This window comes from Cibotium barometz, chromosome 55 (genome assembly GCF_041138505.1).
Source record: "Cibotium barometz isolate CiBa-2024 chromosome 55, ASM4113850v1, whole genome shotgun sequence".
Taxonomy (NCBI): domain Eukaryota; kingdom Viridiplantae; phylum Streptophyta; class Polypodiopsida; order Cyatheales; family Cibotiaceae; genus Cibotium; species Cibotium barometz.
In genome coordinates, this window is record NC_141100.1 from 18,198,053 (window position 1) to 18,342,231 (window position 144,179).

At 41.6% G+C, this 144,179-nt stretch overlaps 2 protein-coding genes and 1 pseudogene across 3 annotated transcripts; all 3 read left to right on the plus strand.

Annotated features, from left to right (window-relative positions):
• Positions 1 to 13,510: 13,510 nt before the first annotated feature.
• On the plus strand, positions 13,511 to 57,612 carry LOC147607451 (Transcription initiation factor IIF, beta subunit). Of its 2 annotated transcripts, XM_086790274.1 has the most exons (6): positions 13,511 to 13,838; positions 14,062 to 14,162; positions 14,477 to 14,607; positions 14,696 to 14,767; positions 56,764 to 56,907; positions 57,006 to 57,612. In XM_086790274.1, exons 1-6 carry the CDS (start codon positions 13,612 to 13,614, stop codon positions 57,129 to 57,131), a joined length of 801 nt encoding a protein of 266 aa, XP_086646400.1. In that variant the 5' UTR covers positions 13,511 to 13,611; the 3' UTR covers positions 57,132 to 57,612. The 2 variants fall into 2 exon arrangements, with proteins under 2 accessions (XP_086646400.1, XP_086646401.1); XM_086790275.1 differs by lacking the exon at positions 14,062 to 14,162.
• Positions 57,613 to 85,674: 28,062 nt separating this feature from the next.
• On the plus strand, positions 85,675 to 88,041 carry LOC147607452 (pentatricopeptide repeat-containing protein At1g06140, mitochondrial-like). The gene has a single exon (XM_086790568.1). It carries the CDS (start codon positions 85,841 to 85,843, stop codon positions 87,740 to 87,742), a length of 1,902 nt encoding a protein of 633 aa, XP_086646694.1. The 5' UTR covers positions 85,675 to 85,840; the 3' UTR covers positions 87,743 to 88,041.
• A 133-nt stretch (positions 88,042 to 88,174) lies between these two features.
• LOC147607453 (putative pentatricopeptide repeat-containing protein At1g68930) lies at positions 88,175 to 91,405 on the plus strand (annotated as a pseudogene).
• The last annotated feature ends 52,774 nt before the right edge of the window (positions 91,406 to 144,179 follow it).

The window sequence follows — 144,179 nt, forward strand, 5'->3', positions numbered from 1 at the left end:
AGGCAAAGAAAAAGAAAACACGGCGAAAGAGATCGCTTAATGCCACAAGCTCCAAGCCCAGTTCAAAGACTAACATAGGGACAGGAGACGACCCCGTGTATATGAATGATCCTGAAGACGATTCTGATTCAATAGAAACCATGGGGACCAAAGCCACTACCTTAAGGGAGGAACCCACACGGGAGCTCAATGAAGGGGAATCAAGCGAGTACATAAATAAGGGAAAACAGAAGGAAACTTCCTCGGCCCCACAACCAAGTCAGTTAATGTCCTCTCGACCACCCAAACTGACTGAGACTCCCCAAGACAAGCCACGTGGGCCAAAAACCCTCAAGAAAAAGATTGGAACTTACCCAAACCCAGTTGAGGAGATTGAACAAGTACAACACTTAAGGGGTTTGGTGGAAGAAACACAAAGAGAACTGGAGCCAAACCCGAGAAAAATCAAAATTTCAGACACAGTGTTTCCTACGCAAGTTCAGCCTCACCGGAACCATAAACCGTTAGCTATACCGAGTATCATTCGAGAAGAAAGTGAGGATAGGACATCCGGAAGTGGGCAAGCACCCTTCTTGCTGGAAAGAATGTTTAGTGAGGGAATGCCTAACCCCATCGAAGAGGAAGTGATTCCATCTTCACCAGTCCCTAGTCAAGGGGCGATGTCTCGAAAAGTACCGTTGAATGTGTCCAAGCTAATGGATTTCATGTCCTCTGAGATCAGAACCACGATCATATCCAAATTATACGGAGATCCTGAGCTATTCTTAGCTCTTCGGGCATTTCTCAATGGAGAACTAAAGGCGGGACTACCACAATTTGCAAATATGGATAGACCCGACACGCTTCAAGATGAAGGAGAACATTGGGATCTACAACCCAACTTTGATGAAGATTCGGTCGTGGAAATACCTGTGAACAAGTTGGGACAGTACTTTGAAGGTGACGAATCTAATGCCACCCTCCCCATTACTACCAAGGGATTAACTCTAAAGGGAATCCTTGATGGTGGTGCTGGAGTGAGCATTGTGACTAAAAACTGTTGGGAATCTATGGGAAGGCCTCACCTCGAAGTCACAAACATAGTGGTTAAGATGGCAAACGGAACCATAGCTAAACCTATTGGAATGTTAAGGGACCTTAAGATCAAGGTCCTGGGATACAAGGTAAAACATACCTTCATTGTAATGGATTTCTCCAAGCATCCTATGTCATATCAAATGATCTTAGGACGTCCTTTCATGAGGGAAGCACAAATGGTGCATGACTGGTCGAAAAACCATGTCTACCTACAATTCCAGGACTCTGTCATTCGAGTTGATCTTGAGAATGGTCGTGCACATCCTTTAGGAAGCAAGGTTATCATTGATAATCGATCGGATACCACTATTCACTCCGCCCCATTAAGGTATTGCTATACATGCAAAAAAGAGACTGATGATGGGAAAGATTCTCCTTATATGGATGTCCTACCGGGTATGACTGAGTCGGATAACGTGGATTGGGTACACCTAGCGGCAACCATAGACACATGGGGAAATAGAGGCACAAGTTGGGTAACACCTGAGGGGCAAGATATGCCACCGTTAGTGCCAATAAACATGATAGGTGTTATGCACTTGACTCCTGATGGCGAGAACGTGGCAAACTCCACCGACACTGAAAGTAGCGAAGACTCTGACCAATGCAACTCTGAGTATGAATCTCAAGAAGAAACTGACCCTGAGCCTGATGGGGAAAATGAATCAAATATTCACACAAATGTGGAAGCAAGGTGCTCAAGGCCTAGGACAGTGGCCTCCTGCAGTTCATCCGAAAGTGAAGATCGACCAAGTGAGTCCGAATCTGATAGAAACAAAAATCAAAAACTTGGTAAGAAGAAAACGAGACATAAGCGCCAACGCTATCGAGCTAAGGTACGAACTGCAATAAACAAGGAGCGATCCACTGCAGAATGGCTTAGTTATGTAGGAGCCATTGATGCTCATCGGAAGATAGCGGATAATTGGGGACAATACCTCCAAAGTGTCATGTGGTGTATTTCGCAACCTCATGACGTCGCCCAATTAGAAATCGAAGAGAAGCCAAAACTAAGTCGTACTGCAAGAAGGCGACAAAACCAAGAGTTGGCTCAGCAGCAAAAGGAAGCGGAATTGAAAGAAAAAAGTCTGGCACAACAGGAACCAGTAGACTTACACCCCGCACCCGAGCATTTCAAATCATTCACCACAGGGGAACGTAAAGTAGTCTACACAAAAGCCCAACGAACGCCTACCAATGGGAGTAGCGGTGTCTACGATGGCCCTGCGGTAGTTAAGGAGATAGACTTAGCAGATCCGGGTGAGGAGTCTAAACCAGTTTATATTGCTCAAGACCTCACCAAGGCGGAAGAAGCTGCACTTACGAAGCTTCTTAAAGAATTCAAGGACATATTTGCTTGGACATATCATGATATGAAGGGTGTTCCACCCTCGGTGGTGCAACACACGATTCCAATGATTAGCACTGCTAAACCAGTCCAGCAACGTCCCTACCCAATGAATCCTAAGTACGCAAAGATTGTACAAGAGGAAATTGAAAAGCTGGTAAAATGTGGATTCATATATCCTATTGAGCACTCAGAATGGGTTTCTCCGATAGTCATCGTACCAAAGAAGAATGGGAAACTCAGAGTGTGCGTTGATCTCAAAAAGGTTAATGCAGCCACCAGAAGGGATCATTACCCCTTGCCGTATTCTGAACATGTGCTTGAAAGAGTGGCTGGCAAGGAGGCATATAGCTTTTTAGATGGGTACTCGGGTTACAATCAGATCACAATTGCAGTCGAGGACCAAGCTAAAACAGCATTTATCACGGAGTTTGGAGTGTTTGCCTTTCGCGTCATGGCTTTTGGCTTGACCAATGCACCTGCAACATTCCAACGATTGATAAACACGGCCTTTAAGGAATATCTAAGGGACTTCTGTGAAGCTTTCTTAGATGATCTTTGTGTTCATTCCTCTTGGGACGAGCACTTGATGTGTTTACGAAAAATATTTGAAAGGTGTAGATTATATCGCATCTCCTTGAATCCTTTCAAATGCCAATTCTGGGTTAAACACGGAGTTATCTTAGGGCATATAGTGTCCAAAAATGGGATTTCCACTGACGAGAGTAAAATCAAGGTCATTCTGGAATTACCCCCACCCACCAACTACAAGGGAGTCCAACGCTTTATGGGCCATGTTGGTTATTATCGAAGGTTTATTCTCTTCTTCGCCGAGATAGCTCGACCATTGTATAAGCTTCTCATCGAGTTTATTTGGACCGAAGAATGTGACCGTGCCTATGAGCTATTAAAGAAGGCCTTGGCGAGTGCTCCAATCTTGAGAATGCCTAACTGGGATTTACTCTTCCATGTGCATATTGATGCATCAAACTTTGCTATTGGGTGTGTGTTAACTCAACCTGGAGAACACAAGCTAGACTACCCCATTAGCTTTGCCAGTCGCCAGTTGAACGATGCTGAGATGAACTACACCACTACGGAGCGAGAAGGGTTGGCAATGATATATGCAGTAAGGAAATTTCGTTATTACCTCCTTGCCACCAAGTTTGTTTTCTATGTGGATCATCAAGCATTGTTGTATCTGGTAAACAAACCATGCTCCACAGGAAGAATCACACGATGGCTATTGATTCTTCTTGAATTTGATTTCACGGTTGTTGTGAGACCTAGCAAGAAACATGTTATGGCTGATCATTTGTCTCGCATACCTAATGGTGAAGCTCCTACGGGGGTTGATGATGACTTACCGGACACTTCCTTGTTTATGGTGGAGACAATGCCTGAATGGAGTGAGAAGATTGTTAACTTTTTGGTTAATGGCTTTCCACCCAAGGAGCTTCGTAAAGATCTAGCTCGAAAGCTAATCAAAGAATGCGAACCCTATTGCCTGATAGCAGGGACTCTTTATAAAAGAGGAAAGGATGACGTTCTTAGGCGTTGTGCCCGAGAGGATGAATATCTATACATTTTGCAAGAGGCACATATGGGCGTAGCCGGTGGTCACTTCTCAGGAGACTTAACTGCGCGAAAGATCTTACAATCAGGGTATTGGTGGCCCACTATGTTCCAAGATGCATCACTCTTTGTGAAGGGTTGCGATGAATGCCAACGATATAAGAAACCCCAGAGGAAAGATCAGATGCCCCTACATCCAATCAAAGTAAACCAACCATTTGAAAAGTGGGGTTTAGACTTTGTAGGTCCAATTAGCCCAGCGGCCCGAAACACACAATCTCGCTATATTATTGTGGCCACTGACTATATGACCAAATGGGCTGAAGCGAAAGCGACACGTAAGGCAGATGCGAGGACAACAGCCAAGTTCCTCTTTGAAAATATAATCACACGCTTCGGTTGTCCTTTTGAACTTGTGAGCGACAATGGAACGCATTTTATAAATGACGTGATTAAGGAGCTCACAACAAATTTCATGATATCCCATCACAAATCTACTCCTTATTATCCACAAGCGAATGGCCAAGCCGAGAGTACAAACAAGACATTAATCTCTGTTTTGACAAAGACAGTTGAAGCTCATCGCACGGATTGGGATCTAAAGCTCACGACAGCTTTATGGGCCTATCGTACTGCGTACAAAGTGGCTATTAATTGCACACCATTCAAAATGGTATATGGCCAAGAAGCAGTCATGCCGTGGGAATTTGTCATTCCTAGTCTTCGTGTTGCTACTCAAGAGGGTTGGGATGGTAATCCCTTAGCAGAGCGTCTGTATATCCTTGAGCGACTAAACGAAGAAAGACAATTGGCTGTATACAATGCCCTTGTGGAGAAGGATAGAAGGAAAAAATGGTTTGATCGCCATCTAAAGGACAAGGACATCAAGGTTGGGGATAAAGTCCTGATGTATGGAGTGCGAAACGAAAAGAAGAAGCTCAAATATGCTGGTAAGGGACCATATAGAGTATGTGAAATTACACCGCAAGGTACCATCAGAGTGGAGACTCTCGACGGAGTTGAAACCATTGGATTCCTTAATGGGAGTAAATTCAAAAGATACTATGACCCCCTGAGCCAGGAGGAGTTACACGCAATCCATCAAAAGAAGGCAGCTAAAGAACAGGCTGAGCTTAAAAAGATACAAGCAAGAGTTGAAGCCAAAGAACGTCAACAGCGTGCTAGGAGACAACGAGAAGCCAACTTGGGAATTACGCAAGTATTTTTCGAGGAAGCAGAGGAGGATGCACTAGAATCTGACCCACCTCTAAGATACCCAATTGAGTTACAGAGTCCTTACGGGGAGGTGCTGTATAATGCATTATTGGATACAGGAGCTCAACACAATTTGCTATCATATGGCGTGTGGTGTCAACTGGGAAAACCACCTTTAACCAAGAGTTCTATCCAAGTCCAAGGAATCAACAAGAAGAAAACCCCTGTCTCAGGAATTCTGCACACTCCGGTTGCTTATGACAAGGGAACCATAATTCAAAGCTTTTTGGTTATGCCTGCTGGCACCATGGAAGGGACTGTAATCTTAGGGCGTAAATGGATGATGGCCACCAAGTGCAATATCGATTGGGCAACCAGACAAGTCACAACGCAAGAACCAACACTAGGTCTAACCGCTCAAAATCCCGCACCTAAGTCATCCACTCAAATATTAGATAACGAAAAATCACAAAGTCCAGTGGCAAAACCATCTTCGATTGTTGGCCACCCCTCTAACGCTTCAACGCCAAGAGTGGAAACAGGCAAGGCGGTCCATAAAGCTTCGCTTACTATGCCAAAGAGTACATACAAATGGGTCCCCAAAGCTTCGTTAACAGCTACTTCCCCTGCTCAATCTCGTTCAGCCACCAAGAAGCCTCGTAAAAGGAAAGTAGCTACCCACCCGAGAAAGGGCAATGTAACATTGCGGTGGATCCCTAAAAAATTATTAGTAGCCCAAGGGTACTATGAGGGAAATGACCAGATTTGGGTCCCTAAACATAAGCTGAATCCCTCTACATCACCTATAAAACCTTGCAAACCAATTGTTGCCACCCCAACGATAATTCAAGATCATGGTAAGGGAAAGGTAACAGAGTGCTCCACACCACTTCTTCCAGAGTTAGTTTGGATTCCCAAACGATATCGATCATTACCACCTAGCTCAGGAAGGGGGGAGCCACATGAAGCTTCTAGCTCCTCATGCCAGGCACACGCTGATATAGAAGTTTCTACATGCTTTACACCTACTCTTGTCAACACCCAACAAAAAACTGATGAGTCTACGTCTCCCCTTGTAATAGTATCGTCGGAAACCATTTCCTCCATTCGTCAATGGGAGCGTACACTACCATCTCTACAATTGGATGTGGCCACAAGGGTCATAAAAAGCTATCTGCCCACATCACAACCTATGACCCGCTGGACAAATTGGTTCCAAGAGGCTGCAACATCATTGCAAATAATATGATCTACCCAAGGAAAGGGGGAGCATGTACTCATGCTCGACATTCTAATGCTTCCTCCTTAACCTTCTCCCCTGACCATGTAATTGCCAAATTCAAGGGGATGTATATATATAGCTTCATACATTTTTAAAAAATAAAAAAAAAAACAAAAACAAAGAAAAGAAAAACAAAAAATAGTAAAAAGAGCAAGAGCACAAAAAGAGGATAAATATCTGTATACAATCAAGAACTAGATTGACCTGTCTCACAAACCTACTGATGCTATATCTGTGTTTGCAGATATGGCAGATGCACGATCATCATACACTTCATCCACTCCCGCCTTTGATGAGAGGTATCATCTGTACCTTTCTCAGATATTTCACATGTGCTATCCTGTTATTGAAACTGAATGGGATCATATAGATGTACTGGCCAGAGAGGAAAATGTTGAAGAATTAGAATGGCTAATTCGCCTATTGACCATGACTGACCCCTACTCCGTAGAGGAAATATCCCCGATAGCCCAATGCTTTCCTTTTCCACAGGATGACTATCCTCGCATGGTTATATTCTTGATGAGTTTATGTGGATGGGAAAATGAAAAGGAAATATCTGACAATGATGAATGGACGGATGAAACTCATGGCACTACTGAGGTTGACTTTATTTGTTTGGATGATGCGGATAGAGGCTTAGCCTTAGGGCTAGAGCCAGGACTCTACAACATCCTCTTACCGTATTCTCAGTAGTAGTGTGGTGACTGGTAGGTAGGTTAGTGTTTTCAAGTTTTTTCTAGTTTAGATTCCTTAAACGAGTCTTGAAATTTTCACACTGATGTGCCTCTCGAGGTATAGTGCTTGTTAGTTGATTGTACAGGTTAAAAAGTTTGAGGTGGGTTCGCTTCCATATCTTGAGACTGCCGCAACGATCATCAAAATATATCTACATCACATTGCAAGCTGTCTCATCAAATCAAGGAGATCTCCAATTTCAGGTGTAATTCTTCCATACCCACTCTCTTTCGTTTTTTCTGTTCAATTAATTTCATAAACTATATGGCATGACCACATGGAAATTGTCATTGTACTACTTAGTTTTTGAAGTTGCTTGCATGCTAGTGTAAAACATTAATGAGCTTAACTTTATTGGAAATATTCCTAGGCAGCATGATGTCTTTAGTTAACCTTGGAATACGATTGTCTTAGGTCTAGGGTCAAACCATCTTAATGTTTGACACCTGGCCATGTGTGTGTTGACCTCTAGGACATAGCTTTTACCCCTTGTCGAAAGGATGTAAGAACACATTTTAGTTCAGGAGCAAAGATCAAAAGAAATAGATTTAAAAAAAAAAAGCCTACAATAAATGGCAATACAAGGGTTAGTGTGCTTTAATGTTGGCCTATCGCCTTATTGATACTTGGTAGGCGAGGAGTATTCTACTCCAGACCGATGCCTTGGTTGGTAGGGGGTAGCCTTGCCTAAAGTGAGCTAATAGATTCCTGGATAATGCCTTGTGTTAAACATGGTACCAGGATCGATGTTAGTTTTGCCTTAGGAAGGTCGCCATTGTGTGTAAAAATTGTCACGTGCATTTTAAAAAAAAAAAAAAAGAGGCAAAAGGCTCCTGTAACTGTGATGTTTCTTGTGTCCCTAGACGTGTGGTATTAACTTGTTCTTAGAGTAGACACAGTGTGGTCATCTGTTTATTTATTAAGCTTGGTTATTTTCCTTGACTTAGGCCAGTTATAAACCTTGATTAACCTGTGACACCTTGCTAACTCTTGAATTCCTTTCAATAATTTTAAACTCCTATTAATTTGCTACACTAGCTCACTCATGTGACTTTTAAACTAAGTTCTCATAGCAACATCCATTGTGGTCTCACATGCTTGAATTTATACACTTTATATCTTTTGAATTCTAGCATACCTTCACTCTACTTCCCTGTTTTGCAGACGGTCTACCACAACAACCCTCTTGAGCTTACCATACCATAGCTTCCGAGGACGGAATCTACATCAGGAAGGGGGGCATGTTAACCCATGGCGGACATGGCGACGTACTATATTTTACGTCATTAATTTAAATATTCTGAGTCATGGGCCGGGCTTGTCGGCACCATATGTTAAGGATGAAGGGATTGGGTGATCGCCGATGAGAGGCGCACCTTGGATATCAGTAGGATAAGGGTTAGGGTCGGCCGGCCATGTATGGGCGCCCAAGTGTGAACGGCCAAGTCACCTATATGAGTCAAATGTAACCCTAAAATCCTCATTCTCATGTGTTGTGAATAGAAGAGTGCTCTTGCCTTATCTCCTTGTTTTCCTTCTCCTGCGTGTGTGAGAGAGAGAGAGAGTGAGAGAGCGATCGAGCGCACTGTGTAGCGGCACGGCGAGGCGGCGGAGAGGCGGTAGAGCGGCGACGGCGGCTCCTCCTTCACGGCTGCGACGCGGGAATCCTTCAAGGCAGCAGTTAAGCGGTGAGTGACACATCCTTTGGCATTCTGTTTGAGCTTCCTTCCCTGGTTGTATGCTTGTAGCCATTCGTGGCTCGCATACGGTGTCTGGCAAGTCCCCAGCTACGACCTGTGCGGCAAAAGCGCACACTAGATTTCTCACTACCCAAGAAAGATACCCATATACACAAAGATGCCCTCTCTTGACAAATGATTAAGAGCACTCCCATTGAAGGGAGCTCTAATAACATATTGAAATTAGGGTTTGCATAATGCAACACCCACACAAAGAAATGAACATAAAGTTAAGACGATTAGGATTAAGTTAAGTTCATATATAATGATGCATTAAGCTAAGCTCACACATAATGATGCACCTTAAGCAAGATTAATGAAACATTAAGAAACACTAATCAAAGAGTTAAACACACTTGAGAATAAGCATAATGGAGCTTGATAGAAGGTATCCACAAAGTAATCACATAGCTCATAAATAGACCCTCAAAGGAACACGCCTACTATGTCCCATGATTCTCTCCACAACCCTTCATTATCTCCACCTCCTTACATTAGGGGATGGTGGCAAGATACCACTTATCTAAGCCCACTAAGCTAGAAACCAAGGTTTACACCTTTGACCCTCTAAGAAATCTAATTCCCTAAGGTATTAATGTCACCTATACTAATGTGCATGTGCACACATGGATGCTAGAAAACATAGGTCTTTCAACATAATCAACACAAAAACTAAAACTTTTTAAGAAGTGCACCTCGTAGAATTTTAAGAGTAATGACAAAAAATTAGGTGGATGATCCAATTATTAAAGAAGTGCACCTCGTAGAATTTTAAGAGTAATGATAAAACATTAGGTGGATGATCCAAATATTAAATGTAGGATAAAAAGAAAGAATGGCGGTGCCAACCCAGGTAAGAAAAGGGTGGCAAGAGGAGTCAAGAGCTCAAAAGGCCACCAGCAAGAGGAGTCAAGAGCTCAAAAGGCCACCAGCACGTGCTCGGAGGTAAATTTTTCCATGCTATTCACTTGCCCCTAACAAGCTAGACAACAAGTAGCCAAAGACTCAGTCGACAATGCCCCACTCTTCACTTTGTTATTCTTGTGTATTTATAAAGTCATTATTGATTGATACTTGAGTCAGAGCCCACTTCCATGTTGAGCACTTCACATAAAACACATGTGCATTAACCTCAAACTAAGGATGTAACACTTGCACTACAAGGAACACAAGTACACCACCAATGATTAAAGCTTCTTGACCAAATACACTTCAATGAAAAAGGTCATGTTTCTCCTTGAACAACTAGCCAAAACTGTGCAACAAACCAAACAACTAGTAAAGAGAGTCGAAGAAAGCACCTAAGTTAGAGAAATCTTTGGGATTGGAGGAGTACACACATGGGGCACACCTTTCGCACATTGCCCATTCACATCACATGGATATTTCACTAAGGGCATCACATTTTTTGTCCTACCGTTCTTTTTGACAACCCAATCTTATCAGCAAAACCAACCCCTTAAACGACATATCATGGCATGAAAAGGTCCTCACTTTTTTCTCTTAAAGTAAAAAAAGCAGTAAAGAGAGTTAAAGAAAGCACTTCAGTTAGAGAAATCTTCGAGATTGGAGGTGTACACACACGAGGCACACATTTTTCCCTTGCCCATGCTTGTCACATGCATATTTCATTAAGAGCATTGCATTATCTTCCACCTCATGGCATGCATAGACACATACACATACAACTAACCTTGTTAACGAAAACCCTCTAGGTATATCTCTAGATTGGAAGGGGGCAGCAAGTCTAGCCCATGGCATCCATCACCACCTAGATAACCATCGACCTTTTAGGTACCTTGAAAGTACCTCCAAAGAGCCTCTAAGAATTCAACCTCTACATGAACTCCACAAAGAATGCTCGCTTTGGATGCCACAAAGAAGCCTAATCTTTGAGTATTAAGTTATGAGATATGAGAATCATTTCTTGTCGTGTGCCAAGAAGGTTCAAACTATTATCTACCCATGCAAATCATCTAATGGTGGTCTTGGCAATGATTCCACCACTAATCAAATGGTGTGGGCTACAAACCACTTAAAGTTGAAGGGCCCAAGAGCCACTTTCACAACAAAAGGTATGTTTGCATGAAGAACTTCTACATCGCATATATCTTTCATGTTGCATTGTCCGAAAATCCTCTACCACTAGGGCTACCCAAAGATTGTCACTAGCATGCCTTGCTTTTGGCTGCTAAACGGATCAGTCCAAAATTGAAGGCTACCCAAAGATTATCACTAGCATGCCTTGCTTTTGGCCACTACAAAATCAGTCCCAAATCTACCACTTAACGATGAATCGTGGAACATCCATACCTCTTCGAATTGGCAGTAGCGTCACCACTGGCCTAAGTGAGGCAAGAACATGCCCCATTAGAAAGAGGGTTATGTTAACCACTTCGTAGGTTAACATGTTCGACTTATAATAAGGTGATTTACCATTTTACCCACTTGACGAGAAGAGGGTTATGTTAACTACTTCATAGGTTAAGGTAACCTACAAAGAGGGTTATGCTAATCACTTTGTAGGTTAACATGTTCGACCTGTAGTAAGGTGCTTTACCCTTTCACCCACTTGACAAGAAACACCTATCTTTTGTAAGATGGTGCTGGACTTACCATGAGCTTAATTCCAAATAGGGATGTTACTAACATGGTGTACACACTTGCTCTTAACTAGAACTAGAAAACTAGTGAACTAGTGAACTATGACTAGTGAACCTGTGAGCTCTCCTTATCCACCCAACCCTCTTGCTTGTGTTCTATTGAATCTTGCATGCTTGATGGATGCTTGTTAGATAGGTTTGTAGGCTTCTCCCTATCATTCTCCACCCACCTCTCATTCGCTTCTTCTCCACCCACCTCTCATGAGAGAGAACCACCACACAAAGGCTAACTCGCTTTACTAAATGGTTTATGAGCATATCAAGAACATGAACCAGACTGCTAATGCAACCAACCACCTCTCCTCCTTTAAACAAACCAGCCCTTGTAACCCATAGACTTCATCTTCTTCTACCCCCATTGCAAGAAAAACCAGGTGGGAAAAAGCAAAAAATATTGAAGTTGATTTTGAATTACAACACCCAAAAAATATTGAAGTGTGTGTGCATGTGCACGCATGCACATTTGCGCGCGCGCGCGCACACACACACACACACACACACACACAGGCAATACTTGTCATTTACATCATTTACATCGAGGAAATGAGGGTTAAAATCACATCACCTAATAGAGCTCAATATTGGGCTTAGAGTTGCTACAACACCATGCAAGCAAAAACCAAGGTGGGAGTAAGCAAAAAATATTGTTTGAAAATAGACTTTGAATTATAACAATCTCGTGACGTGCAAGTTGATTTGGGTTACTTATGGTCGTCTCTTTGGGACACATAAAACTAGGGTTATTTTGTGACTCTCCTAGCAACCCTTGTTTTGCTAGGACCTTATTTGACATGGCAAAGTGACCCAACCCTTGTTGCTTAAGGACCTTATTGACATGGCAAAGTGACCCAACTCTATAAAATAAAATGTATAGGTCTCTTGGGTTGGTCACTAGGGATGGTTTCTAGACACAAAATCAAGGTTGTTTTGCGACTCTCCTAACAACCCTTAATACTTGGAGTTGTAAAGTGACCCAACTCCATAAAATAAAAAGTATAGGTCTCTTGGGTTGGTTGTTAGGGCCATAACTTGTACTAGGGAGAGAAGACTTAAGAGCACTTCCCTAGCTTGGCAAATGCCAATGGTGAGCATGAGGCCGAGATTTCATCTTCACGATGTTATGGTTGACATGATAGCCAAGAGGATGATCTCATCACAGTGGGGGGCCATGATGCATATTGGACTATGTTATGGTTAACACATACTACTCGATCTTTTGCTATGTGTGACAGCTCAGAGGATGATCTCATCATTACAGTGTGGGTGCCATGATGCATATTGAGTCATCATTGAAGATATTGGTAGGGAGACCCCTTCCAAACTAAGGCCACTTATACTCAACTTATTGTTTGTTGAAGCAAAAATGCTTTAAAGCCACCCGAATGTAGAAAATCTCTACTTGTGGTGGCTCCATTAAGAAAACCCTATTTTCAAAGTCACCTTCAAAAGTGGAATGGTTGCTTGACGTGCTATAGTGGTGCACATTCACCTAAACTATGAATGGTGCATCATATAAATCATCTATGATCGATTTAATTAGTAGACCTACCCAAATCTTAGATGAATATGTACCCTACCTCTACTGTCCCCCCTCCACCTCCTCCTACCATCCTTTCACCTATGCCCACCCCACCCTACTGTCACTAGCTCTCTTCCTCCTCCTCTGCCATCCCACCCTCTTCCTTTTCTAGGAACCCCACCCTCCTCTCCCCATGATCCTGCTCTGCCACGCTCCTCCTTCGTAGTGCGCCTATCACCTATGTGTGTGTGTGTGTGTGAGAGAGAGAGAGAGAGCCTTGGAAGCGGTTGGCTTGGCATGAGGATAGATCACTCATTTCTAATTTGAGTTCTAAAAGCAATGTTATAAATCTAAGCAAAATTACTTAATTACAACTAGCAGCATGGAAGCTCGCCGTAACGATACACTCTTGAAAACGAGGGGAAAAAAAAAAAGCTGCTCTTGTTGAAAGACTTATGGCGAGGGCAGGCGATGGAGAGGAGAAAACAGCAGCAGCTGCAGCGGCACCTTCTTCTACCGCGTTGCTGGACAATTCTCGCGCCGACAGGGCCATCTGGCTGCTCAAGGTGCCCCCAAGGGTTTCACAGACATGGCAGCAACAGGCCGACGCCGGAAGCTGCCTCGCCAAGCTCGTCCTCACCCTCGACCCTACTAAACCAGAAGGGGAAAACCGCCAATTCAGGTCGGCATCCTTTTTTTTCCCTGCTTTTCCGTCGGAAATCTCTCTATCGATTCCGTCTTCCCGGCGGTTTTTGGCTGGAAATTTGCATCAATTAGATCTGCGGCATGATTTTGTGCCGAAATGTTTTATCGAACGGATCTCCGACACGATTTCATAGATAGAACTAGTCAGTTCGATGTGTTGATGTTCTGTAAGACATTGATTCATCTGCTTGCTTGTCTAGCTTGGAAATGTCGGCAAATGAAACCGCTGGTATGTCAAAAGTTTACAGCCTCAATTCTACAGACCTTGTACCTATGCACGCATTCTCAGAGACACCCCAGGGTTAGTTTCCTCTGTATCTGGTATTATTCGCAATGTAGTAAATGAAGTAGCATCTACACAAGATTTTACAGAGAAATTTTGATGCACACATAATTATTAGTCTGCGGTTTCTTAAGTTTTTTTTGTTTATAATAATGAAAGTTAGCTTATATTTCCTCAAATATGCACGTATGCATGTATGTATGTATTCGTAAGTTAATATTGCTTCTTCAAAGTGCCACAAACTGTAGCACAATTATTGCAACTAGAGGTGCAAATCTCAACAGCTGCACTTCCCAGTAAAATATGTTCTTACAGAGGCTCAAATTTTTCAGGTAAGGTTGCAGTTGAAGGAAAGGTAGAACACAAGTTTGACATGAAACCACACAATTTCGTCAGCGATGAGTATCGGAAGCTTTGCAGGGAAAGGTTGGACAAATCAAAGATCAAAACAAGAACCTTGCAGGTCTCCATGAAAGCCTTTGATCTACTTCAGCAAGGTTTCATGGCAATGTATCCATTTATGACCTCTTACTGTTTTATTTCTTGATCAGGTGCTTGAAAACGATCATGGGGTTTACATCAGGCCTCAGCCTGTTGCTATTGGTCCAACTTATGCTGCTAAGGTACGCTTTTATGACATGCTCGATTTCCAAAGCTCTAAAATCTTGGTAGGGCTCAGCAAGCTCTTGATGTGGTACTTGTTAAAGTGTTTTTTGTTGCATGGGCTTCCATATTCCTTTGCCCATGTATAAATCCATACAAGGAAATAGACTTCGAGTTGTGTTGCAGAACCACAAGAAGTTGCCAAACATTTGAACTTTATGTGTCCTCCTAGAGGGTGCACAACAAGGAGACAGCAAATGAGCTGAAACACGCTGCTGGCCCATCCTAAAATAATAATATAGTAGTATGAATTCAAGAGAATTGTCTTTGGTTATCATATGATATGGCATTCTAATTTTCTTGGAGCACGGGGCATGCATGTAAAGCTGAGCAAGAAACACTATATATGTATATATATATATATATATATATTTGGATCTTGGTATACTGATCTGTTATGGAGCAAGCACTAACATTTTAAATATTATATTAACAATTTTGTGGAGATGTCACTTACATCATGCTTCAGATACAAGCATATTAATGAGGGCAGGACACAAGCCATGTAAAAGGAGGAAAGATGGTGTCAGAAAGAACAGGTTAGATCGATAGGGTTATGACTTGGAAGGAGATGCAACACTTTCAATTATCTTGCATTGGCTATAGAAGCATTGACAGAGGCTAAGATGGAGGAGGTGATACAATTCTTGGTGGATCAAAGCCTAGTTGCAAATTCATCATAACAAGATTAAGATGAAAAAGAGCTTAATACACAATAGTAGACTCAAAGCAAAAGCATAATTATTATTGCAAAGCACTCTTATAATTCTCATACATATGATCACCATCATATAGCTCTGATGAATAATCATACATTCCTAGGGAATAATGTGGGTTGGTCGGCCATCTATTTCTAGACTCCAAAATAATATCACAAAAGTCTTGTAATTGTATTCATTCGTTGTGTTGAGACAATGTTTCACTTATGGGCGATGAAGTGTGTTGGCAAGATGCCTAGAGTGCAAACACACAGCTACATATGCCTTCTAAGAGGTTGTTCCCACACAGAAGACTTATACATACTAGCGGTTGTTCACACACATTGGAACCGCTTTATTTAAAGCCTTCATACAGTGCTAGTTTACACAACCACCTAGAACTGTTTATTCCCACATTAATCACTATTGATATGTAACATTTCCCCCCCATAGTGATAATATGGCTAGAAAGCCCAGTCATCTTGGACTTAGTTTACTTTTTCTTATGGCTACTGCTTCTTCTCGTCGAAGGTAGAAGAAGCGGAGTTTGCAGAGTCTTCATCAGCTTTCAGCTTTGCAAGTCTCTTCCAATAGTTGGCTGCCTCTTGCTGCTCCAAGAAACTGCTCCTGAGCCGAGGGTAAAAGTGTATCCTGAAGTAGATCTCCTCGTGTCTGGATCTCCTCCCCAATCTGAGTCACTCCAACCTTGGAGCTTGACTCCATTCCCTCCTGTGTAAAAGCGTCCCAGATCCTTCGTACTCTGCAGATACCACAAGATCCGCAATCCTGCGTCCCAATGAGTCTTCAATGGCGTCTGCATGAAAGAGCTCAACAGCCCCACGGAGAAGCTCAAGTCCAATCTGGTGTTCAGCAACCAGATCAATGAACCAACCAACTTCCGGTACTGCGAGGCATCAACTGGCTCACAAGGATCTGTAACGGTTAACTTTGTGTTCGGGTCCATCGGCGAAGTAATAGGCTTGCAGTTTTCCATCCCAAAGGCCTCAAGCAACTCATGAACATACTGCTGCTGAGAGACGAAAAACCCCCTCTGGGTCTGCCAGATCTCCAATCCCAAGAAGAAGTGGAGTAAGCCTAAGTCAGTCATCTCAAACTCCTTTGACAAGGCAGCCTTCGTCACTCCAATGTGCTCCACATGACCGCCGGTGAGAATGAGATCATCCACATAAAGGATGATAAGTGTGACCATGCCGCGTTCCCGAAAGAGATACAGGTTCGGATCTGCAACCGATCTCTGAAATCCAGTCCGAATAAAGAAGGAATCAATCTTCTGATTCCAAGCCCTGGGAACCTACTTAAGACCATACAAGGCCTTACGTAACCTGTAAACCATCCCTTCCGATCCTGGAACAATAAAGCCTGGAGGCTGCTCAACGTACACCTCCTCCTGCACGTCACCATTAAGGAATGCAGATTTTACATCCATCTGGTACACGGGCCACCTCTGAGAAGAAGCAAGGGCAAGAACGGTCCGAATCGTGGTCATCCGCGCAATCGGTGCAAAGGTATCCTTGTAGTCGATGCCTGGCCGCTGAGCATAACCTTTAGCCACAAGCCTGGCTTTGTGTTTGTCCACCGACCCATCAGCCGCGTACTTAGTCTTAAAGACCCATTTGACACCAATGACTAACCGCTTCGACGGCCTCGGTACCAACTCCCAAGTTTTGTTCTTCTCGATGGCATCAAGTTCCACCTGCATGGCTTTCCTCCAAGTATCCTGTGAAAGGGCTTCCTTTACGGAAGTGGGCTCTTTGTCCCGCATGATATGAGACATTAAAGCATAGTTCACCTGAAGAAGCTCCGCCGTGTTGCTTTTATCTCGGACTCGATGTGATCTTCGAGGGTCGTCCTCTGTGGTCCACTCGGAGGGTAGCTCCGTGACACCTGACTCCCGAAGGGTGTCTAACAACCACCTAGGTACTCGAACAGATCGTGGAGCCTCCTGTGATCGCGGGGGCTCAACTCCAGCTGCGGGCTCAACCTCCTGTGATGACTAAGGTGGATCAACTGGAGTAGTAGAGTGGGAATCATCATCAGACTCCTCTGGATCTCCAAGAAGTGGCGGCTCCTCGACAGTGGATGCTGGAACATGCTCGTCAAAGACCACATCCTGGCTGACAACAATCTTGTTCCTCTCTGGATCATACAACCTGTATCCCTTGGAAAGAGAGTTATACCCCACAAATACCAGCTTGCGGGACTTGGAGTCAAGCTTCCCCCTCTGCTTCTTCGGAATATGTACATACGCGTCACTCCCAAAGACACGGAAGTGCGAGACATCGGGTTTCCTGCCAAAATATGCCTCAAATGGAGTCATATGGGGTACAGAAGTCGTCGGAGAGCAGTTAATGGTATGGACAGCCGTTGCCACAGCCTCACCCCAAAGTGGACGAGGAAGATCACGATGCTCCAGCATGGTCCTCGCCATCTCTACCACAATCCTGTTCTTATGTTCAACAACTCCATTCTCCGAAGGCGATCCGGTATTGGCCAATTCCCTCTTGATGCCATGATCTGCACAAAATCGGAAAAATACAGTCGAGGAGAATTCACCTCCTTTGTCAGCCCTGAGAGTCTTGACTTGAAGTCCAGACTCTTTCTCCACCATCACGTGCCAATCCTTGAACCGAGCAAAAGCCTGGTCCTTTTGGGAAAGAAAGTAGACCCACGTGAATCTGGTACAATCATCAACAAGCAGCATGAAGTAGAGAGATCCTCCCAAGGATGGTATCTGCTGTGGTCCACACAAGTCAGTGTGAATCAACTCCAATGATTTCGAAGCCCGCCTGGAAGCCTGCTTCGGAAAGGATTCCCTGTGCTGCTTACCACGTATGCAAGAACTGCAGCGTCCTTGCCTATTACCAACATCTGGCAAGCCAACCACCATCTGGTCCCGGAAGGCGTGCCGCAAAGCATCCACATTTAAGTGGCCAAAACGAAAGTGCCACAAGTCTCCGATCTGAGAGCCTGTCAATGAGGAGAGTGCAGAGAGCTTGTAGATGCCATTCTCCACACCGCCTTCCCAAACAACTGTCCGTCTCACGGTCCCTTAGAGCAACTGAATGCTTCTCAAATTCCACCCGAAAGCTAGTCTTGCATACCTCATGCACTGACAAAAGATGAAAGCCCAGAGCAGGGACATAAAGAACACGGGAAGCATGCTTGCCCCCCTTGCCGTCGGGAATAATCTCCATTCGGCCCTCACTATGTATCGGAATAGTGGAGTTATCGCCAATAAAGATACGACCTGACTGCCGTTTCAGATCCAGAAAGAAGTCACGGGATGGAGTCATGTGCCTGGAAGCACCACTGTCGAGAATCCATTCCCGAGTATCCTTCGCGGTGAAGCCAACTGCCTCCTCGCTCGAAGATGATGAAGCATCGGAGTCCACCATCTCTAAGTGCACAAATGCCGGAGTCTTCGCAGCTGAGGTTGAGGAATCAGCACTCTTCCCTGTCCGCTTAGGGCACTTCCTCCAGTAGTGGCCTTTCTCGCCACAATCATTACAAGATCTTTCAGCCTTCAGCTTCTCTCGTTCTGGATCAGGCTTCTTCTCAGAAGACTTCTCCGGTGAAGCCTTCCCTTTGCCCTTGTTGGTATTACGGCCTTTCGACCGTTGGCCAGTTAAGGCCTCCGAACCTCCGCCGTGAGGAGGGTTCGTGAAACATTCCTCCTGGTCCAAGACCATTGGCACAAGCTCCTCCCAAGTAATGGTGCTGAGCCGGCCACTCGTGATCAACGAGGAATAGAAAGCAGAATACTGACCAGGCAAGTGGGAAAGTAATGTGATGGCCATATCTTCGGATGATATCTCTTTCCCAGCTTGAAGGACTTCCTGCTGAAGGGCCTGCAGCTTGTTAATGTGTTCCCGCATCATCGAAGACTTTGCAGGGTTCATAACCCGCATCTGCACTTCCAAGGATATCCGCTTCATGGGTGACACCCTGTTATACAAAGAAGCGAAGTGCTCCCATATGCCTCTCGCCAGCGTCATGTGCTTCACATGGTTGATCACCTGTGGTGTGCAATTGAGGAAAATAAACGACCGGACCCTGGTGTTGACACGATCCCACATGTGTGCATGTGCCTCTCGGTCCTTCCTCGTCGATAATAACTCCCCTTCCTCAGCTTCCGGCCGTGGCACCCCTATGATAATAAAATCATCAAGGTCATATGACTCCAGAACTGACTCCATCATGACCTTCCAGATGCCGTAATTGGACCCGTCCAACTGACGATCCACTGGGAACGTGGGGAGAGTCGGAATCTTCACGCGCTTCTCAGCCATCTCTAGTAAATCTGCCATTGCGGAGAGTAACCTGAAAGGGTGGGTGGGTGGGAAAAAAAAAAATCTGAAAATCTGCAAGTGGCTGTCCAGCACCTTTGCCCGCCTTCCTCTTGCACCTTCTCTTCCCGTTCAGCCCGAAACAGTCCACCAATCAGCAACCTGTTGCTCCCCCTCTTGCTCAGAAAAAACGCCCAAGATCTCCTAGAGCCTAGGGCTCTGATACCATGTCAGAATATGCAGCGGAAATGATAACCAAACTTGGGTAGACAAGAGCAAGTAGACTGCAGAAAATAATCAGCACAAGAAACACAGAGAGATAGGTGTGTAAACTCTTCTCTATACACAAGATCCCGGAGAAAACTGAATGAGAAAGTGGTGGGGGCTGAGGGGCTATATATACATCTCCCAGAGGGCAGTCGGCCAGCAGCAAGAGTGCCCACGACTGGAGAAAATAGTCCCACGACTGAATAAATGCAGTCGGCCAGCATTCTGATGCCCACGACTGATCAAAATAAGTCGGCCAGCAGCCCTTAAGCCCACGGTTGATGTAGATCCAGTCGGCCAGCAATGGGGTGCTCCTGGCATCATCTGGCAGCCCTCCCACCACTAGGAAAAATGGGAAAAAATAGGGAAAAAATACGGAGAGAGTGGAAAAATGATATACGGGCGGGCACACCCACAACAGAGGCCCTGGTGTATACAAATAGACAGGAGATGACTTCTAACAACAGCAACCGGGTACAGGCTTGAGGCGACAGGTCACAATAGTCCACCGTCAAGTACACGCAACAGCAGCCGCGTAGGGGAAGCGTCAAATCATTGTCGGCGCCGGGCGGACCAAAAACCCAAAAGACCCAACATTTAGGGCACCGTACGGAATATTCAAACGGACGTGTACGGACGCAGACTTGGGCAGGAGTATTGAATGTGAAACACACGCGTTGGAAAAAAACAGTGGTCTTTACCTTTACCCTTCGCATAGGCTGAGAAAGGTGCTTGGTTTCTTCACTCCTCATCTTGAACCGCATCTCCTCCTCAAGAAGCATTGCGCTAAACTTGTCACAACCCTGTGTTTTTCTCTTGACATTATGCAATGTGCACGGGAACATGGTGGACAATGTGAATGGCATCAGTTTGGGGCAATAGCTTCATGGACAGATTGGTTCAGTTTTTGGGGTCAAAGGTGACTGAATTTTTAAGGTTTCTTTTTATTACCCTGTGTGGGGGGAGGGGACAAAAGGTTTAAAACATTTAAAAATAAAATAACACTCTTCTTGGTGAATCGTGGCCCTTTTGGGAGGGATGATGGCTCCTACGCTATTTTTGGAGGAACTCCCTCTTTTGGGGGAAATCGTGCAGCTGCAGCCAGGGGGATACGCTTTTTGACTCTGGCTTGGAAAAGAGGCTGGTGGGCAGTCTGCATGGGGGGCGCACAGCTGAACAGCTCTCCCTTTCTCTCGGGTGGAAGGCGGGCTGGCTGCAGGAAGCGCACGGCAGAATTGCAGGAGGGCTGCAACACGCTTGCTTCCCCTTTTTGGCTACTAGCGGGCTGGCTGCAGGAGGTGCCGACAGGTATTCTCATGCCCTCTCTCTCTTGAAAGGAGGCGGGCTGTAGGAAGCGCAATGCAGGACTGCTCTCTCTCCCCCCCCCTCCCTCTCCCATGGAAGGTGGTGCAGGTCTGTAGGCCGTTGCAGGAGGGGAGGCGCAGGGCTGAAGAGGTCTCTCTTTTTCTCTCTCTCTCTCTCTCTCTTGGAAGGTGGGTTGAAGGAGGCGCACAACTGGGACTATTTTGAGAATGTTTATGGGCTGTTTTGGTTGGCTGCAAGTACAGCTGTGTGCATGGGTTTCCGGCTGCAAGTACAGGGTCACTTGGATGTGTTTCTTGGCATGGAAGTGATGCAAGCTCGCATGGGTGCATGTACATGGAGCATATTGTTTTCTCCTGCTTGAAAGGAACAAAGGGACCTGCAGTTGTGGGCATATCTATGTTTTCAGATGTTTCATGAAGAAACAGGTCACTGGATGTATGCTGTTGTTGGCACTGTCTTTGAATGGTGCTGTGTATGGTTTTGTGTGGAAACAGGACAAAGGTTTCAAGGGGAAACAGGCCTAAGGGTTTCATGTGGAAACAGGTTGTAGGTTTCTCAAGGAAACATGTTTTTGGTTTCTCTAGGAGATGGGTCACATGCAGGTAGTGGATACGGGGATTGACACATATTTTGTACAGCCTTGTTGTTGATTGGACAGGGGTCGGGGAATCCATGGCTGAGATGGATAGTATCCTTGGAAGGCAAAGAGGGTTTTTACAGGTGTGTCGACTGTATGGTATGTTGTGCTGTGATGCGAGTTCTCTTTTGGGAAACAGTTTGGAGTCTTTGTTGTGAAGCAAGAGCACTGGATGTGTCAGGGTGTGATGCTGTTCATAGGGTGAGAGGCTATGGATGGTTGTGGCAGTGCTAATTATGGGAGAAAGCTTCTTTATGTAGGACTCAATGTGTGGGAGTCTTTGATGTGAACAATAGCTGGAATTGTTTGTGGATGCCGAGTGAACATGAAGCCATGATGCAAGGTCTTTGAGGTCTTTGCAGGATTTAGGAGTTCTATTATTGGGACGGCTGAGTTTCTAGCCTTATTGTATTCAATGCTCTTATAATCTATTAAAGAAATACCACAAGGGGCACCACTGCGTTTTGGGGCCAATCAGTGTTCTCGTTACTGTTTGCAGGAGCACTCTAGCTCCCCCTGTTTGTTTTCCTTTTCTAGGTGTTGAAGTGTTTTGTGTGCGAGTTTGTTTTTGGACCGCCCTTTGGTTTGTCTGAGGGCTAAAGGACGGTTTACAAGGTTCCGTTTCTAGGACATCGTCGACTTTCTCAAGGAGGCGAGCCCGTGGTTACTCTGGTCGGGACAATCGCCAACTTTCCTAAGGGGGCGAGCTCGTGGTTGTCTCATGAACGTCACATCAAAAGCTTTAATATGTGGAAAGTGAAAAGGAATTGCAGGAGGCAGTAAAGGACTGTGTGTCTTTGCCTATATGAGGTGAAGAGAAAAAGCTGAAGATGTAGCTAAGGAGAAAAGACACCAAGGACAAGTAGTAGTCGGCCAGGAACAAGAAGCAGTTGAATTGTTATGGTGCAAAAGATGGGTTGAAGGCTATTGCTTTCAACAATTTGTCACTGGTGGTATCTTCACGGAGGCTTCATGGGTTCGGAAGGGAGCTTCTTTCTATGTTTAGCAGTGGTGATCTACTATGCTTTCATTGGGGACTTGTGCTTACCACTTGGGTGGAGTGCAAGCAGGTTTTGGGTGCCTGAGGATGTATCAGATGAGGCTCAGTCGGAAGCGGAGGAACTTGATGAGGTTCTTATTCTCGAGCAGATACTGGCACACAAGGAAAGAAAGGTACGGGGTAAAGTTTCCCGTCGCTATCTTGTGAAGTTCAAGAACTATTCACCGATGGATGCGAAGTGGATGAAGGAGGGTGACTTAGCAAATTCACCTCAGGTTTTGCAGCTTTATCTTGATGCCTTTGAGTTGGGGTCGACTCTTGCTACGACTCATTTAGGTTCAACAGAGCTCATTGCCTGATGCTCAAGAGGGGTAGCATCTCCGCTCCCTTGTTACAGACAAGCTCGGAGGACATCTAGAGGTCGCTTGGTGCAGCTTTTGTCTCACTGGAAGGTACTGAAAGCTAACAATACATTTGCTTATGGGACTTCTATGATATTGTGTACTAGTCACATGAGATGGTAAAGTTGGGTATGGTTCACAGTTGGTCGCACCATGAACTATAACTGCAAGTATGGATAATTGTGTCTACACCTATGATTAACAGAGATGGCTTTTGCCTTGGACGAAATGTATGACTGAGGAAGATTGGGACATTGATCTTTGTCATATGGTTTTGCCTCTTCTTGACCACAGAGTTGGTTAATTGGATATTGAGATGATGCTATTTTTGGAGCTGGTCTCCTTTGGAATGGCATGGATTGGTTGAGCTCAAAGTCTGCGGCAACTTGAGCTAACACTTCGAGACTCTATGGAGGGCGTAAGTCTTGCGAGCAGTCCTAGAGTTGGTTTGGTTCACGGATATATTCACACTTCCTGAGATATTATTGTATTCTGGTGCGCCATTGGATCCTGGTACCCTTGAGAATACATTGGGAACACTCTGGATTGTGTCGTGTGAGGCATGTATGTTGGTATGATACATCATGTCACGATTGTGACGTGTTTATATATCAGATTCTCTCTTCATTGCTGTTTACTGTTGCAGATACAAAGAGTTACCAGCCAAAGGGAACCCCTACCCTCGACTGGTTGCGACTCTTCGTCAAAGGATGTACCTCTTCATCGAATAGCCACATCTCTTCGACGAATGGTTGTATCCCTTAGTGAATGGTTGTGCCTCTACATCGACTGGACACATCCCTTAGCCTAAAAGTTGTACCCTTTCGTCTAAGGTCATGTCCTTTCATCAAAGGACATGCCTCTTCAAATGTGTCTCTTCATCTCCTATATAAGAGACCTATTGTACTCAGTTTAATAACAAGAAGTCAATTCAATCTTGTCTCAAGTGTTCTCCTGAAGGTTCTTGTTCTAAGTTAATTACTTAAGTAGTAATTAGTACACAATATGCAGGATTAACAACATAATCCTCACAGTGGTATCAGAGCAAATTTTTTCCTACCCGTGGGTTGTGAAGCCCTCACCCTCTCCGCGGCACTCCCTCATCCACCTCTCCTTTCGGTGTTGTATGGAAGAAGCAGAGCGATGGTGGACTTGGCGTGAATCCTTGCTTGTAGTAATGTAAACAAGTACACAAGGTCTCACACCCATATACACGTATTGTGTGTATAGCAGAGAGGGACCCCCTGCAGTATTTCCGGAATGCCCTCCCTCCCTGCTGCCGGTGGCGTTCGCAACATGGCAGGAACTGCTCCCCTTCGCTGCTGACTATGGAGCCCCCCTCTCTTCGCCTTGGTTGCTGCCAACGGGCGCTCTTGTTTGCTGAGCTTGGCTGCCGGTTGTGAGCCGCCTTACTATATGCTGAGCGTGGCTGAGCGTCACCTCCACTCCTACTCTGTGTGCTACTATATGCAGTGACTGCTGGTTCAACACTGTTCGCAGCGACCCATTCGGCGATCAGCCTTCGAAGCGTCACCTCCACGCGGCGATTCAGCTTTCGAAGCGTCACCTCCACTCGGCGACGGCCTTCGAAGCGTCAACCTTCAAAAAAAAAAAAACACCAATACACAACATTAATAAGTGTACTGCCACGTGGAATCTTAAAAAAAAAAAAAACCCAAACAAACCCAACAGGCGTGCGTAACCGGCTGGGCGTGCGCTGGCCGCCTGTTTGGGATTTGCTGGTGTGAACAGCCAACGTGGGCGACTCGAAAACCACCACCCGGCTGTCAGGATGTCGCCTAGTTCTTACTCGCCTCCTTCTCTCCAGCGAATAGGCGCCCTTCTTCCTGGCTGTTCGTGGGTTTTCCTGGCTTTGCCCACACCACATATCTTGTGTGCTCTCGCCCCGTACGTGCATGCGTCATGGACAACTTCCCGGAGGAACCCGGCATGCACATCTCTTACCTGAGTTACATCGACGAGATCCCCGAGGCTATTCTTCCCGAATACAGCCCTCCTCGTGCCCTCACTCCGGATTCAGTGCCACTACCCGCCGATGTTGGGTGGATTCCAAGTCTTTCAGCCTCTCCTATCCCAGCATCCCCGGCCTCTCAGGTGTACCGCATTCATGTCAGCAGCCCGCATGTGACCGAACCCGACACTTGGGCGATTTGGACCATTTTCCTCACCTGCGAGCCACTGCATCTTACTCATTTCGAGTATTTTTTATCACGGTACCCACAGTTGGCACACTTTCTTCCGGAGTGCAGTGTGGATGGCTTATGCAATGTCTCCTCCACGCGCCCTCCTGTGACATTTTACTGCAAGATCTTCGTCCCCGACTATACTCCATTATCTCCAGTACCCAGTTCTTTGGAGGAAGCCAATGCAGTAACTTCGGAGGACGATCCCGACGAAGTGGAAGATCCCGACTTCGCGTACGAGGACCTTATTACTGCCTCTCCAGCAGCTGTTCCTTCCATTCTCCATTTCGGGTGGACCTTTCCTGCTTCACCACAGTACTCTCTCTGAGTGCTTCAGATGTCGACGTCGCACGACAACGTGCCACCCGCCGATCCTCAGATGGAAGCCTTGCTGATAACTACTCTCCAACAACAGATGGAGGACTTGCAAAAGGCATTTTTCGACGGAATGGCATCAATGAGATCCCAGATGGACGACATGCAGCAGTGGCACCAACATCAGCGCGAGGGATCCAGGAAGTCCCAGCGAGCGCATCGTTCGCATTCTCCACAGTCATCATCATCATCCTCGGTGGGCCAGCAGGACGATCCCTTACCTCCTCCCGATCCGACTGCCGAGGTAGACAATGCTGAACTTAAACTTTTATATAAATTAATGACCACAGCAAAAACACGGAAGATGGACATCAAGTTACCTGAGCCCTACAATGGCCGCCGTGATAAGCGGTTAATCGATCATTGGCTCTACAAAATGGAGGTTTACTTCTCGAATACTGAATTGCCCGAGAACAAAAAAGTAGCATTGGCCAGTACCCTCTTGAAGGATACCGCCTTCCTCTGGTGGCGACGCAGGATTGCAGATGGCAAGTCTACTCCAACGTGGGATAAATTCCGGCGTGCTCTTCGCAAGGCTTTTGAGCCTGCAAATGCGAATTTTCATGCCAGGTCTTCTCTCCGCCGCCTGAGTCAAACTGGCTCCGTGGCCGCGTACATCTCAGAGTTTCAAAAATTGGCTCTGGAGATAGAGACACTCAGCCCCTCTGATCAGCTTCACAGCTTCATTGACGGGCTTGAACCCACAATCCAAGACGAAGTCCATAAGTATAATCCTGCCACCCTGGATGAAGCAATCTCGTATGTCGAGCGCATCAGTGATTATCGGCGTCCTCCCAGGAACTTTTCCTCCGGCGCCCGTTCCTTCCAGCAGAATCGATCCAATGGGACTAGCCAACCCCAGCGTCCTAATTCTGGACAACCCAACTCTCGGCGACCATATTCTGGACAACAGTCCTTCCGGCCGCGATTTTCCGGGCAAACTTCCGCGTCAAATGCAGGATCCTCTCGGACCGAATCCTCTGGCAGCAGCAGAAACCGAGATCGGTCTCGACAGGACCGTCGCAACAATTATCGGCGCAATTTCAAGCGAGAACCCTCTTCAGGACAGCAAACCTCTTCATCGACTGCCCCTTCATCCCAACCTAGTCGCCCAGGCCTCTGCACAATTTGTTCTGGCGATCACCGGTGGTATGAATGCCCTCAGCGTCCTAAACCCTCCAACACTCGGCGCAATTCTCAGGTGGACAGTTGTCACCATGCTGATCATGACCCGCCTCCTGTGAAAGACAAGAACAAACAGATGGCTTGTTCTGTTCGCGTTTCAGAGTTTGTCAGTACCCTGATGCTTAATGGCCAAAGTACCAACCCTGCTCCAGTGAATCTGTCCAAACAGGTCCTTAGTCTTCTTGGCTTCATTGGCGACCATCCCATCAATGTGCTGGTGGACAGTGGCTGTTCCACTAATTTTGTGGGCACTTCTTTGGTTCATAAGCTTCGCCTACAGACCCGACATTTTGTGGATGCTTTTCAAGTGGAGCTTGCTGATGGTTCCTTCCTTAATTGTAACCAAAAGGTGCAACAGCTCCAGTTCCAGATTCAAGATTACCAGGATCACCTTAATTTTTCAGTGATGCCGTTGTCACATTATGACATGATATTGGGACAATCTTGGCTGTATCGATATGATCCGGTGATTAGCTTTCGTTCCCATTCAATTCAATTATATCATAATGGTCGAGAGCTGGAACTTCATGGCCTTTTCAGTGCCAAACCCATCACCATTGTTTCTGCCCTGCAAGTCAAACGTCTCGTTCGCAAACGTGACAGTGCAACATCCTTGGTCATGTTACGGGAGATTGAAGCAGAAACCAGTGAGCAATCTCAAGCCTCGTCATCAACTACTGCTTACTTGGAGCAACCCTTCTTCAGGCCTTTTCAGGATTTGTTTTCGAATGATCTTCCGACGACATTGCCTTCTCGTCGTCCTGTGGATCACCCGATTGATCTTATCCCAGGTCAACCTCCTCCAACCCGAGCTCCATACCGTGTTTCTTACTCTGAATCTCAGGAGATACAAAAGCAATTACAGGAGTTGCTGGACAAAGGTCACATTCGTCCCAGCAAAAGTCCCTTCGGAGCCCCGGTTTTACTTGTCAAGAAGAAGGATGGATCAATGCGGCTTTGCATTGATTACCGAGCTCTCAACAAGCTGACAATCAAGAACAAATTTCCTTTACCTCGCATCGATGAATTGTTCGACCAACTACTTGGTGCTAAGGTGTTTTCCAAGATTGATTTAAAGTCCGGCTATCATCAAATTCGTATCCGTAGTGGTGATGAATACAAGACAGCCTTTCGGACAAAATATGGCCATTATGAATTCTTGGTCATACCTTTTGGGTTAACCAATGCCCCGGCCACTTTCATGACCCTGATGAATGAAATTTTTGGGCCATACTTGGATAAGTTCGTGATCGTTTACCTGGATGATATTCTGGTTTTTAGCCGATCTATGGTTGATCACAAAGAGCATTTACAGATAGTCTTTGAAGTACTACGCAACAATGTGCTGTACATCAACAAAAAGAAGAGCGAATTTTTCAAAAACCATGTGGAATATCTTGGTCACATCATTTCTGCTAATGGGATTGCAGTAGATCCTAAGAAGATTCAGGCGATTGTGGATTGGCCTTTGCCCCTCACCATTTCAGATGTTCGATCTTTCTTGGGACTTGCTAACTTCTATCACAACAAGGTGCATAGATTTTCAGAGATTGCTGCCCCTTTGACAGAACTGACAAAGCTGGACAAACTTCAGTGGTCTTCAGAAGCTGAGCAATCCTTCAATGATCTCAAGCATGCCTTGACGACAACCCCGGTCTTGGCCATTGCAGATCCCACTCAGCCCTTTGATGTAATGACAGATGCCTCCGATCGTGCTTCTGGTGGAGTTTTGATGCAGAATGATCGTGTCATTGCTTTTGACAGCAGAAAGTTTTCAGCCATTCAAAGCAGGTATCCTCTGTATGATAAGGAGTTTTTGGCAATCGTGCATGCTTATCGAACATGGAGACATTATCTTCTTGGAGCAGATTCAGTTGTACGTACAGATCATCAATCTCTGACGTATATTTTCACTCAGCCTGTTATGAACTCTCGACAAGGCAGATGGGTGGAATTCTTGGCTAATTTCCACATGATTATTCAGTATGTTCCTGGTCTTCAGAATGTGGTTGCAGATGCCTTAAGTCGCATGCCTCGAGCCATTAATTTTGCCATCACAGATGTGCAAATGGAAATCCCTGCTTGTTTCAAAAATGAATATTTGACGGATAGAGATTTTGGAGATGCGTTCCGTGTTCTCAAATCTTCTAATCCCAGTCCTGCAGAAATGAACATGTTTGCAGCCTATATTATCATAGATGAGTTGCTGTTCTTCTCTGACCGCATTTGTGTACCTCACAATACTTCATTGCGGAAGATTCTTATTCAAGAACATCATGAAGTCCCTTATGCTGCTCACCCTGGTATCAACAAGACATATCGACTTTTGTCTGCTACATACTTCGGGCCTCAGATGCAGCAAGATGTTATCAAATTTGTCAAAGCTTGTCATTCATGTCAAACAATGAAAGCCTCTCGACAACTTTCTCAAGGGTTACTTCAACCATTGCCAGTTCCCAATGAGAGATGGGAAAGTATCAGTATGGATTTTATCACCACCTTGCCTCGTTCATCCAAAGGCAATGCTCAGATTCTTGTGGTGGTTGATCGATTTTCCAAAATGGCACATTTCATCCCTTGCAAGAAAGCTGCTTCAGCCCCAGACGTGGCGTCATTATTCGTGCAACATGTCTTCAAATTGCATGGTTTACCAAAGACCATCATTTCTGACAGAGATCCAAAGTTCACTGGACATTTTTGGACATCTTTGTTCAAATCTCTTGGCACGAATTTGTTATTCAGTTCAGCCCATCATCCTCAAACAGATGGACAGACTGAAAGAGTCAATCAGATTTTGGAAGAAATGATTCGACATTACATTCAATTCCGTCTGGCATCATGGGAAGATTATTTACCACTCGTGGAATTTGCTTATAATAATTCCCATCATTCAGCAATTGGATTAACTCCATTTCAAGCCGCATATGGACATACTCCTCTTGTGCCTACAAACTTTGTTTTGCAACACAAAGTAGCGTTGGCAGATCAGTTGGTTCAGGAGATGCAAGATGTGCTTGTACAAGTTCGAGATAAATTGGTCCATGTGCAACAAAAATATCAAAAACAGGCCAACAAGCATCGTCGACATGCAGAATTTCAAGAAGGAGACTTGGTCTTATTATATGTAGCACCTCACCGCTACAAAACAGTGAAGTCAGTTTTTCCAAAGTTACGACCTCGCTTCTATGGGCCTTTCAAGATTCTTAAGAAAAATTCAACTGTCAGTTATAAGTTGAAACTTCCACCGTCATGGGGAAAGATTCATCCGACTTTTCACATATCTTGGCTCAAACAGTATATTCAAGGAGATTCGCCTGTTCCAGACTTATCTTCTTATGTACCAGAAATTGAAGATGACCATATTATCCTTGTTCCAGAAGTAATACTTGACGTAAGACAGAAGGAAACAAGAAGAAAGTTGACTACAGAATTTCTTGTGAAGTGGATGGACTTGGATGAGTCTGATTCCACTTGGCAAACAGATGAAGAAATGCAGCAGTACCCTAACCTTCTTTAGGAGTTCTTCGACAAACGGATGTCTATCATTTGACACATGGGTTTTATTTTAAATGGGAGGGAATGTCACGATTGTGACGTGTTTATATATCAGATTCTCTCTTCATTGCTGATTACTGTTGCAGATACAAAGAGTTACCAGCCAAAGGGAACCCCTACCCTCGACTGGTTGCGACTCTTCGTCAAAGGATGTACCTCTTCATCGAATAGCCACATCTCTTCGACGAATGGTTGTATCCCTTAGTGAATGGTTGTGTCTCTACATCGACTGGACACATCCCTTAGCCTAAAAGTTGTACCCTTTCGTCTAAGGTCATGTCCTTTCATCAAAGGACATGCCTCTTTAAATGTGTCTCTTCATCTCCTATATAAGAGACCTATTGTACTCAGTTTAATAACAACAAGTCAATTCAATCTTGTCTCAAGTGTTCTCCTGAAGGTTCTTGTTCTAAGTTAATTACTTAAGTAGTAATTAGTACACAATATGCAGGATTAACAACATAATCCTCACACATCAAGTACTTCACTATGTTCATGGTATACCACTAGTTGTGGGTCCTGTGGGATGGTGTACCACTAGAGTGGGTAAAGCATCAGGAGGGACATATGTGGGAAGTACATAGTGGTTTGGATGCATTGAGTGCTTTCATATGCTCATGATGTACCAACATTCGTGGGTCCTGCGGGATAACCATGGGCGTAAGGCTTGTGAGCAGCCCTTAGATTGTTACTTTAGAGTGGGTAAAGCATCTTGAAGAGCATGTTGCTTGTGAATGCATATGTGTGTCATATGTCGAATGGCACATGGTTTTGTTTTTGGCTAACACAGGTTGTGTGTTTCCACTTGGTTTTAGACTTTTGTTGTAGGTTCTTATGGAATAAGCAAGAGTCTCTTGTCACCTTGATGCAAGGGCATACCCATATTGTGCGGAATGATTATTTAATCACCCAGATGCACTTGAGGGCGATTGCTTTTGTCATATGAGGCGTCTTTGCTCATTGGATGCTTTAATGTGCCGTTGAGTGCAATTGAGGACACTTGCCATTTTTCAAGAGGGGGGTATGTCACGACCTTGTGTTTTTCTCTTTGTTGGGTAGGAGGGGAGTTAGCCTGCACACACACACACACAACCTCAAGCACAGAGAAACGTGAGAGTGTTGGAAAAGATGTACTCAATAATAATATGCAATGAAAGTACAAGTGAGTACTAAAAGGCCTAGGGCTAAGTGCCCAACACACATAAGTGTGTTCACACGGGGAAAAAACCTGTGTCCAGTCACAGGGAAAAAGTGCCCGTGAGTAAGTTGGGTTCACACTTGAACTAGCCGGGAGTGGACATGACCAACAAACCCCCCTCCAGCGAATGGGTAGCAGCAGGGTGATAAAGCTATGAATGATGCCCTGCACTATGCTCCACAGTAAGAGGGATCAAGAGAGATCATGATGTCAAAGATTAACTGCAGTGCCAATGGGAAAAGCAAGCATTGTATGACGGGGAAAAGGAGAATTCCCAATGTCACAGTGCTAATGCTAGAGCAGAGTAGTACATAAACGCATCACTTGAAATGCATGTCAAAGATCATGTGGACATCAACTGTATCAAATCAAGAGGCATCGCATAATACCCCCCTGAAGGCAAGCATCCAAATGCCAAGCTGAACTGCATGTAATCCATATCAATGACAACAAGAGAGCAAAGCATAGCTCTGTAACTGCACCAGTGATAAGCACAAGAAGTGGTAGCAGATATACGCATGTGTAAAGGCAATTCCAGAAGTCATGCATGTGAGACATGCAATGTAAGCTGCAAGAGTGAAACTCATCAATGGAGGATCCGATGAGGAAAAATCAGCAATGGTAGGGCTGATAAAAGCAAAAATTCAACAATGGGAAAAGTTGAAAATCGGGAGAAAAAGTGGGGGCTCAAGGCGGGCATCAGCCAATGCTATGAGAGGATGGGTAAACTCTCAGCGATGCCATGATCAGTGGCATGTATGGCAAGTGTAAAGATACAAAACCCCACAGTGAATAATATACATGTGACACGTCAAAACCATGAGAGCAAGCCAACACTGGCCAAGTGTGTAGAAGGCACTCCCAATAAACATCACATGTGAGAAAGTGACAATGTCAACACTGTAGAACAATCCCGCTGCAAGGAAAAACAGCATAAAAGACATCTCCAATAGACATCACATAAGAGAAAGGGTCTAGCATAGACAAGCATAAGTGTACCATGAGGCATCACCAACTGCATGTAGGCAAGTAAAATCCCCCCCTGAAATGCATCTGCCAGACAATGCATACCAAAGAGTACTGACTATAGAGCATAGTCATCAAAAGCAACGGCATTAGAAGACATCTCTGCAGGTGATGAAGATGTAAGGGTCAAGGCTGATACATGTGTAGCCAAATTGGCCTGATCTGTACCTGTGGAAGAAGATGCCAGCTTCTTTTTTTCACCCTCAATACGCTTCCTGCATTCCTCTATGGTGTGCCCTGTTTTCCTGCAATAATTACAACGCTTTTTCTTTTTAGGCTTGTCCTCTGTCTTGGGAGAATCCGATGGGCTAGGTTTAGGCCCAGATCTATTCCCACGAAAGGGAGCAGCCATTGTCGACTCAACAAACATCATGTTGTTCCTGTTGGAACGAGATTGCTCTTCACTGAGCAAGAGAGTCACAAGGTTGTCAAAAGTGACCGCATTAGGTGCATTGCCAGCCAACAACCGCAAAGTGGTGCCAAATGTCTGATAAGAGTCGGCTGGCAAATTACGCAAAACTGTCTGAACAAGATAGCCATCTATCAAGACCTCATCAATGTTAATGAGTTGCTCTCATAGATCTTTCACATGCGTAAGGTACTGATCGATAGAGTCACCTTCAAGCATGCGGTTAGTCTCAAGCTTGCCCCGAAGGTAAGCTACACGAGCCTCATTGTGACCTGAATACAATGCCGCCAAGGTATCCCAAGCACCCTTTGCAGTGGTGCAGGAACGAATGTGCGGAATGATATGCTTGCGGCACGACAGAGCAATCAACGCATGGGCCTGAGCATTCCTAGCATCCCAAGTACGTTGCTGCTGAGTAGGAGGAGGATGAGGAGGTAGACCTGCAGGAGGGTGAGTGGGAATCACTTCACCTTCCGCTGGAGCAGGTGCAAGAGGACACTCCTCAATGCCATCCACATATAGCCATACATTCTTGACATGACGCATCATATAAGCCCACATAGGGTAGTTATCCCCATTGAGCTTGTCCTCTTGAGATAGCATTCCAAAGAGGTCATTATTATTGTTGGCCATGATAACATAGCAAATCTGTCACAAGGCACAGGCAATGCCCAGCAAAACAGTAAGAATGCGGGAGATAAATAGCTGGATAATCAATAGACTGAAAGGGAACTCCTTCACCACGAGAAATACATATGCATGTCCCAAATCTGCAAGTGTATTTCACAATGATGCAAATCTGTCTAAGTGTCCACAATGGCATATATATACTGCAGCAAACCACAAATGTATGCATGTGCCGTGAAAAACATGATCAGCTGACACCTGTAAAAGCTGCAAGTGCTCAAATCCCGGCAAAATCAAAGGTAAATTGGTCGAATGTTGCAAAAATGGGCTCAATGTAGAAAAGCCCCAATTTTTAGGCAGCCAGCTAGACCAAATCTGAATCGGATTTGCACCTGTAAATCTGCTAAAGCAATTGTCACCTGTACCAAATGCTTTAATGCCCAAAAAATTTGGGGAAATGCCCCAATGCCAAGTAAATGTGTCTGTAATATCCAAAATGCCTTCAAATAGTGCCAATTTCGGCAAAATCCTCAAATTTCTAGTGTAATTTCGCACCAATGTGTGCCAATTGATGGGGAGAAACAGTTAGGGTTAAGAGTTATGTGGGAGACATACACAGAGAAGAACAAGGGAGAGAGAGAGAGAGTGAGTTGTGGGGATAAGTCAACTCATGAGGCATGAGTGTGTGACTCCCCTATCACACATGTATATTGCACTAGTACACATAGTGCACTTAGTACATTAAAAGTACTAAGTGTACTATGTACTATAACTTATGGGCTTGTACACACTATAAGGGTGGGCATAATGCCTTTACCCCAACAACCTCCCACTTAAAGGCAAAGTGCCCTTAAGTAAAGTAAAAGAAAAAATCAGCATGTACATGATAATATACAAGGCCATATCAAGGCTGAAACTGGCCTCATCCAATGCCCATCAAGTGTCTGCAATGAGCAAACCGCTCCGGAGGCAAACTCTTCGTCAACAGATCAGCCGGGTTGTCATCCGTATGAATCTTAACAAGCTGAATTTGCTTGTTCTCTATCACCTCTCTGATGAAGTGATACTTCACATCCACATGCTTCATCTTTGCATGAAAGACAGGGTTCTTTGCCAACTGGATGGCACTCTGACTGTCACAATGCAACAATGGAATATCCCCTGTATAGCCCAAATCAACCACTAACCGAGATAGCCATAATGCCTCCTTGCAAGCCTCTGTGGCTGCAATATACTCGGCCTCTGTAGTAGATAAGGCAGTGCACTTCTGCATCCTGGATATCCATGACACAGCACCTCGTGTGAATGTAAATACATAACCGGTAGTAGACTTCCGGTTATCTGGATGACCGGCATAATCCGAATCCGTGTAACCATGCACTAATGCATCCTGTTTGCCAAAGCAAATGCACAAATCCTGTGTGCCCTTCAGGTATCTCATGACACCTTTCACTGCTTCCCAATGCTTCTTGCCAGGGTTGGCCATGTATCTAGAAACCACTCCCACTGCAAATGCAATGTCCGGCCTAGTAGCAACCATGGCATACATGAGACTGCCACAAGCTGAAGCATACGGAATCTTGGCCATATCAGCCCTGTCTCTATCTGACTGTGGGCTGTCCATAGCACTGAGTTTCACATATGGAGGCAAAGGAGTACTAGCTTTCTTCCCCCCGTCCATATTGAACCTCTGCAAAACTTTGCCAATGTATTCCTTCTGAGACAAATACAACACATGCTGATTTCTGTCCCGAAGTATCCGCATACCCAAAATGTGATTTGCATCACCCAAATCCTTCATATCAAAGGTTTGATGCAGCCTCTGCTTCAAGGCATCCATCTCTTTACGAGATTTCCCGGCAATCAACATATCATCAACATACAAGATGAGGATCAATAGACTGCCATCCAAAGCTTTCTTGGTGTACAAGCAGTGATCTATGTCACTTCTCCTGAATTTCTGAGATTTCATGAATGTATCAAATTTATGATACCATTCTCTTGGTGCCTGTTTGAGCCCATAAAGACTCTTTTTCAGCTTGCATACAAGCTTCTCCTTTCCACTTACTGCATAACCCTCTGGCTGCTGCATATATATCTCCTCATGGAGATCACCGTGAAGAAAAGCAGTCTTCACATCCATCTGAATCAAGTCCAGATCATCATGTGCAACCAAAGCTAACACAGCTCTAAGTGTGGTCATTTTGACCACTGGAGAGAAGATCTCATCAAAGCCCACACCATATTCCTGCTTGAAGCCCTTAGCCACTAACCTGGCTTTGTATCTTGGCTTTGCATCTGGTGCAACTTTGAGCCTGTATACCCACTTGCATGGCAAAACCTTCTTGCCTGCAGGCAAATGCACCAACTTCCATGTTTCATTTTTATGCAGAGAATCCATCTCTGACTTCATGGCACGCTCCCATAGAGCTTTGTCTGCCCTCTGTAAAGCCTCCTTGTAACATGAGGGCTCCCCACAGTCAGTGAGCATCAAGTAGTCAACCCCTGGAACAAACCTGTCAGGGGCTCTGGAGGGTCTTGTGGACCTCCGTACCCAATGACCATCATTTGCAGGTTGCTGTCCAGCCTGCATATCACCCATTGGTGGCTCCTGTTCCATGCCATAAGGCTGAAAAATCATGCCCGGTATCTCCTCTAACTGTGGTATATCCATAGGGATATCTTCTGCCATCTCTGGCTGTCCATTTGGACCATTTTCAGCACCATTTAAGGGCTGGTTTTCCTGCTGTAATGGCTGATTTACAGCCCTTTGTTGTTGTCCATGATGTCCATCATCATCAAAGATGACTCTGCCAGGCTCCTGTTGCCTTGCAGGCTCCTTATACATGCATGTTTCGTCAAAAATGACATCATTGCTGCGTATGATCTTTCTATTCATGGGATCCCAAAGTCTATACCCCATTTCTACCCCATTTCACCTCTGTCACCATATCCTAGGAATATGCATTTGTGAGACTTAGATCAAGTTTGGTGCGCATTTCCCTGCGTATGTGCACGTACACAACGCAACCAAACACTCTCAAGTGCTTGTATGACGGAGGCTTCCCTGTCCATACTTCCTCTGGCACTTTCCCACCAAGCCTCGTGTTAGGTGACCTATTTATAAGGTGAAGGGCTGTCATAACAGCTTCAGCCCAAAAACCATGAGGTAATGCAGCATGTGACAACATAGAACGGACCTTCTCCTGAATGGTCCTGTTCATCCTCTCTGCTGTCCCGTTTTGTGGAGGATCATAAGGAGTAGAGAGCTCCCTCTTGATGCCTTTAGCATCACAAAAGTCCTGAAACTGTTTGGACATGTACTCTCCACCATTGTCGGAACGCAAAGCCTTCAGTGTTTTGCCAGTTTGATTCTCAACAAGAGCAACAAACTTCTCAAACACTGAGAATGTATCACTCTTCAAACGAAGAGGATAAACCCACACCTTGCGTGTGGCATCATCTATAAAAGACACAAAGTATTTTTCCCCTCCCAAAGAAAGCTGAGGCATCTCACATACATCTGTATGCACAAGCTCTAACTGAGCATCTTTTTGTCCAAGAGCTTTCTTGTGGGGGCACTGTAGTTGCCTACCATATATGCAATGCTCACAAAACTGAAAACTTGAAAACTTTAGAGAAGGCAAGTAACCCAAACGAGACAATTGCTCCATTCCCTTGACACTCATGTGTCCCAACCGGCTATGCCACATAGAAATTTCCGGCAGCTCGGTTGCATTTACATTAGCATGGTGACAAACACCTGCATGCATAAAGTAAAGAGTGTCCACCTTAGAGCCTCTGGCAACAACCAGTGAGCCCTTACTAATTTTCCACTTTCCACTACCAAATGTGGTAACATAATCAGCATCATCAAGCTGTCCAGTAGAAAGCAGATTCTTTTTGATCTCAGGCACATGCCTGACATCATGGAGCATAAGCTGTGAGCCATCTGAAAATACAAGCCTCACATCACCTCTGCCAAGAATTTTGCATGCATGGTTATCACCCAAATAAACCACTCCTTCATTGCCAGCAGTATACCTGACAAACAAGTCTCTGCAACCTGTGACATGAAAGGAGGCACCTGAATCAATGATCCATGAGTGCATACCATGACCACCTGTAAGAAGTGAATGGGCATCAAGTGAAGACGTAAAGAGGACCTCATCCTCACTGCCACCTGCATGTGACACATTGATTTCTTCAATCTTGACTCCACTTTTGCCCTTTGGCTTTACATCTTTGGCTTCATCTTTCTCTTTGTCTTTGCCTTTTCCCTTTTCCTTTTGATCATTTTTCCATTTGTAGCATTGCTTTTTAATGTGTCCCTTCTTGCTGTTGGGGTAAAGGCATTATGCCCACCCTTATAGTGTGTACAAGCCCATAAGTTATAGTACATAGTACACTTGGTACTTTTAATGTACTAAGTGCACTATGTGTACTAGTGCAATATACATGTGTGATAGGGGAGTCACACACTCATGCTTTTCATGAGTTGACTTATCCCCACAACTCTCTCTCTCTCTCTCCCTTGCTTCTCTGTGTATGTCTCCCATGAATGAACTCTAAACCCTAATTACAGGTTTCTCCCCTTCAACTGGTATCAGAGCAGGTGTTTGTCCCTCTCTCTCCCCCTTCTGCTGGTCGTGCTCTCCTGCTGGCTGCCCTTCTGCTGGTCGCCTCTTTCTGCTGCTGGCTGCTTCCTTTTCTGTTGGCCGCCTCTTCTCAGCTGGTCGCCTTGCTCCTGGTAGCCTCTTGAGCTGGTCGCCTAGCTCCAGCCAGCTGCCCCAGCTGTTCAGCCAGCCCACAGGGCTGCCCAGCCAGCCAGCACAGCCCCATAGGGCTGCCCAGCCAGCCCACGCAGCCCCACAGGCTGCCCAGCCTGCTGTACGGCTGCCCTTGCTGCCCACCAGCTGACCTCGACACCCCCCCAGGTGCTGTCCAGTACACAGCAGCAGCATTCATCTAGGCAGCAGCATTCCTCAACCCCACTTTTCTTGCAACAACAAAAACTCGCCTGCAAATCAGAAAATCAGAGGTATTTTTGCTTCAATTTTGCGAATTTCTTATCAATTCAAGCAATTGAGCAGGTACAGGTGCCCAATTGCTCAATTTTTGAGCAAAATTGGCAAAATTGGGTGACATTGGTCACAATCAGGATAAATTTGCAGGAAATTGGTCAAATCAGGATCAATTTGCAGGAAATTGGATGTCGAAATTTGGGGCTTTTGATGTAATTGTGCAATTAAGCACTCATACATGCTGTATGATGTGAAAAATTGCACATTTGGGCAAAATTGCAGCAAATTGCAGCAAATTGCAGTGCAAATCAAGGGGCTTTTGTGCCGATTTGGTTGATTTGCATGCAGGCAATCGCATTTGATGCTGTGGATAATGTGTTGATGCCTTACAAGCACTCAATGTGCCTGTAAATCAAGGGGCTTTCATGTATTTGATGTATATGTGGCCAGGGGGAAGCATCTTGAACACTCTGGATGCCTTCATGTGCGTCAATGTACCATGCATGATCAGAAATTGATCTCAAATCAAGGGGCTTTTCAAGTTTGTATGCTTGTTGAGCTTGGCAAAGCAGCAGGCAAGACATTTATGCCTTGAATCCTCAGAAATCAGCTTGCAGTCAAGGGGCTTTTGCCCAATTTCTGTTCGGGACTGTTGTATGCAGTGTACGGGACTGTAAAAGTCTGATTTTCACTCATTTGGACAGCCAGGAAAGCATTTATTGCTATTGTACCTGCTGGTACAGATTTGGCACAGCTTTGTGCATGTTCTGTCATGGCTGTACACTGTTTTGAGTGATCAAAAGGTTCAAATTCAGCTGCTGAAATTGCCGGTACAGGTTTGGTACATCATTTGTAAGCACTTAGTACTGCTGTACAGTACTTTGGAAGGGCAAAAGAGCACATTCAAGGTGCTGTCCAAAATCTGCAGCAACCAGATTTTGGTGTTTTCATCACAAAAAGTGGGAGAAAAGTTGCATTCTTGCTTCCGCAGTGGGAGATAAAGCTTGGGAGAACATTTGTGAGCACTTTGTGTGCTTTGGGTGCAGTGTTTGCACATCTTGAGTGCAGTGTTTGCACATTTGCAGGGAGTCAGGCATTGACAGGTTGCATTTTGCTATGGCAACCACAGGTGAGAGCTCTTCATTGCTTCACATCAAGAAGCTTGAAGGCTCGCAGAATTATGACATTTGGCAACCCAGTGCTACAATGTGTTGCTTCAGAAAAAGCAGCACAAGCCTATCAAAGAAAGGGGTGTGATGCCCGCTTCTCTTACGGCTGAAGAGTGGGAAGATATGGATGAGCTGGCAAGATCTACTATCATGTTGTCTGTGTCAGACTCATTACTTTTCAGCATTCGTGAAGAGAAGACAGCTTGGGGAATGTGGCAGAGATTGCAGGACTTGTATGCCCAACAAAGTGCCTCAAGCAAAGTGTATTGGTTGAAGAAACTCATAGGTCTTCAGATGAAGGAAGGGGCTTCTATGACAGCCCATCTAAATGAGTTTAATGGTATTGTCAGCCAGGTCATCAATCAAAAGTTGGCAATGGACGATGAGTTCAAAGCCACTTTTCTTTTATGCACTTTGCCAGAGAGTTGGGACACATTCAGGACAGCCACTAGTAATTCGCATGCTATGCTGTCATATGCAGATGTTGAGGGTGCTCTTCTTCAAGAAGAGATGAACAGGAAGAACAACTCTGTTGGAAAGTCCAATGCAATGAATGCACGTGGGAGATCCCAGCAAAGGGGGAAAAGCCAAGAAAGGGGAAGGAGCAAGTCTCGCTCCAAAAAGGATTTGGAATGCCATTATTGTGGCAAGAAGGGACACATTAAAAAGCAATGCTACAAATGGAAAAATGATCAGAAAGAAAAGGGAAAAGGCAAAGACAAAGAGAAGGATGAAGCCAAAGATGTAAAGCCAAAGGGCAAAAGTGGAGTCAAGATCGAAGAAATCAATGTGTCACATGCAGGTGGCAGTGAGGATGAGGTCCTCTTTACGTCTTCACTTGATGCCCATTCACTTCTTACAGGTGGTCATGGTATGCACTCATGGATCATTGATTCAGGTGCCTCCTTTCATGTCACAGGTTGCAGAGACTTGTTTGTCAGGTACACTGCTGGCAATGAAGGAGTGGTTTATTTGGGTGATAACCATGCATGCAAAATTCTTGGCAGAGGTGATGTGAGGCTTGTATTTTCAGATGGCTCACAGCTTATGCTCCATGATGTCAGGCATGTGCCTGAGATCAAGAAGAATCTGCTTTCTACTGGACAGCTTGATGATGCTGATTATGTTACCACATTTGGTAGTGGAAAGTGGAAGATTAGTAAGGGCTCACTGGTTGTTGCCAGAGGCTCTAAGGTGGACACTCTTTATTTCATGCATGCAGGTGTTTGTCACCATGCTAATGTAAATGCAACCGAGCTGCCGGAAATTTCTATGTGGCATAGCCGGTTGGGACACATGAGTGTCAAAGGAATGGAGCAATTGTCTCGTTTGGGTTACTTGCCTTCTCTAAAGTTTTCAAGTTTTCAGTTTTGTGAGCATTGTATATATGGTAGGCAACTACAGTGCCCCCACAAGAAAGCTCTTGGACAGAAAGATGCTCAGTTAGAGCTTGTGCATACAGATGTATGTGAGATGCCTCAGCTTTCTTTGGGAGGGGCAAAATACTTTGTGTCTTTCATTGATGATGCCACACGCAAGGTGTGGGTTTATCCTCTTCGTTTGAAGAGTGATACATTCTCAGTGTTTCAGAAGTTTGTTGCTCATGTTGAGAATCAAACTGGCAAAACACTGAAGGCTTTGCGTTCCGACAATGGTGGAGAGTACATGTCCAAACAGTTTCAGGACTTTTGTGATGCTAAAGGCATCAAGAGGGAGCTCTCTACTCCTTATGATCCTCCACAAAACGGGACAGCAGAGAGGATGAACAGGACCATACAGGAGAAGGTCCGTTCTATGTTGTCACATGCTGCATTACCTCATGGTTTTTGGGCTGAAGCTGTTATGACAGCCGTTCACCTTATAAATAGGTCACCTAACACGAGGCTTGGTGGGAAAGTGCCAGAAGAAGTATGGACAGGGAAGCCTCCGTCATACAAGCACTTGAGAGTGTTTGGTTGCGTTGCGTACGTGCACATACGCAGGGAAATGCGCACCAAACTTGATCCTAAGTCTCATAAATGCATATTCCTAGGATATGGTGACAAAGGTGAAATGGGGTATAGACTTTGGGATCCCATAAATAGAAAGATCATACGCAGCAATGATGTCATTTTTGATGAAACATGCATGTATAAGGAGCCTGCAAGGCAACAGGAGCCTGGCAGAGTCATCTTTGATGATGATGGACATCATGGACAACAACAAAGGGCTGTAAATCAGCCATTACAGCAGGAAAACCAGCCCTTAAATGGTGCTGAAAATGGTCCAAATGGACAGCCAGATATGGCAGAAGATATCCCTATGGATATACCACAGTTGGAGGAGATACCGGGCATGATTTTTCAGCCTTATGGCATGGAACAGGAGCCACCAATGGGTGATATGCAGGCTGGACAGCAACCTGCAAATGATGGTCATTGGGTACGGAGGTCCACTAGACCCTCCAGAGCCCCTGACAGGTTTGTTCCAGGGGTTGACTATTTGATGCTTACTGACTGTGGGGAGCCCTCATGTTATAAAGAGGCTTTACAGAGGGCAGACAAAGCTCTATGGGAGCGTGCCATGAAGTCAGAGATGGATTCTCTGCATAAAAATGGAACTTGGAAGTTGGTGCCTTTGCCTGCAGGCAAGAAGGTTTTGCCATGCAAGTGGGTATACAGGCTCAAAGTTGCATCAGATGCTAAGCCAAGATACAAAGCCAGGTTAGTGGCTAAGGGCTTCAAGCAGGAATATGGTGTGGACTTTGATGAGATCTTCTCTCCAGTGGTCAAAATGACCACACTTAGAGCTGTATTGGCTTTGGTTGCGCATGATGATCTGGACTTGATTCAGATGGATGTGAAGACTGCTTTTCTTCACGGTGATCTCCATGAGGAGATATATATGCAGCAACCAGAGGGTTATGCAGTAAGTGGAAAGGAGAAGCTTGTATGCAAGCTGAAAAAGAGTCTTTATGGGCTCAAACAGGCACCAAGAGAATGGTATCATAAATTTGATACATTCATGAAATCTCAGAAATTCAGGAGAAGTGACATAGATCACTGCTTGTACACCAAGAAAGCTTTGGATGGCAGTCTCTTGATTCTCATTTTGTATGTTGATGATATGTTGATTGCCGGAAAATCTCGTAAAGAGATGGATGCCTTAAAGCAGAGGCTGCATCAAACCTTTGATATGAAGGATTTGGGTGATGCAAATCACATTTTGGGTATGCGGATACTTCGGGACAGAAATCAGCATGTGTTGTATTTGTCTCAGAAGGAATACATTGGCAAAGTCTTGCAGAGGTTCAATATGGACGGGGGGAAGAAAGCTAGTACTCCTTTGCCTCCATATGTGAAACTCAGTGCTATGGACAGCCCACAGTCAGATAGAGACAGGGCTGATATGGCCAAGATTCCGTATGCTTCAGCTTGTGGCAGTCTCATGTATGCCATGGTTGCTACTAGGCCGGACATTGCATTTGCAGTGGGAGTGGTTTCTAGATACATGGCCAACCCTGGCAAGAAGCATTGGGAAGCAGTGAAAGGTGTCATGAGATACCTAAAGGGCACACAGGATTTGTGCATTTGCTTTGGCAAACAGAATGCATTAGTGCATGGTTACACGGATTCGGATTATGCCGGTCATCCAGATAACCGGAAGTCTACTACCGGTTATGTATTTACATTCACAGGAGGTGCTGTGTCATGGATATCCAGGATGCAGAAGTGCACTGCCTTATCTACTACAGAGGCCGAGTATATTGCAGCCACAGAGGCTTGCAAGGAGGCATTATGGCTATCTCGGTTAGTGGTTGATTTGGGTTATTCAGGGGATATTCCATTGTTGCATTGTGACAGTCAGAGTGCCATCCAGTTGGCAAAGAACCCTGTCTTTCATGCAAAGACGAAGCATGTGGATGTGAAGTATCACTTCATCAGAGAGGTGATAGAGAACAAGCAAATTCAGCTTGTTAAGATTCATACGGATGACAACCCGGCTGATCTGCTGACGAAGAGTTTGCCTCCGGAGCGGTTTGCTCATTGCAGACACTTGATGGGCATTGGATGAGGCCATTTTCAGCCTTGATATGGCCTTGTATATTATCATGTACATGCTGATTTTTTCTTTTCCTTTCCTTAAGGGCACTTTGCCTTTAAGTGGGAGGTTGTTGGGGTAAAGGCATTATGCCCACCCTTATAGTGTGTACAAGCCCATAAGTTATAGTACATAGTACACTTGGTACTTTTAATGTACTAAGTGCACTATGTGTACTAGTGCAATATACATGTGTGATAGGGGAGTCACACACTCATGCTTTTCATGAGTTGACTTATCCCCACAACTCTCTCTCTCTCTCTCCCTTGCTTCTCTGTGTATGTCTCCCATGAATGAACTCTAAACCCTAATTACAGGTTTCTCCCCTTCACTTGCCACAATAATGGCATTCCAAATCCTTTTTGGAGCGAGACTTGCTCCTTCCCCTTTCTTGGCTTTTTCCCCTTTGCTGGGATCTCCCACGTGCATTCATTGCATTGGACTTTCCAACAGAGTTGTTTTTCCTGTTCATCTCTTCTTGAAGAAGAGCACCCTCAACATCTGCATATGACAGCATAGCATGCGAATTGCTAGTGGCTGTCCTGAATGTGTCCCAACTCTCTGGCAAAGTGCATAACAGAAAAGTGGCTTTGAACTCATCGTCCATTGCCAACTTTTGATTAATGACCTGGCTGACAATACCATTAAACTCATTTAGATGGGCTGTCATAGACGCCCCTTCCTTCATCTGAAGACCTATGAGTTTCTTCAACCAATACACTTTGCTTGAGGCACTTTGTTGGGCATACAAGTCCTGCAATCTCTGCCACATTCCCCAAGCTGTCTTCTCTTCACGAATGCTGAAAAGTAAAGAGTCTGACACAGACAACATGATAGTAGATCTTGCCAGCTCATCCATATCTTCCCACTCTTTAGCAGTAAGAGAAGCGGGCATCACACCCCTTTCTTTGATAGGCTTGTGCTGCTTTTTCTGGAGCAACACATTGTAGCACTGGGTTTGCCAAATATCATAATTATGCGAGCCTTCAAGCTTCTTGATGTGAAGCAATGAAGAGCTCTCACCTGTGGTTGCCATAGCAATATGCAACCTTTAATGCCTGACTCCCTGCAAATGTGCAAACATTGCACCAAAAGCACACAAAGTGCTCACAGTTTTTTTCTCCCAAGCTTTATCTCCCACTGCGGAAGCAAGAATGCAACTTTTCTCCCACTTTTTGTGATGAAATCACCAAAATCTGGTTGCTGCAGATTTTGGACAGCACCTTAAATGTGCTCTTTTGCCCTTCCAAAGTACTGTACAGCAGTACCAAGTGCTCACCAATGATGTACCAAACCTGTACCGGCAAGTACAGCAGCTGAAATTGAACCTTTTGGTCACTCAAAACAGTGTACAGCCATGCCAAAACTTGCACAAAGCTGTGCCAAATCTGTACCAGCAGGTACAATAGCAATAAATGCTCTCCTGGCTGTCCAAATGAGTGAAAATCAGACTTTTACAGTCCTGTACACTGCATACAACAGTTCCGAACAGAAATTGGGCAAAAGCCCCTTGACTGCAAGCTGATTTTTGAGGATTCAAGGCATAAATGTCTTGCCTGCTGCTTTGCCAAGCTCAACAAGCATAAAAACTTGAAAAGACCCTTGATTTAAGATCAATTTCTGATCATACATGGTACATTGACGCACATGAAGGCATCCAGAGTGTTCACGATGCTTCCCCCTGGCCACATATACATCCAATACATGAAAGCCCCTTGATTTACAGGCACATTGAGTGCTTGTAAGGCATCAGCACATTATCCACAGCATCAAATGCGATCGCCTGCATGCAAATCAACCAAATCGGCACAAAAGCCCCTTGATTTGCACTGCAATTTGCTGCAATTTTGCCCAAATGTGCGATTTCTCACATCATACAACATGTATGAGTGCTTAATTGCACAATTACATCAAAAGCCCCAAATTTCGACATCCAATTTCTTGCAAATTGATCCTGATTGTGACCAATTTCCTGCAAATTGATCCTGATTGTGACCAATGTCACCCAATTTTGCCAATTTTGCTCAAAAAATTGAGCAATTGGGCACCTGTACCTGCTCAATTGTTGATTGTACTTGCTCAATTGCAAATCCCAAAAAAAAATTGAGGAAAATACCTTGTAATTTCTGATTTTTCTTCAATTTGCAGGCTGAATTTTGTTGTTGCAAATTTGGTGCTGCTGCAGAAATCTGATGCAGATGAGGGACTCCTCAGGCATGAGTATCCTCAAAGAGAGCAGCCCAAGACATAGGCAAAGAGAGATGCTGCTTGGAAAGCTTGCGAGAAAGAGGCTCATACCTTTGGCAGAGGGGGCGCCATCCATTGCGCCGTCGCTGACTCTGAGGGGGCGGAAGGAGGAGGCTGACAAGCTGCAGACTGCGGAAGGGTGGGCAAGCTTCGCCGGAGGATTCTTTTTCGGTGGCCTCTCAGGCGTTGCATGGGCGTATTTTCTCCTCTACGTCCTGGACCTCCCCTACTTCGTGAAGTAAACCTTACTGCATGTCAGCTGTGAATGTACCCAAATGCTTTCAATCCTCTGCATCACAGAAGCTCTGATACCAGTTGATGGGGAGAAACAGTTAGGGTTAAGAGTTATGTGGGAGACATACACAGAGAAGAACAAGGGAGAGAGAGAGAGAGAGAGTGAGTTGTGGGGATAAGTCAACTCATGAGGCATGAGTGTGTGACTCCCCTATCACACATGTATATTGCACTAGTACACATAGTGCACTTAGTACATTAAAAGTACTAAGTGTACTATGTACTATAACTTATGGGCTTGTACACACTATAAGGGTGGGCATAACGCCTTTACCCCAACAACAGTTGATGGGGAGAAACAGTTAGGGTTAGGTCATGTGGGAGACATACACAGAGAAGCAAGGGAGAGAGAGAGAGAGAGAGAGTTGTGGGGATAAGTCAACTCATGAGGCATGAGTGTGTGACTCCCCTATCACACATGTATATTGCACTAGTACACATAGTGCACTTAGTACATTAAAAGTACTAAGTGTACTATGTACTATAACTTATGGGCTTGTACACACTATAAGGGTGGGCATAACGCCTTTACCCCAACACCAATGTGTGCCAATGTTGCAATTGCAGGCTCAATGGTGAAAAGCCCAAAATTAATGCAACTAATTTGCTAATTTTTAGCAATTTTAGGTCAAAATTTGCAAATCCCACAAACCTGAAATCTGTAAGGGATAGTGGAGTTGCAGTTGGGCAACAGGTACAATAGGCGAGGGCAGGGTGAGGCGGCGCACAACAGTTCAGTAGGGTGACGTAGATATGGAGCAGGGTGTGCAGATCTGACAGGTAGCGATGGCGGCGGCGTAGATCTGGCATACTGAAGCAGGTGGCGACCAGATTTGAGGGCGGCGTAGTTATAGTCGGCGCAGGTGAATTGGGCAGCGGCAGAGGCACAGGTCCAGTCGGCTTAGCAAACTGGGAGGCGCAAAGTGTAGTCAGCGGGAGGCGACAGTACAAGTCGGCTCACAGATCTGAGGCGCAGTGGACTAGGGCGGGGCTGGGCAGCGTCGTACGATGCAGGGTGGTGCAGGGGCGATGACGGATCTGAGGGCGGCGACAGAGGGCAATAGGGGAAACCCTAACCCTAATGCTCAAAAACCCTAACCGTAATGCTCTGATGTGTGCAATAGGCTGAAGCAAGAGGAGAAGCTCAAGGGCAATGGGGGTAACCCTAACCCTAGTAGCACCCTGCTCTAATACCAATGTTGGGTAGGAGGGCAGCTAGCCTGCACACACACACACACAACCTCAAGCACAGAGAAACGTGAGTGTTGGAAAAGATGTATGTTGGGGTAAAGGCGTTATGCCCACCCTTATAGTGTGTACAAGCCCATAAGTTATAGTACATAGTACACTTAGTACTTTTAATGTACTAAGTGCACTATGTGTACTAGTGCAATATACGTGTGTGATAGGGGAGTCACACACTTATGCTTTTCATGAGTTGACTTATCCCCACAACTCTCTCTCTCTCTCTCCCTTGCTTCTCTGTGTATGTCTCCCATGAATGAACTCTAACCCTAATTCAGGTTTCTCCCCATCAACTGGTATCAGAGCCCTGGAGCAGTCGTACTGGTCGTGCTGAATTCTGGTCGCCTTTCTCCGCCCAGCCAACCAGCGTGGGCTGCCCAACAGCCACGAGGTCTGGCCAAGCTTGGCGCAAGAGGGAGGGCCATCGCTGGTGAGAAGCGTCATCAGCACAGTCGACTACTTAGGCTTGCAGCAAGGGACCTGGACACAAAAGCGTCGACTTCAGGCGTGTAGAAGGCGCCAGCGCTAAGTGAAGCGAAGGACGACTTGACACAAGGCGTGTAGCGTCGGCTGGTCCAAAAAGCGAGCGAAGAAGTTGCAGGCAGGTGGGCGGAAACACGAAGGCAGCGTTGCGTTGGTCGACGGCTAGCTACGTGAGCAATTACGTGTAGCGCTTTTGGGGTTCGCAGCTGTTTTGTGCGCCGGCTCAAGTGATCGCCGTTTTGTGCGCATGCTGGACTGCCCGCCCGTGCCATGCCTGCCGCCTGTGCCCATCAGCCGCCTCTGCAGTAGTCGCAGGTGCCACGTGGCAGCGCCACGTCACCTGGACGGGCTGCGCTGGCTGGGCTATGGCTGCGTAGGTCTTCTACAAGTAAGCGAAGGCTACTAGTCGTAGGCAGCCTGCAGCGTGGGTGTACAGCCAGGTAACATCTCTGCATCAACCTCAACAGCACATTCATTCATAAGCCCGTGCCGTGCATCAGCTACAGCTGCAGAAGCATCAGCAACAGCATCAATAGCAGCACTCTTTCTGCAGCAATATCAGCAAGAATTGCCCCCCTCTCCTGCAACAGAAATCAACCTGCAAATCAGAAAAAATCAGAAATTTCAGAGGTATTTGCCTCTAATTTTTTTGCGAATTTCTTATCAATTTAATCAATTGAGCAGGTACAGGTGCCCAATTGCTCAATTTTTGAGCAAAATTGGCAAAATTGGGTGACATTGGTCACAATCAGGATCAATTTGCAGGAAATTGGGTGTCGAAATTTGGGGCTTTTGATGTAATTGTGCAATTAAGCACTCATACATGCTGTATGATGTGAAAAATCGCACATTTGGGCAAAATTGCAGCAAATTGCAGCAAATTGCAATGCAAATCAAGGGGCTTTTGTGCCGATTTGGCTGATTTGCATGCAGGCGATCGCATTTGATGCTGTGGATAATGTGCTGATGCCTTACAAGCACTCAATGTGCCTGTAAATCAAGGGGCTTTCATGTATTTGATGTATATGTGGCCAGGGGGAAGCATCGTGAACACTCTGGATGCCTTCATGTGCGTCAATGTACCATGCATGATCAGAAATTGATCTCAAATCAAGGGGCTTTTCAAGTTTGTATGCTTGTTGAGCTTGGCAAAGCAGCAGGCAAGACATTTATGCCTTGAATCCTCAAAAATCAGCTTGCAGTCAAAGGGCTTTTGCCCAATTTCTGTTCGGGACTGTTGTATGCAGTGTACGGGACTGTAAAAGTCTGATTTTCACTCATTTGGACAGCCAGGAGAGCATTTATTGCTATTGTACCTCCTGGTACAGATTTGGCACAGCTTTGTGCATGTTTTGGCATGGCTGTACACTGTTTTGAGTGATCAAAAGATTCAATTTCAGCTGCTGAAATTGCCGATACAGGTTTGGTACATCATTTGTAAGCACTTGGTACTGTTGTACAGTACTTTGGAAGGGCAAAAGAGCACATTTAAGGTGCTGTCCAAAATCTGCAGCAACCAGATTTTGGTGTTTTCATCACAAAAAGTGGGAGAAAAGTTGCATTCTTGCTTCCGCAGTGGGAGATAAAGCTTGGGAGAACATTTGTGAGCACTTTGTGTGCTTTGGGTGCAGTTGGGTGCAGTGTTTGCACATTTGCAGGGAGTCAGGCATTAAAGGTTGCATATTGCTATGGCAACCACAGGTGAGAGCTCTTCATTGCTTCACATCAAGAAGCTTGAAGGCTCGCAGAATTATGATATTTGGCAAACCCAGTGCTACAATGTGTTGCTCCAGAAAAAGCAGCGCAAGCCTATCAAAGAAAGGGGTGTAATGCCCGCTTCTCTTACTGCTGAAGAGTGGGAAGATATGGATGAGCTGGCAAGATCTACTATCATGTTGTCTGTGTCAGACTCTTTACTTTTCAGCATTCGTGAAGAGAAGACAGCTTGGGGAATGTGGCAGAGATTGCAGGACTTGTATGCCCAACAAAGTGCCTCAAGCAAAGTGTATTGGTTGAAGAAACTCATAGGTCTTCAGATGAAGGAAGGGGCTTCTATGACAACCCATCTCAATGAGTTTAATGGTATTGTCAGCCAAGTCATTAATCAAAAGTTGGCAATGGACGATGAGTTCAAAGCCACTTTTTTGTTATGCACTTTGCCAGAGAGTTTGGACACATTCAGGACAGCCACTAGCAATTCAAATGCTATGCTGTCATATGCAGATGTTGAGGGTGCTCTTCTTCAAGAAGAAATGAACAGGAAAAACAACTCTGTTGGCAAGTCCAATGCAATGAATGCACGTGGGAGATCCCAGCAAAGGGGGAAAAGCCAAGAAAGGGGAAGGAGCAAGTCTCGCTCCAAAAAGGATTTGGAATGCCATTATTGTGGCAAGAAGGGACACATTAAAAAACAATGCTACAAATGGAAAAATGATCAAAAGGAAAAGGGAAAAGGCAAAGACAAAGAGAAGGATGAAGCCAAAGATGTAAAGCCAAAGGGCAAAAGTGGAGTCAAGATCGAAGAAATCAATGTGTCACATGCAGGTGGCAGTGAGGATGAGGTCCTCTTTACTTCTTCACTTGATGCCCATTCACTTCTTACAGGTGGTCATGGTATGCACTCATGGATCATTGATTCAGGTGCCTCCTTTCATGTCACAGGTTGCAGAGACTTGTTTGTCAGGTACACTGCTGGCAATGAAGGAGTGGTTTATTTGGGTGATAACCATGCATGCAAAATTCTTGGCAGAGGTGATGTGAGGCTTGTATTTTCAGATGGCTCACAGCTTATGCTCCATGATGTCAGGCATGTGCCTGAGATCAAGAAGAATCTGCTTTCTACTGGACAGCTTGATGATGCTGATTATGTTACCACATTTGGTAGTGGAAAGTGGAAAATTAGTAAGGGCTCACTGGTTGTTGCCAGAGGCTCTAAGGTGGACACTCTTTACTTTATGCATGCAGGTGTTTGTCACCATGCTAATGTAAATGCAACCGAGCTGCCGGAAATCTCTATGTGGCATAGCCGGTTGGGACACATGAGTGTCAAAGGAATGGAGCAATTGTCTCGTTTGGGTTACTTGCCTTCTCTAAAGTTTTCAAGTTTTCAATTTTGTGAGCATTGTATATATGGTAGGCAACTACAGTGCCCCCACAAGAAAGCTCTTGGACAGAAAGATGCTCAATTAGAGCTTGTGCATACAGATGTATGTGAGATGCCTCAGCTTTCTTTGGGAGGGGCAAAATACTTTGTGTCTTTTATTGATGATGCCACACGCAAGGTGTGGGTTTATCCTCTTCGTTTGAAGAGTGATACATTCTCAGTGTTTCAGAAGTTTGTTGCTCTTGTTGAGAATGAAACTGGTAAAACACTGAAGGCTTTGCGTTCCGACAATGGTGGAGAGTATATGTCCAAACAGTTTCAGGACTTTTGTGATGCTAAAGGCATCAAGAGGGAGCTTTCTACTCCTTATGATCCTCCACAAAACGGGACAGCAGAGAGGATGAACAGGACCATACAGGAGAAGGTCCGTTCTATGTTGTCACATGCTGCATTACCTCATGGTTTTTGGGCTGAAGCTGTTATGACAGCCGTTCACCTTATAAACAGGTCACCTAACACGAGGCTTGGTGGGAAAGTGCCAGAAGAAGTATGGACAGGGAAGCCTCCGTCATACAAGCACTTGAGAGTGTTTGGTTGCGTTGCGTACGTGCACATACGCAGGGAAATGCGCACCAAACTTGATCCTAAGTCTCACAAATGCATATTCCTAGGATATGGTGACAGAGGTGAAATGGGGTATAGACTTTGGGATCCCATGAATAGAAAGATCATACGCAGCAATGATGTCATTTTTGATGAAACATGCATGTATAAGGAGCCTGCAAGGCAACAGGAGCCTGGCAGAGTCATCTTTGATGATGATGGACATCATGGACAACAACAAAGGGCTGTAAATCAGCCATTACAGCAGGAAAACCAGCCCTTAAATGGTGCTGAAAATGGTCCAAATGGACAGCCAGATATGGCAGAAGATATCCCTATGGATATACCACAGTTAGAGGAGATACCGGGCATGATTTTTCAGCCTTATGGCATGGAACAGGAGCCACCAATGGGTGATATGCAGGCTGGACAGCAACCTGCAAATGATGGTCATTGGGTACGGAGGTCCACTAGACCCTCCAGAGTCCCTGACAGGTTTGTTCCAGGGGTTGACTACTTGATGCTTACTGACTGTGGGGAGCCCTCATGTTATAAAGAGGCTTTACAGAGGGCAGACAAGGCTCTATGGGAGCGTGCCATGAAGTCAGAGATGGATTCTCTGCATAAAAATGGAACATGGAAGTTGGTGCCTTTGCCTGCAGGCAAGAAGGTTTTGCCATGCAAGTGGGTATACAGGCTCAAAGTTGCACCAGATGCAAAGCCAAGATACAAAGCCAGGTTAGTGGCTAAGGGCTTCAAGCAGGAATATGGTGTGGACTTTGAGGAGATCTTCTCTCCAGTGGTCAAAATGACCACACTTAGAGCTGTGTTGGCTTTGGTTGCGCATGATGATCTGGACTTGATCCAGATGGATGTGAAGACTGCTTTTCTTCACGGTGATCTCCATGAGGAGATATATATGCAGCAGCCAGAGGGTTATGCAGTAAGTGGAAAGGAGAAGCTTGTATGCAAGCTGAAAAAGAGCCTTTATGGGCTCAAACAGGCACCACGAGAATGGTATCATAAATTTGATACATTCATGAAATCACAAAAATTCAGGAGAAGTGACATAGATCACTGCTTGTACACCAAGAAAGCTTTGGATGGCAGTCTATTGATTCTCATTTTGTATGTTGATGATATGTTGATTGCCGGGAAATCTCGTAAAGAGATGGATGCCTTGAAGAAGAGGCTGCATGAAACCTTTGATATGAAGGATTTGGGTGATGCAAATCACATCTTGGGTATGCGGATACTTCGGGACAGAAATCAGCATGTGTTGTATTTGTCTCAGAAGGAATATATTGGCAAAGTTTTGCAGAGGTTCAATATGGACGGGGGGAAGAAGGCTAGTACTCCTTTGCCTCCATATGTGAAACTCAGTGCTATGGACAGCCCACAGTCAGATAGAGACAGGGCTGATATGGCCAAGATTCCGTATGCTTCAGCTTGTGGCAGTCTCATGTATGCCATGGTTGCTACTAGGCCGGACATTGCATTTGCAGTGGGAGTGGTTTCTAGATACATGGCCAACCCTGGCAAGAAGCATTGGGAAGCAGTGAAAGGTGTCATGAGATACCTGAAGGGCACACAGGATTTGTGCATTTGCTTTGGCAAACAGGATGCATTAGTGCATGGTTACACGGATTCGGATTATGCCGGTCATCCAGATAACCGGAAGTCTACTACCGGTTATGTGTTTACATTCACAGGAGGTGCTGTGTCATGGATATCCAGGATGCAGAAGTGCACAGCCTTATCTACTACAGAGGCCGAGTATATTGCAGCCACAGAGGCTTGCAAGGAGGCATTATGGCTATCTCGGTTAGTGGTTGATTTGGGCTATACAGGGGATATTCCATTGTTGCATTGTGATAGTCAGAGTGCCATCCAGTTGGCAAAGAACCCTGTCTTTCATGCAAAGACGAAGCATGTGGATGTGAAGTATCACTTCATCAGAGAGGTGATAGAGAACAAGCAAATTCAGCTTGTTAAGATTCATACGGATGACAACCCGGCTGATCTGTTGACGAAGAGTTTGCCTCCGGAGCGGTTTGCTCATTGCAGACACTTGATGGGCATTGGATGAGACCATTTTCAGCCTTGATATGGCCTTGTATATTATCATGTACATGCTGATTTTTCTTTTCCTTTACTTAAGGGCACTTTGCCTTTAAGTGGGAGGTTGTTGGGGTAAAGGCGTTATGCCCACCCTTATAGTGTGTACAAGCCCATAAGTTATAGTACATAGTACACTTAGTACTTTTAATGTACTAAGTGCACTATGTGTACTAGTGCAATATACATGTGTGATAGGGGAGTCACACACTTATGCTTTTCATGAGTTGACTTATCCCCACAACTCTCTCTCTCTCTCTCTCCCTTGCTTCTCTGTGTATGTCTCCCATGAATGAACTCTAACCCTAATTCAGGTTTCTCCCCATCAGATGTACTCAATAATAATATGAAATGAAAGTACAAGTTAGTACTAAAAAGCCTAGGGCTAAGTGCCGAACACACATAAGTGTGTTCACACGGGGAAAAAACCTGTGTCCAGTCACAGGGAAAAAGTGCCCTTGAGTAAGCTGGGTTCACACCTGAACTAGCCGGGAGTGGACATGACCAACACTCTTGACATTATGCAAGTGTGCATGGGAACATGGTGGACAGTGTGAATGGCATCAGTTTGGGGCAATAGCTTCATGGATAGATTGGTTTAGTTTTTGGGGTCAAAGGTGACTCTAGGAATTTTTAAGGTTTCTTTTTACTACCCCGTGTGGGGGGAGGGGACAAAAGGTTTAAAACCTTTAAAAATAAAATAACACTCTTTTTGGTGAATCGTGGCCCTTTTGGGAGGGATGATGACTCCTATGCTATTTTTGGACGAACTCCCTCTTTTTGGCTGCAGGAGGCGCACAACCGACAGGTATTCTCATGCCCCCTCTCTCTTGAAAGGAGTCGGGCTGTAGAAAGCGCAAGGCAGGACTGTTCTCTCTCTCCCCCCCGCAGCGCAGGTCTGCAGGCCGTTGCAAGAGGGGAGGCGCAGGGCTGAACAGGTCTCTCTTTTTCTCTCGCTCTTGGAAGGAGGTGGGCTGAAGGAGGCGCACGACCGGGACTATTTTAAGACTGTTTATGGGCTGTTTTGGTTGGCTGCAAGTACAACTGTGTGCATGTTGTTGTGAAGCAAGAGCACTGGATGTGTCAGGGGGTGATGCTGTTTATAGGGTGAGAGGCTATGGATGGTTGTGGCAGCCCTGATCATGGGAGAAAGCTTCTGAATGCAGGTCTCAATGTGTGGGAGTCTTTTGATGTGAACAATAGCTGGAATTGTTTGTGGATGTCGAGTGAACATGAAGCCATGATGCAGGGTCTTTGCAGGCTTCATGAGTTCTACTGGGACGGCTGAGTTTCTAGCCTTATTGTATTCAATGCTCTTATAATCTATTAAAGAAATACCGCAAGGGGCGCCACTGTGTTTTGGGGCCAATCGGTGTTTGTATATTGTTTGCAGGAGCACTCTAGCTCCCCCTGTTTGCTTTCCTTTTTCTAGGTGTTGAAGTGTTTTGTGTGTAAGTTTGTTTTTGCACCGCCCTTTGGTTTGTGTGAAGGCTGAAGGCCGGTTTACAAAACTCCTCAAAGGTGACTGGCTTGGGCCGATATCCCATGGTGAGACACCATGCTGCCATACTTCGGAGGTAGCTTTCAAACACACCTTGCAGCAAGATCTTCACGAGTGATCTTCTCACTAACGGTGCTCATATCTACTGACTCCCTTGGCTCCTTAGGAAGGAAACACTGTAGAGAATGCAAGATATCCTATGCTGAAATGATGCGATTCTATTTATATGAGTGTTATGCTGCTGGTCAGCTGCCAAATGACCTGGTCGGGTGCTGAACTGCTGTCCATACCAGTTGGCTGCCCATTCTACTTGCTCAATGCTTGAATGCCATGCTATATGCTGAAATGCCATGCTTGGGGACATGCTGTAAAATGCTTGGATAATACTTGATGCTCATGAATGCCTGCGTAATGCTTATGAATGCCTTGTTGATGCCATGTCACTTGTACAACTGCCCAGTTGGCTAGTGCCACATCGATAAGTTCTTTGACCTCGAGAACAGTAAGATGGATGGCTCTTTCAAGTGGTCCAAGTTTTTCCTTATCTAGCTTGCTATGCTCTTCAAGCTTGTGTGTGTGCAGCTCCATGTTGTCCAAACTGGTTTTGTTCTTAGTTCTCACCCTGCCGTAGTTATTTTCCCTTGTGTTTTTCTAGCTCTCATGTTCCCCCTTTCATGGCCATGCGTGACTATGGGTACTATGTGTGATGTATGTGACATGGGTAATATTCATGGATTTTCTCTTATTAAAGATTGAACTTTGTTCAAGATTTTAAGCAAGCAGCTACATTTGGCAGTGTATGTTTAAGCTTTTGGTTTTTGTTACAGAAGCTCAACAAGTTTGTTAAATTTTATTGCTTTCTGTTTTGATGAAGAAAAAGGCAACCATTGCCAAGGCTCCAGAGACGAAGAGGATAAGGATTGAACGTGGAGACCTTGAAGATTTGGTCTTCAAGCTCTTTGAACAACAACCCTACTGGACATTAAAACAGCTTGTGGCTGAAACACAACAACCAGAGGTATGAGTGGGTAATTTTATGATGATAATGTTTACTTGACAAGTACCTAGTAAGCCTCCATTACAAGGTTTCCTCATGTTGTTCTGACCTGCATACAGGCCTTCTTGAAGGAAGTCATGGGTGACCTTTGTACTTACAATAAGAGAGGACCAAATCAAGGCAAATATGAGCTGAAACCAGAATACATTCGGAAACCCACAGAAGAAGAAAAGCCTGCCGAATGAGCTGTCAGGATGTCAGAAAGATATGATGCATGTAATGATACTTGGGAGTTTTCCCAAGGCCATGGCAAATCAATTTTGGCTTCACGAGGGTCTCAAACATGCTAGCCTTTTAAGCCTAAACTTGGAACTTACATGGAAAAATTAACAACTGAGTGGGTTACTGTTTCGTGGCCATAGTAATAGTTCTGTTCTCCTCGTGTAAAAAATGCCTTTCACAGTGGTGCAAACCAGCTACTGATATGATCCCCATTTACAATCTTGGCTTTTAAAACTGTTGCAAACCAGCTGCTGTAATCATAGTTTTAGAAACATTCATGGTGTACAGATAATGACAAAGATAGCAATGCCCAGCGATTTATTTATTTCTTAAACAGAAAATGGGCTGACAGTAGGATGTGGGTTTGTGCCATCACTCTGGGTCTTATGAGGGATGGTTGGAACTTGGGATCTCCGCATTTAAGTTTTTAGAGTTTTTGTGGTCTGAAATGGTGTCTTCTATATGTTCAAACTGGTTTCTTGTGGTTTGAAATGGTGTGTGTCTTTTACGCTCAAAGCTGGTTTTGATGTTCTCAAGCAAGAGCTTTGTAGGCTGATCATCTATTGGCACCTCTAACTAATCCTATTTGAGAGTACACATGGGCACACCATCTCCTCTTCATGTTAGCTTTCATTGTCAGTGATATGTATAGCATCAAAATGAGACATGACTTTTTCTTGGGGGTTCAGTCAATGCTATTGTGCACTTTGCAAAGGCTACGTGCTTTAACAATCTGACTTAAATCTGCTCACATATCTGATGGGAGGGGGCAAAGGCCTCTACATTCTCTTATTTGTTGCCCATCAAGAAATCAAGATTGTTTGCAAGCTTGATCATGTTTTTTGTGATTGAGTTTTTCTTGTGAGATTAGAGGCAAATCAATCTCTTGCGCTACTTTATTGGTTGTATAAGCCTCGGTTGTAGTTGATTGCAAAATCCTTTAATTAGAGTGAAGGGTCCTCATTTAGCAATCAAAGTCACAAAAGCATATTGATTGCAATGAATTTAGACACTAGACAACTTATACTCTGTAGAACTTTGTATTTTTCCAACTAGATTGTGTATTTTGGTACGAATATCGGCTCTTTGCAGTGAAACCTTAATGTAAAAGCTTTCCTCTCTTAGGTAAGGGCTACAGTTGACATTACGTGTCTCATAATGAACCACAAATTGTAGGCTGATCATCTATTGGCACCTCTAACTAATCCTATTTGAGAGTACACATGGGCACACCATCTCCTCTTCATGTTAGCATTCATTGTCAGTGATATGTATAGCATCAAAATGAGACATGACTTTTTTCTTGGGGATTCAGTCAATGCTATTGTACACTTTGCAAAGGTTACGTGCTTTAACAATAATCTGATTTAAATCTGCTCACATACCTGATGGGAGGGGGCAAAGGCCTCTACATTCTCTTATTTGTTGCCCATCAAGAAATCAAGATTGTTTGCAAGCTTGATCATGTTTTTTGTGATTGAGTTTTTCTTGTGAGATTAGAGGCAAGTCAATCTCTTGTGCTACTTTATTGGTTGTATAACCCTCGGTTGTAGTTGATTGCAAAATCCTTTAATTAGAGTGAAGGGTCCTCATTCAGCAATCAAAGGCACAAAAGCATATTGATTGCAATGAATTTAGACACTAGACAACTTATATTATGTAGAACTTTGTATTTTTCCAACTAGATTGTGCCTTTGATTGCTGAATGAGGACCCTAGACAACTTATATTATGTAGAACTTTGTATTTTTCCAACTAGATTGTGTATTTTGGTGCGAATATCAACTCTTTGCAGTGAAACCTTAAATGTAAAAGCTTTCCTCTCTTGGCCTAAATTAGGTGAGGGCTACAGTTGACATTACGTGTCTCATAATGAACCACAAATTGTTTGGTAATTTTTGTACAAGGGAAAAATGGATTGCATACATTTTGACTTTTTGCCCCTTCAATTTCAGTTTATTTAAATAAGGATAAGTATCAAATTTTGGCATAACTTATGTACAGTTGGAAAGTTCACGAAGGCCAAAAAATTTTTGCCCCCATGAACTTCTTTGAGAAGTAATTAGTGGGGGTAAACCTACTGATAACTAACTCATTTTTTCCTAAAAGTTTAAGTACTTGGGGTAAACACAATAAAGATAATTAGGAATACACATCAAAGTATTGCTAAGAGATGGAAATAAATTTGCATGTTATTTTTCATTTGCATTTCAAGTTTTTTATTGATGTCGTGAAGGGAAGGTGACACATGTATTTGGTGTCGTGAAAAAGGTCGATGGTTATTAATGAAAAGAGGAGTTATGGAGATCTCTTAGTAACGACTCTCACGGTCTATTTTTGATTGATGCACATGAGAACATACTCTTCACCCCTACGTCTCATGAAGAAAATTAAAGGGAGAATTCCCCATACCTCGAGGATGGAGGAAGGGAGCATGGATATTTGTGAAGGAGGAGGAAAAGAGTGTTTGAGAGCTTCGTGTGTGTGAACAAGCCCTTGTACATGTCTCATCATGTGTGTGTACCCCTGTTTATGTGTCCTTATGTGTGTGTGAACAACCCCTAAAGGGCTGTGAACACTCACGTGGTTATGTGTGTGTTTGTATGGCAACCCACTAAATCTAGATATTTTGTGTTTGACATAAGCAATTATGTCACGAGTTGAACATTTATACCTATAAAGGTATTGTACTTGATTGAGGAAATATAACATCACATCATTGAGTCATGTATCATATTCTCTCTGTACTAGTGCTCTCTCTCTCTCTCTCTCTCTCTCTCTCTGCACACCTAGTAGCCATTATGGAGCGTTTTCATCCCCCATAGCCTGCTTGCCTGAGGGTTATTGAAGTTTCTTTCACAAGAAGTGTTCTTAACATAATGCTGATAGTGGATCGAACCCTTTTGTTTTGGTCAAACGTTGGTGATAAAGTAAAAAATCAGAGTTCAACAGCCCACCAAAAGGTGAGCAAGTAACTCATTTGCAATATCTTTGAGTATCTATCTATGAACTTCACTAATTATCTTTGTTGTTTTGATTAGTGTTGATGAGGATAAAATTGATAGCTTGTTTGACACCACGACGTGTTTGTTGTTGTGAGCCAATAACTTATTTGGTAAGCTTCACTCCTCCTCACCATTGTGTTTTCACCACTAATAAGTTATTGGCGGTGAGCCAATAACTTATTAAGTAAGCTTCACTAGGATTTCTTTCCTCCTCACCTTTGTGTTTTAGCCTCTAACATATTCAAGCTAGCTACATTAATTAATTAATCGAGCTCATTATATTAATTAATTAATTGAGCTCTAACGAGCTCAATTAATTAATTAATTTTCTAAAGTTTAAATTCATATGCTAACGTTAAAAGATACACCAATGCTAAGGTTTTGTTTTTTTTTAAAACTCTATAGACACTAAGGTTTCGATTTTTTTTTTAAAACTCTTCATCTGCTTCGCATAATCTCTCTCCGTGCGATTCAAAGCCAAGCTTTCGATTTTTATATATAAAAAAAACATCAAATCATATGCTAACGTTAAAACACACACAGATGCCAAGCTTTTGACAAAAATTTTAAACTCTTAGTTTGCTTCGCATACTCTCTCTCTTTGTTTGCCGCCCTAATCCGGTTTGTCAGGAAAAAGGATGGTTCTTTCCGATTGTGTGTAGATTATCGTGCACTCAATAAGCTGACCACAAAAAGCAAGTTCGTGTGCCTCGGATTGATTACATTTTAGAGAGCAGTGTTTGACTTCAGCATTTAGTTATTCAACCATTCGGCGTCAGGTTCTCTGCTTTCAGTGTTTGACTTCAGCATTCAGTTATTCAACCATTTGGCTTTAGACTTCAGCAGAATGGAGCCAAGATATTCTCGAAATTAGATTTGAATAGTGGATACCACTAGGTTCGGATTGTTGAGGGAGACATTCCCAAGACATCCTTTTGTATAGAGTAGGCCCACTATGAGTTTGTGGTCATGCCTTTTGGCTTGACGAACCCCCTAGCCACATTCAACCACATGATGATGCAGATATTGAGGGACTTGATTGGCAAGATTGGCAAGTGTGTGTTCATATTTTTGGACGACATACTTGTATTTTCAGCTACGGTAGAGCAGCATGACATTGGTGTGGAGAAGGGTTTGACGTTGCTGGAAAGCAACTCTATGTCAATGAGAAAAAGTTAGAGTTTTATCTATTCAAGGTTCACTACCTTGGATACATTATCAGTGCCGAGGGCATCCGACTTGACCCGGCCAAAGTGGCCGAGATAGTCAATTGGGAGAAGATCGCAAACAGCTTATGAAATTCAGTCGTTTGTGGGCATATGCGAGGCATTTTCTACCCACATTGATAAGTTCTTTGACATAAAATTATTGAATTGTAGGCTCTCCTATACAAATTGATTATTGGGCAAGGACTTAAGTCTAACTGAGGAGAGTAAAACTCTCTTTGGAATGATTAGATTTTCACAAGTCGGATCCTGCACATACATGAACATATATAGATTACATAATAAGGAAATTAATAGACACAAACTCACCTCTCCCCTAGCCATAGGCTCACTACTCTATACCACACTCAAACTTGAGATAGACATGTGCACCACCTTAGCATGAGGCGATGAGGTCACGAGACCACCTCATAATTAAGCCACCACCACACAAATCCCATATCACGTGTGGTACCAACCTACAAAGCTTGCTTCCATAGATCCAAACCCACATAAAGCATGTTGATCGTGAACTATGAGACCTCATTGTGCTTATGTAGGACTTTGGCACTATTTTTATCCCCACATGTAGGGATAATTATCTAACTCTCTCAATAGCCAACTACGTATGTGGTGTGACACAACCTTGGCCCATGAATGTAGGGATAATTGTCTAAGTCTCTCGATAGCCAACTACTTACGTGTGACAAAAACTTGGCCCATGAATGTAGAGATAATTGTCTAACTCTCTCAATAGCTAAGTACTTATGTGTGACACAACCTTGGCCCATGAAACATTAACCTATGCCCATGCCGAAGATGTTACACTATCCCATCTAGACTCCTATGCTATTGACAAAGCACCCATATAAGGTTGGGAAAATAAGGGTATAAAAAGCCTCATTAAGGTAAGAAAAAAATGCCTTAATGAAATGGCTTCCTGTGCTGCTATAACTATAGTTAACAAAAAACGTGTTTACTGTTGCTAGCTACTTGCATTGTAATCAATAAAACATGCTTTGAGAGATGTAAAGAACTCTGCACTCTTCTGTGAGAGAGAGAGAGAGAGAGAGAGAGAGAGAGAGAGAGAGAGAGAGAGAGAGAGAGAGACCCTTCTACCGTCCCCTTCTACTGTCGTGCTATGACTTTATGCCTATGTTGCAAAGAGATTCCTTTGAATTCAACCTCTCAATGCCATGCCTGGTGTTCATAGCAATAGGAAAGAAAACCAAGATTAACCTAGGTGAGGAGATGAAGAGAGAGACCCTTCTACCCTCCCCTTCTGCTATTGTGCTATGATTTTATGCCTATGTTGCAAAGAGATTCCTCTGAATTCAACATCTCAATGTCATGCCTGAGGTTCATAACAATAGGAAAGAAAACCCAAATTAACCCAAGCAAGGAGATGATCTCACAAAGCCAAGATGAAGATGGAAGAGAAGAATCTGATGAGAGTTTTCATGTGTTATCATTTGATTTATAGGTGGTTCGATTTATTGCTAAATAGCATTTCTATTTTTGAGTTCCAAAGACTAGCGACCTTACATAAACTTAAGGAAAGTCTTTACTAAATAATGGCCTTGAAAACATTTTGGGTGTCTATTAACAAAAGAAAAAAAGAGAGAAAAAAAGATATTCTTGTAACCTTCCAAAAAAACACAAAAAACCTTCCAAAAAGGTGATGAAAGGTGGCATCTTTGCAATATTATTCACACTATTTTGGGAACTACCACATGGCAGATCCCAGCTGCCCCGTGTAGTAGATCCCCCCTTCTTCTCTTCTCTTTTATATCTAAATTCTATGTCTACTAAATTCTATATATATCTTATTTGGGAGTTAGAGGATGAGAGAGAGAGAGAGAGAGAGAGAGAGAGAGAGAGAGAGAGAGAGAGAGAGTTGAAGAGAGATGATACCCTAAGTTGGCAAATGGCTATCCTCATAGCTTAAGACATGAAGGCATCGGGATAACTTGGTCTTTGTATGAAACCAGTTGCTATGAATCCTAGGAAATGATCTCTATAGTACTGCATCTTGGTAGGTAATGGGCCTATCGGTGTGATCCATGTGTTACGTGTGTATAGCCCCAGTTCCTATCCTCATGATTAAGCCTAATGAATGGGAATATGTATCATACTAAAATGGAGGGAGCCCGTCCATCTGTAATCCATGTCCTTGAAACCAAATGAGTACTGTGCCATACCAAGATGAATGCTCTCCTCATAGTGCAAGTTAGGGGAGACAAAGTGGATCCATCTCCCTCACCCTATGTATATAAGTGAGTGTCTGGAATAGGGAGCCACTAGTAAACTCTTCTTGGATGATCTGTTGGGAAACATATGGGTTACTGTGTATCATTCATGATAACATCATGATTTGAGTAAATATGATGCCCAGAAGAGAGCTGCCATACATAAGTGTTGGGGTGACTAGGGTTTCAAAAAGCTAGCCTTTTGTCCTTAGCTCATAAAAATGTGCCTAGAAACAATGCCTCTCTAATAAGGCTAGAGTTACATATCCTCTAGTGCGTCTATCCTCTGCTGCATGTCTCATAGAGAAGTGTGGATAGTGAAGGTATCTCCAAGATAGACATATGAGTGCACCACCTCAACCTTGCTACCCATGTAAGTGATCTCTATATGGCCTGCTTAACAACTAAGCTTGCAATTGGGTAGGAGGTGTGGAATACCATAACCGTATTTTCCCAAGGTTAACTAAGAGCCCCCTCTATGTGCAAAAATCCTATAAAGTATCCATGTGCTTGAGTAGCCCCTCCTAGAATCTACAATGAGGACAATATTATTAGTATATAAAAGGATAGAAACATGAATAACTCCTAGAAAAGATCCTCCACCTCCAAGTCTAAGATCTCATCTATGTAGAGTCCAAAGAGGGTCAAAGATAGTGGGCATCTTTTTTTTACTCCAATGGTGCTAGAGACTAGACTATGGTCAAAGAAGGATCCAAATCAACATATTCTAGGTGCCTATTGCAAGTGGAGGAGGATCTTAGTTGCCCTCAAATCTAGGCAAGTGGGTGCTCAAATCAAGGAGAATGGTTGAGAGATTCTATGAGAGATTATGGATTAATCTCATTGCTAATCACATGTACTCAAGCCTATATAAGAGGCTTGGCTAGAGATTATGGATTAATCTAATTGAAGAGTACAACACTCTCACTTTCTCATCATCTTGCTGTCATTATGCTACTCATTACTCTAATCTTATGTGATTAGGTTAATCTCCTTTTGCTTGGCTTAATGTTCCTGTTGCATGACGAATGAAGATCAATACAAGGATGCAACAAAAAAGACACTTAGGGCTCTTGAAAAGAGTTCAAAGTTGTAGATGAATATGGGAGAGGGCTTGACAATAATCCCACATGGGAACTTTTGGGAGTTCTAGAATTTTTGTATAAAAGGTGGCCCATTTGAGAGCTAGAGAGGACTCTTTGGTCATTTGGTTGAGAGGCTCATAGAGAGAGCTTGCTCCATAGCTCCTTCTCAAGTGCTCTCCCAAGGCTCTCCATCTCCATTCATGCTTCAATCTTGTACTCTCTATTCTTTACATTTTCAATGATATGAGGTTTTGGTCTACACACTTGCTAATCTAGATTTCTTAATGATGTTTTGATTTGTGAGTTATAGAGTGCATGTGATGAAGCTTGTGCATGAAATGATGTGTAGTTGAGGCTTGTGTGATAGCTCTTTGCATGTTAGGTTCTTTGCATAAGTTGCATTTTTGTGCTTAAGTGTAGCCTAATCTTGATGCTTTGATTATGTTAGATTGATTGCTTGAGTGATGAAGAAGGATTGAGTAGGACTAGAAGTCATTAGTGTGTGGTTAACTCTTCTTCTCCCATTCGGGATAGCCTCTATGCGCTAACCGGGTTGCATTCACGGATTGACAAGTGTGTGGGTTGGAGTGTAGCCTCCGCTATGCTATGATGTCCCAAACAATGGCGCCGCTGCCGGGGAACGCACACCTAAGTTAGTGAAGGGTGTTAACCATTACTTCTTACTAAGTGCTCCATTGATTGCAAAATCGTGGATTAGGATAGATTAGAGTAGAGTTTGCAAGGGCATTGAGTGTGTGATCTCAAGGGCGCCTTGAGTGTTTTCGGTTTTTGATTAGAAGCAAAAAAAAAACAAAATTAATTAAAACCTCATTGCGGTAGAGAAATCCCGCCACTAATCAGATTTAAGTACTTCAAGTTTTTGTATTTTTGACGGGGTTGGCAAGTGGTAGATAGGAAGTGTTGGAGGCGACCTTTCTTTTATTGTTTTGTTGTGTTGTTATCGTATGGGGAGGCATCTCCATAAACGCAGCAAAGAGTCGAAATCACTTTTAAATTTTGGTGCTTACTACATTGCTACAACACTCAACATATAAATCGAAGCATATATATATATATATATATATATATATATGCAGTGTGGGCGGCCGGTTGAAAGGAGACCAAGGAGGTTTGTGGGCGGCCGGTTGAAAGGAGACCAAGGCGGTTTCATTTTTAAAAAAAATTATATATATATATGTATATATATATGATTTCTTACGTCTGCATTGTGCGCCTGCAGTAGGAGTAGAAGACGATAGCAGAGGCGGCCGGCGGCGGCGGCATAGGCGGGAGCAGAGGAGAGGCGGCCGGCGGCGTTGGCATAGGCGGGAGCAGAGGAGTAGGCGGCCGGCGGCGTTGGCATAGGCGGGAGCAGAGCAGAGGCGGCCGGCGGCGGCGGCATAGGCGGGAGCAGAGCAGAGGCGGCCGGCGGCAGTAGGAGTAGAAGACGGCAGCACTGTGAGGTGTCTGCAGTGGGCGCAGACGGCAGAGGACGCGTTGGCCGGTGTGAGGTGTCTGCAGTGGGAGGAGTTGGCTATAGAAGGCGGCGAGCTCTGCAGTGGGAAGAGTCGGCGTAGAAGGCGAGCTCTGCAGTGGGAGCAGCCTGCAGACGGCGGTGGAAGAGGCGTAGGAGTGGGCAGCAGCCGGCAGAAGGCGATGGCGTATTAGGTGTCGGCGTATAAGGCGGCCTCTGCAGTAGAAGAGGTGGCCGTTGAAGAAGGAGCAAGAGCGTGGAGCAGTTGAGCGAAGTCGTGCAGGCGTTGAAGGCGACCCACGCACGTGCCAGCGACGAATCTGGGAGCCTGCAAGCGGTGGCGGATAAGGTAAGTGCACTTTTCAATTTTTTTTATTTTTTATTTTTTTCTTTTATTTATTTTTTCATGTTTTTTTGTATTCTTAAATAAATAATAATAATAATAAATATAAAAAACAAAAAAAATATTTTTTTTTAAAAAAGAGAAAAAGAGATTTTTAAAAAAAAGAAAGAAAAAACAATTAAATTTAGAAAAAGAAATTTAAAAAAAAAGAAGAAAAAAAAGGGAATTAAAAAAAAGAGGAAAAATAATTAAATTTAAAAAAGAAAAAAAAAACAATTTTTATTTTTTTGAATCCATTGTTCATTATTTAAATTTTTGCATAAGTAAAGTAGCGTGCATTTTTTATTTTTATTTTTGTAATTGAGTGCATAATTAGTAGATTTATATTTTTTTGTAATTAGGCACGAAATTTATTAGTTTAAAAAAAAACAAACAAACCAACAAACAATTTAAAAAAAACAAAACAAAAAAAAACAAAAGAAAACAAAAGAAAAGTTTTAAAAAAAATAAATAAATAAATTTTTAAGTGTTTTTAGGAGTTTACTTTTTTGCATAATTTGTAATTCTTTATTTTTTAATTTTTTGCATAATTAGTGTAACTTGCATTTTTTTAATTTTTGTAACTTTGTGCATAATTAGTATTTTTTTTAGTGTGATTCATAATTTTTGTGTAAATTTAAAAAAAATAAAAACATAAAAAACATAAAATCATTTAAAAAAATCATAATTAAATAAAAATAAAAAAATAGGATAGATAGTTACACCACACATACTCATTTTAGTTGCATTTAGTGATGAGGTAGGTTAAAATATATATATATATATACATATATATATATATATATATATATTTTATTTAAAAAAAACAAAACAAAACAAAACAAAAAGACATAAAAAACCAAAAAAAATTTGACCTTATGCACTTGCGGTCGGGACGTCTTGTAGATTCTGCCATAGGGCCTAGGGCACCTTCTAGAGTACCTACGCAGGAAAGTGGGACCCAATCGGTAGGAAATTTGACAGATATTGCTGAAACCCTTTCTGAATCCCAATCCGATACCCTTTCCTCTAGAACAACTAGTTCATTGTCCATGGACAATCTAGGGCCGACAAATAGTCATCCCGTAGCCCCAAATAGGACACCCTCAAGATCCTTTAATCCATTTAAAGCCGACACCATGGGGCTAACACTCAATGTGAGACTCCAATATGTCTACACAAATGCTCAAGGAGCTGAGATCTTTAGGGACCCACAACAACGGTATCTTGTTAAGATCGCAGACATTTTCTCAGAACTTGATAGAGCACCTCTAGTCAATGACCAAGGTAACATGTACATGGGTGGAGATGGTGTTCGCTACGAAGTCACCTACCATCCAGAAAAGGTAGACAAATTAGGGGAGCTCTCTAGAACCAAGTTCTTAGACTTATTAGAACTTTCCAGAGCAAGGGAGTCTAGAGATGATTGGCTCATCGAGCCGGACATGCCTGGACCCTCCAATGCCCAGTCCTCAAAACCATCCATAGATGATTTACTTCTTGTAGATCTAAATTTGGAAAGGGATAGGAAAGGCAAGAGCAAAATGGATCAGGGGGCTGAAAGCCAATGGGAGTTTGTACGACAAATTCCTGTGACAAAGGTCTTACAGGATGACCCACTTCAGGAGGTCTATAAGGACTCGTTAGAGGAATATTATGCCACAGCTGGATCTTCCTCTAGCTCATGTGGTGGTAGTTGAGAAGCTTGCAGGACACATGAACAGAATAATTGATAAATGGGCCAATGAATACCGAACCTTAGATTGGAAAGAGATTAGGGAACTCACGTGGAAAGGACAACCATTATTCATGGAAGTGTTCTCAACAAATACAGCCAAACCAGGAGAGACAACCTTTCTTGGAGAAACTGTTGCTCCTCCCCTACGAGAGTTCACTAGAGAGGGACCCTCAACATCTAAGTGGACCACTGCTAGTAGCCCAACTCTAGCACCAAGATATCGTCCTACACCAAATGTGCGAGCACAGGTCACACCACACCAACATCTTTCTCACTATAACAATCGGAGGGTAGGGGAGCCAACTCGGCCTCCCATTAATGCACCTCCTGAAATGCGGGTGACAAGATCTTTGGAGGGGTTTGGTGAGGCTGGTAATAGGGTACCCACACCAATTTTGGAAACATGTGGACCATCTTTCCAAAGAGAGGAAAAATTCCCACTGAGAGTAAGAGGCCGTAGGCCCTATGATGAGTATTCAAGACAAGTAAGGCCATCAACTCTTCAGAAACTGGTAAAGAAGTATGAAGGGTCGGGAGATCCATACGACCATGTAGCAGCATTTAGGCAAGCAGTTCGAGCTGAGCTAGTGGCTGATAAGCATACTCAAATTGAAGGATTTGGACTCACTCTTGAGGGAAAAGCCCTGGCTTGGTTTCAGGCATTAGAGGCTTCAGACAAATCTTCTTTACGAGTTTTGGAAGAGAGATTCATTGCTGCTTTTTCCTTGATGGGAATTCAACATGACACGGTGGCACACATCTACTCTTTCAAGCAAGGCGAGAATGAGAGTGTTAGAGACTGTGTAAATAGAATGAAGCAGTACATTAATCGTTGCCCAGAAAATGAGAAGCCCGCCCAAAGTCGATTAATTTCTCTCTTCTTAAAAGGACTCAAAAATTCAACACTGCATACACATCTCTATGCGAAGAAACATACAAATTTCAATGAGTGTTGCCATGATGCTATGGATTTCACCGATAACTTCAAATTCCAAGATGGTTCTGGCCCAGAGGTGAAACCTAGAGATCAGTGGGGAGATGACCAAAGTTCAGGGTCTAGCGTGCTAGTAAATCCAGACCAGATAGCTAACCTTGTACTACGGAGATTGGGACAGACCTATCGTCCACCCATGCAGCCACAACAACAGCAGCAGAGAATGAGGAGTGTACTTCCTACAGGTCCTCGTCTTTGTGGAGCATGTGGCGGTAACCATAAAACAGAGGATTGTAACACCTTTTCTCCTCTAGTCACAAACCAACCCACAAAAAAGTGGTGCCAAGCCTGTGCTTGGAACTTTACCCACACCACACAGGAATGTACTCGCATTGCGAGAATGAGACAGGAACGTGAGCAACCAAGGGGTGGAGTGGCTCCACAAATGTATCAACAGTATACTAATTTTGAACGTAAGCCACCTATGGCACAAGAGCAAGCACGACCTGTTCTTGGTGCTCAACCTCCTGCTCCAGGGACTGCTCCTGTGAGGGTTGTCGACTACGACAACCCTCAAATATGTGTAGAGAATTGGTAAACCCAGGCTATGTGGAGGAAGAATATGTATCATATTCATCCAAAGAAAATATCTTTGAAAGTCCCGCATACCCAAGCCCAGCACTAGATGCTCAACCAGGGGAACAAAACTCTTTAATGTTGCTAGGCGGCTACCAACCTAGGACTCCAGGCCCCTCAGGTCAATGGCAGCCAAGGAAAGTAGAGGCCAAACCAATGGGCCCCTGTTATGAGTGCGGAGAACCCCATTGGGCTCGTGATTGTCCACATCGCTCTAGGCAAGCATCTCGGTCCAATACAACAGTACAACAGTTTCCACCAATTGAAAGATATTGTCTAGGGTGTTGTGTAGAACACTTCCCAAAGGATTGTCTGCTGAACCACATGAGGAGGGAATCTCTCAACCAAAGGTCTCACTCAACCTTGTAGGCGCAGTTCCATCTCCACCTTCGTCTGAGAATGAGGATGTCGTGCCACTTAGAGTCATGACTAGATCACAGACACGAAATGCCGAAATACAAACTGATGAGACACCTCGAACTAGGGATGCAAAGACAAATCTAGTGGACAAGACCCTACAGTCCAATAGAAAAAAACCACTCGGAGGAAGAAGAACCGAAACAAGCAAACTAAAAGTGCATCCACTAGTTCTCAAGAAGCCTCAAAACAAAACATGAGGGATAAAACTTTTACATCCCAAGAAGTGCATGAGGAACATCAACCTCAACCTGGGCCTAGTGTTAAACAAGATGAGGCTAGTACGACTGAGGATAGTTCTGGGGGTTCTGTTTTTGTGGATAAAGTGAATGAGACTCTAGAGGCCATCATTGATGCTCATAGAAGTCGCATTGCAGCCTTATCTGAGCTACCCAAGAAGCTTCAAGAATACCCAAACCCTCATGAGGAGAAGATCAATCTAGCTGTACATCAGCAACTCATTAGGGAAGCTCAGTCAATACTTGAGGGACCACCACCACCTATTCCTCGGGGCCCAACCTCTCTTAAGCCAACATTAGAAACCATACCAGAAGTGTCATCAAGTCGGGAAATGAAAAGTGAACTCATTTCACAAGCTCATAGCGAAAGGTTTGCACTAATTGACACCCAATTGAAAGGGGGTAATCTGCCACCACCTAGCCTTGTCCTCCCATGCAATGATGAAGTTATTGATGCTAATGAGGACATGGCAAATGAGATGTGGGCCGCAGTTCATGAGAACATGTCTTCTATTAGTTCGCCTCCATTCTCTGAGGTGGATTTTACCAGGGGCACGGAAAACAAATTTAGACACCCAAGCATCCAGGAGGAAGTTCAAACAATTGTTTCTCCTAGAAGTAAGCATACAATGAAAACCTTACCATCATATCTGGGAGAATATGAGAACTGTTCTCAAACCTTGAGGATACCCTCCATGCATAAAAGGTTGACAAAGGAGAAAGATATGAGTATGGTGCAAGCTATTTTGTCAGCACCAGTGACTTGTACCTTACCTTTGCTTGATTTGATAAAAATTCGACCTGAGTTGTGGAATGATATTGCCACATGTTTGTCCATGCAGGTATTGCTACAAAAGGGTCACCATGAGTGTACTATACACCCTGAGACAAAGCATGTAATGCCAGTTCCTATCAACAAAGTAGGAAAATTTTGTGAGGACGATCAGGGAAATGCTACCCTCCCATTAGAAGTGCGAAAAGTATCTTCAACTGCAATACTTGATAGTGGCGCAGGAGTGGGCATTGTGACAAGGTCCATTTGGGAAAAGTGGGGCAAACCAGCTATTAGGAGTACCAGGATGCGCTCGCAGCTAGCAGATGGAAGCTTAGAACATCCCCTTGGGTTGCTTGAGAACATATTGCTCACCACATGTGGGATTGAATATGAGCACACCTTTGCAGTAGTGGATTTTGGAAAACATCCAAACTATGAAGTGATATTGGGTAGACCATTCATGCGACAATTTCAAATGATTCAAGATTGGGGATACAATTATTTGTACCTTCGATATGATTCTGTCATCACAGGAGAAGTTATTAATACAAACAATAAAGGAGTATCGTGATGTTTTTGCTTGGAGTTATAAAGACCTCAAAGGAGTTGATCCAAGCATATGTCAGCATACAATTCCATTGCGAGAGGATGCAAAACCCTCCAAGCAACGTCCTTATACTTACAATGAAAATTTTGTACGAAAAATAAAGGAAGAAATAGACAAGCTCTTAGAGGCAGAATTTATCTATGAGATTGAACACACTGAATGGGTCTCCCCTATTGTAGTGGTGCCCAAGAAAAATGAAAAACTTCGAGTATGTGTAAACCTCAAGAAGGTAAATGCAGCTACTGTGCGTGATCATTACCCACTTCCAATCACGGATCATGTTCTGGAACAAGTTGCAGGGAAAAAGGCATATAGTTTCTTGGATGGATTCTCTGGGTACAATCAAGTGTCAATTGATCCAAAGGATCAACATAAGACAGCCTTTGCTACTGAAGATGGCATCTTTGCCTATCGTGTTATGCCATTTGGTCTAACAAATGCACCAGCAACCTTTCAGCGGTTAATGAGTCATGTATTCAAGGAGTACCTTAGGCAATTTCTTGAGATTTTCATGGATGATTTATGTGTTCACTCACAAGAGCGTGATGATCATATAGAACACCTGAGACTTGTGTTTCAAAAGTGTCAACTTTATCGTATATGCTTGAATCCTGACAAGTGCAAATTCATGGTAAGACAAGGGAAAATTTTGGGCCATATTGTTTCTCGCAATGGGATTTCAACAGATATGGATAAAATTGATGTCATTGTCTCATTACCTCGGCCTATCAACCCTAAAGGGGTACAAACATTCATGGGACATTGTGGCTATTACCGTAGATTCATCTACATGTATGCTGTCCTAGCCAGACTGTTATATGCTCTTCTTGTAAAGTTTAATTGGACTGATGAGTGTGAGGAATCCTTTGAAAAGTTGAAGCAAGCATTAGTGACTGCACCCATTTTACGGGCACCAGATTGGAACCAAATCTTCCATGTCCATATTGATGCTTCCAACTTTGCAATTGGATGTATTTTGGCTCAATCGGGAGAACACAATAAGGATTTCCCAATCTCATATGCTAGTCGACAGTTGAACAATGCTGAGAAGAATTACACCACAACAGAAAGAGAAGGATTGTCCATGATATATGCAGTGAAAAAGTTTCGCCATTACCTTTTGGCAAACAAATTCATATTTTTTGTGGACCATCAAGCATTGCTATATTTGGTGAATAAGCCTTGTGCAACTAGAAGGATAGTAAGGTGGTTTATCATCCTTCTTGAGTTTGATTTTGAAGTTGCAGTTCGAAAAGGAACAACTCATCTAAGGGCAGATCATTTGTCTCGAATCACCTCTGGCGAAGCTGGGTGTGGATGATGATATGTTAGATTCAACACTTTTCCTTGTAGAAATAGCTCCTAGATGGTCTGAATCCATTTTAGAAATTTTGACAAGTGGGCAGATACAACTAGCGGGTCCTAATGTGGACCTATGGCGACCATTCAAGTTAATCTCAGGGAGATTATATCGTCAGGGTAATGATGGAGTGTTGAGGCTTATACCTAACCCCGACCAATATGAGGAGATCTTGGAATGGGCACATGCGGGTATCGATGGAATCCATGCATCAGCTACTACTTGTGTGCGACGTATATCTCAAGATGGGCAATGGTGGCCTACCATGCATGCAGATGCTGAAACATTTGTTCGTAACTGTGCTTCATGTAAAATTCAGAAGCCAATTCATAATGTCACATTATTCCAAATTTCAACTACACCAAGTTGGAGTAAGTATATTGTGGACTATCTTCAGCATGGTCATTTGGATCAAACAATTCCTAAACATCGAAAGCAGGCTATTAAAATTGAAGCGGCAAACTATATGCTAATAGAGGGCCAACTCTACAAGAGGGGCAAGGATGGCAACTTACGCATGTGTGTATGTGAAGCTGACTATCTGAAAATCTTAACTCATGCACATGCAGGTGTTGGTGGTGGACACTTTTTTGGCAATACCACAGCTAAGTTGATTAGGTGGTCTGGGCTTTGGTGGCCAACCTTACAAATGGATGCCGAAGAATATGTGAAACGTTGTGACGATTGTCAAAGGACCAAACCTCCCATCACAAAGGACAATATGCCATTGTGACCTATGTTAAGCACACGTGCTTTTGCAAAATGGGGTATTGATTTTGTCGGTCCCATTAAACCTCCAGCTCGTAACACGCATGCAGAATATATTATAGTCGCAACTGACTATTTGACCAAATGGGTTGAGGCAAAGGCAACAGTCAAAAATGATGCCAGAACCACAGCCAAGTTCTTGTATGAGTACGTGTTTACACGCTATGGCTTACCTATTGAGATCGTTAGTGATCAAGGTGTACACTTTGTAAATGAAGTCATAGAATTTTTGCTTCAAGAATTTATGGTAATTCACAAGCGTTCTGCACCCTATCATCCCCAGACCAATGGACAAGCCGAGAGTACTAACAAGATTCTCTGCAGCACAGCACTCACAAAGATTGTTGAGGGACATAGGACTGATTGGGAGCAAAAGTTGCACTCAGTTCTCTGGGCATATAGGACAGCCTATAAAACATCTGTGGGCACAACCCCATTTGAACTTGCTTTTGGGCTAGATGCAATTCTTCCCATTGAATTTCTTGTACCTACTCTACGAGTAGCTAAACAATTGGATTGGACGGGTCATGAGCTTTCACAACGCGTTGACGAATTGGAAAAGCTTGATGAGACCCGCTTATTGGCGGTAATGGGGATGTATGCCGAGAAGAGGAGATAAAAGCAATGGTATGATAGAAATGTAACAACTGGCCGATTCAAAAAAGGAGACTTGGTGCTCTTGTACACACTTAAGAAGCATAAGAGAAAGCTCAAGAAACGTGGCCTAGGACCGTTTGTGATTAATGAGCTTACTCCAAGTGGTGCAGTGCGTTTAGAGACACTAGAAGGTGAGCAAATGCCTAACTTCATTAATGGAAGTCGTCTCAAGAAATACAATGAACCATTAACTGAAGCCATGCTTCAACAGATGCATGCTGCACAAACACGGAAAGAAGCACTTGACCTACTTAAACGTCAGGCTCAAGAGGAGGCTAAAGCTAGAGTTGCAAAAGCCAAGGAGCGTCGCAAAGCTTCAATGTTAGCCATACAGTTGGCTACTGATGAGCCATATGTCGATCCATTCAATATTCAAGTGTGCCTTCATCTTCATGAGACTACCTACTTTGTCTCTGCCTTAATTGACTAATGTTCTCTCGTTTGACACCTGGATAGCCTTGGGTCAACCACCACTTGTGCAAATTCCTGTGGACCTACGAAGCTTCTCCGGAGAAGATAACCCTATAGAGGGAAAATGTGTCATTATGATGACCATTCAGGATCACCAGATGTCAGTGCCCTTTTATGTGGCACGTAAGTCCAAGGCAGTAGTAGAGGTTGTTCTCGGTAGATCGTGGTTAAGTGCTACCAATTGCTCATTAGATTGGAAGAATAGACAATACAAGTTGCAAATTGATTCTGATTGCATCTTGGGATCTGCTACTCCACGAGCTTTATCGTGTCAAAGGGGTGATGTTTCTACCTTACCCAACCCACAATCAAAATCTGCTCTTGAAGCTCCAAAACAAATGATGTGGATAATTGATGAGTACTCAAGTGAGGGCCACGGCTAGCATGTTCCAACTACTCTAGTTGCTGCTCAAAGAAGGCCAGGCAAGAAGGAATTATCAATGTGGCTACCCAAAGATGCGTACAAACTTGTACCATCTAGTCCAGTTGCTAAGCCTCCTAAGAAGCACATCATTTCCAAGCCTAAGCCTCGGATTGTTACTCGATGGGTCCCAAAACATGTTCTTAAAGCACAAGGCTATTATGAGGGTGCAACAGCAATTTGGCTTCCAAAATGCCATGCTTTGGCAGGGGTAAAAGAGTGTTTCAGAAAGATTCCAAAAGCCACCCTTGATTGTCCATATCAGTGGGTGCAAAAGAAATCAACACAAACTCTTCAAGAAAGGAAAGGTGGCTGTGATAGCACCTACAAAACTACTTGTGTTGATCTTCCTAAAACATGTATTGAAACACCGGTTGTCCCGATTTCTCCTTGTTACACAATTCAACCATCAACTTGTGTACCTACGACAAGTCCAAATGAGTCTCATTTAAGCATAGATTCTAGCATTTCAATGCCTAAATCCTCTTATCTTGCTCAAATTCCAAGACAATTGCTAAAGTTTCCACCGCTTAAAAAGAATATACCAAAAACTAAAGATAAGGCATTAACATTACAATTAAAGCTCTTTGGTAAATCAATGTTTGAATAATGTAGTTCCTTATGCCTTTAGAAGATGTGTTCTTTTTGAGATAATCTTGTTTTTTATTGGAATTGTAATGATGGATATGGGTGTTCTAAATTTCATTGTTCTACGTCCAGATAACTCCTGATGGATATTTGGCGAGATACATGTCCACCATGCATTGACCCTGATAGTACTCGACCAGATCATCGCGGGGGTTATAGTGCTCCTCCGTTTCAAACACATTCTAGGTACTTCTATGCTCCCTTAGGTGAAAATTGCTGTGGACATCACTTTGTCACGTTATTCTATCAACATCATCACCCATTTCCACATTGTCAAGAGTGTGCACGGCTCGTATTAGAAGAAGCTTCACATATTTGTTGGATATGCCGCTCTTACTTTAGACGATATGGCACGGGCTTAATGAAGCAAATTGTGGGAGTTACACCCCAACGCCATAATCTTCTTAATGTGAGAATACCAGAGAGAGGACCAAATCAACGTAGATTACCTGAGGAGGTTCAAGCACAACAATGGAGGGATACAAGCCTAAATGACTTGCAACCACCGATCTTGCAAGCCCTCCTTCCCCAAGCCTCAACATGTCAATATTGGATAAATATGAGTACCTATATTGCACAGTTCCAAAATCGAAACTGTCTGATTAACCTTCCCATAGAACCAATGCCATATTTTAGTGAGAAAGCACTCCTTCCTCTACCACCTTCTCCAGCGGCGGCAGGTTTTTGTGAGGGGTTGTCTCTGCACCCTGAGGAAATTGATACCATCTTTCCAGCAGACGAGGACACGGATCCACCACCAGCGCAAGGGTAAGTTCAACGACTCCACAATAAGATCGACAAGCCAGGGCACTTTTCTCCCATTGGGTTTTTCCCCTCGGCTATATTCGGTGTTTGGCACCAATGGCAAATTTTATTTTTTTCTTTTCTTTTCGTGTTTGTTAATAAAAATTTTACAGAAATCTCCGTAAAAAACAAGAGCATCAAACACACCCCAATAGTCCACCTATCGTGCACACAAATTAGGAAGGGGGGAGACATGCTACGCCTACAAAGATCAAGGAGGAGCAATCTGCACAAAATCAGCAATGCATCAATGCAAACGAACAACATCAACAGGGCACTACAACAGGTGTATTCAAATCTTAATCTTTATTTCTTTATGTGCTCTTATCTTTCGAATATATGGTTTGCATGTTCACACAATGTTGGCTGGTTTAAGTTTTTGATTAGTTGTTAAAATATGGTGAATGAATTCTAGAGTCTTAGAAGACTTAGTAAAAGATATTTCTATCTAAAGACAATGTAGGATATATACCAATGGAATATGCCAAGTTCTTATGCTTTCAAGGTATATTAGTTATCCCTAGTGGTGGCTACCTCTTAGATATGAGCTGGGTGCTAGGAGTAATAAAAATTTATAAAAAAAATTTATACCCTAAAAATATATATACAAAGTGAATTGAGACATGATGTGTCTACAGCCATGTGGAATGCTTGGTAGGACCTGGGGTTGTCTTAGCACCTTGGGGCCGATGCCTTGGTTTCCATGGGGTGAACACTGATGTCTAAAAGCTTAGGAATCTATCGCCTTGATGGATGTTGGTAGGACTCTGGGGTACACTATGGGCCCTCGAGATCGATGCCCTCATCTTCATGGGGTACTCCTTAGGTCATAAAAGAAAGAAAAAGGGTCTGTCGCCCTTGAGATACTTAGCGGTCTTTAGATTCTCTTGGCAGAGGTCTCTTGGCCATTGCTTGGGTCTCTTTGGGATGGAACCTTAATCTTTATCACCTTCTACACATACATCAAAAAGGTCTTTTTTTTTAAAAAAGAGTTCCAATCATCTTTGCTCATATTTAGGAGTAGGTTTGCCACTTAGGAATAACTTACATACTTGTAGGACATTGAGACTGCGGTCATAACCGGCGGTGTACAAAGCACATTTGCCTTTGCATAGCACTATCTACCACTTAAGTCTCACTTTGACTAGTCTTTACTCACCTATTTTAGTACTCATTAAAACTTTAATCAGCCTTACACTTGTATGCTCACGTGTGCAATTATCATTGCTGGTTTTTCTTTTCTTTTCTTTTTTTTCAATAAGAGACTTTACTTGTATCCATTGTTTTTTTTGTTGCAGCTCTTGCTACTACCGCGCTCGAGGACGTGCGCAAAATAGGAAGGGAGGAGTGTTGCATGACGAATGAAGATCAATACAAGGATGCAACAAAAAAGACACTTAGGGCTCTTGAAAAGAGTTCAAAGTTGTAGATGAATATGGGAGAGGGCTTGACAATAATCCCACATGGGAACTTTTGGGAGTTCTAGAATTTTTGTATAAAAGGTGGCCCATTTGAGAGCTAGAGAGGACTCTTTGGTCATTTGGTTGAGAGGCTCATAGAGAGAGCTTGCTCCATAGCTCCTTCTCAAGTGCTCTCCCAAGGCTCTCCATCTCCATTCATGCTTCAATCTTGTACTCTCTATTCTTTACATTTTCAATGATATGAGGTTTTGGTCTACACACTTGCTAATCTAGATTTCTTAATGATGTTTTGATTTGTGAGTTATAGAGTGCATGTGATGAAGCTTGTGCATGAAATGATGTGTAGTTGAGGCTTGTGTGATAGCTCTTTGCATGTTAGGTTCTTTGCATAAGTTGCATTTTTGTGCTTAAGTGTAGCCTAATCTTGATGCTTTGATTATGTTAGATTGATTGCTTGAGTGATGAAGAAGGATTGAGTAGGACTAGAAGTCATTAGTGTGTGGTTAACTCTTCTTCTCCCATTCGGGATAGCCTCTATGCGCTAACCAGGTTGCATTCACGGATTGACAAGTGTGTGGGTTGGAGTATAGCCTCCGCTATGCTATGATGTCCCAAACAGTTCCCTTCACCACCATGAGCTTCATTATCATGTTTGATCCACCGTGAAATCCAACATGGTATTAGAGCTTAGATCTATACCTATTATGCTTACATTAACCCCTTCACTTCTCTTACACACTAATTATGGTATTAGAGCTTAGATCTATACCTATTATGCTTACATTAACCCCTTCACTTCTCTTACACACTAATTATGATTAATGTGATTAATCACCTCTTTATCTTTTTTCCAACATGGTATTAGAGCTTAGATCTACAGTTGTTATACTTGCATTAACCCCTTCACTTCATTTACACTAATTATGATTAGTGATTAATCACCTCTTTATCTTTTCTCCACATTTTTAGGTCATCTTCTCCTCAACCCATGCTCAATGGAGCCGTGATTCCTTTATCCACAGCCAACCATGGACCAAACCTCAACTTGGAGCATCTCTTGAGCTCAAAGGCGCATCATGCAACCCTTCAATGATTCAAAAGGGGACGTGAGGCGGCCACCATCATCGAATCTACAGAAGGTCATGTTTGTGGGAAAAAATGAGTCTAGCGCCTGTGTTTTCTCAAATTGGAGCGATTCCTAGCATACCCATGGGTTTTCAAGGGGGCTGAACATGCCTGTGTGGTTGAATTTTTGAAATGATGCCGCCATCTATGAGATCCACGCCTGGACACTCCTCATTGCGCAATTTTGGTAATCTTGAGATTAAATTTGGATTAAAATGTTTAATCTTGTGTTTATGGGCTTGAATCTCATGTTAATCCACTGCTATTGAAGGCCATAAGGTATATTTTTTCCCCTCATCGCCAAATCTACTCTACGTTATCACCTAAAGTTACCCCTTTTTCTACACTGTTAACAGAAAACTTTACCCATCAACAAAGCTTCATATTGCTAATCATGCTCACTAGTCTTGGTGTTTAGGGATTTAAATCACATCACTGGGTGTTGCTATTACTTGGCTCATGCTTATTTTGCAAAAGACCTATCATTTGGTGCTCCATTTTTATACTCCAAGTCAACCTGTTCTCAATAGTGCAACCAAAACATCACCTCTAGTAATCAAGTAATTAATGCTAATCATTAAAGTGTTCTTTAGCCATCGAGGGATCATTCCTATAGTTGGGGACTTGCTTAGCTTGCCAAAGCTTCACATTGAAAAGGCCCCTTGATTTGTCTCTCCAACAGTGCTCTACAAATCATGGTATTTTCTGTATAGTTAACAAAAAAACACTCTCATTAATACCTTAATTAGTGCTAATCATCTACATTAGCATTTCTTGGGACAATTGGGATTTTGAGCTTGTATGCATCATATAATTCATTAATTATGCTCATAAATCACTTGTACAAGGGCAAGCCACACTAGCCATTGATAGGCTAAGACCCCCTTATGCCTATTTGTTGTATTATCTTTTGAAAGGGATGGACATCATCGTCATGTAAGGCTTTATGAACACATTGAGAAAATGATTTATCTTTCCCTACATGGATTTCAAAATACACAATGAAATCAAGGATGAAGAAGATCAAGAGCTACATTGACATGAAGAAGATCAAGAGCTACATCGACAAGATCAAGATTAAGAAGGAAGCATCTTCAAGCAAGGAAGAAGAAGCCTCATCCGAGGCCATCTACAATAAGGACAACCAGGCTTCTTAGACCAATTAGGACCTACCCACTTATAGTCACCCCTCTATCCTAAAAGTGAAATGTAATCATAACTAGATGTCTAGCATATGTCATCTCATGAGTGGCATTGTAAACCTCCATGAGTAAGACCTACAAGCACTTGGATGGTCATCATAACCACCATTGTAATTAGTAACTAGAGCAAGCATTGACATCATAGTAGCCATGGATATTTTGTTGAGTGAGAGTGTTGAAATAATACAACAAAATATCATTCATGTGACATTGGGGATATGGGCATATGGTTCAAAGGTCTTTTAGCCATTATACATATGGTAGACTATGGTCAAATCCAAATTAGCATATTCTAGGTGCCTATTGCAAGCAGAGGAGGATCTTAGTTGCTCTCAAGTCTAGGCAAGTGGGTGCTCAAATCAAGGAGAATGGTTGAGAGATTCTAGGAGAGATTATGGATTAATCTGATTGCTAATCACATGTACTCAAGGCTATATAAGAGGCTCATATCTAATGGAAGAGTACAACACTCTCATTGTCTCATCATCTTGCTATCATTATACTTCTCATTACTCTAATCTTATGTGATTAGGTTAATCTCCTTTTGCTTAGCGTAATGTTCCCTTCGCCAATGAGCTTCATGGTCATGTTTGATCCACCATGAAATCCAACAATTTAAGTAAAGAATTAGAGTTTCAAGTTTCTTTTGCTAAATCTATTGTTGCTAATCTTGAGTCTCGATTTGCAGATACCTCTATCTTAAGTCATTTAAAGAATTTGGTTCCAACTCAACACCCTATGTAAGAGAAAGCACTTAAAACTTATGGATCCATTGCAATTGATTAAATAGCATCTTTTTATGGTGTTGATAAGTCTTTGGAGTTGATGAAATTTAGTTCTCATAGTTGGAAATGAGTTTAGGGCTTATAAGTACCAAGCGCCTATAGATTGGGTGTCTTTTAGCCTTCCAAATGTTACCTCTACAATCCTAGTTTGCTTACCATTTTTCGAATAGCACTTGTTCAATGTCCTAGTAATGCTATTTGCAAGAGGATTTAGTGCACACACGCTCACAATCCTAGTTTGCTTACCATTTGCCGAATAGCACTTGTTCAATGTCCTAGTAATGCTATTTGCAAGAGGATTTAGTGCACACACGCTCACAATCACAAGCAATGTGGAGGCATGCATATTCTAGTCTGCTTACCATTTTCAGAATAGAACTTGTTCAATGTTCTAGTAATGCTATTTGTGAGAGGATTTAGTGCACACACGCTCATTAAAATAAAGCTAAAAAATCACATGGAGATTCAAAGTTTAGATGCAATAATGAAAATTACAATTCAAGGGCCTGGTAAGTTAATTGAGTATGAGTTTGAGGAGAGCATGGGACTTTGGGCTTCAAAGGCCCATCGACATATATAGTACAAGGTATGTGCTCTCTAGTTTTGTAATAGCTAAATATACTTTCTTTGTTGTTTCTATGTGCTTGCAAGGTTATGCTCCAATCTAGTTTCGATGGTAGTGGAAGTGCTAGATTACAATAGGGTGCCTACTTTGGAGAGAAAGGATTGCACAGGAGGCTACATATGCAACATCTATAGGGATGAGGCTCCGTCTGCAAGGTTAGAGAGCATGTAGAGGATCATATAGCTTCTCTCACATCAGCTTCAATATTTTCAAACAATGAGAATTTTTGTGGGCTATGGTAAATATGTTCTCCACTCCCTTCATTGTTTTTGGGGTTTTATGTGTTTTTTTTCTCACCATTAGCATCATATAATGATAGTAGTTTTAATGAGATGTTTCTTTTCAAAGGAAATAAAGTTTCTCACAATATCTTTCTTTTCCATTTTTTGCATTTTTAAAATCTCTTTAAAGTTTATAGGATGTGAGATCACATGTTGGGCGTGTCCTTATTGTGATAACATGGACACCAAGTTATGCTACTATAGTAACTACAATGTGTATCTAGCTTGGACACTAAGCTATGGCAGCCCTCTAATGAATTTGCATGTGCCTCCTCTATCACCACACAAGCTATTGTTGAGAAGGAAACATGTTGGAAACACAAACATTCTAGCTTTAGCCTCACCGAATCCATTAATCTAGAAAAGGACTCTAGAAAACCCTTTGTGAAGTGGCCTATTGTCCATGCGGCCTATTGTCCACGTAGCAACATGGGGTCTAGTAGCAAATCAAGCCCCTTTATTAGGAATTCTAGGGGGTCCACCTTACAAACATAGTTTTTCCCATAATTTTTCAAGGGTATATATATGCTCTATGTGCAATATTTCTCTTCTATGGCATGGATAGCTTGTTTTATGTGCAATATTTCTCTCATAATGGCATAACTTGTGTCTTCATATATATAATTAATCTTTGCCTTTCTTTGATAGTTTATGTATGCTTTAGAGTCTGTGGGCTAGGCATTTCTTATCTATCAATGTTTCTTTTTTGCAAAAAAAAGAATCATTTTTCCACAAACGGTCTTCTAACTCAGCTTGAGGCCTTTATGATTGTAACATCATATTTTTATATAAGTTGATTACTTCAGTTCTGAGTTTTTCTCATCTCTCATTTCTTATGAGTTTTCTTTGAAAATATTGGAGTTGTTGACTGCTTAGCTTAGTTAAGGCTCTATTTTACCTCACATAGTTTTGCTACTTTTGGTAACATTTACATGAACAGACATAACCATGATAAGTAAAAGGATGGAATCTTTAGGGATAGGGAATGTACATACTATAGAGTGAGGGTTTCACCAAGGATAACTAAGCAGTCCAATGTTTATTGGATAAAGTTTTAACTACTCCTTCAATGGGGATGCTTATGCATCTTCTCATTTTAATGTAACCTCAAGTAGGTAAAAACTTTTAGCTCTTTTTTGAGACTGCATAGTTAGCATCATATTGTTGAGGGTAGTTGTGGTCAAGAATAGTGGTGTAGCTCTAGATGGTAGAGGCAAAAGCTCTTGAGCATTTTAACTTTAGATAGATAATAGTGTCAATAAGGCACCGAAATCTTTTCTCGAGTGACCAATTTAATTAAGTGGGTATATTCTTGGATAACTCTTTCAATTTCCAAGGTTAAATGTTGAGGCTCTTTTTAGCAACATATCTTCCTTACTTTTCTTTTTGTAGTAATATGTGTACGTGTCTCCAAGCCTTGCAGTAGGCAGCCCTCTCTCTTCGAAAAGTAAGTGCATGGAAAGTGTGTGTGATGCACCTGTTGTCTCTTTGTCCTTTGAGAACATGCATGCTTTGTCTTCTGACGCACACTGACTGGATAACATGGTTCAGGGTTTCGTTCTTGGTGCTTTACATGTGCCCGCTTTCCTCGAGGTGGTGATGTGATTCTTCAACGTGATGGGCATGGTTCATCGAAAAGAAAGTGCATGCGATGCAGTCTTGTGTCTTTCTTCTTTTGGATGTTGCATACGCAGTAGGCGGCCCTATCTCTCCAGAAAGTAAAAGTGCATGGAAAGCATGTGTGATGCACATGTTGTCTCCTTGTCCTCTGAGAAGGTGCATGCTTTGTCTTCTGACACATTGAGGATAACATGCTTCAGGGTTTCATTCTTGATTCTTTGCATGTGCTCGCTTTCCTCGGGGTGGTTATGCGATTCTTCGGCGATAGGCATGCTGCAGAAAGAAAGTGTGCACGCTCTTTTGTCTTTCTTCTTTCAGATGGTGTATACACAGTAGGCGGCCCTCTCTCTCCAGAAAGTAAGTGCATGGAAAGCATGTGCGGTGCACCTGTTATTTCTTTGTCCTCTGAGAATGCACATGCTTTGTCTTCTGACGCATAGAGGATAACCTAGTTCAGTGTTTCAGTCTTGGTGGCTTACATCATGTGCTCACTTTGCTCAGGGTGGTCATGGCATTCTTCAGCAATGGGCATGCTTCAAAAAAAGAAAGTGTGTGTGAGGCAGCTCTTGTGTCTTTCTTCTTTTGGATGGTGCATTCTATCGCCTTGCTTTGTCACCTTCCAATTCCTTGCTTTTGAAAAGAGGCCTCTTGAAGAGTTTATCCATATGGAATGTCTTAAAGGCATGTTCCCATTAGAGAAAGGAGGAATGCTAAACTACCTTCACTTCTAAATAATGGTTAGTCTCATGGCACCATCCCTCATAAGTATTAGCAAGTTGATAAAACAGTACATGCAACGGGACTACTACTTCCAACCTAAAGGAGGTTTGGTGATGTGTAAAGAATCTGTTTGAGCGTGCATATGTATTTATGGAGAATTAGATACCCAACAAATTTGGTGCCACGTTGGGAAATACTTTGCTTTGAATGATACGCACAGGATAATATTACCCTGCCACATCATGGATTATACCTAAAATAGGTAATGGTATGGATAGAAAATGAGCTACATCAATTTGGAAAGTGATGAAAATCCCACACTTGATGCAATGCACTGACATTGAAAGTATTTTTTACATGGACATGCCCACAAGAAGGTATTTCAATGCAAACAATACGCTAGAAGAAAACCATGTGAGTGACCATGATAGTGACAAAAGCAATGAGGCAAGCAGTCGTCAAAACCTAATAATAGTCATGCTGAAGACGACTCTCTTGCTATAGCAACAACTATGTGTCTGTGTGTGAAAGAACTGCAAACTTTAAAGAAGCAATTATGAACAGAGAAGATTTAGTCCCTCTTTCTCTTGCCACTAGAAAATTTGTTGGGTTGCCGGAAGGACGACCCTTGCTTTCTTTGAAGAAGTAGTTCTCTGCACCCAAAAAGAGTGAATATATATATATATGGAGTGAGAGACAGACGAGACGAGACTGCTTAACGTCAACTTATTGATCTAGAGAGACCAATCGACGGAGAGACTTAAACCCAGGTGGGTCCATGTCGTCCCAAGGGAGAGAGCTCCTATGTGTCCATGTGCACATAAAACCTTCAATTTTTTGAACTAAAGCAGCTCAAGAATTAAAAAGATTAGAAAGAGGGAAAAAAATGATGCAAAGGAATTTTGCCGGCTCATCGAATGATGAGAAGGATTCGGATGTCTGAGAATTTGCAGACACTGCGTTGCCTGCATAAGGGATATGGCTAGGGTTATCAGGAAACCCTCTAGACGGTGATTGATATGACCCAGCAAGGTCTCTCCACATCTAAGAGTGCTCTCTACAGTCTTTTGCAAGATTGCATCGCAAAGAAAGACTTCATCGCAGGCAGACAAGTGCATTCTCTCATGATCATCCATGGATATGATTCACAGAATACCTACGGCAGCCAGCTTATCCGCATGTATGCTGCTCTTGGGAACTTGCAGCAGGTGAATTCCGCATTTTGCCAAGTCTCAAGACCAAATGTTTGTACATGGAGCACTATCGTTGCAGCGCACGCCAAGCTAGGAGAAGCCAGTAAGGCTCTAGAACTGTATGAGAAAATGCAGCATTATGGTGTAAAACCCAACAATGATGTGTTTTTGTGCATGCTTAAGGCATGTAGCAGCAAAGGATTAGTAGGAACAGCTCAGACCATAGAGCTTATGAAGCAGCAGGGGATCCCTGTATCCAAAAACATAATTAATAGTCTCCTGCAGGGTTGTTTCAAAGTTAGAGACCTAGCAGCTTGCAGGCAATTGTTTGAACTCATGAAGAGCAATGGACTTGATTCAGTGGCACTGTTTGGAGATCAACTCATCCGCATTTTCGCTTCCTGTGGGAGCTTGCTGGAAGCCAAGCAAGTCTTTGAGATGGTACAGAAACCAAGCATGCATACATGGAATGCAATAATTTCGGCACATGTCAGCCTTGGAGAAAGTGAGCATGCTTTCTACTTGTTTAATAGGATGCAGCAGGAGGGCATTCAGCCAAACAAGTTCATTTTCACGTGTACCTTGAAAGCATGCAGTATCATGTGTGTGTTAGAACTAGGCAGGTTGGTACACTATCAGATAGTCACAAGTGAAATGGAGACTGATGTGATCATAGGGAATGCCCTTGTTGATCTTTACTCAAAATGTGGAGATCTTGAGGGGGCATGCAAAATATTTGATGAGTTGGCAAATCGGGATGTGGTAACCTGGGGTGCAATGACTGTGGGTTTCTCCCAGCACGGCCATGATCTTGCTGTTGTGGAACTTTATGAACAAATGGAAAAGGAAGGTTTGATGCCAAATAGAGTCATATTTCTGCACATCATGAAAGCATGTGGAAATGTAGGAGCATTGGGCCATGGCAGGCTGATACATGGACAGATTCTCAAGCATGGATTGCAGTCTGATGCCCTCGTGGGAAGCACACTAATTGACATGTACGCCAATTGTGGAAGCTTGGAAGATTTGCAAAAGGTTTTTAATGGGCTGCCAACCCACGATATTATATCATGGGGTGCAATGATTGGTGGATATGTACAGCATGGAAATTATCTAATGGCTGCACAGTATCTTGAGGATATGCAGCAAGAAGGTATTAAGCCGGATGCTGTGATATTCACTAGTATACTTACAGCATGTAGCCATGCTGGTCGCCTTGATAAAGGCTGTTGGCACTTCAAAGTTATGACAGAAGAGTGTGGCATAACACCGACTACAACACACTATAACTGCTTGATTGACCTTCTTGGCCGGTTAGGATGTCTGACTGAGGCAAAGTCTTTGCTTTATACAATGCCAGCCTCACCTGACATTATCGGGTGGAAGTCTTTACTTACAAGCTGTAGAACACACTCTAACACAGAGCTAGGACAACAATGCTTCGATGCAGCTGTCCAGTCAGATCCTCATGACTCTGCTGGTTATGTTCTTATGTCCAATATATACGCTGATGTCGACATGTGGGAAGATGTTGACACACTACACATTTTGAGGAAGTCTGCAGATGCAGCAAAGTTGCCTGGTAAAGCCTGGACTGAGATCAATGCAAAGGTGGATGAATTTGTTGTGGGACAAACAAACCCTAGTACGATCGATCCCAAATATGAGAGACTATGTAGGCTTTTGAAGCAGCAGGGCTATGTTGCACAGTTGGACTTGGTGTTTTAGAGGGCTGAGTGGGCTAGCTACATCTTATCCCTGTTTGTTAAGCACAAATGATGCAGGAAGAGGGGCATCTTGTAGCTGTCTCCTATACATTGCTTCGCTGCAGCTGTCGAGTCAGATCCTCATGACCCTGCTGGTTATGTTCTTATGTCCAATATATATGCTGATGTCGACATGTGAGACGCTACACATTTTCACGAAGTCTGCAGATGTAGCAAAGTTGCCTGGTAAAGCCTGGATTGAGATCAATGCAAAAGTGGATGAATTTGTTGTGGGACAAACAAACCCCACAAACAGTAGTACAATCTATCCCAAATATGAGAGACTAAGTAGGCTTTTGAAGCAGCAGGGCTATGTTGCATAGTTGGACTTGGTGTTTTAGAGAGCTGAGTGCGCTAGCTACATCTCATCCCTGTTTGTTAAGCACAATCTCATCTTTTTAATGCAGGAAGAGGGGGCATCTTGTAGCCATCTCCTATACAGCTTGAGAATAAACATGCATAAAAACCCTTATGCAGCCAAGGTATTTGTTAGCTCCATACCTGAACCCAAAGATTTATGTGCTTTGCCGCAACAAATGCTGCCGTGTTGAGGGTTTGTGGGGAGGCTAAATAAGAGAGAGCACGGGCCAATCACTAATAGTATGCTTAATTAATAAACGGTCTCCCCGAATCAGCTGGGATTATTAGTTAATGTAAGGCTTAGTTGAACTTGGTGGCCGTGCGTGAACCCACCCCTCTCCGCCACTGTGTCACTTCTCCACCCCTCTCCGCCTCAGCCTCCACCTCCTCTAGATCTTGTGAATGCATCCAAGCTTGCAATCTCATGAAATCTGAAGCAAGAAGAAGGGTGTATAGGCGCAGAGGCGTAGAGTGACTACAAATGTGGCCTTAACTCTTATGGGACCTTTCCAAGCATGGTATGGCAGAAAGGCATGGCTGGACTGTTGCAGAGTGTTTGGAACCATATGGTTCCATAGTAGCATGGCCATTTTGCTGGCCAAGTTTTTCTCTTATTATTCTTGGCCGCAAACTCTCAACATGGCAGTGTTTGTTGCGGCAAAGCACATACATCTCCGTGTTCTAGTATGGAGCTAAAAAATACCATGACTGCATAAGGGTTTTTATGCATGTTTATTCTTTTATTCTATCAATTTTAGATAACGATTGCAAGGTATTTGGATAGAGTTCATGTGCCTTGTTTATCATGTTTTAATTTAAAACTGATTTATGGCTTGCAAGGGATATGGCTAGGGTTAGTGTTTGCATGACTGGAGGAAACCCTCTAGACGGTGATTGATATGACCCAACAAGGTCTCTCCACGTCTAAGAGTGCTATCTACAGTCTTTTGCAAGATTGCATCGCAAAAAAAGACTTCATCGCAGGCAGGGAAGTGCATTCTCTTATGATCAGCTATGGATATGATTGTAGCAGTGCATGCCAAGCTAGGAGAAGCCAATAAGGCTGTAGAACTATATGAGAAAATGCAGCACTACAGTGTAAACCTAACAATGATGTGTTTTGTGCATGCATAAGGCATGTAGCAGCAAAGGATTAGTAGGCACAGCCCAGACCATAGAGCTTATGAAGCATCAGGGGATCCCTGTATCCAGACACATAATTAATAGTCTTCTGCAGGGTTCTTTCAAAGTTAGTTACCCAGCAGCTTGCAGGCAATTGTTTGAACTCATGAGACCAATGGACTTGACTCAATGGCGCTGTTTGGAGATCAACTCATCTGCGTTTTTGCTTCTTGCGGGAGCTTGCTGGAAGCCAAGCAAGTCTTTGGGGTGGTACAGAAACCAAGCATGCATACATGGAATGCAATAATTTCAGCACATGTCAGCCTTGGAGAAAGTGAGCATGCTGTCTACTTGTTTATTAGGATGCAGTAAGAGGCCATTCAGCAGAACAAGTTCATTTTCACGTGTACCTTGAAAGCATGCAGTATCTCATGTGCGTCAGAACTAGGCAGTTTGTTACACTATCAAATAGTCATAAGTGAAATGGAGACTGATGTGATCATAGGGAATGCCCTTGTTGATGTTTACTCGAAATGTGGAGATCTTGAGGGGGCATGCAAAGTATTTGATGAATTGGCAAATCAGGATATGGTAACATGGGGCGATTGTGGGTTTCTCTCAGCATGGCCATGATCTTGCTGTTGTGACATTTGAGCAAATAGAAAAGGAAGGTTTGATGCCAAATAGAGTCATATTTCTGCAGATCATGAAAGCATGTGGAAATGTAGGAGCATTGGGCCATGGCAGACTGATACATGGACAGATTCTCAAGCATGGATTGCAGTCTGATGCGCTTGTGGGAAGCACACTAATTGACATGCACACTAATTGTGGAAGCTTGGAAGATTTGAAAAAGGTTTTTAATGGGCTGCCAATCCACGATATTATATCATGGGGTGCAATGATTGGCGGATATGTACAGCATGGAAATTATCTACTGGGGCTGCACAGTATCTTGAGGATATGCAGAAAGAAGGTATTAATGCGTATGCTGTGATATTCACTAGTATACTTACAGCATGTAGCCATGCCGGTCGCCTTGATAAAGGCTGTTGGCACTTCAAAGTTATGACAGAAGAGTGTGGCATAACACCGAATACAGCACACTTAACTGCTTGATTGACCTTCTTGGCCGGTTAGGATGTGACTGAGGCGAAGGCTTTGCTTTATACAATGCCAGCCTCACCTGATATTATCAGGTGGAAGTCTTTACTTACAAGCTGTAGAACACACTCCAACACAGAGCTAGGACAACAATGGTTCAATGCAGCTGTCCAGTCAGATCCTCATGACTCTGCTGGTTATGTTCTTATGTCCAATATATACGCTAATGTCGACATGTGGGAAGATGTTGACACGCTACACATTTTGAGGAAGTCTGCAGATGCAGCAAAGTTGCCTGGTAAAGCTGGATTGGTACTTGAGTTCATGGGATTTTTGCCGCACTTTATCTCGACATGCGAGTTTTCTTTGAGCAGTAGTCAGCAAATCAGCTTGGGATTGTCATGGGCTGAGGAGGTACAGAACAATCATGGACAAGAATGTTCATCTCAACAACAACCATCGGAATGATGATGTGACGGTGGATGACCATTAAGGTAGACTTTGACGCAAGGATGATCTCACTTGAGCAGCAGATTACGTATCTTACCAACACCATTATTGTTATGCAAGCAACATTGGCAGGTTTGGTGACAACAGGGAGAACCAGGACAGCTTTAGTTGCACCCTCTTTTACTTCAGAGCCCTATATGGGGGTGCAGAAGAAGAAAAGTCAGGACACAGTTGACTTCTGGCTTCACAAATGGGGTAGGCACTTTGAGTTCCATCCTCTCCCCGAGGATAAGAAGATACAAATGGTACAAGGATTCTTCACAGGAAAAGCCCTTAACTTGATGGAAAGAGTTACGAGTGAAGCCCATGACATGGATAGATTTTGTGAGTTCTTGGGGCCTAGGATGAATACGACATAGTGTCCATAGTAGTTAGGGGGTTGTTTGAAACGGGTTTCCTAAATGTTTCAAACGCGTTTCAAACGGGTTTCGTAAAATCAGCCCAAAGTTTCCTACAAGTTTTCTACCTACAGGTTTTTGCATGTACAAAATTTCAAATATATACTGTATAAAATATGTAAAAATGACACTAAATGACGTTAGATTTAGGACAAAAAAAAAAGTCAAAAATTTTGCTTTAAAAAAACGCGTTTTCTACAAGGAAACGTTTCCAAGGTTCCTTCCCTGAAGGAAACGCGTTTCCTAACTACTATGATAGTGTCCAAGTTTAAAACCTCGGAAATAAAGAGTATGCTATGTACATAGATTTAGAGAGCTACAGGCACTTACATGGATCCTATCAATATTTTAGGATTCTTAGATGGATGCTCGATGGCGCAAAATGTTCAATGATGCCATCCGATATACCAAGATTTTTTATAGTATTGTGGGCAAAGAAACAACCAAAGAAACCCCAGCAACCCTAATTGACAAATGAGACAAGATCCTAGCATAAACGAAAGTTTAAGCATGGGAAACTTTCAAAGTCTTTTGCAGAGACCCAAAGTCAATCCTAGACTTCGGAAGGCCCAAGTTTGAAGAAATCAAAGAAAGATTTGTGGTCAGCAAAGGGCCCCCATGACAAAGGCGGAGCTGGAGGGTTAGCATCCACACAGGCACAATAAATCCACCTGCAGCAACAACCACCATCTCAATAATCACCAGCACTGGAGGTAATGCATAGACAAGTCACCAAAGGTGAGGGAGTTGCAGAGTAAAATACAAAAGCCGAAAGAGCAGCTAAATGAGAAGAAGGGGGTGGAAATCAAGCTAGAATTACTATCGAAACAGCTAACATCCAAAGACATTATAGGGGAAGTCTCAGAAGATCAGCACTGCTATTCCAAGGACCAACAAAAGTAGATAGCCACACTCAAAAGGTCGCTGGAAAATAAGCAGCAATGAACAAAGCTAGCACTATCCAAAGAGAAAGAACTAGTATAACAATTGGAGCCCATCAAGAAAATAATAGTTGGGACCACACATGCCATAGACCAGATGACACCAGCACAAGAACAAATCCTTATCTTAGAGCAACAAATGGCTATACAACAAGATGAAAACAAAGCCAAACAAATAGCCATGCAAGAGCTCGAGGAAGAGTTCAAAACCATGGACAAGGCACTCACACAGGCTTATGCAAAGCTAGATAAACAAAAAGCCAAGCTAATTCAGCTAGAAGAGCAAGCCAAAAACCTCCCCAAACACAAGGTCCCAATGCAAGCCGGACATAGCAGCAGCGTAATAGGAGACCATTATAAGAAGAAAACTCCAAGCTAGCCTCCTGGTGCAGGAAACCCAACAGGAGCTAACACCTATCAAGGAAAAAGTCGGCAAACCACAACAAGAAAAACCAAAATTGCTGACGGAGTCAATTAAGAAAAAACTGGTAGAATTACATAGAGAAATTCAGCTAAGACATGTAATGCTGGCCAAAGAAAGTCAAGTAGAATTGGAGCTGAACAATGAGTAAGAACACAGCTCATGCAGGGACAAGGCAAATAATGAAAACATGAGGAGCTGCTGACAGTTAAGCACCATATAAGATCACCAACTCTACCAGCTACAAAAAACATTCAAGTCAACATCCTCCGCCAGCAGTTGGTGGATTTACAGGAGGCCAAGCAGAGACAGTAGACAGTAGACAGTAGAATTGGAGAAGGCAAGAGTGCAAAATCTGGAGTATGTTGCCTACACCCTTTATAAACTCAAACAACATCATGATGAACAGGGATGGGACCTGCCTATAAACCCCTACAAGCTAGATGAATTTCTCATCAAATATAAACCAGAGGAAAAATCAACATCCCAAACCCATTGATCATCGAATTCGAAATAATGGTGTGTAGTTGTTGCTGCAGGGTAAGATTCGTTCAAAGCTGAGCCAGACATCCAAGATGAAGACAAAGATGTACTACAGCAGCTAGAATGTAACAGGTAGATACAAATATCTGCCAAATTATTCTTTCATTCTTTGAGTTATCAAGCCGCACATGCTGATGCAAACAAGGTTTTTGATACAATACAACCCCATGATAATAAGGCAGTCTTAGGATGTGATCCCCAAATAGTAGAAAGGCACTGGTAGAAGAATAAATGGTGGCTTCAGTCAGACAGCCCTATGCCACACCCACCCATACATCAATCGTTTCGGTCAGCCTCTGAGGCAGTTGCTGGTGCAGAGCCACCAGGCATGCCAAGTGTTGATCATTCGACGGAAACTGTGGAGTGGTGGGACCTAAAGATTTGGCCGTCAAACGTAGGCCGACAATAGACAGTAGCGCACATGCACATACATTGTAATCACATGTATTTTCTTATGAAAGTCTTGTAACAGAATTTTCTTATAACAGAAAGGCCAACTGTGGGACAAGAAAGAGAGTCCTTCTAACCTAATAAAGTAGGAAGCAAATAGGAGTAAGGAGACGGATAGAGTAGAATTGTACAAGTTTGAAAAGCACAATAACACAAAAGTGTCTGAATATTATTCATTGTCTACTGTCTGAGTGAGTGAGTGAGAGAGTGAGCAATTGTGTTTTTGTGTGTTATCTGATCAATCTGTGTATCTGTGAGCTCAAAACCCATTGGGCTTAGGCATTGACAGATCCATTTTCAATCAGTAAGCAATTGTATTGTCCATCAGATTGACCACCGATAGAGGTAATCACAACCAAAACCCAAGCATGAGCCCTACTGGCTTCCAAAAAAGCTACTATGATTAGCTCAAGGTTACTATGAATGCAGCAACCCACTCATTTGGGTTCCTAAGCCCAAAATGCCCTCTCACAAGCCTCTAACCGCCGCAAGGCAAGGCCACCATCAAATGCCAAACCCAAAACAAAGTGGAGACCCAAAGCAACAACAATGATACCACAACCAAAGCTCAAATAGGTGTAGAGGGCTGAGGTCATTATTTCAACCAAGACAACTGAAGCAAAAATCTACTAGAAGAGTCAAAAAGCTTATCGATCTCCAAGCCTAGCAAAACCACTTCGGCAATAGGTGGCCCCGTAACCATAGGCCATTAAATGTGCATCCTTGCCAAGCATGCCAACCCCCATCAACACCACTAAGCCCTACCAAAGCACATACTTGGATTGCCAAGGTCCCACTGAAGTCTCAAGCACTATGCTGCAACATCAACTTGCTAGTTGGAAAGCCAAGGTAACCTCAAGTGCACTGGAAACAATGATGACGGTAGTGGCATTAAAGTGTCTTCATGGTTGAGCACACCAAATTCTGCTATCACTCATTGAGCCCACCAAGGAACCCTTTGGACTCTAGAGGTGGGTGGTCACCTCATGCCACCACATTTAGTATACATGTGCAACATAGCCTTTCCAGCCCAAGTGTACAGAGTGTACACTTGAGAATGACTAGAAAATATACAAAAACCATCAAAAATGCAAAAAACAAAAAATACCAAATTAAAAAAATAGAGTTGAAGTAGAAAGGATAAAGAAATTTCAAAGGAAGTAGAGTGCTAAAGAAAGTCCCATATGTTTTTTTTTATATATATTTTTTAAATCGTTTCGAGTAGCACTTGGGTAGCTCTCTCATTTGTTTTCCTCTATTGAAATTTGCCCTTCATTGTCTTTACTCTATGGTAAAAGAAAAAGTCCATATCTTTCACTTGCTAAACTAGTTGTTACAACCATAGTTGCTTTAACATGCAGCATCATGCCTGTTTTTGAGCAATTAGGCTATAAAATTCTTTGCAAAATTTTAAAATGCCTGTTGAAAATAATAATAAAATTTCAAAAAACTTGCTATATTTCACCAAACCCATTAGCAAGGGTGCCCCTAAAAAATCAAGCCTAGTTGAAACTAACAAAAAATTAGATGATATGATATACAATATCTTTGGAAATCTTTTATATGATTACAAGGAAATATTTTAAATTTGTGATGAGAAAGTATCTAGTAGAATAAACCTCTATATATTCCCTTCTAACATGCCATACTCTTCATTCACTTTCTTATCAGTTCTTTATTTCGTACTCCTGTAGTGGAGATTAGAAGGATGAAAATCAAGATTAGATACCCAAAAAAAATATCAAAGGGTCTCACGTGCATTATAGAAGAGTGATCTTGATTAACACTAAGAAAGAGATTAATGTTAATCCTATGTTTAGAAAACACAGAAGACAAATTACAAATGCTAAACTTGGAGCATTGGGGTACTCCATACACCTTTGCTCCAATTTTGTTGTAGGCTTCGATCCATGTCCACTAGATTTGTTGAATCACATACAACCTCATCCTTCTTCTCTTCGGTTTTGGATGGACTCTTTTTTGGAGCTCTTCGACTATACTTGATTATATCTATTTGTACTCGATTGTACACCAGCTTGATGTACTTATTGCACTTGATTGTACCTAATTATACCTTTATGTACCCAATTGCACTTATAACTATACCTTCTGATATGTGGGTACCCACCTATATTTTTAGTAGCCACTTATACCTACTACTAAAGCATTTATGTAGCACACATATTAGTATTTTGACACAGATTGGGGATTTTCACCAAAAATTTGAGAGAATATGTAAAATTGAATCTTTTTCACACTTTAAAATTTAGGGGTTTTACATAAATTAGCCTTATACATTAAAATTGGGGCTTTTGCATAAATCAACCTTATACATTAAAATTGGGCCTTTTGCATCAACAACAATTTGGGGCTTTTCTTCTTCAAACATCCATTTGACAAATTCCAAAAAAAGTTCACTTTTATGCCTAGCTTTTCAATTGATTTCTTACATGTATTAGTCTCTAGTGTATATGCATCTCCTGTAAAGATCTTGGGCACCATTACTTGTAGAGGATTTTAGAAGAGCAATGTGCATTTTGTGTATCTAATATTTCACATAAGAAATGACTCTATAAGGACAAGATGTATTTAGTGTTTTGGCACATGAAGATAAGCTTGACAAGAATTACTCCTTGTGGAGCTTCATGATCAAAAATTTCTTGGTAGCCAAAGGCTTGTGGGGCCTATGAATGGAGAGAACACCCATCCTCCTACTATTCAGCCAGTAGACACTCCCACGAGGGGTGGTGGTAGTGGTGCTCTACAAGAGCAAAAGTAACCCGCTGCACCAGCTCTAACATAGGAGCAAAAGAGATGGGATGCAAGAGATGCACAAACCATGCCTCTCATTGCATTGTCAGTCAATCAAGAGGTCAATTATACCTCTCATTAGGCCTTGCAATGCATGAAATACAATGGAAGCCATGTATCAAACAAGAAATGAGGCTAGAGTTGCATATTTGAAGAGGTAGCTTGACATTCTCAAAATGGAAGAAGAGGGTGATCCTATGATAGAGCACTTGACTAAGGTCAAGGACTTTAGAGAGAAATTATTCAACGTTGATGAGGTGATCCCAAACAATGAGCTGTGATCACTAATACTCTCAATTAATTGCCTCCATCTTATCTTGTTTTTTCCACACCTCCCTCAATTTGTCTATGAGAGGAAACCCAAATCCTCTCATATTTGAGGAGCTAGTGGGTCTACTATTGTGCATGAAGAACAAACCAAGATAAGCATGTCAAGTATGTGTGGTGGGTTTACTATTGTGTAAGAATAACAAAGAAAGATAAGCATGTCAGGTATGTGTGGTGGTGGTCAAGCATTTTCCATGAAAGACAAGGGAAAGGGTAAGGCATCTTCACAGGGTTATACACCAAAAGCTGATTATTCTAAACAGCCCATCAAATGGTGATAAGAACGATGCTGGGAAAGTTAAGACAAAGGGAAAATGTCAATCTAGTCATTACATTCATGAGTGCAAGAGAAGGCTTGCAAAATGATGAAGACCAATCTATAAAGTTTGTGTAGGATGATTGGGCTTTTTTGATCACATGCAATTATGATCCTTCCAAAGAGGACATTTATTTTACTACTACAAAAGATAATGTGTGGTACTTCAACTGTGGTGCCTCTCGGATTACGTCCATGAAACACTTCTTTACTTCTCTTAGGCCTGGACCCTAAGAAGGTAGAAGTATTTCATGTGCCAACAACCCTCTGCATCCTGTAAAGGGTGTTGGAAAGATAATGATCACTGCTACAAATGGTGGATTATCACTTTGTTAGAAGTGTTATATATACCTAGCATCAAAAAGAAATTTCTTTCAGTGTCTGCCCCCACCATTGATAGAGCCGGTCTAGTGGTAGAGGTCATTGATGATAAGTGCAAAGTACATGATTGTAATGATGGTGATATCATTGTAGTTTTTGGTACACAATACCATGGGTTGTATGTATTGGATAAGTATGATATACTTGCACATGATGCATATGCAATGGCTACTTCTTCAATGGTGGCTGATGCAAAGCTTACGACATGCATGGTTTGGGCATGTTAACTTTGATTGCAGTTTGTAGAGAGGCATTAGATGGTTTCAAAGATGCCACATTTAGATACCCCTATCAAGCATGTTTGTGAGGGGTGTATATTGGGATAAAATGCATCTAAAACCATTCCTAAAGGATGGTTCGGTCAAGGTTTATCTAAAAATTACAGCTTATACATTTTGATGTTTGTGGTCCAATAAGGACACTACCTTTGGGCAGGCACATGTACGTGAATTCTTAAAATTTGCTTCAGTTTATCTACTAAAGGTAAAATCAGATGTGTTAATATGCTTTCAACAACACTTTATGTCTATGGCTGAGAATGAGACAAATCTAAAAATTCATATCCCAATTACATATTGTGGGGTGGGGTGGATACATGCCACATGCTTTCAATGCTTATTTGTTGGAAAAAGGCATAAATCATCAATACATGGTGCCATACACACCTTAGCAAAACATTGTGGTTGAGAGGAAGAACATGTCCTTTATGGAGATGGCATGATGCATGATTAAGGCACAAAAATTACCACCACGTAGGATGTGCAATTGTTACTTGTGCTACATATGTGCTTAACATATGTCCAACCAAGGCATCGAAGACAATCATGCCTTATGAAGCTTGGTTTGAAAGGAAGCCCAAAGTTGAACATATCAGGGTGTGTGGATGTTTGGCTTCTGCTCTTGTGCATGAGCAACACCATACCAAGCTTGACAAGGCTATAAAATGCATTGGAATACAACAACAAAAGCAAAGGCAATCGCCTCTATCATATCGTTACACGAAAGGTTTTTATTAATAGAGATGTATCATTTATTAAAAATTCAGTTCAGCCCATGCTTGAATGGAAAAGACACTCAAATATAAGGTCACATATGACGTGTTTGTTGTTGATGGTTTGCTTCCCGTCTATGTTCATGGACATGCAACTAGAGATTTTGTGCCTCAAAAAAGGGTTGTAAATATGCCATTACAATAGTTGGATCAGCCCAATATTAATGTTAAAAATCGGCCCATTGATTAGGGGGATATTGATGATGCAATCAAAGGTGAAAGGATAGTAATATAGGAGACATGAATTGTGCCTAGATGGCTTGCAAACATTATGTAGCAACATTTTGGCTCCCATTTTTGGTAGAACCGAGGTTGGTTAAAAACATGCTTCTAAGAATTATGTTGATTATGCATGTCTCAGCACATTATATGATGATGAGGCGCATGTATTGCTTGAAGATGCTCATGAAAATTAGCATTGGATGAGTGCCATACAATAGGAATATGATTCCATACAATGTAATGACACTTTGAAGATGCTCATAAAAATTAGCATTAGATGAGTGCCATATAATAGGAGTATGATTCCACAGAATGTAATGAAACTTGGATGAGTGCCATACAATAGGAATATGTTTCCATATAATAGAAATATGATTCCATACAATGTAATGACACTTGGGATTTAGTTGACTTTCCCATAGGCAAGAAAGCTATTGGCACAAAATAGGATTTCAAAGTCAAGCGAAAGTTTGATGGTATTGTTGATCAGTATAAGGCCAAACTTATGCTCAACCAAAATGCATTGACTATGATGAGACTTTTTCTCCCACTTCTAGGATGGTTACCTTCAAGTGCATTATTGCTTTGGCAGCTCATTTGGGATGGAAAGTGCATTAGTACCACCTTATTGAATGGGGATTTGCATGAAGAATCATATGTCTTGCAACCCATTGGTTTTGTACAACCTGGTTAGAACATAAAGTATACAGGATAAGTAAGCCATTATATGGTCTTAAACAAGCTCCTAGAGCTTATTATATGAGAAAATCCATGCATACTTTATTGGTTAGGGTAGCCCCCAAACTGAGAGCATCCTCTATGTTCAAAAGGGTGAGAGGATTTGACACATCCTTTATGTGGATAAGCACAATCAAATCCGCTCCACCACAACTAAGAGCACCCTCTATGTTCAAAAGGGTGGAGAGGATTTAATTTTACTCGTCGTTTGTGTGGATGACGTCATTCAAAGTTGAATGACATTTGTCATTTGAGATGATAGATCTGGGTCCGTTGCACTACTACTTGAGTGTACCATTTATCTAGCATGATGATGGCATTGTTATGTTGTAGTCCAAGTACAAAAAAGGGTTGCTAAAAAGGTTTAAACTTGAAGACTGTAGGCCTTTTTCCACTCTTATGGATCCTTAATCAAAGGAGGTAGGATAGAGTCAATAAGGTTGCACAAGTGAATGGATTGTAGAAAATCCTAAGCAAGCTTTTCAAGCATAAAACTCATTAGAAAATTGTCAATGGTTAGGTGGGCTCCCAAACCTCTCAATGCCAAATGTAACTCTCAAATGTGGGCAAAAGCACTAGTACTTAGGCAAAGTTCTTAATAGTAAAATGTCACTTTATGGGAAAATCCAATAACCCTTCTTTAGGATGGAAGAAAAAACTTTAAAGGATGATAGCTTAACTTTGCTACTCTCATGAAATGGAGAAGAAGCCAAGCTACATCACAGAGGGTAGTCATTGAATTTTTCTTAAGATGGTGAATTAATATGGCAAGGAAAGAGAAAAGAAGTGACCAATTCAACATTAGAAATTTCATGTTTGAGGGTAGTCCAACAAATGGTGATGACAAATGGAAGGATGTATTGCTAGCTTCTCACAAATAGTTTTGCAATGGTGGATAGGCTCCAAGGAGCCATATGTTATAACATTGTCAACCCTAGAGAACTTACATATTTTTAACCTTCTAATTAATTAAGGGACTTTAATCACAATGCATCATGGAGGGGAATATTGTCAACCCTAGGGAACTTACATATTTTTAGTCTTGTAATTAATTAAGGGTCTTTACTCTCACAATGCATCATGGAGTGGAATATTTACATTATTAAAATTATAGATAGAGAGGGAAAACATCACTATAACATTGTCAACCCTAGAGAACTTACATATTTTTAACCTTCTAATTAATTAAGGGACTTTAATCACAATGCATCATGGAGGGGAATATTGTCAACCCTAGAGAACTTATATATTTTTAGTCTTGTAATTAATTAAGGGTCTTTACTCACAATGCATCATGGAGTGGAATATTTACATTATTAAAATTATAGATAAATATGTATGTTTTTAACTATTTTTATAATTCTTAAAAATCATACATTTGCTAGGTTTTTTTTTCCAAAATATTCATGTATATAAAGCATTGATATGTATATTTTAACAATCGAATACAATTTTTCTCATATTCATCTTAGAATCCATGTTGTTTTATAATTTTAGTATTCTTAAAAATCATAAATTTGCTAGGATTTTTTCCCAAAATTATTACCATTTGTTGTTGATGCATGTTAAATTATTCCCACATGTAATCTCATGCCTTTTTGAGTTTATTTGCCTTTCCATTTGTATCATTCCCAAACAAATTATCAAAGTGAAACAGCAAGTTCAACAATTTTAGTGTCATCAAAATACTTTATTTTGAAGAAAAATAAGAAATGGGAGAAATAAGCACATATATTTATATAGAATATATCTCTACTAGGAAAAAAATCCTTATTTGATATTATATATGGAAACATTATTCTATCAAACCGTTGATAAAGGATGTTTTTTCTATAGCACATGAGGAGGTTAGAGAACTTGAGGTCAATTTGTATACATATAAATAAGTCTTTTTTATATAGCTTTTAAACTTAATCTACCTATGCATTCAAGGACTCACATTGTATTTCATGAGAGTCATCTTGGGCCACATGAATCTATCACAAAATATTTACCACCATAGGTGGACAAGTAAGATAAGATTTTGTAACCAAGGCAAAATGTTTTCCTTCTAGGTGAATAAATGGGAGATATGAAGCTTAACCCCAAGTTTCATGTAAAATATTATACTACAAATGCAAACTGGGTAGCTACCATTCAAAGAAAATCAAAGTCTATTTGTGATTGATCAAGAATACTTAAGCCAATTGATTAGAAGCTTTCAAAGGGGGAAGTGGGATCATGAGCAGATCTTATATTCATTCATGTTTTTCTTTGATGTATATGAGAGATTTTTTTTTATAGCTACAGTATTATAGATTATTTCCTTGATTGTAAGAGAGGTTTGGGTCTCTAAAAATAGCTAGATGCATCAAAGTTAAAAGTAATTCTTTTGTAAGGTTAGAGTATTAATTAGTTCAAGAAGTGCTCTTCATGTTATTTTATGCATTAGGAAGAAATCAATCAATCGGGTTGTAATGTCAAAGCATAAATATTTCCATGTTGTGGAAATTCTTGGGATTCAATTAATTAAAAAATTCACCATAAAAAATATACCTTTCTTATCTCATGTGTGAGATCCATAGGTAAGAGAATAATTAACATGTAGATCTTTCCTTTCTTAACTCATGTGTGAGATTAGATTTTTCCTTTCTCATGTGTGAGATTAGATTTTTCCTTTCTCATGTGAGATTAGATTTTTCCTTTCTCATGTGTGAGATCCAAAGGTAAGAGAATGATATTATGTACATTTATTTACGGCTATAATATTATGTCAATGGGTTTTGTAATGCAAGATGGGTTTTATAACGCAAGATTTCATGTCAAGGCAATATAAATTTCTATATTTAACAACTTATAAATAAACCATTTTTGTTGATGTTTCAAAAAATTTCATAAGAAAAATACTTAAATTTATTAAGTATCTTTATTGTGATTACTATCTTAGGGATTTTGTACTACGGTTATGACTCTTCTTGAGTTGGCTCATGCATGTCTTTTTATGATTATCATACTCATTTCCCATCATTTTAACCCTGCTAAATCAAGAGAAATTACATAATAATCATGAAAGGACCTTGTTGCAAAATGTTTGTCTCTTTAATAAGACATGTTGCTACCTTGTCATATTTGTTACCTACCACCATCTAAGAACCCATTATTATTAGCAACCTTGGAAGTTATGTGTCATCACCATGTTGCTACCTTGTACAGAGAAATTATCAATAGGATACTCAAAACACATTTGACTAGGTTGTTGATTTCTATGTGAAAAATAGCTCTAGTGCACAAGGAGATGGACTAATATATCCCCATTATACATTATTTTATTGAGTAAACTTGTATAAAACATGGTTAAAAATAATGTTGTGTGTGTGGGCGGGTGGGGGGTGTGTGTGTGTGTGTGTACATGCATGCGTGCGTGCGTGCATGCATGTGTGTGTGTGTGTGTGTGTGTGTGTGTGTGTGTGTTTTGCCTAAATTAAAATACATAATTACACAGCTAACAAAACGTCAGAAGACCAAAACAACTCCGACAAGTAAATGGGAAAAACTGTATTATTTCATTGAAATTATACAAGATTTTCAAGTGAAGAAACTATGTTTCAAAAGAACAAAATTGCCCATAGGTTTTACTGTCCAGCAGCAACATCAACCCAAAAACATCCTATTTGAAAAGGTGAGCTCTGTTACCTGCATCCATACACAAGCAACAACAGAAATGTTAGTCCCTGTGTGTATTACAGGTGTCGTAAAGCCCAACCACGTGTGTTATAGATGTCCAACAAATAGGATTTTTTAAAGTTAACATTTGAATCATTATGAAATTTATCCAGAATATCATTGTCAGATATTCTACAAAGTTTGTAAGCCCATCAGTTATTCATGAATATTCTAACATTTGTAATATTTTAATATTAACCAAAGCCTTAATCTGGCCACAAGCAGTCTAAAATTAGTTCTGCACTTAGACAAGATTGGTGCAGATCCCTGAAAAATTGCAGTTTCGATTTTTACCTACCAGATACATTCATTACAGATTATATACCATAAGCAATTTGAAACTTTTTACCATCCACTCAGAGTATGTCAAACCAGTATGCAACTCTAATACTGTTGAAACATATAAACTCGAATGCTGTCCAGATGAATTACGTAATTTTTTCATAGGCTTAACAGATTCATTAAATGTTTCATTATTCATGTTTACAGATTATATTATAGCATACTAGAATACCCCTGTATATTGAAAACAGGTAGATGACTACATAGTAGCAGTCATACCTAGGTTCATACCTAGGTTCAAGAAGTGTATGTATTAACACCTATCTATTTCAGAATGTGTCTTATGCCATTAGTGTTTCCATACAAACCCAATGTCCACCTCAACACAATCAGTCGAGATAGATTTATGGCCTGAGAGACCACCAAATCCTGTACAGTGAAAACCAATGTATTGATTACCAAATATGGTATCAGGCAGCCCTCAACACCTCCTCATAATAACGCAACATCATCAGACAGGAAATACTCTCCACCTGACAAAGTGCCAGAGGACACAAAAGAAGCCATCATCCAAGTGCAAAATACAAGTCAAACAGCAGTACCACAAAAGCAATTACCCATTACTACACGTGCATTCAACGCATACCCACAAGCAGGACAAAAATCGTGAGGCAAATTCCTGCTACACCCAATATAAATAAATAGCCTATATGCATCCAGTTCCTACAATAATCCATTTAATATGGACTGCTCAATAAGGTTAGACAACTATAATATGTCAGCAATACGACAAAACAGAGCATCAGGCAATCCCTGAACATCTAACAAAAAAACTCACTATGAGATCTGCCAAAAACAATGAGGAAATAGCATGGCACACATGTCACTATTTCACAGAAAGGTAGACTCCACCTATACATCTATCCCTATGGAATCAAGGCATCAGCCATCCTGTATAAGCTAGCAAACATGTATGAAGCCATCAAAGAGAGAATAAATTGCAAAATCTTCAAGGCCATTCAGTTAGCAGCCAACAGACGTAAACTGAACAAGTGCATTTGTTAAAAATATGCACCTGATTAACCGAAGGAGGCGCACCCCTGGATGTAGCCAGAGACAAAGCCATATCTACTGTAACAAGCACAAAGGACTAAGTGAGTGGATAGACCACTCACCTTGAGTTATATAGGAAGCCATGCACCATCTATGTAGAGCTCCCACCATTCGCAGCAGAAGATCCAGGGCCCCAGTCATTGTTGTTGCAGGCGAATATCCGAGTATTTATGGAAGTAAAGAGGCAGACGGCTACCAAACCCAATGCCCACCATATATAGCATAACCTATTAAATGGTTATCAATACACCAAGGCTAAATCCAGCCCAAAAACACCAAGGATGTAGTACCAAGGGTCCAGTCATGTGCCAATCTAAATTAGTTAAAAAGATCTTTGTAGCAAGATAAATTAGTTAAGGATCCAGTCATAGGCCCCACAATTAGAATGAGGTTATTAACTCTCTTTTTTTTAAAGGAAAGCAAAGAAATGTTGTAATATAGAATAAGAGTGCCAGCCTAGCAACCAAATAGTTCTAATGCAAGAGAAATGTGTGTGTGTGTGTGTGTGTGTGCTCACCCATTCCCAGGCACCATACCTATTTTGAGGCCGTAGGCCCATAGGTATGGGCCTACAACCTCAAAATGGTAATTAATGCAAAAGGCTGGAAACGTAATCCGGGCCAGTCATATTCAACTAATCTGTCAATAAGAAGGTTCAGAATCTCAGGTTTGTGAAATCCATTTAGCACAAAACTTATTTACCAGTTTGCTAATGTTTCCAAATGCTTGCCATGCAATAGTACAAGAATACAGAATTAAATGAAAAGAGCTTAAAATCGTATTTTTTGCCTGTATAAATGGCCGGTTACTCTTTTTCGCATTCTTTGATCAGCTTTCGAGCTAGATCTTTACGAAGCTCCTTGGGTGGAAAGCCATTAACCAAAAAGTTAACAATCTTCTCACTCCATTCAGGCATTGTCTCCATGAACAGGGAAGTGTCAGGTAAGTCATCATCAACCCCTGTAGGAGCCTCACCATTGGGTATGCGAGACAAATGATCAGCCATAACATGTTTCTTGCCAGGTCTCACAACAACCGTGAAATCAAACTCAAGAAGAATCAATAGCCATCGTGTGATTCTTCCTGTGGAGCATGGTTTGTTTACCAGATACAACAATGCTTGATGATCCACATAGAAAACAAACTTGGTGGCAAGGAGGTAATAACGAAATTTCCTTACTGCATATATCATTGCCAACCCTTCTCGCTCCGTAGTGGTGTAGTTCATTTCAGCATCGTTCAACTGGCGACTGGCAAAGCTAATGGGGTAGTCTAGCTTGTGTTCTCCAGGTTGAGTTAACACACACCCAATAGCAAAGTTTGATGCATCAATATGCACATGGAAGAGTAAATCCCAGTTAGGCATTCTCAAGATTGGAGCACTCACCAAGGCCTTCTTTAATAGCTCATAAGCACAGTCACATTCTTCGGTCCAAATAAACTCGATGAGAAGCTTATACAATGGTCGAGCTATCTCGGCGAAGAAGAGAATAAACCTTCGATAATAACCAACGTGACCCATAAAGCGTTGGACTCCCTTGTAGTTGGTGGGTGGTGGTAGTTCCAGAATGACCTTGATTTTACTCTCGTCCATGGAAATCCCATTTTTGGACACTATATGCCCTAATATAACTCCATGTTTAACCTAGAATTGGCATTTAAAAGGATTCAAGGAGATGCGATATAATCTACACCTTTCAAATATTTTTCGTAAACACATCAAGTGCTCGTCCCAAGAGGAATGAACACAAAGATCATCTAAGAAAGCTTCACAGAAGTCCCTTAGATATTCCTTAAAGGCCGTGTTTATCAATCGTTGGAATGTTGCAGGTGCATTGGTCAAGCCAAAAGCCATGACGCGAAAGGCAAACACTCCAAACTCCGTGATAAATGCTGTTTTAGCTTGGTCCTCGACTGCAATTGTGATCTAATTGTAACCCGAGTACCCATCTAAAAAGCTATATGCCTCCTTGCCTGCCACTCTTTCAAGCACATGTTCAGAATATGGTAAGGGGTAATGATCCCTTCTGGTGGCTGCATTAACCTTTTTGAGATCAACGCACACTCTGAGTTTCCCATTCTTCTTTGGTACGATGACTATCGGAGAAACCCATTCTGAGTGCTCAATAGGGTATATGAATCCACATTTTACAAGCTTTTCAATTTCCTCTTGTACAATCTTTGTGTACTTAGGATTCATTGGGTAGGAACGTTGCTAGACTGGTTTAGCAGTGCTAATCATTGGAATCGTGTGTTGCACCACCGAGGGTGGAACACCCTTCATATCATGATATGTCCAAGCAAATATGTCCTTGAATTCTTTGAGAAGCTTCGTAAGTGCAGCTTCTTCAGCCTTGGTGAGGTGTTGAGCAATAAAAACTGGTTTAGACTCCTCACCCGGATCTGCTAAGTCTATCTCCTTAACTACCCCAGGGCCATCGTAGACACCGCTACTCCCATTGGTAGGCGTTCGTTGGGCTTTTGTGTAGACCACTTTACGTTCCCCTGTGGTGAATGATTTGAAATGCTCGGGTGCGGGGTGTAAGTCTACTGGTTCTTGTTGTGCCAGGCTTTTTTCTTTCAATTCCGCTTCCTTTTGCTCTGCTGAGCCAACTCTTGGTTTTGCCGCCTCCTTGCAGTACGACTTAGTTTTGGCTTCTCATCAATTTCTAATTGGGCGACGTCATGAGGTTGCGGAATACACCACATGACACTTTGGAGGTATTGTCCCCAATTATCCGCTAACTTCCGATGAGCATCAACCGATGAGCATCAATGGCTCCTACATAACTGAGCCATTCTGCAGTGGATCTTTCCTTGTTTATTGCAGTGTGTACATTGGCTCGATAGCGTTGACGCTTATGTCTCGTTTTCTTCTTACCAAGTTTTTGATTTTTGTTTCTATCAGATTCGGACTCACTTGGTCGATCTTCACTTGTGTCCCCCTTACTCTCGAATGAACTGCAGGAGGTCACTGTCCTAGGCCTTGAGCACCTTGCTTCCACATTTGGGTGAATATTTGATTCATTTTTCCCATCAGGCTCAGGGTCAGTTTCTTCTTGAGATTCATACTCAGAGTTGCATTGGTCAGAGTCTTCGCTACTTTCAGTGTCGGTGGAGTTTGCCACGTTCTCGCCATCAGGAGTCAAGTGCATAACACCTATCATGTTTATTGGCACTAACGGTGGCATATCTTACCCGTCAGGTGTTACCCAACTTGTGCCTCTATTTCCCCGTGTCTATGGTTGCCGCTAGGTGTACCCAATCCACGTTATCCGACTCAGTCATACCCGGTAGGACATCCATATAAGGAGAATCTTTCCCATCATCAGTCTCTTTTTTGCATGTATAGCAATACCTTAATGGGGCGGAGTGAATAGTGGTATCCGATCGATTATCAATGATAACCTTGCTTCCTAAAGGATGTGCACGACCATTCTCAAGATCAACTCGAATGACAGAGTCCTGGAATTGTAGGTAGACATGGTTTTTCGACCAGTCATGCACCATTTGTGCTTCCCTCATGAAAGGACGTCCTAAGATCATTTGATATGACATAGGATGCTTGGAGAAATCCATTACAATGAAGGTATGTCGTACCTTGTATCCCAGAACCTTGATCTTAAGGTCCCTTAACATTCCAATAGGTTTAGCAATAGTTCCGTTTGCCATCTTAACCACTATGTTTGTGACTTCGAGGTGAGGCCTCCCCATAGATTCCCAACAGTTTTTAGTCACAATGCTCACGCCAGCACCACCATCAAGGATTCCCTTTAGAGTTAACCCCTTGGTAGTAATGGGGAGGGTTGCATTAGATTCGTCCCCTTCAAAGTACTGTCCCAACTTGTTAACAGGCATTTCCACGACCGAGTTTTCATCTAGGTTGTGTTGTAGATCCCAATGTTCCCCTTCATCTTGAAGCGTGTCGGGTCTATCCATATTTACAAATTGTGGTGGCCCCGCCTTTAGTTCTCCATTGAGAAATGCCCGAAGAGCTAAGAATAGCTCAGGATCTCCGTATAATTTGGATATGATCGTGGTTTTGATTTCAGAGGACATGAAATCCATTAGCTTGGACACATTCAATGGTACTTTTCGAGATATCGCCCCTTGACTAGGGACTGGTGAAGATGGAATTACTTCCTCTTCGATGGGGTCAGGCATTCCCTCACTAAACATTCTTTCCAGCAAGAAGGGTATTTGCCCACTTTCGGATGTCCTATCCTCACTTTCTTCTCGAATGATACTCGGTATAGCTAACGGTTTATGGTTCCTGTGAGGCTGAACTTGCATAGGAAACACGGTGTCTGGAATTTTGATTTTTCTCGAGTTTGGCTCCAGTTCTCTTTATGTTTCTTCCACTAAACCCCTTAAGTGTTGCACTTGTTCAATCTCCTCAACTGGGTTTGGGTAAGTTCCAATCTTTTTCTTGAGGGTTTTTGGCCCACGTGGCTTGTCTTGGGGAGTCTCAGTCAGTTTGGGTGGTCGAGAGGGCATTAACTGACTTGGTTGTGGGGCCTAGGAAGTTTCCTTCTGTTTCCCCTTATTTATGTACTCGCTTGATTCTCCTTCGTTGAGCTCCCGAGTGGGTTCCTCCCTTAAGGTAGTGGCTTTGGTCCCCATGGTTTCTATTGAATCAGAATCATCTTCAGGATCATTCATACGGGGTCGTCTCCTGTCCCTATGTTAGTCTTTGAACTGGGCTTGGAGCTCGTGGCATTAAGCGATCTCTTTCGCCGTGTTTTCTTTTTCTTTGCCTGAGCGATTGATGCAGTATGCCTCTCTTCAAGAATGTAGTTTTGATTTTGAAGCATTGACCGTGTAACTACATTCGCGGGTACAACGGGTGTGGTTCCTCGTGCTTGGTTGGTGACCTCAACCAAATTCAATGGCGTAATCTTGGGTGCATTAGGATTATGTGGACATTGAGCGATCAAATGATCTATGCCACAACGATTACATGTAAGTACCGGCATTCCCGATGTGCTCCCTTGATTTGGTTGCATTTGAGTAGCGATCTTCTGTAGCCTATTAGGGCACTCCGCTACACGATGCGGTCCACCACAATCGTAGCATTGAAGAGGTGGTCTCCTCGCCAAGGTATTAAGGTTTTGCCCTCTTGTGGTGAGAGCAGCCGCTTGATATACAGGCTTGACTTGCCCGAAATGATCCTTCATATAGTACTGGGGAGTCATTTCAAACGTATCAATCCCGTATGGAGCAGTGGGGTCTATCTCCTCTTCATAATCCCCACACGCACTATGTGATTCACAACCCATCTGGTTCATAGGGGTAATCCTTTGGATGTGGAGGTTGTGGTCATAGCACTGGCGATGGTAACGGCACAGATTGGACTACATTCGGATTCCTTGGAACTATATGCTGTGACGGTTGCTCGACAGGTTGTGCAGGCATCAGCACGGGTACTTGAGGTGTGTTTGACCAGGCTAGTGGTGCCTGATTTGCCAACATTCGCTTAAGTACTAGGCAATCTTTAGATTGATGGCCATACTTACCACATGCATTGCAATTCCCATTGAATTTGACTCTGAATGTGGAACATTCACTCGTGCTGTGTGGTCCTAAGCACACCGAACACCATTGTTGCTCTCTTCTTGGGTACATACGGCTATTCTGAGGAGCTCAATTACCCCTAAAGTATTCTTGGAGAGCCTTAGTAAGGTCGGTCATAGACATTTCAGATATCTTGGGCTCCTTGGCAATAGGTTTTACCGTCATTGGCTCGTGCCCAGATACTTGCGAACTAACGGATTTTGTTTCTGAAGACACCTTTTTACCTGCAATCATCAAGTTGTCTTCTAACTGGATTGCATTGGCAGTGACTGCTTCCCACGTTGTAAGACCTCTAATGACTAGGCCATTGTAAATGTCCTCGTGGCGCAATCCTCGGATGAATCTATCGAGGAGTTGGTTGTTATTGAAGCATTCATCGGGAGTGCAACGAGAATTTAGATGCTTCAATCGACTTATAAAGTCTCTCACTGACTCCCCTTCCTCACGTTCAGCTTTTTGGAGTTGAGATGCTACTCCCCAAAGCATACCCTCACGTATGTATTCTTTCAAGAACAATCTCTTGAGAGTGGGGTAGTGAGTGCGCTCTTCAACCCTTAAGGTTCGATACCAATCTCCGGCCTTCCCACTCAAGGTTAAGCCTAAGGCTTTACACTTATGTAGCTCATTGTGCTCTTCCAAGGAATCACACACGTGTTCAAAGACTTCAATGTGCTTCCTAACATCCTCGTTACCACTGAAGTTTTGAGTGAGCTTAGCCACTTGGGGTGTTGTGCCTTGCTTCTAGGTTCTCTCTCAGGCATGCCCCGCATGTTTTCCGCAATGGATCTTCCGATCGTCTGAGCAAACGCTACGAGATCACCTAGGTGAGCAGGCATAGCTGGTGGAGGCACTTCTGGGATAGCCTGGCTGATAGGAGTTGGCGTTGGTCTGAGTATATTGGCAAACGACGTAGGATATGATATGTGACTAGGCCTAGCTCCCCTTGGATAATGGTTATGATAAGGTGGTCGTGGAGCATACGCCATTGGCACACTAAGAGGCGTAGGAGCTACATGAGCATGAGTAGCCATAGGTACATAGGGTTGATAGGCACTGGCACGCACTGTTGTAGGTACTGTTCCACTAGGTAGCGGTGTCGTACTAACTACAGCGGTAACAGGTGCATTTTCCGCTATGCTCATCATTGGGTAGGCATTGTGGATTCCTGAATGGAAAGTTGAGCCAAGGTTGAAAAGCTAAAGTTACTACTCGTGGGCTCAACCTGCATTGAGACTCCAGGCGAAACAACATACGAAGGGTCTATGGGACTCACCGAGGGAGTCTCCACCAATTGTGATAGGGTTGGTTGTTTGGCCTTGCCCGTATCCAAAAATCTCATAGGGCTAGTGGAAACTAGGTTCACTCCCCTATTTTGCCTCTCAAATTGGATAATTCTATGAATGACCTCACATATCATTTGTTGTTGCTCTTCTAGATTAGTGGCGCTAGATGTAGATCGTAGGACTTCTAACCAACCCACATGGTATGTGTAGATGTAGATCGTAGGACTTCTAACCAACCCACATGGTATGTGTAACCCGTGTATAGGTCCGTTAGAGTCTCTGTGTGTAGATCATATTCCCAATTTTAATTGAGAAATATCCCATCTAGACTTGGTGTGCCAAACGCTTCTCTTGAAGTGGACGCAATGTCACTTCTTATGGATTGGCTTCTAGGGACCTCTACTTTAGGAAGAGCATCGGAATGTGGTAGCTCAGTAGGGCCCTCATCAAACGAAGTGGGTAGAATATCCACATGGACACTCTTTGGGAGGGTAGGGTCTACATAAGATGTGAATGGTGAATCTACTACCCCTCCTTCTTCATTTACTTCGCTTGTCGCATGTTCAGAGCATGTAGCTCTACTAAAGGTCTCTATTAGACGACTAAACATGCTAGATCCGGGTTGTGGGGCCCACACTGGCATGTTTTGGCTTGTCTCCTCAGGGTTCTTGGTAGGGTGCCCTTCCATGGCTTGTGAGTCAGAGGACGTATCCACTATTCGTGGATCTTGGGTTGCACTCCCTTGGGTTCCAGCTGAAGGCCAAGATGCTAACATGGAGGGATGGTGTGAGCCTGCGTAGACTGAAACGCTTTCTAGTGGTTCAGGCTCTAGCACCCGACCAGAACGTAGATGCATGTGACGTGGGTACCCTACGTGCGTTGGTAACTACCCTTGAAACTCACACAAGTGGTTTCTTAGGTGTTTCGCACCCCGTTTTTACTTGTTTTTAGATTGTTTTTAACTCGTTTTTGACCCCCTTGCTTATGATCGAACCTGGACTAGGGCGTGTGATAGCTCAAAACGAGCGAATCGTTCAAAGGGTCCTAGTGTGCTTTACAGCACCGTGTTCGCCTATCCAGAGCTCTCATGGTCCTCAAAACAGTCTGTTTCCCTTGGGGGGAAGGGGCGAAAGCCTATTTGCTTGTGGAGGAAAGGGTGAGGGCTTTATCCCACATGCTCACTTTACTCCTTGGGGAGTGGGCTACATATAGGGCACGACTTCCCATAAGCTCTCACTTGAAAGAAAGCTATGGAGGCTCACTCTCCTGTATATATATATCAAACGACCGAGACCGAGACCGAGACCGAGACCGGGGTCGTGGGTCGTGGGTCAATTGGGGTTCTTTCTTTTCAAAAAAATTTTCTCCAAATGAAAAATCTTTCCTCTCCACACGTTTGGTTTTTTTCTTTTTAAAAAAATTTCATTTTTTATTTTTGTTTTTTTTATTTTAATTTTTTTTAAAAATTAATTTTTCAGAAATAGAGATTGAAAACCACAGAAACACCTCAACAGCAACACAGACGCCTTTCCTACAGTGTAAATTAAACTTCACGCAGCAGCCCGAGCTGCAAACTGGAGCTTGGTGCAGGGCAACTCCCCGGCAGCAGCGCCAAAAATGTGCGCTTTTGCCGCACAGGTCGTAGCTGGGGACTGGACACCGTATGCGAGCCACGAATGGCTGCAAGCATACAACCAAGGAAGGAAGCTCAAACAGAATGCAAAGGGTGTGTCACTCACCGCTCAACTGCCGCCTTGAAGGATTCCCGCGTTGCAGTAGTGAAGAAGGAGCCGCCATCGCCGCTCTACCGCCGTGCCGCTACACAGTGCTCGATCGCTCTCTCTCTCTCTCTCTCTCTCTCTCTCACACACACACACGCAGGAGAAGGAAACCAAAGAGATAAGGCAAGAGCACTCTTGTATTCACAACACATGAGAATGAGGATTTTAGGGTTACATTTGGCTCTTATAGGTGACTTGGCCGTTCACACTTGGGCGCCCATACATGGCCGGCCGATCCTAACCCTTATCCTACTGATATTCAAGGTGCGCCTCTCATCGGCGATCACCAAATCCCTTCATCCTTAACATATGGTGCCGACAAGCCCGGCCCATGACTCAGAATATTTAAATTAATGACGTAAAACATAGTACGTCTGAATGTCCGTCATAGGTTAACACAAGCCACAACTAAGTAATTTCTTAACTTCTTTGCCTTGCACAAAATTAATATTACTAGTGCAAACATGCACACCCAAAGCACCAAAGTCACTTGTAAATTCTCTATATTTATCACATAGACATATAGGTATACTATCTAATCGTAAGAAATCGGTTCTAGAGAATAATTTCTTCAGATTAGATGTATATCTCCATCCAAATCTAACATTGTCAAGTATACTATGATCTCCAAAAACATCATCAAAAACTTTAAAAAATACCTGTGAATGGAGTCACAAAATCCAAAATTTTGTTAACAAAAAGACAATGTACGTAAATTGCACCAGAAAGGTCATCCTCCTTTGTATTAGAAATGCAAATTCACCCAGTAGGACCTTTAGTAAGCTGAAAACATTACATATCCAATAAGTTACGTACAGGAAGGTTTCTACCCCTACCACGGTTAGTAAAGGATTTAGTTCTTCCATATGAAGCATTATGACTTACAGAAGCATTCTGACTAGTAGCAGGAGAAAGAAAAGAGGTAAAAGCACTTGGAGTACTATCCACTATGCGTGCCAATTTAGAAGGGGTTTCTATACTACCCTCCGATTCATTATGAGAAACCGGATTTAGCAAAGAGTTAATCAGCTTAATACCCTTGTAATGTCCATAAGTGGTTCCCCACTTTGCATCTCAGCAAGAGAATCCAACATATAACTACGAAAATAAATAAAAGAGATCTGTGCCAACACTAAATTCTTTGCTTGCCCACCAAGCCAAGAACATAAAAGAGAGAGGTGAAATGCCACATCCTTGCCTGGAAAAAGGTCCTCAAGGTGATTGAGGACAAACCAAATAGCATGGTCGAACCAGATAATGCTAGATTCACAAGACGCCTTAGGGTCAAGAAATTTACAAGCACATTTCAGGTATGGCCTGTAGATATTCCAAATAGATTCTGAATAATACTCTGCACCAGCTTTCTGAAATAACATAGTACCTTTAGTCCTCCCATAAATGCCAACTGGTGAAGGGCATTTGGAAGGATCCAAGAAATTCATGGAGAAAGGTGATTTGAGAAGTTCACCCTTATCATTGTAGTTTGTGTCTTCTCTTGAAAGAATAAGTAGAGTTCTTTTGAAGAGAAGAACAACACAAGTGAAAAGGTGAAGTGGCTAGCACACTTGCCTTGGAGCTTGAGGTGGTGGGTTCAAAACCCCACTCCTTGGATGGTGAAGCCTCTCCCTTGTGCCACTCAAGTAAGGGAGAATTCTCGCGCGCTCGCCAACGGCGCGCCAACGATCGCTCACCGATCGCCTTCTAGGACTACCGGACTGCCTTGGTCGCCGCCTTAGGTGGCCGTATGGACGACGGGTAGGCGGCGACGACGCTCGTTGTGGGCTGTTCACGCGGGAGAAGAAGAGAGGGTGGAAATCGGTTCACCTCCCAACCATATAATGACGAGTTAGGGTTTCTCGTTGGGTTTTATACCAAAACCCTGGCCTGTGTCCACACCTCCTAGCCCGGCCGCCCATCTTACTTAAGAGCTGTGCTAACTTAGATGTGTACACACATCGACCAAACCCTAACGCCCATTAACCCCTGAACCCCGCTACTAGCACTAATAATACTCTCGAGACTCCGAAAGCTATTAACTTATCCTAGGGTTCGTCGACTTCCGTAGGACCATAGTCCTGACATTTCAAGATATTGAAGACCTTTGATGGCATGGCTCTTGCATTCATCCAAAGTGGAGATAGGTAAGTTAGCCAAGAAAATCCAAGTTTCAGCCTGAATAGGAGAAAGAAAACCTTTATTTGGGAGGGCCCAAAGTCTATAAGCAATGCCAGTGGCCTCTACCTCAATTTGCCTGGTAGGTAAAAAAGGATAAACCCTTGACACCTTAGGTACCAAATCCAGCAACTTTGAATCTGTCATAGAACACATGTCATTTTGAAAGCTCCTGATTGCGTCCACCGCCGCAGCCGGATCCCTATTAAAAATATTACCCCCAGTTAGTATAACCGGAGTAACAGGAGTAGTAACAAACACGGGTTCTAATCTACAGAGTTTCCTGAGATGATTTGAGAGAAGAGAACCCTTAGCAGCAAACTTAGTAAGCTCAGTCTGAAGATTTTTGGTCATGACAGGTATTTGAGCAATAAGATCTCTAATATAGTTAAGACCTTCACCCTTATCCTTATCTATGGAAGCTAAGACCTTAATCCAATCATTAAAGGATAGGATTTGCAAGAGAGAAATAACATGAGGCTCTTGGCTGATAGAAGAGATAATAGCATCTTGTAATTCGTCATCTCTAATGCAGGAGATGACATGCTGACAAGCATTAGATGGAATATGGCTCGGAGGAACCGGCTTGCCTCCAAGAAAGGTTAGAATCTGAAAAATCAAAAGAAGAGAAGTGTTAATAGTTTTTTTAGAACGTTTGTCTCCTTCAACCGATAAGCCCATAAGGGCATAACTATCGTGGACAAATGCTCTATCTACAATGATATCTGGGTACTACTTAAAGACTATCGGCCAAGGCATAATGATAGTGAGTCCATATATCATTATAGATGAAATCTCGGGCTGTAGGTCTCTCTCCAATACCCGAAGGTACTGTAAAACTGTGTCAGGTGTGTGTGTTTTGCCTAAATTAAAATACATAATTATACACAGCTGACAAAACGTCAGAAGACCAAAACAACTCCGACAAGTAAATGGGAAAAACTGTATTATTTCATTGAAATTATACAAGATTTTCAAGTGAAGAAACAATGTTTCAAAAGAACAAAATTGCCCATAGGCTTTACTGTCCAGCACCAACATGAACCCAAAAACATCCTATTTGAAAAGGTGAGCTCTGTTACCTGCATCCATACACAAGCAACAACAGAAATGTTAGTCCCTGTGCGTATTACAGGTGTCGTAAAGCCCAACCACGTGTTATAGATGTCCAACAAATAGGATTTTTTAAAGTTAACATTTGAATCATTATAAAATTTATGCAGAATATCATTGTCAGATATTCTACAAAGTTTGTAAGCCCATCAGTTATTCATGAATATTCTAACATTTGTAATATTTTAATATTAACCAAAGCCTTAATCTGGCCACAAGCAGTTTAAAATTAGTTCTGCACTCACAAGATTGGTGCAGATCCCTGAAAAATTACAGTTCCAGTTTTTACCTACCAGATACATTCATTACAGATTATATACCATAAGCAATTTGAAACTTTTTACCATCCACTCAGAGTATGTCAAACCAGTACGCAACTCTAATATTGTTGAAACATATAAACTCGAATGCTGTCCAGATGAATTACGTAATTTTTTCATAGGCTTAACAGATTCATTAAATGTTTCATTCTTCATGTTAATTTACAGATTATATTATAGCATACTAGAATGCCCCTGTATATTGAAAACAGGTAGATGACTACATAGTAGCAGTCATACCTAGGTTCAAGAAGTGTATGTATTAACACCTATCTATTTCAAAATGTGTCTTATGCCATTAGTGTTTCCATACAAACCCAATGTCCACCTCAACACAATCAGTTGAGATAGATTTATGGCCTGAGAGACCACCAAATCCTGTACAGTGAAAACCAATGTATTGATTACCAAACATGGTATCAGGCAGCCCTCAACACCTCCTCATAATAACGCAACATCATTAGGCAGGAAATACTCTCCACCTGACAAAGTGCCAGAGGACACAAAAGAAGCCATCATCCAAGTGCAAAATACAAGTCAAACAGCAATACCACAAAAGCAATTACCCATTACTACACGTGCATTCAACGCATACCCACAAGCAGGACAAAAATCGTGAGGCAAATTCCTGCTACAGACACCCAATATAAATAAATAGCCTATATGCATCCAGTTCCTGCAATAATCCATTATATATGGACTGCTCAATGTGGTTAGACAACTATAATATGTCAGCAATACGACAAAACAGAGCATCAGGCAATCCCTGAACATCTAACAAAACAACTCACTATGAGATCTGCCAAAAACAATGAGGAAATAGCATGGCACACATGTCACTGTTTCACAGAAAGGTAGACTCCACCTATACATCTATCCCTATGGAATCAAGGCATCAGCCATCCTGTATAAGCTAGCAAACATGTATAAAGCCATCAAAGGGAGAATAAATTGTAAAATCTTCAAGGCCATTCAGTTAGCAGCAAAACAGACGTAAACTGAACAAGTGCATTTGTTAAAAATATGCACCTGATTAACCGAAGGAGGCGCACCCCTGGATGTAGCCATAGACAAAGCCATATCTACTGTAACAAGCACAAAGGACTAAGTGAGTGGATAGACTACTCACCTTGAGTTATATAGGAAGCCATGCACCATCTATGTAGAGCTCCCGCCATTCGCAGTCGTTGTTGCAGGCGACTATCCGAGTATTCATGGAAGTAAAGAGGCGGAGGGCTACCAAACCCAATGCCCACCATATATAGCATAACCTATTAAATGGTTATCAATACACCAAGGCTAAATCCAGCCCAAAAACACCAAGGATGCAGTACCAAGGGTCCAGTCATGTGCCAATATTAATTAGTTAAAAAGATCTTTGTAGCAAGATAAATTAGTTAAGGATCCAGTCATATGCCCCACAATTAGAATGAGGTTATTAACTCATTTTTTTTAAAAAGGAAAGCAAAGAAATGTTGTAATATAGAATAAGAGTGCCAGCCTAGCAACCAAATAGTTCTAATGCAAGAGAAATGTGTGTGTGTGTGTGTGTGTGTGTGTGTGTGTGTGTGTGTGTGTGCGCCCACCCATTCCCAGGCACAATACCTATTTTGAGGCCGTAGGCCCATAGGTATGGGCCTACAACCTCAAAATGGTAATTAATGCAAAAGGCTGGAAACGTAATCCAGGCCAGTCATATTCAACTAATCTGTCAATAAGAAGGTTCAGAATCTCAGGTTTGTGAAATCCATTAGCATAAAACTTATTTACCAGTTTGCTAATGTTTTCAAATGCTTGCCATGCAGTAGTACAAGAATACAGAATTAAATGAAAAGAGCTTAAAATCATATTTTTTGCCTGTATAAATGGCCGGTTACTCTTTTTTTTAACAAATTCAAAAGGGATAATGGGTAGTAATTCCCTTTTCCAAGTATAACCAATGCTGTACTCACCAATAAATGGACTAACAAGAGTAATTTCCATGTTCAGATAAGCTGTTTTTGTTACAAATTTGCGATTGCCTACAAGCAAGAATTCTTTGAAAGTTGGTTCAATTGAAATAATCTCTGTGGGATAAATTTTAGAAATAATATTATCAAAATCTGGACAGTTAACATTAAGCACATCATCCATATATCTAAAACACAAACCCAAATCTTTCAAAGTACTGACATCTCCCTTTATTACAAGAGTAGAAATATACCTGTACTCTAAATAGGCAAAATATATATTGCACATGACGGGTGAGCAAGAGAATCCCATAGGGATACCCTGAAGTTGTGAATAGACTTGATTTCCTAAATGGATTAAAGTGTGATTTAAAAGCCATGTTATCAAATCATATATTTCTATTGAATCTACACTTATTGGGAAGCCCAACTTTGACTTCCTGACCCAGTTTCCCTGATGACGATATAATGAGATTTTTTCAAAACCTTTTTCTTTTTTAAACTTAAATACCAGATCGCACACCTTTAAAAGGACATTCATAAGACCAAATTCCCCTTGTAGAGGTATATTTTCATAGCATTGCATAATATCTGCAGTATATATTGAGAAAATCTTATCATGCAAATTCAAATAGACTTCTGTGGCATTTTCAACAACCCAAAAAGGGTTGCAGTCTAAATTAAGAAATTTCTTAATATCATGTTGTCTCCTTGCACATATCTCATGAAATCCTTTTAGAACTAGGTTTAAAACTGAGATAATAATGGAAGTAACCTCAGTAAATACACAATTTGAAGCATTTGAGATCCATCGGAATTTGTTTTTATGAATCTTAAAAGTAGGAAACAAAACAGGCAAGTTTCTTTTACGAGGGACAATCTTTCTATAACTTAATTCTTCAAAAATTATAGCGCTAAACTCCGAAGGTTTAAGTGAACGTTTATAAAATTCAGCGCTCTCGAGTCTATTCCTGGCAGCCATATAGGCCAGATTTTTACAAATGAATGAAGCATTATTAGAAGCCTTATCTAGCCCTATAATAAGAACTCTATTCATTAGTGTATGAAATTTTAGCATAAGCGAAGGACTAGCCCAGGATATTTCGGTAGAAAACCATTTCTTAGGAAGAAAAGACACAAGTTGGTTATACACCTGAGGAAGCTTTCTTGAAATAGCAACTACATCAGTGTCTTCCAGATGAAGACCTTTGGCAATGTCTGCCAAGCAATCAGTAATAGCACCAAGTGCTAAATGTGGATTAAGTGGTTCATTAGGGATATGATTCAAGCCACAACTAAGTAATTTCTTAACTTCTTTGTCTTGCACAAAATTAATATTACTAGTGCAAACATGCACACCCAAAGCACCAAAGTCACTTGTAAATTCTCTATATTTATCACATAGACATATAGGTATACTATCTAATCGTAAGAAATCGGTTCTAGAGAATAATTTCTTCAGATTAGATGTATATCTCCATCCAAATCTAACATTGTCAAGTATACTATGATCTCCAAAAACATCATCAAAAACTTTAAAAAATACCTGTGAGATGGAGTCACAAAATCCAAAATTTTGTTAACAAAAAGACAATGTACGTAAATTGCACCAGAAAGGTCATCCTCCTTTGTATTAGAAATGCAAATTCGCCCAGTAGGACCTTTAGTAACCTGAAAACATTACATATCCAATAAGTTACGTACAGGAAGGTTTCTACCCCTACCACGGTTAGTATAGGATTTAGTTCTCCCATATGAAGCATTATGACTTACAGAAGCATTCTGACTAGTAGCGGGAGAAAGAAAAGAGGTAAAAGCACTTGGAGTACTATCCGCTATGCGTGCCAATTTAGAAGGGGTTTCTATACTACCCTCCGATTCATTATGAGAAACCGAATTTAGCAAAGAGATAATCAGCTTAATACCCTTGTAATGTCCATAAGTGGTTCCCCACTTTGCATCTCAGCAAGAGAATCCAACATATAACTACGAAAATAAATAAAAGAGATCTGTGCCAACACTAAATTCTTTGCTTGCCCACCAAGCCAAGAACATAAAAGAGAGAGGTGAAATGCCACATCCTTGCCTAGAAAAAGGTCCTCAAGGTGATTGAGGACAAACCAAATAGCATGGTCGAACCAGATAATGTTAGATTCACAAGACGCCTTAGGGTCAAGAAATTTACAAGCACATTTCAGGTATGGCCTGTAGATATTCCAAATAGATTCTGAATAATACTCTGCACCAACTTTCTGAAATAACATAGTACCTTTAGTCCTCCCATAAATGCCAACTGGTGAAGGGCATTTGGAAGGATCCAAGAAATTCATGGAGAAAGGTGATTTGAGAAGTTCACCCTTATCAAGATATTGAAGACCTTTGATGGCATGGCTCTTGCATTCATCCAAAGTGGAGATAGGTAAGTTAGCCAAGAAAATCCAAGTTTCAGCCTGAATAGGAGAAAGAAAACCTTTATTTGGGAGGCCCAAAGTCTATAAGCAATGCCAGTGGCCTCTACCTCAATTTGCCTGGTAGGTAAAAAAGGATAAACCCTTGACACCTTAGGTACCAAATCCAGCAACTTTGAATCTGTCATAGAACACATGTCGTTTTGAAAGCTCCTGATGCAGGACAAAAATCGTGAGGCAAATTCCTGCTACAGACACCCAATATAAATAAATAGCCTATATGCATCCAGTTCCTGCAATAATCCATTTAATATGGACTGCTCAATGTGGTTAGACAACTATAATATGTCAGCAATACGACAAAACAGAGCATCAGGCAATCCCTGAACATCTAACAAAACAACTCACTATGAGATCTGCCAAAAACATTGAGGAAATAGCATGGCACACATGTCACTATTTCACAGAAAGGTAGACTCCACCTATACATCTATCCCTATGGAATCAAGGCATCAGCCATCCTGTATAAGCTAGCAAACATGTATGAAGCCATCAAAGGGAGAATAAATTGTAAAATCTTCAAGGCCATTCAGTTAGCAGCAATAGACGTAAACTGAACAAGTGCATTTGTTAAAAATATGCACCTAATTAACCGAAGGAGGCGCACCCCTGGTGGATGTAGCCAGAGACAAAGCCATATCTACTGTAACAAGCACAAAGGACTAAGTGAGTGGATAGACCACTCACCTTGAGTTATATAGGAAGCCATGCACCATCTATGTAGAGCTCTCGCCATTCGCAGTCATTGTTGCAGGCGAATATCCGAGTATTCATGGAAGTAAAGAGGCGGACGACTACCAAACCCAATGCCCACCATATATAGCATAACCTATTAAATGGTTATCAATACACCAAGGCTAAATCCAGCCCAAAAACACCAAGGATGCAGTACCAAGGTCCAGTCATGTGCCAATCTAAATTAGTTAAAAAGATCTTTGTAGCAAGATAAATTAGTTAAGGATCCAATCATATGCCCCACAATTAGAATGAGGTTATTAACTCTTTTTTTTTTTAAGGAAAGCAAATAAATCTGGTAATATAGAATAAGAGTGCCAGCCTAGCAACCAAATAGTTCTAATGCAAGAGAAATGTGTGTGTGTGTGTGTGTGTGTGTGTGTGTGTGCCCACCCATTCCCGGGCACCATACCTATTTTGAGGCCGTAGGCCCATAGGTATGGACCTACAACCTCAAAATGGTAATTAATGCAAAGACTGGAAACGTAATCCGGGCCAGTCATATTTAACTAATCTATCAATAAGAAGGTTCAGAATCTCAGGTTTGTGAAATCCATTAGCACAAAACTTATTTACCAGTTTGCTAATGTTTTCAAATGCTTGCCATGCAGTAGTACAAGAATACAGAATTAAATGAAAAGAGCTTAAAATCGTATTTTTTGCCTGTATAAATCGTCGGTTACTCTTTTTCTTAACAAATTCAAAAGGGATAATGGGTAGTAATTCCCTTTTCCAAGTATAACCAATGCTGTACTCACCAATAAATGGACTAACAAGAGTAATTTCCATGTTCAGATAAGCTGTTTTTGTTACAAATTTGCGATTGCCTACAAGCAAGAATTCTTTGAAAGTTGGTTCAATTGAAATAATCTGTGTGGGATAAATTTTAGAAATAATATTATCAAAATCTCGACAGTGAACATTAAGCACATCATCTATATATCTAAAACACAAACCCAAATCTTTCAAAGAACTGACATCTCCCTTTTCTACAAGAGTAGAAATATACCTGTACTCTAAATAGGCAAAATATATATTGCACATGACGGGTGAGCAAGAGAATCCCATAGGGATACCCTGAAGTTGTGAATAGACTTGATTTCCTAAATGGATTAAAGTGTGATTTAAAAGCCATGTTATTGAATCTACACTTATTGGGAAGCCCAACTTTGACTTCCTGACCCAATTTCCCTGATGACGATATAATGAGATTTTTTCAAAACCTTTTTCTTTTTTAAACTTAAATACCAGATCGCACACCTTTAAAAGGACATTCATAAGACCAAATTCCCCTTGTAGAGGTATATTTTCATAGCATTGCATAATATCTGCAGTATATATTGAGAAAATCTTATCAGGCAAATTCAAATAGACTTCTGTGGCATTTTAAACAACCCAAAAAGGGTTGCAGTCTAAATTAAGAAATTTCTTAATATCATGTTGTCTCCTTGCACATATCTCATGAAATCCTTTTAGAACTAGGTTTAAAACTGAGGTAATAATGGAAGTAACCTCAGTAAATACACAATTTGAAGCATTTGAGATCCATCGAAATTTGTTTTTATGAATCTTAAAAGTAGGAAACAAAACAGGCAAGTTTCTATTACGAGGGACAATCTTTCTATAACTTAATTCTTCAAAAATTATAGCGCTAAACTCCGAAGGTTTAAGTGAACGTTTATAAAATTCAGCGCTCTCGAGTCTATTCCTGGCAGCCATATAGGCCAGATTTTTACAAATAAATGAAGCATTATTAGAAGCCTTATCTAGCCCTATAATAAGAACTCTATTCATTGGTGTATGAAATTTTAGCATAAGCGAAGGACTAACCCAGGATATTTCGGTAGAAAACCATTTCTTAGGAAGAAAAGACACAAGTTGGTTATACACCTGAGGAAGCTTTCTTGAAATAGCAACTACATCAGTGTCTTCCAGATGAAGACCTTTGGCAATGTCTGCCAAGCAATCAGTAATAGCACCAAGTGCTAAATGTGGATTAAGTGGTTCATTAGGGATATGATTCAAGCCACAACTAAGTAATTTCTTAACTTCTTTGTCTTGCACAAAATTAATATTACTAGTGCAAACATGCACACCCAAAGCACCAAAGTCACTTGTAAATTCTCTATATTTATCACATAGACATATAGGTATACTATCTAATCGTAAGAAATCGGTTCTAGAGAATAATTTCTTCAGATTAGATGTATATCTCCATCCAAATCTAACATTGTCAAGTATACTATGATCTCCAAAAACATCATCAAAAACTTTAAAAAATACATGTGATGGAGTCACAAAATCCAAAATTTTGTTAACAAAAAGACAATGTACGTAAATTGCACCAGAAAGGTCATCCTCCTTTGTATTAGAAATGCAAATTCGCCCAGTAGGACCTTTAGTAACCTGAAAACATTACATATCCAATAAGTTACGTACAGGAAGGTTTCTACCCCTACCACGGTTAGTAAAGGATTTAGTTCTCCCATATGAAGCATTATGACTTACAGAAGCATTCTGACTAGTAGCAGGAGAAAGAAAAGAGGTAAAAGCACTTGGAGTACTATCCGCTATGCGTGCCAATTTAGAAGGGGTTTCTATACTACCCTCCGATTCATTATGAGAAACCGGATTTAGCAAAGAGTTAATCAGCTTAATACCCTTGTAATGTCCATAAGTGGCTAAAATAGTACCTGGTTCCCCACTTTGCATCTCAGCAAGAGAATCCAACATATAACTACGAAAATAAATAAAAGAGATCTGTGCCAACACTAAATTCTTTGCTTGCCCACCAAGCCAAGAACATAAAAGAGAGAGGTGAAATGCCACATCCTTGCCTGGAAAAAGGTCCTCAAGGTGATTGAGGACAAACCAAATAGCATGGTCGAACCAGATAATGCTAGATTCACAAGACGCCTTAGGGTCAAGAAATTTACAAGCACATTTCAGGTATGGCCTGTAGATATTCCAAATAGATTCTGAATAATACTCTGCACCAGCTTTCTGAAATAACATACTACCTTTAGTCCTCCCATAAATGCCAACTGGTGAAGGGCATTTGGAAGGATCCAAGAAATTCATGGAGAAAGGTGATTTGAGAAGTTCACCCTTATCAAGATATTGAAGACCTTTGATGGCATGGCTCTTGCATTCATCCAAAGTGGAGATAGGTAAGTTAGCCAAGAAAATCCAAGTTTCAGCCTGAATAGGAGAAAGAAAACCTTTATTTGGGAGGGCCCAAAGTCTATAAGCAACGCCAGTGGCCTCTACCTCAATTTGCCTGGTAGGTAAAAAAGGATAAACCCTTGACACCTTAGGTACCAAATCCAGCAACTTTGAATCTGTCATAGAACACATGTCGTTTTGAAAGCTCCTAATTGCGTCCACCGCAACCGCATCCCTATTAAAAATATTACCCCCAGTTGGTATAACCGGAGTAATAGGAGTAGTAACAAACATGGGTTCTAATCTACAGAGTTTCCTGAGATGATTTGAGAGAAGAGAACCCTTAGCAACAAACTTAGTAAGCTCAGTCTGAAGATTTTTGGTCATGACAGGTATTTGAGCAATAAGATCTCTAATATAGTTAAGACCTTCACCCTTATCCTTATCTATGGAAGCTAAGACCTTAATCCAATCATTAAAGGATAGGATTTGCAAGAGAGAAATAACATGAGGCTCTTGGCTGATAGAAGAGATAATGGCATCTTGTAATTCCTCATCTCTAATGCAGGAGATGACATGCTGACAGGCATTAGATGGAATATGGCTCGGAGGAACCGGCTTGCCTCCAAGAAAGGGTAGAATCTGAAAAATCAAAAGAAGAGAAGTGTTAATAGTTTTTTTAGAACGTTTGTCTCCTTCAACCGATAAGCCCATAAGGGCATAACTATCGTGGACAAATGCTCTATCTACAATGATATCTGGGTACTACTTAAAGACTATCGGCCAAGGCATAATGATAGTGAGTCCATATATCATTATAGATGAAATCTCGGGCTGTAGGTCTCTCTCCAATACCCGAAGGTACTGTAAAACTGTGTCAAGTGTGTGTGTTTTACCTAAATTAAAATACATAATTATACACAGCTGACAAAACGTCAGAAGACCAAAACAACTCCGACAAGTAAATGGGAAAAACTGTATTATTTCATTGAAATTATACAAGATTTTCAAGTGAAGAAACAATGTTTCAAAAGAACAAAATTGCCCATAGGCTTTACTGTCCAGCACCAACATGAACCCAAAAACATCCTATTTGAAAAGGTGAGCTCTGTTACCCGCATCCATACACAAGCAACAACAGAAATGTTAGTCCCTGTGCGTATTACAGGTGTCGTAAAGCCCAACCACGTGTTATAGATGTCCAACAAATAGGATTTTTTAAAGTTAACATTTGAATCATTATGAAATTTATCTAGAATATCATTGTCAGATATTCTACAAAGTTTGTAAGCCCATCAGTTATTCATGAATATTCTAACATTTGTAATATTTTAATATTAACCAAAGCCTTAATCTGGCCACAAGCAGTCTAAAATTAGTTCTGCACTTAGACAAGATTGGTGCAGATCCCTGAAAAATTACAGTTCCGATTTTTACCTACCAGATACATTCATTACAGATTATATACCATAAGCAATTTGAAACTTTTTATCATCCTTTCAGTGTATGACAAACCAGTATGCAACTCTAATACTGTTGAAACATATAAACTCGAATGCTGTCCAGATGAATTACGTAATTTTTTCATAGGCTTAACAGATTTATTAAATGTTTCATTCTTCATGTTAATTTACAGATTATATTATAGCATACTAGAATACCCCTGTATATTGAAAACAGGTAGATGACTACATAGTAGTAGTCATACCTAGGTTCAAGAAGTGTATGTATTAACACCTATCTATTTCAAAATGTGTCTTATGCCATTAGTGTTTCCATACAAACCCAATGTCCACCTCAACACAATCAGTCGAGATAGATTTATGGCCTGAGAGACCACCAAATCCTGTACAGTGAAAACCAATGTATTGATTACCAAACATGGTATCAGGCAGCCCTCAACACCTCCTCATAATAACGCAACATCATCAGACAGGAAATACTCTCCACCTGACAAAGTGCCAGAGGACACAAAAGAAGCCATCATCCAAGTGCAAAATACAAGTCAAACAGCAGTACCACAAAAGCAATTACCCATTACTACACGTGCATTCAACGCATACCCACGAGCAGGACAAAAATCGTGAGGCAAATTCCTGCTACAGACACCCAATATAAATAAATAGCCTATATGCATCCAGTTCCTGCAATAATCCATTATATATGGACTGCTCAATGTGGTTAGACAACTATAATATGTCAACAATACGACAAAACAGAGCATCAGGCAATCCCTGATGAACATCTAACAAAACAACTCACTATGAGATCTGCCAAAAACAATGAGGAAATAGCATGGCACACATGTCACTGTTTCACAGAAAGGTAGACTCCACCTATACATCTATCCCTATGGAATCAAGGCATCAGCCATCCTGTATAAGCTAGCAAACATGTATAAAGCCATCAAAGGGAGAATAAATTGCAAAATCTTCAAGGCCATTCAGTTAGCAGCAACAGACGTAAACTGAACAAGTGCATTTGTTAAAAATATGCACCTGATTAACCGAAGGAGGCGCACCCCTGGATGTAGCCAGAGACCAGAAGATCCAAGGCCCCAGTCGTTGCAGGCGAATATCCGAGTATTCATGGAAGTAAAGAGGCGGACGGCTACCGGACGGCTACCAAACCCAATGCCCACCATATATAGCATAACCTATTAAATGGTTAGCAATACACCAAGGCTAAATCCAGCCCAAAAACACCAAGGATGCAGTAACAAGGGTCTAGTCATGTGCCAATCTAAATTAGTTAAAAAGATCTTTGTAGCAAGATAAATTAGTTAAGGATCCAGTCATATGCCCCACAATTAGAATGAGGTTATTAACTCATTTTTTTTAAAGGAAAGCAAAGAAATCTTGTAATATAGAATAAGAGTGCCAGCCTAGCAACCAAATAGTTGTAATGCAAGAGAAATGTGTGTGTGTGTGTGTGTGTGTGTGTGTGTGTGTGTGTGTGTGTGTGTGTGTGAAAGAGAGACTTATATCAAGGTTATGGTTAGGCTTAAACTTTTCTACATATCTAAAGGATTTGGCATACATTGTTACATACATACATACATACATACATATATATATATATATATATATATATATATATATATATATATATATATATATAATTTACAAAATCATAAATACATATGTGTGTGTAAAGATAAACATGAACAAGTCATTATCTTAACCTTGAAGATATGCCACACCATGAACAAGAAATCTTAGCTCTAGTAAGACATTGACTTTATATAGTATAGAGTATGCTCCTTTGATTGATACTAAAATAAATAAATGTATGGGTAAATAACAAAGTGCCATGAATAGTAGTTATATAGTAAAATAGCGAATAATAGAATATGCTCCTTAGATAAATCAATTTGATTGATACTAAAATAATGAATAGTAGTTGAATGTGTAAATAAAAAAGTGACATGAATAGTAGTTGAATGGGTAAATAAAAAAGTGCCATGAATAGTAGTTGGATGGGTAAATAACCAAGTGCCATGCAAAGTTGAGGATAGCAAGACATCACCCAAGGGGAGCACCGTGCCTACGTTCATCCAACAAAAGCAAATGGTTAGAACCAAGGCAAACTCCTCAGGATACATGCTTCACAAAACAAACTCCTCGGCATACATGCTTCACAAGTGCATCTTATTTGTTGTCCATGCCCAATTAACTTTACAATGCAAGTGCATCTTGTTTGTTATCCATGCCTATGTAACTTTGCTATGTATACAAGTGCATCTTGTTTGTTGTCCATGCCTAAGCAACTTTGCTATTATTATGTACATGTTAGAACTCTTGGGTATAAATGTTTTGAAAGCACATCTTCACTGTTATCCATGTCAAGGTAACTTTACTACAAGTTAGCCAAAATCAAAATGAAATGGTAAAAAGTAATAACATAGATAAAACATTATAGCATGTTGTATTGCTATGGGTAATGTATTTATCAATGCTTTGATTTCTATAATAATAATTCATGGAGCTCGTTGTTCTATTGTTATGGTAATATTTGTCAATGCTCTAATATTTGTTGTTATGGAGCTTGTTGTTGTATTGTTATGGCAGTATTTGTCAATGATCTAATTTCTATAATAATCTTTCATGGAGCTTGTTGTTGATTGATATAGTGAGCTTCACGGGTGATCTACATGAGCTCATAGAGTCATGACCTTAACATGCATGGGCTAGTATTCACATAAGTATCCAAGGTTGATATAACACTCCATATAGTGCATTATGAAGTTGCAAAGAAATAAAAAGCATGCACCTTGTAATGTAGAAATTTACATAATAAACTAGTTGAGGGAAAGAATGAGGATAAATAGCAATGAAACGCATGCCTTTATTTCTTTATTATTACTCCATGAGCAACAACATACTAACGTGTCAAGAGATGGATGGGTGGTTGAATTTTTTGGGTGAATTTGGTTGATTTTGGAGCAGATTTGGAAGAGTTTGAGTAAGAGGCTAAAGATATATAAACCAAATGTTTTACAAGGGGCTACAATTTTAATTGCATGTATATTTTTCATTTGCATGTGCAATAACTTTATTATAAAAAGGAGTATACTTGTAGTGAAGTGTAAAATAGGTTGTATTAGCTGGTATAATTCTTTATATCAATAGCTTAATATTATAATATAGATAGGCTTTTCAATACCTTGTCTTGAATTTTCCAATAAGATTATAAGATGTTTTTTTAGAGAGAGAGAGGGTTGAATTTGTAAGAAAAGCTCAAAGTGTACACCCTTCATTGATGGAGAGGAGTTCACTTAACAAAAGTTTGCATATGTCCTTGTTGTCACATTTGTAAGAGACTTTTACAGCTTTTAACTTTGAAGGAATACTCTTTTGATGATTCTTTAAAACCCACTAAATTAATGTTTGAATGTTTTTTATTTTATTTTTTAAGACATCATCACTATTTGAAAATTAGAATGCCACATCTAGGACTTTTTAAAGTTATTATTTTGCTATTTTTTATAAAGATTTTCAATTATCACTTGAAGACCAAATCACAAAAGAAGAATCTCTCTTGGCAATTTTTCATGTCAGTTATTCAATGAAGAATCATTGGTTTTTTTAACTTTAAAGAGTTATAGTCAGTCAAGTATGGAATACCACTAAGGCCATTCTTTTCCAAAGGTGGCCATAAAATACAAAATTATATGTGTACATATTATGCATACATAAATATACACGTGTGTGTGTGTGTATGTGCACACACACACACATGTATACATATACTTGTGTGTATGTATGTGCACACACACATACATATACATGTGCATGCATGTGTGTGTGTGAGTGCATGTGTGCGAGCGTGTGTGTGTGTGATATATATAATTTAAATAAAAATAAAATCATAATATAGTTTTATGTAACATATATGTAGGGTTTGACATGTGTGTGTATGTGCGTGCGTGCATTCACATATATGTAGGGTTTGACCTGTGTAGGGTATGTGTATGCGCGTGCATGCATGCATGTGTGTGAGCACATGCGTGCCTGTGTTGTGTTTATATATATAATTTTAAATAGAAATAAAATCATAATTTAGTTTTATGTAGCATATATGTAGGGTTTGCCATGTGGCATATCAATCTTCCCCACATGTTCCATTTGGCAATCAAATTGGACACTTAACCCTTTTATTGGCCCACTCCTATCAAATGCATTGTGGTTGCTACCTTTTGTGATTTGGGTCTTCTCTCTTTTCAACAAGAATCATAAAAGAAGAATCCCTCTCGGCAATTATACATCACATTCAATAACAAATCATACTAGATATTATTGGTTTTTTAAAAAGTGGTGGTCATTTCAAGTATAGAATTCCACTAAGGCCATCCTTTTCCAAAGGCATCCATAAAATAATAAAATGCATGTGTATGTGTGACACATGCAAGCACACATAACTATGTGTGTGTGTGTGTGTGTATAATTTTAAATAAAAATAATATCATAATAAACTTTTCTAAATTATTTTTTTGACATAATAATCTGTGTAGCATCTATGTAGGGTTTACCATGTATGCTACATAAACCTTCCCCACACCGTCAATATTAGACACTTAGACCTTCTATTGGACCACATTGCATGTCCACCCCTTCTTGCATGTGGTTTCAATTTATTGCTACCCCCCCTCTTTATCATCTCTATTTCAATCTTGCAAGGTATATGCCTAAGGGCATGGTCACTGATATATGTGTGTGTGTGTCTGTCCATGCAAAGGACATATTGATAAAATGAGCGGTTGAAGAGGGGAGGAGGGGATGCCTAGAGCCATATAGGAGGAGAGGGATTTGGCTAGACTGTAATGTGTTTCTCTTTTTTCTTTATAGGAGATATGAGGCTTTCTAAAGTCTCCTCTTATGCCATACCCAATACTTAGGCTCGGAGGTGTGTGTGTGTGTGTGTGTGTGTGTGTGTGTGCGCATGTGGGTGTGGGGGGGCAAGGAACCAATTCTTAGCCCCGAGGTGTGGAGTAGGAATCAAGAAAATTTAGTCCCTATATCCACATGGTTTCCGTGCACTTGACGTTTACATGGATCCTTATAAAGTAAATCTAGCCCCTATATCAGCATGATGATGATTTCCCTACACCACCTGACATCTACATGGATATCCTATCAAAGGACATTGGTACCAACATGCTTGACAATATTAGCATATTAATAAGCACATCAACATTGATATAGCAAATTGGATGAGGTATCTCTCTCTCTCTCTCTCTCTCTCTCTCTCTCTCTCTCTCTCTCTCTCACACACACACACACACACACACACACACACATATGCATGCATGCATGCACACACACACACACACACACACGCGTGCACACACACACACACACATGCACACACACACACACACACACACACTCACACATATACGCGCACACACACATGCATACACGCACACCCCCTGTATGTACGCATATACATATGGCACATCTATACATACACACACAAGCTCAAGCACAGTACACACATGTGAGCACATGCACATACACACATGTATGTGTGTGTGCACGTACACACACACACATGCAGACACAATGTAACATAATACATTCAAAATTGTTTGATTGTGCTTCACACACTTCTCGACAAAGAGAGACTGGTGTGTGTGCGCCTATACACACACATGCACACATAATGTAACATAATACATTCAGAATTGTTTGATTGTGTTTCACACACTTCTCCAAAGAGAGATTGACATACCAACGATATGCAAGGTAATATTCAAAAAGGGAATTCAATACTTCCACTACACTTATAGCTCCTCAATGAAAAATAAATACTTCCACTACACTTATAGCTCCTCAATGAAAAATAAATACTTCCACTAAAGTTATAGTTCTTCAATGAAAAAATATGTACTCTCTCTCTCTCACACACACACACACACACACACACATGGCAATACAATGCATTCATAAATTTTAAATTGCATTTCATGCATCTCAACAAAGATTGTCATATTTGAGGAGCTAAATGATAAATCACGTATTGATAATAACAACATGACACTTCCATAAGCCTTCAACTCTTTCATAGATAAAGATAAAGAATAGTTATCATAAGTAGAGATGATGATAGACAAAATTTGGACAACCATGCCAGAAGTCCAACAGAAGTTTTCCATTACACAAGGCCAATACAAGTCATCACAAAGAGAAAAATGTAAATTTCTGGTTTGTGCTTCTTGTTTGTGCATCACTTTATATTATGCATGAGAGCAAGACTCTTCTACATAACCCATCTTGGCATAAAGTGACTTCCCTAAAATATATTCAATTGTGTATGGTAGAGGTTAGTATGAGAGTCGCTTTAGATTCTGGAGAATAATCAATAGAAGTCCTTGTTTCAGAATTACCTTGCCCTTTATCTTCCTCTCACTGAATGGGTGGTGTAGAAGAATAGATAACAAACTCGATGATTGATCAAGCCATTAGCATAGTTAAGGTAGCACATATTAACTTTGTTATTATTTATGTAAATAATGATGATTACTTGCTCCCTTAATAATTTATGGTTCTCTTTTCTTATTGACAAGGAGTGTTAACATTGTTGTCTGATGTTACTTTCTTATCACTCAATGAATTATTCAAAAGAATTCTTAGAAGATAATGTCTTCTTGGTTTCAATGGATATGTTTTGCTGGTTTCAATGGATATGTTTTGCTGGTTTCATTGCTAATCTGTAGAGGTACATCTTCTCCCCTCCTTAGCTAACCCTACTCTTTCTTGTATATCTAGGCGAAGACAATAGTAAGCCCAGGGTGATCCTCCCTATACCACTGGGAATCGGATTTCTACCCCACAAGGGTGGACATGTGATTATTGATGCTACCTAGTTATGTGTGGTCCAGGCTAGTGTGATGAATTAGTCCACTTCATGAGTAGATGTCCCCTCTAAGGAGCAGGAAGGTTTGGTACAAGTGGCAAAGCCCGAGGGGGTGATAGGTCGGCTTGGCCCTCACCAAAGCAATCATCGGTGGTTTGGTTTTGGTTTAAATATGTATATGGGCATGGATATGCCAGCTTGGATCTAGCTACTGACCCGATTGCAGGGTCACTTTTGTGAATATTTTTGCTGTAAGTACTGTTTGGATGTAAATGTTATTACTTTCAAAGGTTGTTTTGAGGAGCATTGTGAAACTTCTTTGATTAAGAAACATGCTTTTATATGTTTCATAGTGTGGCAGGACCTCATTAGATAGCAAAAATAAATTAGGTGAGTGGGTAGATGGATGCCCCAACGGCGCCATTCTATGGATGGGTGGACCCGATGAGTTGGGTAACTTTTTGACATATTCATTTATTACGATTTACACTTGGTTTATAGAAGCCAACTCCTTTTTCCTCTTCTCTTTATGAGGCACGGCCTTGCTGGCTCGTTCCCCTAAAATAGAACTTGTTCGGGGCCCTGTCGAGGGCTAATGTCATGCTTAAGATTTCAATTTTGAATTCATTTTTCTCATTTCCAGAGTAGAAGGTGCTTAATTCGCAATCGTCCCAAAATAGCAACTTCCTAAAGATCAAAATATCAACTAAATGTAACCATAATGAACTACCTAAACTATATTTGCAATGGATATGCCACATTGTGCTTAATGTGCTATATTTACAATGGGCATATTACATGTACCCTATCACATCCAACCATAACACGGTTGATATCTTGAGAGATCAAAAAAAGGAGAATCCATGCTGTCTTGGTAGCCCATTCAGAGAGATTGTGCCCATCAAACCAATCAACCACCTAAGAGTATGTCCATCCAACATACCTGTGCTACATTGATGACTCAAGGGCTAATCTCAAGAGGTGCTCATAGTCAAGTGTGTATACATGATAAATATAAGTAATGGTCTAAAAGAGGGCATCTATGGCCAAAGAGGCAACTCCAAACTGTGCTAGCACGATCTCATGTGGCATAGATGGATTACTTCTGATTATACATGCTAACATCATCACTTAGAGTCTCTATATACTTTTCCAAGTTGCCTCATTTGGGGCCCCCTACATCGTGGTTGGGTTTACTGAGGTATCCACCAATAGCCAACATTTGTTTGAGGTTCCTAAAAATGGGCGTGGAATCATTGCCTCTCTAGGCGAGTTAGAGATGCATATCGTCTCACCAAACATGCATCTACATAAAAAAGAGTAGACCTATAAAAGTGACCTCGCAAGGTATATATAAGATGAAACAATCTCCACTTAGGCTCCCCTATATGAGAAAGATAGGGTAGATGTAATCGAACATGACGTGTCGAAGACCATGACCTTGATCTTGTTGAGATTTTTTGTAAGGTTTCTTTCGACACAAAACTGATACAATGCATCCAAATGTCTCTATAATCCCTCTATAGAGGGTGTGATAAGAATAATGTCATCACACCCTCTATAGAGGGTGTGATGAGAATAATGTCATCTACATATAATAGAATGGGTATCACTGCCTAAGACCCACTAGTCATGGGCTTGCACCTCCAAAGGGCTTGCACCCCCAAATTTGTCTATAAAGAGTGAGATCATATCGATATACAAAAACCGAATGGTGTGGGAGAGAGTGAGGAGCCCCGTTGGACCTCGAAAGTGCTGTAAATATTCCTAGAGTGCCCCTCTAGTGCTCATACTCTATTAGTCACAACTACCTCATGTAAAGTCACCATGCGACATATCATGTACGGTGGAAAGTGGAGCTCTTATAGTTGCCCCAACAGGCAGGATCGAGACACACTTTGTGGAAATCCACAAAGCAGTAATATACATGTTAGTTTTATGCCCTCTTCTCCTCTATAATGGCACGAAGGGTAAAGATGTGATGCTCTTCCAAGTTGCCTCATTTCCTAGAAGGGGGCCCCATACATTGTGGTTAGGTTTAATAAGGTATCAAATAGTCAACATTTGTTTCATGTTCCTAGAAATGGGTGTGGAAACACTACCTCTCTAGGTGAGTTAGAGATGCATATCCTCTCACCAACCATGCATCTATAAGTGGTCTCATGGAAAAGAGCATACCTATAAAAGTAGCCTCAAGGTATACATAAGATGAAACAATCTCCACTTGGGCTCCCCTACATGAGAAAGATAGGATAGATGTAACTGGGTATGATGTATTAAAGACTGTGACCTTGGTTTTGGTGAGATTGTTTGTAAGGTTTCTTTCGTATTACAAAACTGATATAGTGCATCCAAATGTCTCTATAATCCCTCGATAGTGGGTGTGAAGAGAATAATGCCATCTACATATAATATAATGGGCACATCACTACCTAAGTCCCACTACTCATGGTCTTGCACCCCCAAATTTGTCTCTTACAAAGAGTGAGATCACATTAATATACAAAAACCAAATAGTGTGGGAGAGAGTGGGTAGCCTTGTTGGGTCCCAAAAGTGCTGTAAATATTCCCGGAGTGCCCCTTAGTGCTCATACTCAGCTAGTCATCACTACCTCATATAAAGCCACCACACATGATATATCACCCCAACAAGCGGGATCGAGGCACACTTTGTGGAAATCCACAAAGTAGCAAGCGGGATTGTTATATGCACATTATGTGTGCATATACTAGGAGGCTAACCCACATTAGGCTTGTGAGCATGGGAGCATGGGACCAAGCTCTAGTGGAGCATGGGTTAGGACTAACCTTAAGGGTTAAGGCTAGGGTCAGGCTTGTGAGCATGTGAGCATGGGAGCATGGGAACAAGCTCTGGTGGAGCATGGGTTAGGACTAACCTTAAGGGTTAAGGTTAGGGTCAGGCATCCAAGGGTCACACATGGGAAATGGAGAGTCAAGAGTCACTTGAGGGCCCTCCTATATAATAGGGGCATGGGGCACTCTCAAGGGATGGTCTCTTGATGTTATCTTGAGGCTAGGTTATGATATGATGTTCTCTTGTAAAGAGGATTATATCTACTCACCTACCATTTCACACTATAGCTACATGATGTTGGATTGGAGTTATACCTCTTGATAGTATGGGACATCAAGGTAAAGGTACGATGTACATTATAATTCATGTGTGCATCCCTTGGGCTCGAGGGTGGTTGGGTGGATGAGTTTATGCCTAATTTATGCATGTTTATGCATAACAATTATCTAGAGAGATCTTAGGGTTTTAACAGTGGTATCAGAGCAATCTATAGTTAATTGTTGTTGATTTTATCAGAGAAGAGAAGGAGGGGGTGATATGAAAATGTAGAATGGAGAAGAAGGGGAGGAGAGTGGAGAGAGCTACAAGCTCTCTCTGTTTTTTGGCGCACGCGAGAGGGGGGGTTTCGCTTCTGCAGGCGGGCGAAAATTGTCAACCCCCCAAAAAATTATTTTTTAAAACCTTAGATTACAAAAAGTTTTATTTTTTAGCTTTTAAAAAATATATAAGAAAAGTTTTTTTTATTCGAAAAAAAAGCTTTTGAAAATTTTTCAAAAAAGCTTGGAAAAAAGCCATTAAAAAAGGAGAAAATATGAGATTTGAGAAAAAAATTCTCATGAATTTTATTTTCTTGGAATCCCTTTGGCTTTTCGCATTCCCGGGAAACCTTTTGACTTTCCGAATTCTGAGAAATCTTTTGACCTTTCGGATTCTGGAAACCTTTCACATTCTGATTTTTTTTTGTCTTTTCATTTTGCCAAAACTGTTGGCTTTCCGTATTTCAAGAAGACAGTTGGGATTCCGAAATTTATTGACCGTTCGTATTCTAAATGTGTTCGGGGGGTAAATTAAAAATTTTAATTTTTTTTGAAAATTAGTGGACGATTAGATAAAGGTTATTTTAAATTTTTGAAAAATGTGGGGTTGGTGTTTGGCATATGGTGTGTTCATTCGGGCACCCGTGACCATTCAAATTCTTTTAAAATTATATTTTTTGACCCAAAAATTTAGAAAATCCATTAAAATTATAATTTTCATTGGATTTGAGAATTGTCGGGCGGAATTGGAAATTTCGTGAACGATGGGATTCTCATGAGAATATAGGAATTTTTTAGAAATTATTTTTAGAAATCCTAAAAACTAGTATTTTTTAAAATATCAATGGTATTTTGGCAAATTTATTTGCTATTTTTTTTTTTGAAAAATATAGGTTTGGAATGCCATAAGATAGGTTTGGTGGAATTCAAAATTATTGTATTTTGAGGCCCTATAAAATTAGGGAAAATTTGAAAAAAATCATGATAATTCTTTTTCTCGAGAATTTAATATTTTCGAGGGTTATTTAATATTGAAGTACGTTTTCACGTGCTGACATTAAATAGATGCGGGTTATTCGCATATTATTAAAACGATTATACCTCGTATTAGTATATATTTTTGTTTGGATTTATTCTAAACGATGTTTTCATGATTTTTTGCCATTGTTTAGCCATTCTTTTTGGACATGTTCCGTACTTTTGATGGCTAGAATCTGCATTCAAAGTGTGTCTCACCTTTGACACTTTTTCATGATAATTTATTTTGCACTTGTTTAAGTGTGGTCTATGCTTAATTTTCTAAGCCTAAGATAAATTCTATCATGGATCAGTTGATCGGTTTGTTTTGGTGGATTTTATTGGATGTTTTCCAAGTTTTATTTGGACTCATCAGGTTCTACCTAGATCACTTGTGTCTAGGGGTTTTTTAATGAGTGCTACAAACATGTGTTTCACTTGCTTACTTTGGAGCTTTGCTTGAACAACACCACGTTTATATACTCCGGATGATGAGTTGGCCACCAATTTTAATGCTTCTTTTGGCATGATTAATGACCATTAGATGGTATGCATTGATTTTTATGATCAACTATGGTTTTCGTGGATTTGAGGAGCTTCTATGCTTTTATCCATGGTTTTATGAGGATCTTTTGATCTTTTGGATATATCATATGCTTTGAAGGTAGCATTTATCTTCATTTTTTGCACTTAATTTTGGAGTATATTGCTTGTACTTTTGTACATATTCCAACTTGGATACCTAGTTGCTTATGTATCTAGGTGAGTTATTTTTCTACCCTAGCTTTAGTGTGTTTATTGGGTAGTTATCATTAGAAAGGCGCCAATAATTCAAAATTATTTTCTAATGATGTACTCGAAAAGAGTTATTCCTTGATGTAGTCTCAGGTATATAGAGACAGATTTTAGTATGTGAAAGTCTGGGATAAGGCCATCTTATTCCTTTTATATAGGATTTTATTTATATTTCTTAGACAGCATACTAGGGAGTTTCAAATTGGTAAGGTATGTATGGGTGGTAGGTGGTATGGGATGCTAGCGATCCCTCACATATTTTATCTTATGGGATAATTTGGGCTCAAGATTGTTGCTTTGCTAGCATCACTTAGCATGTTGACCTCAACATTCAAAGACAATCTCATTTTAAGAATTCATTTAAAGCTGTTGTGTGGGCATTCTCTAGATAAACTTCTTTTATCTATAGCCTGCATGTATTGATGAGTGTAATCTCGTCGGCATTTTCACTTGTTGAAATCTCTTTCTTTAAAGTTCAACGAGTTTATCTTGTTGTGTTCGGATTAAGGAAATTTGGATTTTTCCTTTGTTGGCATTTTTTTCTCTAGTTCCGTACTTTAGGTGATTTATACAGCCAACCTGATGGTTTACAGATGGACATATGTGACTCATCGAGACGTTGATGACTCTCTATATTGATATGGGTAACTCGGGACGTCGATAATTCCATGAGGAGATGTGGGTACATCGGCCAACAATGGATACCTGGTTCCTACTGTTATAATGCCATGTTTTTCTACTTTATTCCGAATGGTTTACAACGAGGAAATTACTTTGAGTATGAATTCCTATGATCATCTGCAGTCTGATGGGCAAACAGAGTGTATGAATCAGATTGTAGAGGATATGGTTCGTGCATATGCCTCTAGAAAAGCATCAAATTGGGAAAAGTATCTTCCAATGATGGAATTTGCATATAACAGTTCTAAACATACGGCTATTGGTTTTAGTTCGTTCATGCTTATGTATGGGTATCAACCTAGGGAACCTATTGATGTCAGTCTTAAGGACATTGAGCTTGATGTATCGAGGTATTTCTTGTGTGATATGTAGTAAATACTATAACCGAAGCTCAGGATTCTATCAGGAGTGCTCAGGATAGAGCATGATTTTATGCTGATAGGGGGCGCTCATCTGGGTCTTTTGAACTAGGAGTGTTGGTTTATTTAAATGTTCCTAAAGATTCTCAGACTTTGTCAATAGGAAAATGCAAGAATTTATCTCTTAGATATTGTGGTCAATTTCGAGTTATACATCGGATTAGCACGGTTACGTATGAACTTAAACTACCTCCACGTGTTAGAGTTCATCCATGTCATGAGAATATATTTTAAGTCCTCTAGAAAAATATTATTTATCCCCTCTTGAGTAATTTGGGGACGCCTAGATTACTCTTGCGTCATGCCGGCTAGGTTAATATCGTGGGTGACACCACTATAAATATTAATACGTGCGGTATATGACGTATGTTTGAGGCCACCTATGATTATTTCAGTTAGGTTTGTATGGCAGGGTGATTCCTGGGGTACTTACGCCTGGTAGTCATGAGTTGGTGATGATTTGTGCCTGTTTAATATTTGTGGGATTAATTTAATAATTAATTGGGCTTATATTTTCAGGTGATGAAGACTATGGGAATTGAAGAGTTTACTTTGGAAGAAATGTCTTGGATCATCACATTTCATTTTTGGCAAGCATAGTAGCTTGTAATCTTATTAAATGATTTTTTCATTTTGAACTTTAGGAAAGATACATTTATTTTTGTGGAATTTATTAAAGCCTATGGCTTTACCCTAGTCCCAATTTGACACTCTATTTTTGTTAAAGAAGAGTGCCGTGCTCTCTAAAAAGCACATCTTGTATTTTGGGGGCTATGGCCTAATTTTGGTGAAAAGGAAAGCTAATAAAGAAATACTCTTGTGTGGGGAGAGGCCACGCACAAGAGGGGGGAAGATTGCACCCAATATGGTCTTTTTGGAGCTAAGTATTCTTGTTTAAGTGTTTAATTTTTCAATTGATTTGATTTAGTTGAAGCTTACAAGCAATGGTTTTTATGATTGAATTAATTCTCTACTTTCCACAATCAATTCCTAGAATAAGATTCCGGTTGCAGTGGTATCAGAGCTTGGGCTAGGAGATTTGTGGAGAAGGTAGGAAAGGGCTTCAACTTCTCAAAAATCAAGAAAGTGCAGGAATTTATCCAGTGGACAGAAGGGTGTTTTGCAGGTCTTTACCCAAAGGTCAAAGATTCAAAACTAGATCTACTCTCAAACCCACTCACCACCCTGCAAAACCATCCCTCTCTATCAAAAAGCGGTTTTTCCAAATACTCAGTGAAATCAAAATCTGACCGTATGGATGAAATCCTCATAGCCAAAAACCTCACGGGTATCTCTCAGAAATCAGAAAGCTTCAAGGTTGAGCAAACCTATAATGGATGGAGCAGATTAAGCATGTAAAAAGCTATTAAATAAATCTCAAAAAGCTTTTGGACAAGGAGGCGCACGGCGGCAGCCTGCCGCCGGCGCAAAACGTGTGGAGAGGAGAAATTAAAAAAAAATAGCTCAAAGCTAATTACTCCATAATCTAATCTCTCTCTTAATCCTAATATCACTTTTCCCAATCCCTATGCAAGTCACATCACTCCTTTTTGAACCTCTACTTTTCCCTATTTTCAAATTTGAGGAGAAATTCAAAGGTTTCCAATTCTGAAAATTTCTGGGTGCAGAAAAGTGATTTACAGGTTTTAAAAAGCTTCAAAATTGCCTAGAAAAGGCCAGAAAATTCCGAAATTGCTTCTGAAAAATTCTGAAAATTTCATAAAGATATTACAGAGATTGGGCAAGGTTTACAGGATGGTTTCAGCAGGTTTCAAAGTGCAGAAAAATTATTTCAGCAACAATTCGACTAGCCCAAGACTCTTGGATCACGCGGAATCGTTCGGGATTTGTTTGAGGCGACGAGAATTCAATTCAGCCATTGAACAACGTCTTGTTCAGCTTCAACCAAGATCAAATTGCGTGAAAACAATTGGACACCTCAAGGAAGTTATTCTCATAATGATGGCTATCTTTTCTTTGAGAAAAGATTGTGTGTTACTCAACCTTATAGACAACTTGTCTTGGAAGAGATGCACCAACCACCATTTGTGGGACATAGAGGAGTTTCCGCAACACTTCAAGTAGTTTCTCGAGAATTCTATTGGCCCCATTTGAAGAATGATGTAGCTAAGTTTGTAGGTGAATGTAACATTTGTCAAACAATTAAAAGCTACAAAGGCAAAGCTTTAGGATTGCTTATGCCTCTACCTATTCCTGATAGACCATGGGAATAAGTGTCTATGGATTTCATTACTGGCTTCCCTACTACTTCCAGTCACCATGACATGATTTGGACAATAGTGGACAGATTTAGTAAGCAAGCCTATTTCATTCCATGTAAAAAGACACTAACTTCTCAGCAAGCCGCGAACATATTTGTTAAGCAAATTTTTGTTCATCATGGTCTACCCAAAGTGATAGTTTCTGATAGAGATTCTAAATTTTGTAGTCACTTTTGGGTTGCTCTTTTCTCAAACTTAGGCACTAAGTTAGATTTTTCCACGACATTCCATCCGAAATCGAATGGACAAACCGAAGTTACAAATAGCACTATCTTAGATATGCTTAGAGCCTATGTTTCCCAGCAACCTAGTGCATGGGATAAGTACATACACCTACTCCAATTTTCTTATAATAATACTCCTCATACTGCTACTGGTCGAGCACCATTTGAGATCATCTATGGAAGAGCATTGCCTATTCCGGCTACTAGACTCTCTCATAAGATTGAAGCAGCCGACCAATATGTTAGAGACTTTGATCGCATTCTATCTGAAGTGCGTGATTGTATTCAAAGAGCTCAAGAGAAGTATACATCTCAAGCAAATAGGAAGCGCAAAGATTTTTCATTTCAAGAAGGTGATTATGTACTTTTGAGAATTGAAAAGCGTCGATTAAAGAGTGTGGAAAAATTCCCTGCAGTGAATATAGCGCCTAGATATTATGGGCCATTTAAAATCCTTCAAAAGATTAATGATGTGGCCTATAGATTAGAGCTTCCATCTAATTGGAATATCCACAATTCTTTTCATATCCATCTCTTGAAACCTTTTCGAGGAACACTTCCTACTCACCCAACATATGAGGAACCACCTCTTATTGAAGGAGAGAAAGAAGTACTAGTTCCTGATGCTATCATTGACCAAGAGATAACAACAACAAGGACAGGTAATCAATACTTCAAGTATCTTTTGACTTTTAAGAATCATCCACAAGAAGATGCTAAATGGATGCCTGAGAAATTTTTTCGAGTTTACCCTGAAATTCTTCATTCTTTTCAAACCCAGCAAATCCGCAATTGAGGACAATTGCAAACTCAAGCAAGAGGGATGTCATGAGAATATATTTTAAGTCCTCTAGAAAAATATTATTTATCCCCTCTTGAGTAATTTAGGGACGCCTAGATTACTCTTGTGTCATGCCGGCTAGGTTAATATCGTGGGTGACACCACTATAAATATTAATACGTGCGGTATATGACGTATGTTTGAGGCCACCTATGATTATTTCAGTTAGGTTTGTATGGCAGGGTGATTCCTGGGGTACTTACGCCTGGTAGTCATGAGTTGGTGATGATTTGTGCCTGTTTAATATTTGTGGGATTAATTTAATAATTAATTGGGCTTATATTTTCAGGTGATGAAGACTATGGGAATTGAAGAGTTTACTTTGGAAGAAATGTCTTGGATCATCACATTTCATTTTTGGCAAGCATAGTAGCTTGTAATCTTATTAAATGATTTTTCCATTTTGAACTTTAGGAAAGATACATTTATTTTTGTGGAATTTATTAAAGCCTATGGCTTTACCCTATTCCCAATTTGACACTCTATTTTTGTTAAAGAAGAGTGCCGTGCTCTCTAAAAAGCACATCTTGTATTTTGGGGGCTATGGCCTAATTTTGGTGAAAAGAAAAGCTAATAAAGAAATACTCTTGTGTTGGGAGAGGCCACGCATAAGAGGGGGGAAGATTGCACCCAATATGGTCTTTTTGGAGCTAAGTATTTTTGTTTAAGTGTTTAATTTTTCAATTGATTTGATTTAGTTGAAGCTTACAAGCAATGGTTTTTATGATTGAATTAATTCTCTACTTTCCACAATCAATTCCTAGAATAAGATTCCGGTTGCAATCCAGTCTTTCATATCAATAGATTGAAAGGGAAACTGAGAGGTGAGGATAACACAGTTACTCCTCAAGAACTCATTGAAGTCGAAGAATTATCCTATGTTCCACATGAACCTGATAAGGTACTTGAATTCAGGAAAAGGAAACTTTCTAGTTGACTAATCCCTAAGGTTAAAATTAGGTGGAAAGATAGGGAAATAGAGGTTTCGACTTTGGAGTCGGTTGAGATTGTTCAGCGCAGTTCTCCTTCTTTTCATTGCAAGAGTGCAATGTTTTGAGAGAGGGGAAGTATGTTATATG

Excerpts from the sequence above, each read along its gene's own strand:
- LOC147607451 (XM_086790274.1), top strand. The coding sequence starts at position 13,612 with ATGGCGAGGGCAGGCGATGGAGAGGAGAAAACAGCAGCAGCTGCAGCG. Across the intron at positions 13,839-14,061 it reads GGGGAAAACCGCCAATTCAG|CTTGGAAATGTCGGCAAATG; the intron begins GTCGGCATCCTT and ends TTGCTTGTCTAG. Across the intron at positions 56,908-57,005 it reads CTGAAACACAACAACCAGAG|GCCTTCTTGAAGGAAGTCAT; the intron begins GTATGAGTGGGT and ends ACCTGCATACAG.
- LOC147607452 (XM_086790568.1), top strand. The coding sequence starts at position 85,841 with ATGACCCAGCAAGGTCTCTCCACATCTAAGAGTGCTCTCTACAGTCTT.